This window comes from Schistosoma haematobium, chromosome ZW (genome assembly GCF_000699445.3).
Source record: "Schistosoma haematobium chromosome ZW, whole genome shotgun sequence".
NCBI lineage: Eukaryota > Metazoa > Platyhelminthes > Trematoda > Strigeidida > Schistosomatidae > Schistosoma > Schistosoma haematobium.
Window position 1 is genome coordinate 2,838,916 of NC_067195.1, and position 137,218 is coordinate 2,976,133.

A 137,218-nucleotide genomic window follows, 5' to 3' on the forward strand; every position below is an offset into this window, starting at 1 on the left:
GCAAAGCTCTATTTCCATGTGGAAAGTTGTTAATTCATCAGCTCATAGAATGTGTGGTGATTCCCGATGTTCTATTTGAAACCGTATATCCATGTGAACTGTTGAAGAACACAGATGAAATCAGTTTGAATGATGAAGCGTAATCTTTTTAAAATTGTGTAGCATTTTCGGATAATGAGTGAAAGTTGGTATTCCCATTGTTGAAGTGCAGAACATGTATTTATGAACCAACAACTCTAGCAACTAGTGAAACTGATCTAAGAAATGAATTGAAGAAGACTAGTGGAAGTGTGGTGGTCGGTATTCGATATAATCTTTAAACTTCGTATACAGCTCGTCTTGATAATCGTTCTATATAACGTTACTTACTTACTTACGTCTGTTACTCCTCGTGAAGGAGCATAGGCCGCTCACCAGCATTCTCCATCCAACCCTGTCCTGGGCAATCCTTTCTAGCTCCGTCCAGTTGTAATTCATCGTTTTCATATCTGCTTCTGTTATCCGACGCAATGTGTTCTTTGGCCTTCCTCTTTTTCGCTTCCCTTCAGGATTCCAAGTTAGGGCTTGCCTCGTGATGCAGTTTGACGATTTGCGTAATGTATGTCCTATCCATTTCCATCGTCTTTTCCTAATTTCTTCTTCAGCTGGAAGTTGGTTTGTTCTCTCCCACAGAAGGCTATTGCTGATGGTATCCGGCCAATGGATGTTGAGTATCTTGCGTAGACAGCTATTTATAAATACTTGTACTTTCTTGATTGTGGTTGTTGTAGTTCTCCAAGTTTCAGCTCCATACAGTAGAACTGCCTTGACGTTCGTATTGAAGATTCTCACTTTGATATTGGTTGAAAGTTGTTTTGAGTTCCATATGTTCTTCAATTGTAGGAATGCGACCCTTGCTTTGCCGATCCTCGCCTTTACGTCTGCATCGGATCCTCCTTGTTCATCGATGATGCTTCCCAGGTATGTGAAGGACTCTACATCTTCCAGAGTTTCGCCATCAAGTGTGATTGGATTGCTGTTCTCCACTTTGAATTTGAGGACCTTAGTTTTCCCTTTGTGTATGCTGAGGCCTACTGATGCAGAGACTGCTGCTACACTGACTGTCTTCATCTGCATCTGTTCGTGTGTACGTGATAGGAGGGCTAGGTTATCTGCGAAGTCCAAATCGTCTAATTGGTTCTGAGCTGTCCATTGTATTCCGTGTTTTCCTTCAGATGTCGAGGTCTTCATAATCCAGTCGACCACCAGAAGAAAGAGGAAGGGAGAGAGTAAACAGGCTTGTCTGACTCCGGTCCTTACTTGGAACGCATCTGTCAGCTGTCCTCCATGCACTACTTTGCACTGTAGTCCGTCGTATGAGTTCCGGATAATATTGACAATCTTCTCAGGAACTCCGTAGTGTTGAAGAAGTTTCCATAATGTCTTCCTATCTACACTGTCGAATGCCTTTTCATAATCAATGAAGTTGATGTATAGTGATGAGTTCCATTCAACTGATTGTTCGACGATGATCCGTAGTGTTGCAATTTGATCTGTGCACGACCGATCCTTACGGAATCCAGCTTGTTGATCTTGAAGTTGGGCGTCTACTGCATCCTTCATCCGGTTCAGCAACAATCTGTTGAAGACTTTCCCTGGTATTGACAGTAGTGTTATGCCTCTGTAGTTTACACATTTGCTCAGATCTCCTTTCTTTGGAATCTTGACGAGGTGTCCTTCTTTCCAGTCCATCGGCACTTGTTCCTCCTCCCAAATCTTTTTGAATAGAAGATAAAGCATGCTTGTGGTTGCTTCGATGTCTGATTTCAGTGCTTCAGCTGGTATGTTGTCAGGTCCTGCTGCTTTCCCGTTCTTGATGTCTGACGGCCATTCTAATTTCTTCCGTAGTTGGTGGATTGACATCTATAGGAAGATCTATGTGTGCTGCTTCGATGTCCGGTGGATTCATTGGAGACGGCCTATTCAGGAGTTCCTCGAAGTATTCTACCCATCTGTTACGCTGTTGTTGAATTTCGGTGATTGGCTTGCCTTCTTTGTCTTTGACCGTCCTCTCTGGTTTACTGCATTTCCCTGATAGTTTCTTCGTTGTATCGTAAAGCTGTTTCATATTTCCTTCTCTAGCAGCTTTTTCTGCCGTCGTTGCTAGTTCTTCCACGTATTTCTTCTTGTCGGCTCTAATGCTCCTCTTCACTTGTTTGTTTGCTTCTATGCATTCAGCTTGTGCTTGGACTTTCTCTGCTCGTGTTCGGCTGTTGTTTATTGCTGCCTTCTTGTTCTTCCTTTCTTTGATCTTGTCCAGTGTTTCTGTAGAGATCCATTCCTTATGATGGTATTTCTTTAGACCGAGAACCTCTTGACACGTTGAAGTTAATGCTTCCTTGATGCCTTTCCAGTTGTCCTCCATAGTAGTTTCTTCTTCTTTCAGTAGATCTTGTAAGGCTTGGAACCTGTTGTTGTGAGCTATCTTGAATTCACTGAGTTTGTCAGTATCTCGAAGGAAGGCTGTATTGAACCTTTGTATTGCTGTTTGTCCACTTGTCCAGTTCTTTTTTAGCTTCAGTTTTAAATTGGCTACAACTAGGTGGTGATCTGAAGCTACGTCAGCACCTCTCCTGGTTCTTACATCTTCCATTGTCCTTCGGAATTTTTTGTTGATGCAAATATGATCTATTTGGTTCTCTGTAGTGTGGTCCGGTTAGATCCATGTAGCCTTATGTATACGCTTGTGTGGAAATATTGTGCCTCCTATGACCAATTTGTTGAATGCACATAGATTTGCAAATCTTTCTCCATTTTTGTTTCTTTCTCCCAGTCCATGTCGTCCCATAATATCTTCATATCTAGTGTTGTCTATTCCGACTTTGGCATTTAGATCTCCCATCAGAATAGTTAGGTCCTTTCTTGGGCATTTCTCAATGATTGACTGCAGCCGCTCGTAGAACTGATCTTTAATTTCGTCGTTGCTATCATTGGTGGGTGTATAACATTGGATAATATTCATTGTGATCCCCTCCTTCTTTGTTTTGGATGATGCTTTGATGATTCTGGATCCGTGAGATTCCCATCCTACAAGTGCATTTCGTGCTACTTTGGACAGCATAAGAGCGACTCGCTGAGTGTGTGGAGCATTGTCCTCTTCGTGACCGGAGTATAGCAGCATCTCTGCCGTAGCTAGCCTTTTCTGTCCAGTTTGGGTCCAGTGGGTTTCGCTGATTCCCAGTACTGCTAAGTTGTATCTCCTCATTTCCATTGCTATTTGACTTGTCTTCCCGGTCTCCCACATTGTTCGAACGTTCCATGTACCTATAAAAAGTTTTGCTCTGGTTGTTAGAAGGGGCATCGGCCTCGTGGCTTCCGAAGGAACTCGGCTTTCACCATGAAGCGTCATAATTCTTCTAAATGAAGACCTTCTAACTCCCAGGGCAGAGTTAAAATGGTTTGGATTATTTTTTCTGGTAAGCGTTTTTTTAGCGAGTTAGTTTTCTACGGGATGGGGACGCTAACCCCATGCCCAACCCTCCTCCTTTACCCGGGCTTGGGATCGGCAGCAACCCTATAAGAGCTACAGGCGGAGTTTCTATATAACGTCCCAACGGTTTATTAATCAGAAGGCAAATACGAAATGTTGATTACGTTTATTACGAGACCACACACATATGTCCAAATGTACAGATGCGTTAAACAAGCATAGAAGAGTTGTGCCGAAAGGCAAGCAAGCGAGCGAGAGCCATAGCAAGAGCTAGACGAGAGTGTGTGAGTGAGTGAGTGTGTTTAATATGAATAACATGGACATATATATGCCATGTGAAATGGATGAGTAATCGAATCAAATAAGCATCTAGTAGTAAGACTAGCAGAGTGAATAAATGCGTAGGCCGTAAGCAATATTCAAGCATACGTATTTCATACAAGCACAAAATAATAAGGGTACAATAAGTTGTTATATTGCGAATGACTTTGTCCGCTAAATGAGTTAGCAAAAGGGCTTAACTGCGTTAGATGAGACTAAACTCATTTGCACGTGAGTCACTATAGAACCACTGAATCAAATTTGGTAAATATTTGATATTTTTGTAATCATTATACTATTTCGTTCATTTCAGAACATGACCACAGATACAACTGTAGACATCGGGGAAAGAAAATCACCTCAATACGTGTACATCATTGTACCATTAGTTATATCTTTCCTTGTTGTTTGCATTGGCTGCGGTATTTGGCTATGGTTCCACAGAAGGAGGCGAGTTTATCCATAGTCCCCACAAACAGCTTGTCAATTGTTTTCATTAAGTGCACTGTGTTATATTCATTTTGTAGTTTATGAAATACACTTTCTATTTTGTTAATCATTTCAATACATGGAAGATTGTTCCATGGAACTGCATATCACATTGATGATTGTTTACGTAATGACTGATGTCACTTTGTTGGTAGAATATAATTGTTTTGTATTTATGTCATTGTTTTCATACATTGGAAACATGGGTAATTTCACGAGATTACAACATTGCACTTGTCAATTAACACTATCGTGTATGCGTGATTATGTGACCATTGAAATCAGCCAAGAGTCCGTTGTAAATGTCCATTTTATTAGAGTCTCAATACTGAGAAATATCACTCGAAATTGACGTAATTCATTGTTTCAAACTAAACTGTCGGAATGCGGCATCAATATTTAACAAAGCACCTCAATCCTTCGTTATTTGAACTAACTTTTAGATGGTCTAGCTGATACTCAAGTATGATTGAATAAAGATGTAGAGTGAATGATGGACTAGTAACGGTTCTGACGTAGCATTGGTAATAAGATGAGAGATTTGAATGAAACACACTTAAGTGATTGCGTCAATGATTGATCATGAGATTAAACATAACTTGACTGATAATCGGTCCTATTCTCATGGATTTATGAGAAACTAGTCGACAAAAAGTCATTTGCATTAGGTGTTCGAATGTTCTCATTAGTGTTTAGGACTGAAAAGTGTTCAGTCTTTTCATGTTATATGTGAATCATGCACGAGCTTCTACGATATTGCTATAAGGTCACAAAAAATAAAAGCAGAGTTTGTTAGTGACCAGCAATGAAATCCATGACACGCGTCACTTCGTCACGTTTGAGACTCGTTAGCTAGCTGAATCTGCATCACAGAATTGATATGTCACTGCTTTGCTCATACTCGATATCGTTTATTTCAAACATCGTCGCGTCATCCTCTAAGCTACTCAGTCTGGATACCCACTGGCTCCTACAAACAACTTCAATGTAATATATATTAAGTTGAACACAGACATGATAAATATTTGTCCTGTGGCAGTCTGCATTCCCAAACGTCATTACTTCTCCGTGATGCTGAATGCTTGAAATGTGACAAAAATTGTCAGATGATGATGGCATGTTAAACTACTGTTCATTTCGTTAATGAGGATTCCAAGCCCTGTTATTAAATCTTAATGAGATTGGAGCATTTAATGATAATAATCCACATCTTATCATGATGCTTAAGGTTGTTTTTTCCACATAAAACGGCGATTATATACCTCTTTTGGTTCGTTCCGTAATTCGATTGTTGACAAACGCAGTATACAGTTCCGTTATTTTATACAAAACTTTGACTTTACAAGGTCACAGAGTGAACCTACCTTCAATAGCTTTCAAAGAAGATTCCGATGCTTTGATTGAACATTTCATGGTTGATTGCGTTAAGTGCTGTGAATGGATAAGAATTCACTCCTCAACGTTGAATTTCAATCTGTTGAAGCTAATGCACACCACAGGTGATGCTGGAGATATTTTTAGTCAAGCACATTGTTCTAGAGTGTGCAGTGAAGCTGATTTGAAGTAAGTCCTTGTTCGCATTCTTCTGAATAGACGTTTTTCAGATTTGACAACGACTATCACTCTTCGTAGTCCATTCGTAGTTCCCTTCCATTTGGTTTAAGTTGTTCTCCGGCCACATTTCATGAAGTGGCCCATAATGTAGTCAATGATCTTAAACGTGTTGAAGTTTGTCTGCATGATTTCAATCATTATGGTTTGCATAAAATATCTCACGGTCAGTGGCATACTACTCTCTTCGTAGTCTGCATGAGAAAAAATCGTCATTAAGTCAAATGAAATTTCATTTTATGTGTTTGGTATTGAATGTCTTGGATATTAAGCCGACATTAATCATTCTAGACCAGATATGAGGCGATAAGCTTCACTTACAATTTCACCATCTCTAAAAACCCCTACACAATCATATTAACCAGCAGGTGCTCTTCATTATTATTCGCTTTTTATTTCTGATTTTCTTTATCGTACAAACTCTCTACATTGATACTTGAGGTATGTAATATGGACTATCACAACAGTTTGAAATTGTCATCTGAAGCGTTGATTTCCAGTATGCTTTCCAGGATCGATAGGTTATCCACCACACCTGATGGAATCTGACTGATAAATAGTGCTGATCCTTAGAGTTTCTAGACTGTGCTCCAAGTAAGTGTTTCATATTAAAGGTTTCCGCGTCATATCTGGATCGGAGTTTAGGGATGAGCGACCAGCAACAATAATGAAAAAAAGAGGTAAACTTCATTCAGCATTCATCGGAAAACTATATTTCATTTTATCATGCTCTCGGTTTTACAAAATGTTTGCAACTATTGAGAAATGTGCATGTTCCTCTATCTCTCATTTCACTCCACTTTATATTTGTCTATATCATTGAATTTAATTGGTCATTCACTTCTTCACAATCAACATGTAGATCATCATCGTTTTGTAATCTGCATCGATGATCATTGTTTACCCGAGTTGGGTGGGAATTATGTGAACTTCTATCCTAAATCAAAGTCACACCTTCCTGTTAATTAGTATCGTGGACTACCAGTCTTTGGTGATATCTATGCATTGTGGTTGTAGTGAGTGAGAACTCAGGTGTGAATGACCAGTTTATTGTTAGTTGCAGAATCACAGAGTGTCTTCATATAATATTAAAACCACACATTCCACACTTCACTTGCATGTCTTCCGTCAGTTGACTCTTACTCACTTCATTGTTCTTTTATTCCAGATGAGTTCAACTGTGCTCAGTGTGAGGCAGTAACCTACCAAAAACAATGGTAGATGGTCGCGCAATGTCGTGAATTGGTTGAAGTTAAACGTGAACACCATTGAATGCTACTCAGTGGCAAGAGACTGAACGTTCCCGCAAGAATGAAGGTCTTAGGTTCGATTTCTGCTTTCATGATTGTCGATAGGTACTGTTATGGGGTCTTGTAATTCAACAAACAGGCTTCTGAATGATTCCGGGATTTTAATACAGTTCCAACATTTATCGGTCCATGATTTCAATCAAAAATCATTTATCCTGCAATCCATCTTGTTTCATTAACAAAGTGTCACACATTGTGTTTATCGTAATCATTTTTGTAGACTATGTGAAGAATTAAAATTTTCGTTTCATGATGATTCTGGCGGCGATATTTCAGTTTGAATTTTCATCCATACCACTGACTGTGAAATATTTTATCTATAAATACTGTGGAAATATTTCCGCAGTACGTGACTCGTGAAGTTCACATTGTGTTCACTAGAACAACTTTGTTTCGTTATTCGAAAAAGCTGTCAAGTAAAGTACATTAACAATTCGTTGATCGGTCAGTATTAAGTCAAGCACCATTGAACGCTAACATCAACCTATTCAATCCTTTTTTCAAGAAAATACTTTCACAAACACTTTTGACAATCGAACGTCTATGAATACTTATTTATAACTGTTGCATTACTAGAGGCCACAGGCGATATCCAAACTGAGAATTCAAAAGTTCTTTTATAAGTACAACGAGTTTAAGGTTGTACGGTTACTTCCCCAATTGAAGTTTGTTCAAAGCATTACAGTATTCTCAGACTGATATACTCATCTACATATATTGAGTGATATTTTAGCAGGGTTCTAACATTGGACAACATATCTCATAATGATGAAATAACCGCTTCCATAATGAGCACTCAGTTCATCATTTGTAGTGTGAAAGAACTAGTATTGTAAAGTATCACAGCTTTTATCCCTCCACCTTAAATAGACGTTTTTAAACTGATTACTTTTGCTCTGAACTCTTCTCTTTATCCAACATTGATTTCACAAGGAATAATTCGTTTACACAACATTTGTCATTGATGTTTTGAATGGACTAATACCTCCTGTAAGATCCATTTTGATGGTTGTGTGTGTGTGTGTTTGTGTGAAAATCCATCCATGTGTACATTTGTAGTTTGTTCTTATTGTTGTTCGTTTAGTTGTACATTTTGTTATTCTTTTTGATTCCATTTGAATTGGTCATATTTGTATTTTATAATAGTTTTTATTTTTCTTACGCCTTCACTAAGTTTCCATGTTTCTTGCTGAACTGCATTTATGTTGTGTTTACTTGATACTAAGTCTTGGCAGCAGCCATATTGGTTTGTTCCTACTTTTGATTATGTTGCTTGTATTGACTAGAATTTTGCATTTTTGATTGTGAATTGAAGCACACCTCCAGAATTCGAAACATTCTGTGTTATAAAGCAATCAAATAGTGTCTTTTGAACGAAACTGTGCGTGATCCAACCAGACAGGATGGAATAACATTGATTTGTTGCGATTGGTAAATTTTGCTCATTCATTATCCACTTCCTTATTTATTGTAAATAAGATTTGATTCATTGAACAATTATTGACTGAATAGCTGGGTGGTCATATTTGTTTAGGTATAATGAATTTCACAAATATCATTTTAACCAATCACATTGTTTTGCTTTCAACCGGGCAAGGGCGCGTATCTTACCCACCTAGACAGTTATTCTTCAGTCCAAACCTTAGTTTGCATCTAACACTTCCAAGAATTTGTACGTTAATTAAAATGAAGTATCTTTCAAATTACGAAAAAAAAACTTACGCACCAGAAAATTTACGAAGTTATGGAAAGTTTCTAACATCATTCAGATTTTCTCTAAATGGAGTGTTAGCGTTAATACTGGAATATATGTGAGACTATTCTTTTTCTAACAAAATTTTCATTATAACGTCATCCCGCGGGTTGCGGGATCGTGGATGCGCATTGCTGAGGAGTCCCATACTAGGATGAAACGGCCGTCCAGTGCTTCCAGGTTTTCCATGGTGATCTAGTTTCAATTGCCTCGTGATTTCAAGCTGTGGAATTTCTAAAAATCTCCACAAAACCCCTTCTGAAAATGTCTATTTGTCTTTTCCACTGATCACTTTCCCTGTCGAGAATATAATTTATAGACGGGCCAATCGGATTTCGCATAACAGGTCTTGAATTCGGGCACGAAATTCACTCATTCATTCGGTCATATAGGGCGTCTTGGCATTTTAGCTGATGTCAGTTCGTGATGAAAAACCATGATTCTAATTCCTAACTCTAACCATCAATAGTGAATCATAATCCATATTCTTCAAACTGCTTTACAACTCTGATTTAGCCCTAGTAGATAGGTAGACACTGTCAAGATCAGCTTGGTGTAGGAGTAGGTTGGAAGAAAACTAGAGGCGGCTAAACCAAAACACGGCACAAATCCATGAAGTCACTGACAACTGGACTGAGCCATGTTGGTAGATGTAGACTACCTGTTTCGGAATTCACGAGACGATAATAACCGATCGTGAGAGACCTTGAATAACATGGCTCAAAATTCGTTTGCAATAATGCAGGTGCATTCACTCTTTGTCTTCACCCATATTTCAATCTTCTGAATTCTTCCAGTTCCTTTATTTTTTCTCTTTCCGAACTTATTTCACTCGGTCATACTCCTTGAATAAAATCTTCAAAACTTAGTGTTCCCGATTACTGCTTATACTTTTACTACGTCTACCACTATGGGATTTGAATCGACAACTGCATCTCTGTGCTAATGTGGTATGGCAAATTGAACTAATGTACGTACATACGAAGTTCTACGTTGTTGCTGACTGACTGATAGCTATTCACCAGTTTAAACCTAACCTTTGCATATAAGAAACAGTTCGTTCAGTCCTTCATTCTCCCATGATCTTGACCTACCTTTCAATCTTCCATAATCGATTGTTTGCTTGTTTTTTAAGACAAAGAAAGATTATTTGTACTCCTTTCCACTATTAATTCACCATTATGACACCTTCTAATTACTTTGTTCTTGTTACCTATTAAGTGGACAATTATCTTCACCGTATCTCTTTCCACTACCCCATTGATACATAACTTCTATTCAATATCTGATTTTCATAAATCATTCTGATAAGTCTTGCAGATTGAACGCTATATTCGTTTCCTAAACTATTCTGTAACCCCCAAGCTAGAACTATACAGCGACGTGAACAACGCGATATAAGATGCAAAGTATGCTAGAAATACTTTACTCCAAAGTTCATTTCAATACAAAAAATACGGTTTTTTTCTCTTTTAAATGTCCTTGGGCTGCTAGAAGATTCTGGAATGCTACTAAACATAGTAGCAGTGTAGCAATCAGAACCTCTGCACCGGGCATTTCACTTCCTTGATATTTTTGGCTAAAACTTCAAGCGAGCACTGATTGAATGAAACGCTTCTTAGCGTTTTCTGATGCTTGTTTGCGTTTTGCAAGAAATTTCCTGGATCACTCCAACACATTCATGTCAAAGCAACACTTCAAGTTGTTGTTTTCATTATTCAACATCATTCTATATTATTATAGACTACTAGTATTAACTATACATAGGATTGTATGGAAAATTCTCTTCGCGGAATTGCTTTTGGTAAACTGCACCGTTATTAGAGAAAATTTCCTTTTCTGAATCACATAAAAATGCCAAAATAGATACCTTTCATAGTTTGAAATAAATGTATCAATCATATTCTCATATTAACTATTCTATACCAGATCCTAGTGGAGGAAGAAGCGCTGGAAATGGATAGGACACACATTGAGGAAAGCACCAAACTGTGTGACAAGGAAAGCGCTCACTTGGAATCCTCAAGGTCAAAAGAGCAGATGAAGACCAAGAAACACATTACGCCGAAAAATGGAGATAGACATGAGAAGAATGAACTACAATTGGGTAGACCTAGAAATAAAGGCCCAGGACATAATGGGTTGGAGAATGCTGGTCGGTGGTCTATGCCCCATTGGGAGTAACAGGCGTGAGTAAGTAACGCTGAGAGTCAGATGTTTTAAACTGATTCATATAACAGAACCATTGAATAAATTTTACAGTATTATTATTATTATCATTAGGCGAATCAAATAATATATATTGTATAATGAGTTGCCGGATACTTTATTGAATTAAAGATGTTACGTATTTTATTTCGTCAATATAGTTCTAAAAAGGATAATTTCATGAAAGATAATGATTTTCGGCCACGGAACAACAACTTTTATCTTAAATTGTCCAGAAAGGTTTATTCCCCCTCTATCTCGAACCCAGGACCACGAACGCATAACCAGTATCCAAAAGTGTTAATGTGTAACTTCGATCAACACATGATCATGTGCAACACTTCGTCGATTGTCTGAGATAGATACCTGTCTCTACTCGACGCACCTTCTCATTACAACCCCAGGAGTCCCATCTTGAAGCTAGTCACTGATGAGCACATGATCGTTAGTGTGGGAACGTCTGTTAACCGCGAGGTTCTGTGACAGTGTATGTCATTGAAAGGCGCACCCCAGAAGTACATAAACCTTGTAAAGGCTCTTTACTCGGACACTACTAGTGGAGTCAGAGCTTATGGCGAACTGTCATTTGATTTTGCAACATCAAGTGGTGTCTGTCAAGGCTGTCCACTTTCTCTATTTTTGTCTAACTTCATCATAGACCTACTGATGGAAATAATGTTCTCGTCGATTGAATTCTTGGGCACTGATCTCCTTCCAACAGGTCCACTAATCGACTGACAATACGCAGCTGATATAGTACTGTTTGGTGGAGACATTGATTAAGTGCAGTCTTTTGGTAGCACTGAGCAACAATGTCAGAATGTCTGAAATGAGTTCCTCCCTCTCTAAATGTAAGTCGTTGCTTCAGGACTGGCCTGCATCAACAACTGAACTAAGGATAGGGAGTGAAGTAGTCGAACTCGTTGACAACTTCACTTATCTTGGAAGTCTGATGGGTTGGTGTCTAACGAAATCTGAGCGTCACCTCTGCCGAAGGAGAAGTATCAGTCTATCAATTAAGGGACAAATATGCTGTGCAGTAGATCGTTCTGTTCTACATTACGGCTACGAAATGTGGCCATTAAGGGTAGAAGATACTCCTAAGCTACTATTATTTGATCACAGATGCCTTAGAAATACTGCTCATGCATGCTGAAATCACTAGGGTAAATAATGGCAAGGTTAGACGCAGTGTATTAGATAATGATGGTAAGTCAGTTGATGAGGTTGTAATTCTTCACCAACTGAGATGGTTGGATCACATGTTACGTATGCCTGAACACCGATTACCACGACGCGCAATGCTGACTAGTGTTGGGGATGGTTGGAAGAAAGTTTGGGGCGGCCAAACCAAAACGTGGCATCAGTGCTTTGAAGTCACTAACTTCTGGTGTGAGCCATATTCGTAGATACAGACCACTTGGACCGATGTATATATGTGCCTGGTTCTACATTGTAGCTGATTGACAACAACGAGTCAGCCATTCAATGCTTCCAGGTATTCCATAGTGGTCTAAATTAGATCGATTCATGAATTCAACTGTGAAAATTCAAATTTCACCAACATCCATATATAAATATATGCATATTATTATAATGATGATGATTATTATTATATTCAAATGATTATAACCAAAATGTTAGTAGTAGTAGTAGTACTACTACTACTTAAGTATACAGTAGTATTGATAATGTTAGTAGAAATTTTTATATAAAAAAAACCGAAAAAAAGAAGGAAAAAAAAAGCGAAATCTTCTACTCAATTGATAAATTTAAGAAAATATCAACATGATAAGTGAATGAATACATGAATGTTTACAAAGGAAAAACAAACAAACAAGTAAGTAAGTAAACAATTAAACAAACATCATCATTTTACTTGATTGGATTTAACCATATTCAAAACCAGCATTTGCATTTAATGCATATAATAAACGTTCACGTAATAGTTTCATATTACGAAAATTAGGTAATTTTAATAAATTTGTACATGTACTTGCAGTTGGTAAACGTTCAATTTCATCAGTAATTTGTATTGAAAATGGTGGTTGTAATTCACGAAAACCAAACATTGGTGGACGTGAACATGCAGTAACAAAACGTAAAAATGAACGTTTATCAGATTCAGAAAAATTATGTAATACTGACCAAAAACAATCTAATGTTTCAGTATAATTTAATGAATCTTAAAAAAAGAAAAGAAAAGAAAAAGTTATGATAAAGAAAAACAAAAAGAAGAAAAATAGTTTTATAATGATGATGAGAAATTTATTGAAGCTGCTTCTTCGATTCTTGAAGTAATAATAACATTTAAAAACAACAACAGCAGAAAAGATTTGATTTAAGAACATCTAAACGCCCTGGTAAAGCCGAGGGTGGGGAGAGTCAACTCCCCTTTTCAAAATGCTCTCAAATGACCAAGTGGTTAATACAACCACTACCAGGGACGTCCTATTCACTGACTTTCCACAGCGGAGGGGGGTGTTGTTTATGAAATTGAGAGGACGGAAACAGAATGTCTGGAGTTTTAACCGGGTTGGTGGACAGGGAGAGTTGGAAAAGCCTGATTCGAAATCAATAGCGCACATGGACTCCAGGATCCTAAGGAAACAAATGGCATATGAACCAATTGTGGGTGACCGGTTACAATGAGACTACGTCTCCTGACGTTGCTTCACCGCTTTGTGGATTAGACGTTTAGGTCAAAGGCTCGGAGTGTGGCCCCTTAAAAAACCACCTGCTTCTGTTTGGGCACCCGGGAAGTATCACAGTCCATATACAAATCAAGTGACTTATCTGGCGCATATGTATTCGGCGCCCCTTCGTATCAATATTTATGTGTTCAAATAATAATACAATAAACAAAAGGATAATTTGATCCAAGCACTGTCATTTATTTTTCACATTCTAACTTGTTTTAATTATCATCTCATTTAAGAATTGTTGTTCGTTCATGTGGTATGGGATAACAACAACGACAACTTGAATACGAGAGAAAAGGTGTGAAATGTGAGAAGAACGCTTTACCCCAAGGTTAGTTTATATACAGAAAATCGAAGGTATTTGTAACATTTCAGATGACCATGGGCATCTCGAACCCTAATAAACATAGCAGCAGGATAGATAATCATCGAGTCAGAAATATGATGTTTCTGAGGAACCTCGATTCAATGCTGATTGCATAAAAAATTTTCTCAGCGTTTTCAAAGTCAATTTGGGCTCTTTTTCGAAGAATATTCTGGGTCTTCCAAAAAATACCAAAGAGACCGTAGATGTTCTAATTTCTGTCAACACATGTGATAAACAAACGCTTCAATTTTACATTCATCTTAGCAGTATCCGCTGTCTTCATTGATTTAAATAAAAATTCTAAGTGTACATACCGATGCCTTTTGTGTATCATAAATTATAGACAGGAAATTATTTACTATCAGCTCGACTGATGATTGTCCAAACCATAGAGTGATCTGATGATACACTTATTAAAAACTCGATTAGGTGTTATAATGGTTGTGAAATCCATTCAAACATCAAATATAACACTGCTAACTATACAGAAGTACAAGTCAATAAAGCATCTTTATTGTTCAACGGTACTATGCGATTATAAATCAGCAGATAGCTGAGCACATTCGTTTGGTGGATAACAAACTCGCCTCTAATAGCGATAGATACATAGTTTAAATCTCAGTGTGAACATTAAGACTGAGATAAGGATAAATCTAGCTGAACTGAATGTCTATCCTGGAGATCCAACTGTTTAACAAAAGTCAAATCCATCAGCAATTAAAAAATCTATCAAGCAGCTGTTCGTGGTAAGGTAAACACACATAAGAGGAGATTAATCAATTACAGTCTTAATTATCAATTGCTTTCAACTATTTTCATGTCCATTTGATCAAACAAATTCCAAAATTATTAGGTTTACATATTTCTTTTATCTTAACCCTTTAATGATTCTTTTGTATCAAGGCCTACAAATTCATTTTATATTGGTTTTTTCTCATACTTCTTGACAAACAAACATTAGTGACTAGCTTCGTGAGAAAATTCTCGGAGTTCTGGTGAGAAGCCGTGACCAGTGGAGCTAATCCGTGTCGGGGAGAGATAGGTATCTACCTTAGTACAATGGAAGATGTTCGCGCAACTTCGTGGATTGGATGAGGTTAGACAATAACACCATTGGATGCCAGCCGGCTCATTGGTCCAGTAGGTCAAGCGTTCGCGCACGAGACCGAGGGCCCTGAGTTCGGGCCCCGCGAGCAGAATCGTGGATGCGCACTTCTCAGGAGCTCCACAATAGGACGAAACGGCCGTCCAGTGCTTCTAGGTTTTCAATGATGGCCTAATATCAATCGGTTCATGATCTCAATCAAAAGATTTATGAAATGTTATCAAATTATATTACTGACAAGTAACTAATCATTTTTGTTCACTTTTTTTTTATCTAATCATCTCTAGAAATCAGATCAGATGCATTGGTTTCATTTGTATTGGTTAATGCAATTAATGATGATTAACTGAATTGAATCTCATGTGTAATTTCCTACCACTGAGGAGTTTCATTGAACCATAATGAAAAAGAAGGTATTTCATTTCTGAATATTCAACTCTTCTTTTAACATTAGTGATGCAAATTATTTTCGCGTAATTTATATTATTTGTTCAATGAAATATCAAAATGAGTATCTGTATTGATGCGTTTAGTGAATGTGAATAATATCGGTTTTCATCACATCGAATGGTCAGCCTTAGTTCCTAAATTATAGTGTTTAATCTTGAATGACTATATCTGTATGGCAATGAGAATGATTAAAATTTCAATGGTTGAGATCATGAGTCCATTGACCATTGAAATTACTAATAATATACACAAAACCCTTCTGATATTAATCAACATATGCTCACTAGTAACTGGATTCAAGAGGTATAACCTGGAGTTATAGTGAGAAGCGGCGATCAATGGAGTTCAATCGGGTCTGTTGTGAGCTGGTAACTCACTGATGACAATGGTGGATGTGTGGCTCAATTGCGTGGAATGATTGAAGTTAAACATTAACACTTAGGTGCCAGTCGGCTCAGTGGTCTAGTGGTTAAGTGCTCGCGTGCGAGACTAATAGGTCCTGGGTTCGAATCTCGCGAGGCGAGGTCGTGGATGCGCATTGCTGAGCCCCACAATAGGACAAAACGGTCGACCAGTGCCTCCAGGTTTCCATGGTGGTTTAGCTTCAATTGACTCATGATCTCAACCGTTGAAATTATTATATTACCAACGAAACCCTTCTGATATAAATATTAATTTCTAAGTAACATTTCGATAGTTGCTAGCAATGGAATCCAGGATATGGGTTTTGTTCTATCTCGGACAAATCAACTGTATATATTTGTAGTCTGGTGTTGATGTTCACATTAAGACCAAGACATCAATGCCTTTCGCTTCAAACACCCGCTGTTAGCCATAATCAAAACTCCATTTAAAAATATTGATGAATTAATTGATGTGTATTAAGATAATCTGACCAGGTTTTATATATGCCAAAAGGAGACAGATCAATTGTAGTCGTCAACATCAACTACGGTACCATACCGCTTGTTATTTCGACTGTCTGGCAATACAATTTTTTGAATTTCCTCTTGCTCTCTCTTCGAAGTATTGATGTAATGTAAAAGTATAGCTTGGTGAACATTGAGTACTTCAACCAATAAGTCACTATCACCAACCATTGCTTTAATAACATTTCAATGTATATACATACATACATACACAAAAACAGATAAATTAACATATTGTGACATACTTCCAATGTAGAATGTATGCTGTTTTAAATCATTCACATCGATTACCATATCAGCTCCAGATATAAGAGTTTGTAATTCTTCTGCATCAAAAAGACGTACCCAATCAATTGGTATGACATCATTTAATCCAGCAGTAAAAGCTCGTACTTGTGGATAAATCTTAAGTTGAAAAATTATTACATGTCAATGAAATTCATGCAATAATAGTTGTAAACAAACAGAGTAGTCTCATAGATGATATATTTACAATTCAAAAAAATATATCAATGATAAATAGAAGATAAAATTATAGCTAGATACCTAAGAATTTTTAAGGTATCATAAAAATAGTATTTGGTTGTGGAGTGTTTGAATGAGATTGGTTTAGTTTATCAGTCAGTCAGTAACCAAGTAGAACTTCGTACGTACGTACATTAGCTCGAGTTCCCATACCACATTAGCACAGAGATGCAGTGGTCGACTCAAATTCCGTAGTGGTAGAGGTAGTAAGAGTATAACTAGTAATCCAAAACACTAGGGTTTGAAGATGTTATTCAAGGAGTATAATCCAGTGAAACAAATTTGGAAAGAAAAAATGGACGTGAATAGTTCAGAAGATTAGAATTTGGGACAACGCAAAGAGTGGATGCACCTGCGCACACCATCGCAAACGATTTTGAGCCATGTCATTCAGTGTCTCTAACCATCGGTTGCTATAATCTCGCGGTCCCCAACCAAGTAGTCTACACCTACCGGCATGGCTCAGTCCACTTGTCAGTGACTTCATGAACTTGTGCCATGTTTTGGTTTAGCCGCCCCTAGTTTTCTTCCAACCTACTCCTATAACCACTGAACATCACACATCGAGGCAGTCGGTGGTTGGGCATACGTAACACATGTCCCAATCATCTCAACTGATGGAGTTTCACCACTTCATCAATTGATTTGCCATCCTTAACTAGTACCCGTTTCCTAACAACTGGATTACTTACTCGGTTGTTCCAAGATATACGATCAGTGATTCGAAGACACCTATGATCGGATACTAGTAACCCACGAATATCCTCTACTCTTACTGGCCATGTTTCACTGCCATAAGGTAGGACGAGACGAACTGCTGCGCAGTAAACACGTCCTTTGGTTGATAGACGGATATCTCGCCTACGCCATAAATGACGCAAGTTGGCAAAAGCTAATCGAGCCTTCTGTATCTGTGCTGAGTTTTCGTCACACACCAGACCACAAGGGCTGATGAGACTTCCAAGATGAGTGAAGTGGTCGACAATTGACTGACCACTGAATCATGGAGCTAACGAGTACCAGGCATCACGATAAATATATTTAAATTTTTCTGTCAGATATCTTCCAACCAACTACTAACTTGATCAAAAAGTCATTGAAAGTAATAGCTAAAACTAACTTGCCAGGAGAGAGATAGATAGGTGTTGATTGAATGTTTAGAATATACATGTCTAACTAATTTCATGTTACATATAAGCTGACAACTTAATACATCTTATCCATAGGTATTAAATACGTGGTAAGTGTAAAGAAACGATAAAGAATTTGTATAATTTTCAATTGAAATGATGTTGTAGAAAGTATGGAATAAATATCCTGAAGTTATTCACTACAATACTAAGTAACATCAGCTTAAAGATAAATTTGTCTAATGGAGTTTCAGACTGTCGTGAACGAAGAATTCAGGTGGAGAAGATCAATTTATTATGTGTAAATATGAAAACCATACATTGAAATACATCATTTGTACATCTTTCATCAGTTATCTCTCTTACAAACTTCATCTTTTCTTCATTCTTATTCTCTTCAATTTGACCATTTCAATACTGACTTGTAGTTTAAATTCATTACATATTGTGATTGAGGTATCATTGAAAAACAAAACAATATTAAACAGCTAATTTGTTTTATTATAAGAATGTTTCGCAGTGTAAACCTATGACCATCGGGTTTTATTACAGATACCTAACTATTAAAAATACTTAGTGAGTGTTCAGTGATATTAGAGTTTTAACTTCGATTAATTTGTCATAATGCTCAACGAACAAAACTGTTTCAATTACAACGTTTCGGAACTGTGATAATTATTACTTCTCACTAGAGCTTCTATGATCGTTTTAAAGTTATTTATTTATTTATTTGAATACATAGATATTAGTACAAGGAGGCACCAAATACATATGCGCCAAACAAATCTCATCTGATATGTGTGAGGGCTGTGATACTACCCGGGTGCTCAGACCGAAGCAAGTGGTTTTATTAGGGGGCCACTCCCCTAGCCTTCGACCTGAAGGTTCGATCCGCAACGCAGTGGAGCATCGTAAGGAGATGCAGTCCCATGTTAGCCGGTGACCAACGATTGATTCGTACGCCATTTGTTCCCTCAGAATACTGGAGCCCATGTGCACCATGGATTTGGTTTGGGATCCGGTAAAAGCGTTGAACATTCTCTTCTCGTCCTCTCAATTTCGTAAACAACACCTCAACCACGAGACGGCAGTGAGTAGGACTTCCCTGGCAGAGACTATATAAGCGTGGCCATGTGAGAGCATTTCGAGAGGGAGAGCGGACTCTCCCCACTCTCCGCCGTACCATGGCATTTGGGCGCTCATTTTAAAGTAAGTTACTAATCAGCTGAATACTATAGTTCATTTGAAGTAATTTCATAAAAGCTAGCTTAATTCATAGGTTTCACTTATCACAGAATAACAGTAAAATAACCTGTAAATAAGACTGAATTCCATAAAATCTTTTCAGTAAAACTAGATAACTCGTATAAGTAGAGATAGATTATGGCTAGCAGTGAAATGCAGGACGCACAATTCGTCCCATTTTGCACTTGTCAGCTAGATGTACTCATATCCCAATCAATAGATAATTAATTCATATCGGAAGGGGCTTTTTGTGTATAATATAGTAACTTTAATAGTTGAAATCATGAGTTAGTTGAAGCTAGACCACCATGGAAAACCTGGAAGCACTGGACCGCCGTTTTGTTACGTTGTGGGACTCCTTAGCAATGCGTATCCACAATCCCGCCTCGCTAGATTCAAACTCAGGACATATCGCTCCCGCGCGCGAACGCTTAAATGGGCCAGCATCCCACGGTGTTAATGTTTCATTTCAACTAAACCCCTTCTGATATTAATCAATATATGCTCACTAGTGACGGTCTCTAAGACGTATTTCCTGGAGTTCTAGTGAGAAACAGTGACCAGTGGATTTCAACCATGTCTGTTATGAGATAGTAACTCACTGAAGACAATGATGGATGTGTCGCTCAATTTCATGGATAAGTTGAATTTAGACATTAACACCGTTGGATGCCGTCCAGCTCACTGGTCTGGTGGTTAAACGTTCGCGCGCGAAACTCATACGCCCTGGGTTAGAATTCAGCAAGGCGAGGTCGTGGATGTGCACTACTGAGGAGTCTCACAATAAGACGAAACGGCCATTCACTGGTTCTAGGTTTTCCATGGTGGTCTAGCTTCAAATGACTCATGAATTCAACTAGTAACATAAATAATTCTTAGTAATTTTATGTCAAAGTAACAACAACCAACAACAAAAAAACTCACCATTTTATTTAATTTATAATTCGCAATTAAATGTACATATTCAACACGATTTTCTTCAGTAACTGGTATATGTTTTCCACCTGGTTTCAATTCGATCGTTTCAGATTGACCAAAAATTGATTGAACCATAGTGAAATCTAAGGATAAATCTCGTACATCCCCTTTGTAATTTTTTAAAAATAATAATTGTCTATTGAGAAAGAAAAATATGAAAATATAAGAAATAAACAACAAACGATTGATTGAATACGATTATTATACATTCAGTCAGTCAGTAACAACGTAGAACTTCGTACGTACGTACATCAGTTCGAGTTGCCATACATTGATTTCAATTCAATCTGAATTGTTTATCATCTTAATGATGAATTATTAAGAACTGTGAAACAAATATAGAAAAAATTCTATGAAAACACTAAAATACTTATACTGTGGGGGTGGTGTTGAGTGTTGTTAGAGGTATGAGGGCGGTTATCACTTATGGATTGCGCACATTGTGGAAAGGTTCTCATAGAGGTACCTGAAAAGAAAATTGGGTCGGAGGTGACGTGACCACAGTGCCCAAGGGATAACTGCTTGAGACCGGTTACACTCGACCATTTTGTGAGTAACTTTCGTGTTGAGACCTGACCGAGGGAGACGAAAATCTGTGGGATAAGGCGATGCGTGCATTTTTAGGGCGGACATTTTCTAAATGCACCCTTCCTTGTGGGAAGGTAGCATCGCTGTTATGGGATTGTTTAAGGGAAACACCTTACTGCCGTCACAGTTCTTTACAATCAGGAGTACAACTTCGCCCTCGAACCTCGAGTTTGCTGTTTTTATTCTTACCGCTCTTCAACCGGCCTGGATGGCATGGCAGGACATTGAGGAACGATTGTTCCAGCCAGTATAGCCCAATCGGTCCATCACGATAGGCAAGTCTGGTCACCATGTCAAGGTAGCTGCGATGGTCGGGATACTATGAGAGGTCAGTTGAAGCTTGTAAAGATCACTGATAACATTGAATGACATATATAGGAATGCAGGGTTGATGGAAATTTAGATATTACAGAGCTTATCAGCTTGCTTACAGGTACAATTGAATGAGTAATGACGAAAGTTTAGTTTGTCTAGTCTTTAAGTGTTGATTAAATCCTGTCGACCAATTTGCAGAAGGAAAATAGGTTCCCTTCAAGACTAAAGAAAAACCTTGCTGACGAATGACAAATACTTCAAAACCTAAGTTCAGGATTTTGTTCTCCGATTGTTTCTAACTATTTACATAGAAGGAATTTCTAATGTACTTCTCAATAGTTGAGTAGTAGTTGCAAGTCTTAGTATAATAACCAAAACGTTTCACGTTGATATAGATTCTGAATGCTGATCATATCTGTTCTAATGACTTGCTAGGTGATTTCTAGACTCAAAAAAAAAGATTTCCACTTCAACGAAACCATGAAGGAAATATGAAACAGGCTTTATATTTAATCTTAGTGTAGTTACAAAATAAAAAGGAGATATGTGAGATTATCAGTAGCATCCTTAGCATTTAGAAACATATGGAATGGATACTAATATTAGTAGTAAATCTGCTTAAAATGAAAAATATTTCTACATTTATTGGTCAAAAAACTACTTACTTATACAATTGAGGATCAAGTGAATGTAGATAATCAAAGCCAACTCCGCCACCGCCACTTCGACTAACAATTTTCGCCAAGAAGAAATAAGCGAACTGAAGTTCGACAAGCACACCTTCGTAAATTGCCTACAATTGTATGAGTGGGTATACACAGAAAATATATTAGTAATATCTATAAAATAGAGAAAATGTAAAATCTGAGGTATAATTCACTTATTATTTACTTGGATCTTCCCCTTGATGTTTAGAACTGTAATTGGTCAGTCTCTTATTGGCATATGCGCATACTGCGAGTATTGCCTCGATATTGCCGTAATTCACAAGCACTATAATCAAAGATGGATAGTGACTGACAGCAGAATCCAGTTTGACGCGCGTTTCATTCTATTTAGGATCAGTCAGCTGGATGTACCTGCACCCAAGAGTTGATATTCACTCCAGGACTCAGTGGCAAACGATACTAGGTTCGAGTCCCGGAGTGAACATCAACTCTTGGATACAGATGCATCCAGCTGACGAGTCTCAAATAGGGTGAAACGCACGTCAAACTGGATTCCACTACTAGCCACTGATATGATGGAAAGAAAAGTCAATTTTTGATTGATTTACTGATTATAAGTTTTGTTCAAGATTACTTCCGTTTTGATTCAATGCAATGATTACTCAATGTAGTATTTGTTTTCTCTTTCCCGTATGATATTTTATTCTGTATAATATGCGATATTCTTGTATTCCATTGACATGAACTATGCTCAGTATGTGATTTTTTATAACTAAGTATTTTTCATGTATGTGGTTTCATCCTAATTATTATTCAAAATGGGTGTACAAACAATATATAAATGAGTGTATTTTCGACTAGAGTAGTCGTCGTCATAGTGTTTTGGGTTAATAAATCATCACTTATACCAGTCTTTGTCTTCATACTTTCGCATCGTGGGAATAGCAGAGGTCTCTCGTTCCGAGTATAAGTAATAAGCGTTTCCGACATAACAATCAGCGACGACCAAATACAAAAAGTAGCACTAAAAGAGCCAAGACAATAAGCATTCAAACGACAAGTTATAACAGCCACTATCCATATTTGCTTATAAGGGTACAATGTTTAATTACTTAATATAGATATAGAGGTAGGTGTTTATCATAATAGAGTACTGTAGAGAAGAGGGAAAAGGATCCATTAACCAATGGAAACCGAAAAAAAAACATTGAAATTAAGCTGAGACATTTCAAGACAATTAAAGTGTTAGAGGGGTATAGACAGGGTTAAAGTATGTTCCGGAAACGCTGATTTGTTTTTCCCTAACCAATTGGTGCTAGCGGAGACTTGAAGATTCTAGAATCTTCATATGCAAAAACTATAAATATACTAACGTATTTCTTATTGGGATTCCTAATTCCACCCAACCATCTTCATTTGTAATACAATTACCTTCCTATTCAACCATGTAATAATTTTGGGACTTGTCGAGTGAAGTAATGTTCAAGAATATTAAACAACAGAAGTAACTCAGTCGTAATAAGAGAAAACATAACAAAAGGACAACGAAAAAGATAATGAAATAACGAACAGAAAAAATAATGAATAAATGAATCATCAGAATCAATAGTGAACAAAGATATATTCCCTTATTATCGAAGGAACCTCATGTTGTCGGATGGATATCAGTAGACCTTCAGTGACAAAATTGGTTAAACACAGTATATTATATACTTCATACAACTAAATTGTAGCACAAAACTGATAGATGATACATACACAAATATAACACATCTGAAATGGATCCTATTTCACTCATAAAGTCAGCCAGTCTGTAACAATGTAGAACTTCGTACGTAAGTACATCAGTTCGAGTTCCCATACCACATTAGCACAGACACAATTGTCTATTCAAATCTCATAGTGGTAGAGGTAGTAAGAGTATAAGCAGTAATTGGAAACATTAGGGTTTGAAGATGTTATTCAAGGAGTATAATCCAGTGAAATAAATTTGAAAAGACAAAAAAATAAAGGGACATGAATAGTTCAGAAGATTACAATTTGGGAGAACACAGAGAGTGGATACAATTGCGCCATCGCAAACGATTTTCAGCCATGTCATTTAGGGTCTCTAACCATCGGTTGCTATCATCTCGCCGTCCCCAACCAGGTAGCCTACACCTACCAACATGACTCAGTCCACTTGTCAGTGACATACTCATAAAGTATATTTAATTAAAATTGTATCAAAATATTAAACAAATGAATAACCTTTGCTAAAATTCTTCCTAAGAAATAATAATGCTTTAAATAATCCAATGTAATTGCAGATGCTTGTGGATTTGGATATAAAGTTTTATCTGATGCATAAATAAAAAATCCTCTAGTTGGATCAAAACCAGCACGAATAATTTCAGTAAGAAATTCTCTTGATAAACCACCACCATCAATACCAACTTCAGCTAAACCAGTTGGATTTAAAAAGGTCACTTTTAAACGTTGACGTAAATTGGGTGCTGCAAAATAAATTTTTAAAAAAAAAAAGTTTTTGTTTTAGATTGAAGGAGTTTCAGGGGGCAGATTGGTTTAATTTTTACGTTATATTTATCATAAATTGATCTCATTTAAGAGTACTAGTAAGATCTGAGTAGTAGTCCTGAATATGATCCTTTGTGGGTTGTAGATGCATATTAGCGAAGAGCAATACACTAAGAAGAGACGGTTATCCAGTGACAAATAATTCTCAGGTGAACGCTGAAACCAATTTAAAAACAAAAGATGATGAATCGGGAATAAAAAGTTATCCGTTTTTCCGTATCCGTTTTTCAAATACAGAATTGAATGCAATGATCGTACGATGTTTTATCTAAAGATCGTACATAATCAACAGATGATTGAATAAACTAATTAGATTTAGTTTGGTTAATAAAATTTGAATCTTAAAACTGTGAAGAATGAAATAAAGAACAACATTGGAATCGTATCTAAATTGCATTCTAAAATATGCCTGAAGACTCCAGGATCAAAAACCAAGGAGTCGTAATGAAGTAATATGAGCTAGTATTACATTAGCTATTTTTTACTTTACAGTCATTTGTTAGTCAGTCCTCAAAGACGGGGAATAATACAAGATATGATAATCACAGAATTCAGTAATCGCCAAAGTTATTATTCCATAACTCCATTTAGAAATCATGATTTCACATGAACGTGATTAATCGTTGTAAACTCATCAGCTGGATATACCTGAATCTAAGTGTTGATGTTCACATTGAGCCTCGGACCTAATAATGTTGTCCTGTAAACACCAGCATCAGAACTGAGATGGATATATATATATATATATCCAGCTGACGAGTCGTAAATTAGACAAAACACGCATTCTGTGTTCCTCTGACAGTCATTATTATTCAACTTTAATTTTTTTTAAAAAACTATACAAGATAAACATTACCATTTTCTTTGGATAATTTCTCAAAACCATCTTCATATAAATGAGTTCGACGAACAACAAGAGAAACACTTGGTTGATTAGACATATTATATATTCGTCGAAATGGATTACGATTATATGTACTACCATCATTGATTAGAATTTTAAATAACTATAAAAAAAACGTAAAAGAAAAAAAACTAAGATACATTGCAACACAACATAGCGTGCACAAGACAACACTATGGAAGCGTCTTCGATACTACGGCGTGCCTCAGAAGATAGTCAATATCATACAGAGCTCATATGATGGATTAAACTGCAAAATCGTACATGGAGGACAGGTCTCAGACTCGTTTGAAGTAAAGACCGGTGTCAGGCAACGTTGATTACTCTCACCCTTTCTCTTTCTCCTGGTGATCGACTGGATCACGAAGACATCAACATCTGAATGAAAGCACGGGATACAGTGAACATTTGGGATGCAGTTGGACGATCTAGACTTCGCATATGATCTGGCCCTTCTATCCCAAACGCAACAACAAATGCAGGAGAAGACGACCAGTGTAGCAGCAGCCTCGGCAGCAGTAAGTCTCAATATTCACAAAAGGAAAAGCAAGATTCTCGAATACAATACAACACAACATGCACCCTACCAGTCACAATTGACGGAGAAGATTTGGAAGATGTAAAAACCTTTACATATTTGGGGAGCATCATTGATGAACATGGTGGATCTGATGCAGATATGAAGGTGTGGATCGGAAAAACAAGTGCAGCATATTTACAACTGAAGAACATCTGGAACTCAAAACAACTGTCAACCAACACCAAGGTCAGGATTTTTAATACAAATGTCAGAAACCTGGAGAACTACGAAAGCCATCATCCAGAAGATACAAGTGTTTATTAACAGTTTTCTACGCCAAATACTTCGGATCCGTTGAACAGACACTATTAGCAACAACCAACTGTGGGATACAGCAAACCAGATCCCAGCGGACAAAAAAGTCAGGAAGAAGCGCTGGAAGTGGATAGGATATACATTGAGGAAAGCACCCAACTGTGTCACAAGACAAGCCCTCACATAGAATCCTCAAGGTCAAAAGAAAAGAAGAAGACCAAAGAACACATTACGCCGGGAAATGAAGATAGACATGAGAAAAATGAACAAGAATTGGATGGAACTAAAAAAGAAGGCCCAAGACAGAGTGGGTTGGAGAATGCTGATCGGCGGTCTGTGCTCCATAAAGCATAACAGGCGTAAGTAAGTAAGTATTACAATAAAAACTATTGTCAAATAGAATCCATATCCTGTTTTACAAGTCAGATAGGTCGGTGGATAACAACAATATGTTAAACGTTTGAAGTGTAAGGTACTGGATTCGAGACGAGATGTGAATATCAACATTTGGATGTAGATATATTCCGAAGTCTATTTGTTTTTGTAATATTGTATTCATTGAGCTAAATGATTTATTTGTGAAGCTTTGATTTTCCATTTTAAACTATATCACCAGAAGTGTAAATATGAGAGGAAAGTGAATTATTAAATATCCCCTTTCATGAATGATATGATTCTTTTCATACACATAAATGAATGATTATACAATACATAAAAAGTTTAACTGATGTTTAGTGGCCATATATATTTGACTTGAATGAGATCGGACAAATGATCATTATTGAATGATTCCTATTGATAATATACATATCGCCAATTCTCGTATATAGTTATCGACCTAACTCGCGTTAGTGAATAAGGGAATTAAAACAGGTCAAATACGACAAAAGATTTCGAATAAGTATATTTTATACAATCATTAATCTGAACAGACAATCAGAAGGACGAAGCGAATAGAAAAGAGCGAAATGAAACGACACACAGTGGAGGAGTGTAAGCCAACTTCATTTGACGAAGCGTTAATGGATATTTATAGTTATACAAAAACAAGTTGCAGCCATGTGATGAATAGGATAAGATGTGTACACACACATACACTCATATAAAAACAGTCAATGTTGATAAGTGAATAATTAAAAAAAGATCAAGACGTAACTCAAGAAGAATGAATAAATTGGCCTGTCTACCCAGAAGCTGGAATAAGTTATATGGGTTTAACATTGCAACCGAGATTACAGAAGATTAAAGAACTTGTTTTTCAATCCATTTGGTAATAGATTTAAACCCCGTAACCATCGATTTGGGATTGAACGCACGAGTGATGGTATGAACAAGCCACACAATTGTGGAATTAAGCCAAGTAAGTATTATTATTATTATTAATGGTTTTATTCACTATTGTGCTTGGTTAATGACATCCTATACGATCTGCGATGTTCTCAGAGAGTGGAAGGTCATAATTCATAAACATTATGTTATTATTTCATTTGCTGTCGAAGTAACACATTTACCGATTCATATACTCTCAACTTGGAGCAACAATTTAACTCTAAGTATTGTTTCAAACAATACGACAACCAACTAATCCCTGAAAGTAATACATGTGAACAACTAAAAAAAAAAATCAGTAAATTTTATCGACAAAATTGAGGAAACTGATGTCAATCTTATAATCAGAGAAAACTAAACAAGCCTGATGAAGATCATTGTATCGATGTTAAGGTTGGGAACTTGAATATTAGACAAGTAGAACAATCGGTTTACACTAAATAATAATAATAATTCAAATTTATTTATTTATTATTATTTATTTTAACACATAGATATTGGTACAAGGAGGCACCAAATAAATATGCGCCACACAAATCTCATTCGATATGTATGAGGGATGTGATACTGCCCGGGTGACCAAACCGAAGCAGGTGGTTCTCTTAGGGGGCCACTCCCCTAGCCTTCGACCTGAAGGTCTGATCCACAAGGCAGTGGAGCATCGTAAGGAGATACAGTCCCAAGGACGCCGATGACCAACGATTGGTTCATACGCCATTTGTTCCCGCAGGATACTGGAGCCGATGTACACCATTGGTTTGGAATTTGGTTAAAGTGCCGGACATTCGCTTTTCGTCCTCTCAATTTCGTAAACAACACCCCTGGTGAGAGAAGGCAGTGAGCAGGACTTCCTTGTCAAAGGCTATATACGCGTGGCCATGTGAGAGCATTTCGAGAGGGAAAGCGGACTCTTCCCACTCTCGGCCGTACCAGGGCATTTTGGGGGCGAATAGCTTAAATCAATGACAACAATGTAATGAATAGGCAACCAATAATATACATAACATACACACTGTACTTACTTTAACTCGTTTTTCAAATGGTATAACAAATGGAACTTTTTTCAATAATAAGACTTGACGTATTTGACGATTGGATAAAGAAAATGATTCTAGTACCAGTGACATTTAAACGAAAAAAACAGACAAACAGATCTGTATTAGAAATTATTTTGTTATAGAAACATTTTGAGATATACACAAAGAGTACTAGAAGTGTCATTCTATTGCTGAAGGGAATTGAGAGAATGCCTTTGTTTAATATACCTGGAGTCTTATGTTAGTTGGCTCTATTCAATAAGTTGTACCTGTAAACTTAAGGAAATCGATAATCCCTGTAGGATTCATACCCGCTTTATTCAATTTGAATGTCAGAAACATCTACATACTGAGAGCTAGATAGGTCACAATTGAATCTTTTTAAGGATTGAAAGTTGTTTGTACTAAGTTGGATATGGGTGATCATTACTCAGAACAAGCCAACTAACTAATTAATCAATGAGTTCTCAAATAACTTAAGTTTGTAACAACTAATTACTGTAAAAAATCTTCTCAGATCACGCAGCGAGCGCTTAACAGGCCGACCACTGCACTGACACAAATGATTCACATTTATAATTTTAATCAGTTTAACTCTCTACATATCTAAACTCTAACAGTCACGACTTCTCACTAGAAAACTTCGAATTCAATCCTCAGTGGAATTCTGAATATGTACTGCTGAGGAATCCCATACTAGGACAAAACGGCTGTGCATTACTTACTGGTTTTCAATGATTTTTTTAACTAACTTCAGTTAATGATGCCTCTAATCAATATAATATGACAAATAAATGACACTACACCAACCTTGATTTCGATCTGGATTCAAAATACTATAATAACCAAACGGTGCACCAGCTAATGCCAATGTATTTTGATAACCTTGATTTTCAAACCATGAAGATTGTGATTCTGTAGTATTTAATAAATCAAATAAGTTATCTTTCAACCAAAATGTTTGACTAACACTTGGTGTGCCAAGTGGTAGACGTGGTGAATTGGTTACGCGTGCAATATCAGTTGATGAGGATGATGATGAAAATGTAGATGATGCATTTGTAGAAGCTGATGTCGTTGTGGATTGTGGATTTTGTAAAAGGTAGATAGGCAGACTAGTATCTTGTTGACGTCGACAACGACGATCCCAATCATAGATTTGAAATACTAACCGTTCAACTCGACGCAGTAAACTACACCAACAATATAGTAAAAGACGAAAATCCGGTATCGACTGAAAGAAAAACAATAGTTTTATACATACAGAATGAGAGAGTAATCAATTGTTAAATTCAGCTATACGCATAAATACATACACAATTCTGCATAAATCTGGAGATATGGATTAGCGGTTAGGACGTTCAACTTTCAGCTACTAAGTTGTAGGTTCAAACATACCTCACTTACTTCGGTTTAACCAGCCGCTCAGTATTAGTATCCCTCAAACTTAGAGCGTGGATCAAGACCAAGTACATGTATTTGCGCCTGGTTGAAGAGCTAATAAATAAGTATGAATATTAAGGCAAATAACACAGCAAGTGGATATAATGTACTAGTTGAAAGTAGTCGAACAGAAACACTGCTCGATGCATGGTTTCGTACTTATCAGTAGGATTTGCCTACAATATTGAGGGAAGTGGTGCTGCCTGTAGGATTCAAACTCACGTTACTCGGGTTCACAATATAAGACATTGCTACGGAGCTATCCAGTCTCTTGTTAAGCGTTTTCGCTTTACATGACTTTCATTCACATATGTCTACATGTATATACACTAACAATAAATAGACGAGCTGAAGTTATAAAACACTTAGTTTGAAAAGTATACGGTACATCAAATTTCTCAATAGTGAAAATATTCTGAATACATGTTATTAAACTCTTTCTATATTCTTTTCCATTATTTAAAACATTCTTAAACGTCCCCGGAAGACAAGTTCTTGAGTTTTCTGGTTGTTCTATGTATTAATATCTACATAACGCTTTCGTGTCACTCGTATATGACCATTTCAGCTAGGAAGACTAAAAAGAAGCAGAAAACAGATAAGTTACGTGAGTAGAAAACGTCATATACTACGATGATCAATTTACGGAGAAGAAAAGTGAGTATAATTACTGGTGAATATACAGACCCATTAACATATATTTACAAGGAAATAATAAATTTCATGAATTAGGACTAGACAAGTTCAAGGTGGTGAGGATCTAATAATAATGCGATTGGGAGTTGTAATATTTAGGTCCATAATTAACGACTTTACCAGCTAAGTTAATCCAAATCTATATTTGGTAAATGAGTTATACTTTTAAGAGTTAGGAACACTATTGCTTGACTTGTGGTATAATGCTCGTTGATAAACTCACAAGTGAACTTGTATGTGAAATGGTTTACAAAATATTTGTTAATGACAGTCCACGAAAATCTAATAGCAATGTATTATTATATTATTTAAGAAAATGTTTTACCCATTGTGTATAATTTCGCATCATTAGATCACCAATAGGTGAACTGCCAAGATCGGCTATTTCGACCCATTGTTCTATTCTACGTAATACTGCACCATAATTTCGTTGTTCCATTGATTCTACACAATGTGTATCTGTTTGTAAATTACAGCGAGTTTGTTTCGGCACTTGATCAGGATGTGACAAATCAATTAGACCGAGCATAAGATCACGAAGTCTTGCACCAACTTGTAATAATTCATCAGCACGAAAACCACAACCTCCTCGTGAAGGTTCACTATTATTATTGATTGGTTGTTGATGACGATAATCGTTGGAGTTGGTGTAGTTCGCTTCCGATAAGATGTCACAGATTTCCGAATCAGTTAAACATAATAAGCGATGATGAAGACAATCAGCAAATGTAAATATCAGTGGAAGATAACTGTTTAAATAAACAAATAAATAGGTTATTTGAAGAGATTGGTTTAACCTACAGGTGTTGTTCATGACAGATTGATAATATTTGGAATGACATAAAATATCAGTGAAACACTGAACAGCAATTTTGTCCCAATGTAGAACACCTTGAAAGTGAGTACCCGAAACCGCACTAGGGATCGAACTCAGGAACTTCGGATCTCTCAGAGACAACCGTTGAAATAATTAAATCCAATAATATCATTCCAAGTTCCATCAAGTGCGGAATAGCGCGATGACCATTCATAGTCAATAGTGACAGCTGTTCCACTACCAACATGGATGATTGTTATGCTGTTCCAAGTCTACAGACGTGAAGACAGTACTAGTGGACACCAGCAAAGTGGTTCTAGTTGTTGGATGTTCAACGCCAGATCTGAAACCCCTGAATTAGATTCCCGGTGAAGTGTGTGAACTGTTAAGGAGATACACTAAGACGTAACAGCTGTTTTGTAGCACTCCAAACTATATCAATTTTCAACGATTACTACATGGATGATTGTTATGCTGTTCCGAGTATACAGACGTGAAAACGGTAGTCTGCATCTACCAACATGGCTCATACCAGAAGTTAGTGACTTCAAGTAGTGAAGCCACGTTTTCGTTTGGCCACCCCTAACTTCCTTCCAACCATCCCAAACACTAGTCAGCATTGCACGTCGTGGTAACCGTAGTTCAGACATAAGTGACACGTGGCCCAACCATCTCAGACGATGAAGATTCATAACCCCACCAACTGATTTACCATCATCATTCCTTAATACCCTGCCCCATAACCTTACTATTACTTACCCAGTGATCTCAGCACATACGAGGTTACAACATTCTTTTCAACAATTAATGAAACTCGTTTAGTTGTAAACCATATTGACAGAAGTCTAAATGGATTAACTAACTAACCTTTGAAGTTCCACTAAATGAGTAGGTAATTCACCCGAGCATAAAATATTAAACAATGTAGACATATTGGTATTTGAATAATTTAATGTTGATTTATTTAAACATTTAGTATTTTCAATTAATTTCCATAAACAACGTAAATAGATTGTATACTGTGAATAAATTGAGTTAATGCTGAAAAGAATAAAGATAAAAGAAGAAGAAGAAGAAGAAGGAAGGTAAGAAGAAATCCAAACAAAAAAAGACAATTATTAATTAAATAAGCATTAAATATAGCATACCAATTAGTCAACAACGACAAAAAAACAAACGTAGAACCTAACATAAACATGTAGATCGGTTCAAGTTTTCCAACTAGATGAAGATAAATTACCAGGGTTGGAGAAATAGTTGTCTATTTATTTATTTATTTAAATACATGAACATTTGTACAAGGAGGCACCAAATACATATGCGCCACACAAGTCACTTGAATTGTGCGCTGGCTGTCATACTGCCCGGTTGCCCGAACTGAATCAGATGGTTTTCTTAGGGGGTCTCACACCTCGAGCCCTAGACCTAAAACTCTAATCCACAAAACAGTGGAGCAACGTCAGGAGATGCAATCCCATGGTAGTCGGTGACCAACAATAGGTTCATACACCATTTGTTCCTTCAGGATACTGGAGCCCATGTGCACCACTAGTTCGGAATCAGGATTTTCCGACTCCCATAGGTGGATCCTCCATATTCATTAACCCGGCCATGTTTGCGTGGACACACATACATAGGGAGGAGTAATCGAACAATGCAATCAAGGGTCAATGAACATGTGCCTAAATGGTTTCAAAATCAATGTGTGTCAAATGATCCAATCAATGTGAGAGTTATAAAACCAGGTTCATCGATAGTGAAATATATAATTGAAACGGGGCACAAAATTGACATTAATACAGCTTTTAGAACGTTGTATAGAAATGGTCAAGAACGAATTCTTAATTTTATTGAAGCCTTGGCTATTTGTAAATTTAAACCCCCCTTATGTGTACAAAAACAATTTGTCGTAACCTTGAATTTACCTTGGTAATCCTTAAGACATTCTATGGCCCAGGATAACGCGACAATTTCTTATTCTTTCTCACCCCTTTTGTTATTTTACTTGAACTTCTATTTAATTGACCTTTATTAATTTTCATATAAAAATGCCTTGACAAGTATATGTGTAACCAGATTGTTCGAAATGTATAGCGCAAATACATCACATTTTTCAGATAAACTCCGTCTTCTCATTGTTCTATCGAAGCCCGCTTAGTGCCGAACATTCGTTTTTCGTTCTCTCGATTTTGTTAGTAAACCCTCTGCCGTCAGAAAACAGTGAGTAGGACTTCGCTGGCAGTGATTGTATGCACATGACCATGTGAGAGCATTACGAGAGGGAGAGCTGACTCTCCCCACTCTCGGCCGTACCAGGGTATTTGAGGGCTGGAGAATTAGTGACATTATCCATTAATGGTCATAGAAACGATTAGGTAAAAATAATGTGATTGAATAAGAAAGGATAAGATAAATTTGTTCAGTGAAAATTAAAAGTATTTTGAAATAAAAAAAACATCTGTAAAATTGTGAATAATTCTGAGATATGTCACTTAACGATCATATCATGGATCCCAACTAGGTAGTTTGTACCTAACAGTACAGATTAGTTTAACAATCAAGAATTTTACGAACTGATGCTAAATTTTCATGTGCGGCTGCACGTAGCTTTCTTAAAACCTATTCCTATACGAGTGGACATTGTGTTTCGATGTAGGGTCTCAGGTACCTATATTGGGGAAAATTCAGAATCTAATCAACTGATTTGTTACTCTATATCTCGTACTCTATGTACAATCTCAACATTACTCACTTCACGGTCCTAATACACGTTTCAAAAGTGTGGATGATTAAATACTAGTAACCTGGGAATATTTAGCTGCAGAGGTCATGTGAGAAATACAGTATAGAGACAAATGACATCGAAAAATGAAAAGTTAAAACTGACATAGAATATGTAGAACACCTTTTATTGATTAAGAGTAGTTCTAATGAAAATAAATCATCGAATCTAATCAGTTCAGTAGCCTGATTACAAATTGTCAATATGATTGTGCAATCAATACGTTGTAATAATGACTCTAAGTGTACGGAATATAAATACCTGAATATATGAGTCTAAAATGAGTACAAAATATCAATCAAATGATTTTACATACCGTATTAATGATGTCCTAGACAGACCACATACTTGAGAAAGGCAATAATGTAGATATGATGAAGAACGAATTAATTCCAATTTATCTGGATTATCCAAATCACTATTGAAATTTTCCAGTGTAGACAATGAACTAGCTGCTAGCGCCGGTAAACTATGACTTAGTGACGCAGAGATTTTTGTCAGTTGAGTAGCCTAAAAACCAAAAAAACAAGGAAAGTTAATCAATGCTTAATTATAAACCTCCTTCATTCGTCTATATAATACAGTATAGATAAACTCTTGGATTCTGATTGCCTATTAGCTAATTTGACAATTATCCATTAGAATCTGAGTCAGGAACTATAACTATAAAATCTTGATCAAAGAGGATGATATATACATAAAATACCTTTTGAGTATGCAAGTGTTCAACTGGGGAATAAATATTTCAATGGGTGAGATTATGAGTCAATTGAAGCTAGACCACCATTGAAAACCTGGAAGTACTGGATGGCCGTTTCGTCCTAGTATGGGACTCCTCAGCAGTGTGCGGGATCGTGGATGCACACTGCTGAGGAGTCCCATACTAGGACGAAACGGCCATCCAGTACTTCCAGGTTTTCAATGCTGGTCTAGCTTCAACTGACTCATGATTTCAATCTGTGAAAACAAAGTAAATTCACAAATCACAGATATTCTTTGTGTATTATGTACGCAATGAGCTTCACTAAATAATGCAATGGTTAGTGATGATAACTGATTGGTTGAACTATGATAAACAAAGAGAGATTTGAAATAACAACCTGTTAGATGGGCGACTCGATGACAAGTACCCGTGAGATTTATGTGCATATCAATAAACATTGAATAGTGGTTAATAGTGAGATGAATAACATATGTTTCGTCTAATTTGGAACTTATGATATAGTTATATATCTTCATGGTATAAATCACATTCTGAATGTGAGGCCTTATGATACTACGCGGTTGACCAAACCGAAGTAAGAAGAGCAGCTTTCGAATCCAATGACTTAACGGCCAGAAGTCGAGGACCCTAACCACTAAGCCACCATCCCACATGACCTCTTATTATTAGTACTAAGGTTTCAGGTTTTCCCATCGTTAATATTTAATAATGAATTTGGTTAACCTCTTCTATATTGGTATATGGATCAAATGAATATATGCCTTGATATTTATTATATTAGCTGTGTTTATAAATTGGTAGTATTCAGAAGAGAGGTTGGACTATAGTAGGTTAAATTCAAAGTGAATTGTAAAACTTAGTATTTGGTTATTAATGAATGGAATCGCCAAACTTTGATGTTTAACAGGTAGGTAGGTGTTCTTATCCATAAATTGATTACTTTAAAGTAAAATTTTTCATTGAACTCATATAGGTTAAAATGTATTCCTCAAAAACTATAAAATAAGTTTATTTTCTAGAAATGATACAATGAATATGAGTCCTTTAATCTGTATGGTGTATTTATCATTGCCGACCAGAGTACCTAACGTGTTAGATACTATCTATTAGTGTTCTTGTGACATTTTAGGCTTCTAGATCTACTAAAACTAATGTAACAATATGGTACTACCGCTGTGATAGGTTCCAACCACGCTCCGCATAAATTGGTCTGACCATCAAAATAGTATCAATGGTTCTTACACATAAATAGCGTGACTCAAAGCCGAGAATACAAAACTAAATTTGGTAAATGTTTTTAGAAAAATTCACGAAACTCTCATAGTATTCCTAAGCAATATATGCACCACACAAGTCATTTGATTTATGTGAGAGCTGTGATACTGTCCGTGTGCCCAACCCGGTTAAAGTGCCGGACACTAGCTTTTTTTTTTCTTAATTTTGTAAAGAACAGCCCTGCCGCGAGACGGCAGTGGTCGTATGCACGTGGCCATGTAAGAGCATTTCGAGGGGGAGATTGGAAACTCACCACTCTCGGCTGTACCGGAGCATTTGAATTTACTTATATTGGTACAAGGAGGCACCAAATAGATATGAGCCACATAAATCAATCGATCTGTGTGAGGGCTGGGATACTGCCCGAGTGCCCAAACTGAAGCATTTTAATTAGTCAAAAATATAAATAACTATCCACTTTTTTCGACGCATCTTAAGCATGAACTGACTGCAGTCTCAATTAAATCATTCAACAAAATTAAAGAGAATACAACTATATAACCAAAACTTCAAAGACAAAAACACACATTTTCGACAAAAGCGAAACAAAGATAAGAAATATACCCATACTGGTTGAAACGAGACAGCCTCTGAAATAAGACTACAGTTATTAGTACTTCTAGTAAATTCAGCTGACATGTTCATTTCCTGATCATTGATTTCCACTCCCTTCATTCTATTATGATTATCATTAATCTTGTTGTCGTCATCATCACCATCGTCATCATCTGATAATTCTTCTCCTTGTCCAATTCGTAGTTGTAACGGTTTAGGATCAGTAATTGGACGAACAATAGGCAGATGAGGTTCCGTTAAACAACTCATAAGTATCCGAGCAACAAAACGTATCGTTATCGCAGCTTCTAAAGGTGAACCAGACCATGTATAATGTGTGTAAGATTCAGTAGCTAACAGAACTGGCAATGATTCGTCACCTCCTTCTTCCTCTGTCACTGCTTCTTCGTGATTATCATCGTCATCAGTATCTTGTATCATTGATGACTCGGTTGTATGGACAGTTGAACTTGATGTGGTTGTGGTTGAATCACATTTTACTAACATGCCAGGTATAGCCACAGTCACAAAAAGGTGTAATAAATCTGTTTTAACAATAAAAATCAATGGATGGATTTAAAAACAGTTTTGGGACATTTACTTTCATCAAATACTTCATTCGATCAGTAAGTCATACTCTACCTAGAGCCTGATACATCTATCAGTCGTTTCAAGTTGCCACACCCCGTTAGCACAGATGAGATATACATTCGTGCACTTGGCACTAGGTTACACTCTACGTGTGAGAGACAGAGTGATACCACTACCTGGTTGACCGGACCACAGTAAATGGAGCTATCTTAAAACCTATGATTTGGTGGCTAAAAGTCAGATACTTCACTCATTAAGCCACCCACTACTCCACAAAGCGGTATGTGAGGAGTCGAACCCGGGTAGCTCGAAAAGCAGACGATTAGTCATTTGATCGCAAACAACAGCCGACCTCTAAAAGCACAAAATTTAAGTACAAGTATTTTGTGGTTGCAAGAATTTAAGTGAGACTACTAAATATATGTGCCCTATGAGTGGGAAAAGTTATACTAATACATACAGAAAAACTTCACAACATAACCTTACTACTCACTACAAAGAATTAGATGGAAAGATTAGGAGTAGTATGTTTACATGGAAACTAAAATAATTTAGGTCAATAATATAGCATAACTGAATACGAGTAGGTGGAAAGAATGAATAAACACATTTGGTGTGAAATAGATTGGAATCAACTTTCGATTCTTCTTGATAACATTCAACAACAATCTAAGGTTACCTAGAACTGTGGTCCGCCTCATTTTTCGGCATCGTCACCGTCCACTGTCCATAATTATTGCGTAGACTGTCTCAGTATCTTTCGCTGCTAGCTATATTCGTATCACGCTGGAGTGAAACATATTTTATTTATGTGTCAGGATACATCGGAATGAAAGTTTTCTTCAAATTCCACTGAGTAAACAATTATTTCTTCTGGAAAATCACTATAGCTTTATTTGATTATATCCCTAAATTTTCCAGCGCCACTACAACGCAAAAGCACGTGCTTGATTCGAAGTACAGTTGCATTCCAAGCATATACTTTAGAATCATCAGTGACTTAACTGAGCCCTTCTACTGATAACTGATTGAAAGAAAGTCGATAAAAAAGTATCCAACGTAGAGTTCATATTGACGATTATCAGATTATTAGAAAACTCACTTGAAATCTTTACAGGAATCACTGATTGTCAGAGCGTAGTTGAACCGAACGATCACTAATATCTACTTACTAGAACTCATAAGCCGTATCTAAATGTGGTTCTGAGTAAACTAATCAGTAAAATCAGTCATCACTCTTGCCAGATATGATAAATCTGAAATGGTTGTACAGTTTTAAAGGATAATAACCATTTATTTCGATAAAGACTACAAACATTTTACGGGGCGTAACTCCAGTACCTTTCACTTCATAGACTACTATCAGCTGAGAAATAGTTGAGAAGTGCAAACCCTCCCTTTCGAACCCACAGTAATACCTTTACGTATGAGACTACAGAAGTTGCAGTCATATATTTAATTACTTGAAGTATGAATAATGTGGCTTGTAGGAACACCCAACCCATGCATTGTATAAAATGTCAGAGCTTTATCTAGTGGTACTTGTCTGGTTTTAAAGTAGGTTAACTCATTATTATTATTAATAAGCGTGACCATTTTTGCTTTCTGATTGATTTTGTTGTTCCCTTTAATTTGCTAAGTTTCCTATGTCCCAAGGATTTGTCGCCATATATACAGAACTGTTCTACTTATGTTCGGAACATTCTTAGAGGTCGATCCTCTCTATTGCTTATTAACGTCAAAGTTTTGTCATATATCAGTGGATGCATGATAGAGTTAGCATTATTTTACATTCACACTAGAAGAGATCTTAAAAAGTTTTTGATTAGAAATTACCTTAGATCCAAATGAATTAAATCCCAAATCGTAGATAATAACAACTGGGTTACAAAAATAGAAGCCCCAACATATAGTTTAGGACATAGTGTTAAGAAATCTATGAGCAAGGAACATGATAATTAATGAATTACGGAGTGATGAATTACAGAGCTATCGAAAAACGGCGAAGACTATACATCAATCTAACAGCTAGTTATGCAAACAAAGACATGTATAAAATAACATTTACAAATGATGCTAATTCTTGATAGCAAAAAAAAGTATTTACATATGAGGATTATTGTGAAAACAAAACATATAAATGTTACAACGTACTTACTGATAGAAGGAATTAATGAAATAGTCCCATTATGTGGTTGTTGTTTCTGTCGTTGTTGTTCAGTGTTTAATTGGCTATTTTCATTCTCAACCGCTGTTAAACATCCATGAATAACAATTTGATGTAGATTAGGTAGTTTGAACATTTCCATACCAACACTGAGTATAACACGTTCACCGATAATATAAGTATTGTGATCATCAATAGTTGATATGAGAATATCATTTAATGCTGTGAAAACAAGTTCACGATACAAATCGACCATTGGATTCTACATAAATAGAAGAAAAAAAGGGAAAATACAATAGGACTGTAAGATTTGTGAAGTTCACTTAGCCAACAAGTGAAAATTATATGCATAGAACAAAATTCCTTTTCTTTGTATTGAATATCACAGAATAATATTAGTGGAATCCACTTGGGAGTCATTAATCATCTGAATATATTTCATATATCTAAGCAAGTATTACTTATACTACTAGTAGTAGAGCTCTGCTTCTTTTCATTTTCATGTTACCTTGTTGAGAATGTGACATTTTCAAATATAAAGTATGAAGGAAAAAAATCAATCTTAACATTTACCAAATCTACATATAATCGAATAAATTTCAATGTGATTCGATTCTTCTAAGATCTCTATACAAACTTGTACTTTTTACTCTAGTCAACGTGTAGAAGAGAAGAGAATATAAACAATTTTGTTCATTGTAAAGAAATTAGAGTTGTAAATAACAAGCTAAGAGCATAAGCGTATCACAGTTGGCACTTACCAACACAGTGTATCTATTATCCTGAATAATTTCATGTAATTGGTTCCTTTGATAAACTTTCTGAAGTTAACAATGATATATATTTGTAAGATATTGTGAATTCGTTTAATTTTTGTGAGCTCCATATCTCTCATATACGAGTACTTGTATCTTTGCATGCTATTACGCGTATGAGGGCTGGTGTCACTTCCCGGCTGCTCAAACCGTGGAAGGGTATTTCTTGAAAAACTTGGAAAGGAAGTTGGACTAATGTTGGTCTTAACGACCTGGGAGCGTGACCGCATAGCCCAAGGGACAACTGCTTGAGGCCGGTCGCGCACGGCCTTTGTGTGGGAGGCTTTTGACATGTTAGCTCCGTTCTTCAAAGAGCCTTACCGCCGGAGAAGGAAATCCGTGAGGTAAGATGAGGTGTGACATTTTTTGGTCGACCTTTTCTAACCCCTTCCTTCCTTGTGGGAAGGCAGCATCGCTGCAGATGCGGGTTGTCCGAGGGAAACACCTTACTGTTGTCACACCCCTCTACAGTCAGCAGAACGACTTCGTCCTCAGACCTTGAGTTGCTGCTTTTGGTCTTACCGTTCTCCAATCGACCTGCTTGGCATGGTAGAACCTACAGGAACATATGTTCCAGCCAATATAGCTCGGTTGGGTCATCACGATAGGCAAGCCCGACCACCGCGTCAAGGTAGCAGCTAAGGTTGGATAATCCTTATCCAATCAGCGCTAGTCGATACTTGAAGAACACTCTAGAAACTTCTCGTGTAAAAACTATAAACATACTAACGTTTTTCTTATTGTGCTTCTTACTTCCATCTACCCTTGTTATTTGGAATATAATGTCTTTCCTGTCCAACCGTGTTCTGATTTCTGGACTTGTCAAGTGAATTGGTGTCTAAGAATACTAAGCAATAGGAATAGCTGGGTTGCAATAAGAGAGAATTATAACACCAACTATCACTAAACGTGTACTTTTTTCATTGTAAATATAAACAATCTATATATAACAAGTATAACTGTGAGATAAACAGCTAACTACACAGTCGATTACTAATAATTTATTGCCCTTCAATAATAAAACGATAATTAAGATATGATCATAAACAACATGAAGGCATCTAGGAAAACTGAGAATGTTTGGCAGCTCTCTGTCCAATTATCATTGCCTCTGAAAGTTTACTAGCATCCATTAACAACATTATATTAGTGATGTGGGAGATGTAACAAAGTGTGTTGGGTCACCGTGACGATATGTTCACAGATTTTGCTATTTGGAAAAACACTAGCTTCAGTGGTTTGCATGTGTCAAGAATGTCATCTTAATGAATTTCACATAATGCAATGATTGTCGACACTGGGACTGGGTGGAAAAAGTAGCGGAGTGATCAACTTATAATATGGTGCTGTGGCACAAAAGAAAGCTTTACAATACTGGCAACTGTCGTTCCATTACGACTACCTGGTTGAGGTCGTTTTAAATATGGCATTACTGAAGGGATTGAGGTGTCATTAAAGATGACTCAGAATATAAGCCAGTAGCTGTAATGATATGATTTACTTAAGGATTCTTCATAAAAGTGAGGGACTTCCTTAACTGAAAGAAGTCAGTCAGCTACAACGTAGCACCAGGCACATGTATACATCGGTCCAAGTTGCCATACCTCATAAGCACAACAACGAATTCATAGAAACAGTTACTTCAGTGGTAGTGATATATAAAAAGATTGTATATAAGAATATGATACAAGGAGAAAGAGTTAATTTGCAGAAAGAAATGTATAAAGTAATTTTAATCTCACAGTTTAAAGGAAGACAAAGAGTGTACACACCTACACCATTGTAATCGATTCTGAGCCATGTCACCCAGAATCTCCAACCATTGATTACGATAGTCACGCGGACCCCAATCAACTAGTCTGCATCTCCCAACATGGCTCAGACAAGAAGTTAATGACTTTATGGACAATGCTACGTTTTGGTTTTGTCGCCCCTAACTAACTGAAAGAAGTCCTTCTTGGTTGTATTCTTTTAAACTAAACTCTATCTCCCTATTGTCGTTTTTCTCACTGCACTTCCCTTTCCTGCTTTACCTTTTTTCACAATGTCTTTTCCTTTTATTTTGAGTAGTGCATACTTAGTTTTAGTATCAAATTGCATCACATTTTAAGCGTATTAAGTAAAATAGAATATTCAATCATCAATCAGTATACATATATGTCATTGAAAGAACAACAAAAGAATTATCACTTACAGAAAATGGACTATCATTATCCGATAAGTTAAAAGCACATTTCAACGGTGCAATTATTAGATTAATAAAAGAACGAGTTTTTGGTAATTTGAAAAATTCCACAGGATCAAATACTTGTGATTGGGTAGTGAAATTTCTAAGGTAACCACCAGTTGTAGTTGGTAATTGTTGATCCATAAAATAAGCCAAATGATTAAAATAATGATGTTTTGATAAATGTCGACAAATCCATTCAATACTGAAGTATAGTTGTTTTGAATATAAAGAGATTTTTGTAGATGAACAAGTTCCGATTAAAATGTTGAATAATTCCTCTAATACACGAATCGGTAATGTATAGTTTGATGATGTTGTTAATGATGGAAGTTTGGTTAAATATCTGTAGGGGAAAAAATGAAATAATAAAAGGGATTTAGTGTTTTACAGCAGCGAAAATAAATCATGTAAGCTGATTTGTATATCGCCCCCAAATGCTCTGGTACGGCCGAGAGTGAGGAGAGTCAGTTCTCTCTCCAAATGCTCTCACATGGCAACGTGCATACAACCACTGCCAGGGAAGTCCTACTCACGGCCTCGTGGCGGGGGTGTTGTTTAAGACATTGAGAGGACGAAAAGCGAACGCCCGGAGCATTAACCAGGTTGGTGGACATGCAGAGTCCACCTAGGGCAGTTGGAAAACCCTGATTTAAAACCAATGGTGCACATGGGCTCCAGTATCCTCAGGGAACAAATGGCGTATGAACCAATCGTTGATCACCGGCTTCCATGAGACTGCATCTCCTTACGATGCTCCACTGCGTTGTCGATCAGACCCTTAGGTCAAAGGCTACGGGTGCGACCCCCTAATAAAACCACCTGCTTCGGTTTGGGCACCCGAGGAGTATCACAGCCCTCACACATATCAAATGAGATTTGTGTGGCGCATATGTATTTGGTGCCTCCTTGTACCAATATCTATATGTTCAAATAAATAAATAATAAATAAATGTTTGTATATTAGAAAACTGTATAGGATGAGAAGGATTGTTTATTATGGTTTCTGAGCTGTATATGTTTAAAACAGAATATAGACTTTGAATGGTGTTTAGGAATAAAATCCTGGAGCTGAGTTTTGTCCCATTTGGGAATCGTCAGATGAATGTAACAATATCCCCGTATTTATGTTGCCACTGAGACTTGGACCCAGTACCTGTCTCTTCAAATGTTAGTGTATTTTCGACTAAACCACTGAATGCAGATAGCGTGTACCTTTCTTACATGTAAGGGTTTTTATCATCCAATTGTTGATATTAGATGGTGATTGGAGGTAGTCGACAGGAAACCCTGGACCGATAGCATTCGATCTGCATGACATTGATCGCCACCGAGTGATCAATCAATTGTGAATTGTTGATATTCGAAACTACATCTAACTAATCTCTATTAAGATACATGCATTGTGGTGCGGACAGACATAAGTAGTATGTAGCAAGAATCGGAATTGAAATGTTTACCAGCAGGAGATTGGAATTATGACAAGTGGGAAGAAAACAGAAAGCGATCGGAATAAAAACAGGATTAGAAGAATACTGGAGTATGTAAAGGACAACTCAAAGAAGATATGCAAATACTGTATTGAATGTATGATCATCATATTTTACAAAGGCACTGTTTGATTTTGTATAAAACAATAAATTGGTTTGCCGTAGCTCAGTTTTCGTTCACTACAGAATCAAACAGTGCCGAATAAACCATAAATAAAAATTGGCTAGTAGTGAAAAGTAGGCAACATGAAATTGAATTTCAAAATTTCCTCCGAGAGATCTAGACAAAAGTATGTAAAGAAACCTTGAGAAAACATCATCAAAAACCCTTTTTAACTATACGAAAGTATTCCTGAAAATCCTGGGAATTTTATTCAGTCAGTCAGTCAGCTACAACGTAGGACCAGGCACATATATGCATCGGTACAAGTTGCCATACAACATTAACACAAGATGAACACCGGATTCATAAAAGTAGTTAATTCAGAGGTGGTAATATATAAAAGAAATATTGCTTATAAGGATATAATACAGGAAGAAAGAATTAGTTGGTAGAAAGAAAGATAAGAAGTAATTTTAATCTCTTAGTTTAAGGGAAGATAGAGAGCGTATACACCGACGCCATTGTGATCGATCGATTCTGAGTCATGTCACCAAGAGTCTGCAACCATTGGTTACGATAGTCACGCGGACCCCAACCAAGTAGACTGCATCTACCAACATGGCTCAGAAAACAAGTTAGTGACTTCAAGCACTGATGCCACGTTTTGGTTTGGCCCCCCTAACTTTCTTCCAGCCATCCCGAACACCGGTTAGAATTGCACGTCGTGGTAATCGGTGTTCAGGCATACGTAACACGTGGCCCAACCATGTTAGTCGATGAAGACTCACAACCTCATAAACTGATTTACCATCATTCCCTAATACCCTGCGTCTAACCTCTCTATTACTTACCCGGTGATCCCAGCAGACGCCAGCAATATTTCTAAGGCATCTATGGTCAAATACTAGTAGCTTACGAGTGTCTTCTACCCTTAATGGCCATGTTTCGCTGCCGTAAATTAAAACAGAACGGACTGCCGCGTAGTATACTCGTCCTTTTATTGATAGACGGATATCTCACCTTTGCCATAGGTGACGTAAGTTGGCAAAAGCCAAGCGAGCTTTTATTGGAAGCACATTAAGTCTTAACTTGATGAAAGTACTTTAGGTTTGATTAAAATTTCATATTCCATGAAGATACACTAACAGAATTGATATAGAAACTCAGTTCGAGAATGTGTATTATTAATTCTCTGAACCAGAAGTAGAATGGATAAGGAAAAACAAGTTTAATTAAAATCTCTTAATATTACTAATCAATACAAGATATCTCAAATTCCACAATCAAAAGTCCTATCTAAAGATCACCAAGAAGCTTTCCAATTTTTCATGCAGAAATAGAACATTATTATCATTTCAATGGTTGAGATCATGAGTCAATTGAAGTTAGACCATTATGGGAAACCTGGAAGCACTGGACGGCCGTTTCGTCCTAGTAAAGAGTTCCTCAGTAGCGCACACCCACAATCTTGCCTCGCGAGATTCCAACACAGGACTTATCAGTGTCGCACGCGAGCACTTAACCACTAGACCACTGAGTCGGCCGGCATCCAACAGTGGTAATGTCTCACTTCAACTAATCCACGAAGTCGAGCGACACATCTATCATTGTCTTCAGTGAGCTACTATCTCACAACTGGCCCAGTTGAACTCCACTGGTCACTGTCTCTCACTATAACTCCAGGATATACATCTTGAAGCTAGTCACTAGTGAGCATATGTTGATTAGTATCAGAAGGGGTTTTCCATTGTGGTCTAGCTTTAATTGACTCATGACCTCAACTATTGGAATTACTACAATCTCCACAAGACCACTTCTGATATTATTATTCGACTGAAATATGATTATAATAAACAAAGATAAGTATGTGAGTCAAGTAAACATGAGCTTTGATGATTCGTTAAAACTCCTAATGTATTGATCGAAGAACAATAGAATTGAGGTAGCAGAGAGATGCTAACAGAGAAACAAGAAGCACTGACAAAATACGGAAGCTATTTTTCGGGGAGGTTATTTCATTTAATTCAAAGCTTGTAAAACAATGATATTTAATTTTGTCCCTAGTCTATTCTATATATCCATAAGCATTCGTTTGATTTATGATTCACTGTCATAGCCCTTTTTGTTCCAAAGCTGTTGTAATTTAAACGTATTATTTTGTACTCTATTTTCTAAGCTAATCTGCAGTATTTTCCTAATTATTGTACGTTGTGGTCGGGTTAGTCATGCATGTTTTTACACTGATCTGAAAACTGGAACCAGATTGGAATTGGAAATAAATCGTTTCGTGTTCCAGTTGACTTGTCTTCTCTCACTCGCGTGCTTATCAGCCAATCAGCTGATGGAATAGTTTCCTTCTCTCTAACCCACTTCGAACTCACGCGCACTAGCCTCAAGTTTAAGCCGGTCAGCCTATCGCGTCAGGGTCTTAATCTGGATTAGACAAGTTATCCTCAGCACAAAAATGGGTAGACAGATCGAGGACGTAACAAACGTAAAAACAAGAAAGCGTCATGGAAACTTACTTGATGTTGATTAATAACGAATTCCCTAGTGTGAAAATATGGTCAACAGAACCATTAGTTAACCAGCTGACTTGTGCATTTTTTCCATGTTTGGACAATAATAAACGACAAACAGTAAACTATGGTATCAATACAGAGAAAAAAACAAAATTATTTTATAAATGCCAGAAATATACAATTTGATCGTTGAGGTCATGAGTCAATTGAAGTTAGACCATTATGGAAAACCTGGAAGCACTGGACGGCCGTTTCGTTCTATTGTGGGATTCTTCAGTAGTGTGCATCTACAATCTCGCCTCGCGAGCGCTTAGCCATTAGACCACTGAGTCGGCCGGGATCCAACAGTGTTAATGTGTAACTTCAACTAATCCACGAAATTCAGCGACACATCCACCATTGTCTTCAATGAGTTACTATCTCATAACAGACATGGTTGAAATCCACTGGTCACTGTTTCTCACTAGAACTCCAAGAAAACACGTCTTGGAGACCGTCACTAGTGAACATATATTGATTAATATCAGAAGGGGTTTTGTGGATATTATAGTAATTTTAATAATTGAGAAGAAATATATATTTGAGAAATAAAATGTATCAATGAGAAATTAATACAGCGGTAACTCAATTGAGCACATACTATTGAAGAGCTCCAGACTAGGACGAAATAGATATCTTTCCTGTCTTCGAACCAATTGTAAATATTACAATATTTTTGTCGCATATTCATGTAATACATAAATTCAAATGTGGCAGTCTCTTGCTCTTAAACAAAAAAAGGTAGAATGAGAGTAAATTAACCACCATGGTAGTTCCCTTTGAATTTTGTCAGTAATAAACGAAGTCATAAGTCACATACATACATACGGTTAGCAGACGTAATTTTTCACTTAGAATAAATCTGAAACAGCAAAATCCATTGCTTTATGTCCACAGTTGAAAAGTAGGTGGTCAGTGGGGTTTCAGCAGGTTCCCTTGTTTCTTCCTATTTGGAACTGATAATTGTAGGAGGCATCAGTATCTACCTTGGAATGGTTTACCGAAGATTGAAGTCAATGATTCACTGGATTAAGAGGTATTCAATAAGTGAGTTTCGGTGGATTATGGTGTCGACTATGGTTAATAGTTTGATGTAGTGTTGTCAGACTATCATATCATAGTGACTCAGTCGATGTATATTGGCTGGAAAATTAGTTCCTATAGGATTTATCATGCCAGGCTAGTCGGCTGAAGAGCGGTAATGTTAAAAGTAGCAAACCTAAGAATTGAAGAAGTTATAATGCCAAATTTACTGAGGTGTGACGGTATCAGAATATTTCCATCAAACAAACAGCGATCAGTTAGTCACAACATAGAACTTTTACTCATGTACGTCGGTTCAAGTTGTCATACCCCATTATCACAGCATGTGAACCAATATTTCCTTCCAAAAAGGGATTTTATTTATTATTTATTTGAACACATAAACACTGGTACAAGAGGGCACCAAATATATATGCGCCATACAAAACAATAAGAATAGGAAGAGAAAAAAAGAAGATATGGAGCGTAAAAGAAAAAAACAATAACGATCAGATTAGTGTAAGGTAGTGTAATAATAATAATAATAATAATAATAATAATAATAATAATAATAATAATAATAATAATAATGGGGGAAACGGAAAGGTACAACCAGAAGAAATCTTTCAGTTAAGGAAGATAAAACCACTTTTTATGAAGAAAGTAAAAGAAGGTTACAGCAGGATCGCCACTGGCTTCTATTCTGAGCCATATCTGATAACGCCTCTACCACTGTGTCGCACCATCTTTCGGACCCCTCCAAAAAGGAAGGATGAACTTAAAAGATTTATACCTCGAAAATAGCATACTACACCTTGTCCCATGGCTAAACCTTTAACAAACAACTACTTGTTAAAAGGTAGTGTGTGACCGGCATCAGACGGTTGTCTCGACAGACACGCTCGAAAACCGTCAATATCATTACTAATCCAGTTTCCTTTTAGGGTTTTTCAAGAAGTATTCTTCCATAGTATGGCCAACCGAGAAGTGACGACCTTCACTACACCTCTGACAGCAATTTGGTAGATTATAGTGTTCAACGCAATTAACTTCCAACCATTATGGTTCAGGCTTCCATTTCAATGAATCTACTTGAGTTTAATGATCCAAATTAGTACTATTGGTCCTTACAGAAAAGTGTATTTCAAAGCTGAGTAACATAATTCCATACTTTATTACTTGAGTTGCATTCATGAAAAAAGGTGAATTGTAAACAGAATGAAATATAAACAGCCTTTCGGTCCATATTTGACTTTTTTTATATAAACAACAACAACAACAAAAAACATACATTCTAACTTACAAGATGTTTTTGTTCCGGACTTTTATTACGATAGCATGTATTGAAACATTGAAGTAACTTCAATAATTTATGTTCAAATTCATGCTCCACATTGAAACCAGTTTTATTTATTATATCATCTAATTGTTTAGATAATTCATTCAATAATCCAATAAAGTAACGTTTCTAGAAAATTAAAAGAATGTTCATCAGAGAGAGAGACAGAGAGAGAAAAACGGAAGAACAAGAACGATGGAACCAAGTAAATATGTTTATAATGAAGTAACACTAGTCATTAAATTGATATCTACATGTTATAACTTGTAGCTTGAGTGCCCTGTTCATGTATAACGTAATGATATCGCCAATTAGAGAACAGTAATTTATCGATTAGACCAATGACGCGTAAAACACGTACGAGCAGTCTAGAGTCCATATCGGTCCTGCTTCCAGTCTAGCCCCACCAGTTAAATCCAGAACATCAATCTCAGCCTCTGTGATATGAACCATGTATTTCAAATATACTGGGTTTATATAGAAACCATACAGACCACATCGTACCAGTAAATAGGAAACAACATTTGCAGAAGATCTATGGCAACTCGAACTGATGTATGTACGTCGGAAGTTCTACGATGTTACCGACTGACAGTATTATATATATCAACAAAATGCAAATGATTGGTAAAGTTTAGAAATCTTACCATTTTATTTCGTGCAACATAATCTCGGAGACATTTTTGAATTTTAGTAGCGGCACGTTCTTGTTTGACCATATTCTAATCAAATACACATAGAAAATGATAGAATTGTGAAATAACACACTTTATTTCATTAACAATATAATGTGTTACTTTGATGAAAAACAAACTATATCAAACAATTTTTGTAAGCAATGGTGGATAGTGGTTAGCAGTGGAATCCAGGACGTGCGTTTCGTCCTACTTGAGACTCATCAGCTGGGTGTACTTGCATCTCAGAGTTGATGTTCAATCTGGGACTCGAACCCAGTACTATTCGCTTCAAACGCCATCGCGTTATCCACTCAGCTACTGAGTCCTGATAGCCACTTGCTTGTGCAATGGGGTGAATTTAAATTCACTTGGTATTGTTTGGCTTGTATCTTCCCATTGAGGTTATAGACTGCAATTGATCGGTCTGTTATTGGCATATATGCATACTGTGCGTATGCCTCGATATTGCCTTAATTCGCAAGCTTTTTGTAAGCAATGATGGATAGTGACGATAGGACGAAACGCGCGTCCTGGATTCCACTGCTAGCCACTACAAATCTTTGCTTTTAAAAGCTTGTGATTTAATGCAATGTCGAGGCATACGCACAGTATGCACGTATGCCAATAGAAGACGGGTCAATTGCAGTCTTAAACCTCAATGGGAAGATACAAGCCAAACAATACCAAGTGAATTTATATCAAACAATATTTGTGAGAAGACAAGTTTAATGCTACTATATAGTTCTTATTTTCATCGTATTTATGTCATTCACCACAAGTATTGTTGTACTGTAGTGAACGAAAACATAAGTGAGGGGACAATCGAATGTATTTCAACACAAATTTAGTAAAACCTGAGAATCATACGCTAAAAATAATCCATTTTTGCAACATGTTAATCAATCATCTCAGGTTTCATTGTTCTTTCGTTTCCACACCAATCATTCTTTGTACTCGTTCTCTTTTCTTCGATCTTCTTAACCTTCTGCCTACAGATATTTCACTTTCCATTGACGATACATACTACTCATCAGTCGATATCAGTAGCACACACCGCAGTACTCAAAATCAATAAAGCCCCCGAATGCCCTGGTATGGCCGAGGGCGGGGTGGGTTCGCCCGCCCTCTCCAAATACTCTCACATGGCCACGCGTATACAACCTCTGCCAGGGAAGTCCTACTCACTGCCTTTTCACACCAGGGGTGTTGTTTACGAAAATGAGAGGACGAAAAGCGAATGTCCAGCGCTTTAACCGGATTCCAAACCAAACCAATGGTGCACATGGGCTCCAGAATCCTAAACGAACAAATGGTGTATGAACCAATTGTCGGTCACCGGCTACCATGGGACTGCATCTCCTCACGATGCTCCACTGCCTTGTGGGTTAGACCATTAGGTCAAAGGCTCGGGGTGTGGCCCCTAAGATAACCACCTGCTTCGGTTTGGGCACCCGGGTAGTATCGCAGCCCACACACAATTAATGAACTGAATTGTCTATGATTATGGAAACTAATTCTCTTGCCTCGACGAACATTCAAATGATTCAAATTATTATTATTGCCATTATTATTATTATTATTATTATTATTATGATTATTATTATTATTATTATTATTATTATTATTATTTACTGCGTCATTATTCACCCTCCTTTATTCCCACTCTGTTTAGACTTATTTTTTCGACTTATACAGCAGCTCGTCTATGGTGGAAATTCTACTATATCTAAACGTTCTCGAGTCACTGTTCAGTTGAAAATTGTATGTTATCACCGAATATGAGTATTGAAGCAGTTTTTCTAAAACCACGTGCACCATTCAAACTGGCTGCCTTCAACGTTCGCACATTTATGCAGGTCGGACAACAGATAGGGCTGGCTATGTCTTTAGAAAGTCTTAATATTGATGTTTGTTGTCTATTCGAGACCCGTATTCAAGACTGGTGAAGTACTACAAATTCGCTCTCCATCTGTCGCTTCGAAAACCTTGTTTCACGTGCGCTTATCCGGGGACCCTGTGGCATCTTTGTCTGGTGTTGCTGGCGTTGGTGTCGCACTAAGCGCTAGAGCTGAGGCAGCACTAATCGACTGGATCCCCATTAACAGTCGGTTATGTGCTGTTAGATTAGAAAGTTCCATCAAAGTGAGAAGAAATCGGCGTGAGAAACGATGTCTTTTCGTCATCTCCGCCTATGTCCCGACAGATTGCAGCCCGGATGCAATCAAGGATGAGTTTTACCACCAGTTATCAGTTCTTCTCCAGAAAGTGCGTTCGACAGATATTGTAATACTAGCCGGTTGTGTACAAGACTGCCGCTCCTTTTGGAGTACCTATCTGGACTCTGACCATGCCTTGGTCTGCGCCAATCTTACCTTACTTCTCAGTGGACAACGAAGTGACCGCCACCAACGGATTGATGTTAGCAAGCTGGTTGCAACTTCTGTTGCAAGTAAGTATCGAACAGAGCTAGCCTCTAGGCTAGCTACCACTCCACTGAAAAGTATAGATGAGCATTGGTTGCAATTGCATGACGCCATGAAAATGGCGAGGACAGTCAGTTGTGGGTTCGCGAAACGTCCCGCTTTTAAGCACTGGGTTTCTGCAGGTTCCTTACAACTCATTGAAGCCTGTCGGTCTACTCCGGATGACTGTGAGTTTGACCACAAACGAAGGATGTTGCGTAAGGAAATTGGGCAAAGCTTGCGTAAGAACCGAGAAACCTGGTGGTCGGCGCGTGCTAATGATTTGGAAGCAGCAGCTGCATATGGTAATTACCGGAAGCTCTTCCAACTCATCCGAGCCACTGGCAGCAAAAGTCTGGTGTGAGCGAAACAATCTGCGAGGATGATGGAATGCCAATCACTAACATCCATCGACGTCTTGGACGATGGGCAGAATTTTTCGAAGTACAGGTCAACTGACCTGCTGCTCTGGCAGCATCGGTCAGACTGTCCTGCTCTCCATGGCCGGTGACGACTGATCCACCAAATGAGGTGGAAGTCCGCAAGGAACTCCAACTCTTGAAGCGTTACAAATCACCTGGCCCAGATGACTTAACTCCGGCTCTTTTTAAACATGATGGTGACTTTCTGACTAAGGAACTGACGACGTTGTTTACAAAGGTTTGGGAACGAGAGAGTGTAACAACGTCATGGAATGAGTCGATAGTTGTCCCTATCTTTAAAAAGGGTTCACGTCGTTCCTGTAACAACTATCGGGGGATAAGTCTACTTCCGATTTCGTCCAAGCTATTGGCTTCCGTCATACTTCGTAGGTTGTTCAAAATCTATGAAAGATTGACTCGCGAGAGGCAGACTGGTTTTCGTTCTGGTCGAGGATGTATTGATCATATCTTCACCCTCCGTCAAATGTTAGAACACCGTCATACTTATCAAAGGCCAACAATCGTAGTATTTCTTGACATCAGGGCTGCCTTCGATTCGTTGGATAGGGCTGCTCTCTGGGATTGTCTATTGAAGAAGGGTGTGCCTGAGAAGTTTAATAACATTCGAAAAGCCCTATATACAAACACCTCAGGCAGAGTGAGGCAATACAACCACCTCTCTCCATTGTTCTATTCGAGCAGTGGGGTTAGACAGGGTTGCCCAATCTCACCATTCCTCTTCAACTTTCCCATCGGTGACATTCTGGAAACAGCTCTGATGGATGCAAGTAATGGCGGTGTGGATCTGTTGCCTGGAGAAAGACTTCTCGACCTTGAGTATGCCGATGATATTGTCTTACTGTGCGATAATGCCCAAGGCATGCAATCCGCACTTAATCAGTTGGCAATCAGTGTCCGTAGGTATGGTATGTGCTTTGCACCTTCGAAATGCAAAGTACTTCTACAAGACTGGCAGGATCCTAATCCTGTACTCACCCTGGATGGTGAGCAGATAGAAGTAGTCGAGAAGTTCATGTATCTGGGTAGCTGTGTTCGATCATCGCTGTCTCCGAAGGATTGCTGACATCCAGTGGCAACACCATGTCAGTAATGCAGAGGTTCTACATCGTGTGTTCGGGCACAGAGACGATAATTCAATTGGTGTCACCATCTTGAAACACCGACTTCGGTGGCTTGGGCATGTTCTACGAATGTCGTCCCAGAGAATTCCACGTCGTTCATTATTTGCCGACTCTGGGACTGGTTAGAAAAAGCGGAGAGGTGGTCAGTGTATGACATGGTGTCGTGGTATGAAAGAACGCTGCAAAGGACTGGCTTGTGTCGGTCCTTCACGACTCCCTGGTAGGGGTCCGAGAGATGGTGCTACACAGTGGCTAGAGACGTTATCAGATATGGCTCAGAATAGAAGCCAGTGGCGATCCTGCTGTAACCTTTTACTTTCATCATAAGAAGTGGTTGTATCTTCCTTAACTGAAATATATACCCTTCTGTTCCCCTACTATTGCTATTATTATTATTATTACACTACCTTACACCAATCTCTTCGTTATTGTTTTTTTAATTATTATTTCTTTTTTAGGTTCCTCACTTTTTTCCTTCTTAGATTCTCATTGTTTTGTGTGGCGCACATATATTCGGCGCACTCCTGTACCGATATATATGTGTTCAAATAAATAAATCAATAAAGTCAATAAAATTTAGGCCAAATTTAGGAGAAACGGCGGACGAAATTATTAGACATGGATTTTTTTGTTTGTATTTATTTACAGTGTCCCTGAAGCGAAATTCCGGAAAAAAAGAGTTGGGGGTTTATTCTGTTGGTGAATGAAACGACAGTTCAAATACTGACGACAACAAAAGTAATAAATAATAACTATTGAACAAGAGGTGATTAAATAACCTATTGATTAACGTTTTGAGATTCAAATCAATGAATAATTAGATTGAGCCCAATTGGAAATATCAACAGTACGATGTAGATACACCAGTTTGACGAATAGCACTATTAAAATGTAGCATGAAAGTACATTCAAATCAACAAGAAAATCATAAGTGGAGAAGATGGATACGAAAAATATACAGTATAAAGGTGTTTAATAACTAAAAACAAACATTATGAACTAGTTCTTACTACTGTAATCATTTTTGATTCATTTCAGCTAATCTCTTCAACTGGATAGTGTACAATTTTTCTGTTACATAATCCAAATCTACAATTATTAATTTCATGAAATCAATTTGTTTAAAAAACTAGATCATATCTCTAACTTTCACATATCATAAGATTTATCTGAAAGCCCTTATTCAATATTCAGTCTTTATCCATTTTTTTATTCAGAAAACAAATCAATTTTTTTAATTAAAGAAATTTCAATTCGTTCATGAACGAACTGCATCTCTGTGTTAATGTGGTATGACAACTTGAACTGATGTACGTACGTACGAAATTCCACGTTGTTACTGACTAACTAACTGACTGACTGACTGACTGACTCATGAACGAAACAATGAATAAGTATAAAACAAATCATAATGTTAATTTCATATTTTACCTTAGATATATAAATTGTATTATATAATACTTACTTCACGTGACTTTCGTTCTTCACGTGTTTTTTGAACAAGTGCATGGGTTGACAACTGTGAAAGTGTGTAAGGATGGAAAAACAATTTACCAAATAAAAAAAGACTGATTAAATATAATTGTTAGGGATTTCTAATTAAGTTTACCAAAAATAATAATAATAACTAACCTTAAAATAGGAAAATTAGAAACTATAAGTATTTTATGGTAAAACAAGAAGGATGAATTGTCCTGTCTTACTTTACGGTTAAGACATGATCAATCATAGGTTACTTGTATATGATCATAGATGCTTTCAAAGCAGTACTCATGTATACTGAGACCACTAAGTGATTAATGCTGACATTAGATGGATGGTGTCAGGTAAAGATGATAAATCAGTTGATGATATGGTGAACCTCGATCGATTGTGGTACTTGGGACATGTATTGGGTATGTTTAATCACTACCAACTTCGACTCGTAATATTTGCTGGTATAGGGGCGAGTCAAAATAAAGCTAAGGCAGCTAAACCAAAACTTGGCATCAATTCAAAGTCATCGACTATTGCATATATCTGCCAGGTTTCACGTTGCTTGTGACTGTATCAAGGAGGATGAGAGATGGAAAACAACAGATTCAACCAATTGGTTCATCGTAAGTAACGCAGAACCTAGTATAAATGTATATCGGTCCAAGTCTACACGCCAAATCAACGCAGCAATACGAAATTATCAGCTAATTATAATGTACGACAGGGCATAAATATGTAATAGTAAGGTTACGATTATTCACACCAGGATAGTGATAGGATAATAGCAAGTAACAGAAAATGGAGAATAATGTAGGATACAGTGGAAAGCTAGAAGAAATATAGAGCAAGAAAAACGATTAGCAACGAAAAATGAAATTACACTAACCTCAAGATTTAGACTCTAAGAGGAGGATACACAACACATATACCACAGTTACTGTGATGATTTTCGGGTCCCATCACATGGCTGAACGTCTCCAAATACATGTCACAATCCCATAGTTTCACACCACGGGATTACTTTAGTTAGACAACTGAAAACCAAGGAGCACTGAACATTTGTTTCGTCATAGCATGGGACACCTAATAAGTATTTATCCACGACCCTACCTGGAATCGAACGCAAGACCCTCACACCTCACGATGAGCATTCAAACTTCATACAACTTAACTGGTATCCGATGGTTCACATCCCTAAACTCATGGTGCTGCGTGACCCAAATTCTAGCCCGGAAGTCTCTGCTCAGTGACACAGACCAGTCCAATGATTAGTGCCTTCGTAAATTGACTCCAAATCTTGATTTGTCCGTTTCTAGAATCTTTACAACTTCTGAAGTAATTATCATTTGGTATCGGGATGAGCGGTGGTAGGAAAATGTGATAAACATATCTAGGATGATGAGTTGAAAGTACAATACCTCACATACTGATTTATCATATTAACTCAATATCTTCAGCCAAATATAAATGTAAATTACATGATGGTCTAATTATACGCTAGCAATTTTTTGAAGACATGCACAACCAAATACTAGGGATTTAAATATCACTTCACCTTGATGAAAATTACATATTAATCAATATAATTTAACTATTTTGTGAGAATAAATTATTCACAACGAGATAAAGTTGTAGTGTAATTCGAACGTGGGACCCAGTGGCTGAAGGTTGAATATTTCAACTATAAGTCACAGCTTCACATCACGGAGTTAAATGCTAAGTACAACAGAATGGCGAATAAAACCAACAGGTTGAGTGGAATTGAAATGACCAGTGGTTATCCAGCTGCTAGCACACTTAGTTACAGAGTCTAAAATAGATAAGGTACTTACAGTTGTTCCACTCAATCACATTCTTCAATTCGCGTGTTGCAGTAAATCAATCGAAATGATAAGGGAAATCTAGACTAGTCGAACTGTCTAATTATATACCAAGAGCTTTATATCTTAGGTCAAGGTATTTTGCGCAGTACTATTCACCATTTAACTAATAGTTTTTAATTGTCATGAGACAAAAGGTAGTAGTTGTCAATCTAATTTCTTGGTACTTGATTCGAGTAAGAAATAAAACTAACAGTCTGGTCTTAATTAACTGGCAAGTGAGTGGCCTATAAAACTCATATACTTCAATAACTTATGACATTTAATCATATTTATTGTTGTATCTAGTGTTTTGTACATAAATATGTGGTCACTAAAAATACTGCGTTAGCTAGTTATCTTGTCTTTTGATATCAATCCAATTGTGGCCTGCGTCTACAACTTCGTTTGGTGAACAATTAATCGTCAGTCATATTGTATCATCAATAAATCAACATCCTAATTATCCATCCAACAATTTAAAACCTATTCACCGAACTTAAAACCTCCCGCGCAACAGTACTCCAAAGCAATTTTAAGATGGTAGTTTTCAACTCCAGAACCGATATTTCACACATTATTTTCATTCTCTACTCCAAGTATTACTCCTATAGTTACTAGCGGTATTTCAATAGCACTATGTTCCCCATGTTTTGTTTACAAAATATGAACTAGACACATTCGTATCCTATAGATGAATTACGTTTGTTTTTTACATAATGGATACATCTTACACCGTTTGCATATAGCCAACAATGATTCTGTGAAATAAAACGAATTTATCACAACCCGCAAATGTTATGTTTGTTAAAATAAGTAAATGAGTACATGAATAAAGCATTACCTTTTGGGTATGATCAAGCACTAATGATCGCTTTGATTTGTAATTCCCTTCAAATGAGTACATTTCAACGTATATTTCCAAACTTATAATAGTATAAAACCTTTCCCATTCACAATAATCCAAAAAGAGAAAGTCATAACAGACCTCTTGTTCTCACAGTCCCCAAAACACTAAGGAATAAAAAATGTGGACAGTGCTTTATTATTACTCCGGAGTATATCTACCCTTCAAATAGTACGGAATCATCTCTCCAGGTAAAAAAAGATTAACCACGGACTAAAAAGTTGCTTTCACTTGTGAATTTGTCACTTATAGACCAGATATTGAAGAAGACTTTTCGGTATATTTATTAGTAATTTAAACACGAAAACATTGGTACAATAGGGACCAAAATATATATGCACCGCAAAAAGTAGTCATCATTCACTTGGCGTGTGAGCTGAGATGATGTCCAGGTCGCCAAACCGAAACAGGTGGTCTTCTTAAAAGCCTACTCTCCAAGCTTTTGACCTAGAGGTTTAATCCACAAGGCAGTGGAATAGCGTTAGGAGATGCAAACCCCAAATGCCATGATACAGCCGAGGGTGGGGAGAGTCAGCTCTCCCTCTCAAAATTCTCTCACATGATCACGTGCATACAACCACTGTCAGGGACTTCCTACTCACTGCCTTTCCGCGGCATTACTGTTGTTTACAAAAGTGAGGGGACAAAAAGCGAATGTCCGGTGCTTTAACTCGGTTGGTGGATCCACCTAAGGGAGTTAGAAAATCCTGATTCAAAAACAATGGTGTAAGGGACCCCAGGATTTTGAAGGAACAAAGGGTGCAAGAACCGGCCACCACATGACTGCATTTTCTAAAGCTGCTTCACATCCTTGTGGATTAAAAATCCAGGTCAGAAGCTCAAGGTGTGGCCACCTAAGAAAACTACCTGCTTCGGTTCGGGAACCGATGCAGTATTCCAGCCCTCACACAAACCGAGTGATTTATATGGCGCATATGTATTTGGTGCCTCCTTGTACCAATGTTTATTTATTTAAATAAATAAGGGGTGATCAACACTAGGTTCGTACACCATTTGTTCCCTCGGGATCCTGGAGCCCATGTGCATCATTGATTCAAAATCAAGGTTTCCCAACCGCCGTTGGAAGATCCGCCATACCCACCAACTTGCTTTAAGTGCCGAACATTCACCTTTCATCTTCTCAATTTAACAAACACCATCACCACGAGGATTTAGTAGTAAACTGAGAATTGACATACTTGTTTGTCTTGAGCTTCTCAACAGCGAATACACAAAATCTTATGGAATCAAAGCTAATAATTTCGCAGATAACTACCGATGTCCGTATTAAGCTGGTAACTTGAACCTTTTGCTTGAAAACATAGTATCAACCACCCAACAGTCTTATTTGATAGATTAAATCGACTAAAAGGAAGTCATTTATTTGACACGATAGTTCTAAACTACTACTCCTGCAGAGCGGAACCAAAACAGAAGAAACTATAATTTATAAGCAAACCGGTCGGATTAAAGATAGTATATCTTGTATTTTGATGCAGGACTTGTCCACCAATTTGGTTAAATACCATTTTTGGCATTATAGCTGATATTAGTTCGTGATGAAAACATTAAGTTCTCAACCTCACGTCCAACCGTAAATCCTAATTCTAATCCCTCATACCAATTTATAGCCCTCATTTAACTCTGGTAAGTAGGCGGACAGTTCAAGGTCAATTTATTGTTCAAAGGTCGCCCATAAATTGTCTCACCGAAAAAACTGCTAAGGAATAGGTAGAACGTTTTACTGTCAAACTCGCGCTGTAACATTTTAGGTGCACGGTTAGCTCAAAAGTCATTTTATCGGGGTGCAAAACTTTATATGAGTGTCTGAAGACTATTAGTGTTTTTGATTTGTGACATGTCTCAGATGGGATTTTAGGATATAGAACAGTCTTACTCCTTTGAAGAATTCAAATATTTTGGGTTGGACACGCTCTTATCTAACTGTTAAACACCCACTAGGGCTAAAACACTTATTGTACCATGGTCCACAAAAAGTCAACTGACCAACAGCCGCCTTCCTGATTGACCCTCATAACAGGTACATATTAACAATCTTCAAACTCAAAGACAATATAAAGCACAAGAAGCACGCAGTTTTATGTTTGGAATTTTGATTTCGGTTGTCTCATAGAGTTTGGTTATGCAAAATGGTGTAAGTAAATTTCTTGATCCTCCAATGACTAAAGGAAAAAATCACTTAGACATCAAGTTTCCTTTGAGGAATTAGCAAATTGTTTATTCCTTGTGATCTGCATCTGAGTAGTTAGAAAGTGCTCCTAATCACGTGTAAACGGTCGAACCTGCCATTTAATAAAATTATGGCAAGTCACAATCACTACTTATGGAATCAAAGGGGATTTTGTTGTTGCTTGAGAGAATTTCAAAAATAACGTATGATTAATTGGAAACCAAACAAGAATGGGGATATACTCCCGAGTTACCATATAGAGTGGTGGCTGTTTCATTTTCTACGGTGATTAGTTCCATACTACGTGGAGACTGTACTACTACTCAACAGAACTCCCAGAAGTGATCCTGAGAGCTGAATTGGTGTACAGGAAATCGTAGCACCTATTAAGAACACCCGTATATGACCCAGTCTACCGTACTGAGGGGAGCAGCTTCATTCTTGGCAATACTGCTTAGCGTGATGTTCCCACATTCGCAAAGCCGAAGCACATTACCAGAAAGTTGGAATCTAAATTACGTCACACATATTTTCTAAAGAGGTCGACGCAGCAAAACATCAGGCTACCGAACCGCAGTACTACTATTAATACCTTTGAAAATTATAGACTCCCTGATATATGACGTTTTGTGTGACTACTTAGCATCCGTAAACTTCTTTTCACCTCAACAGCACGGTTTCAGAAAAGGTCATTCTAATATAATCAAACTTCAGACCGAAGTAGACAGATGGACAATCAAGCTTGATCACACTGGGAAGGCTAGGGTTATATATTTTGACTTCTCAAAAGCTTTTCATATGGTCAATAACATATGTCTTATCAATTGGCTCACTTCATATCTAAATAGTGGACGTTTTAAGATCTGGGTTAACATAATTTTTCTCGGCCTACAGTAATAGCACCTCTACTTTTTTTCATTTTCATAAGTGGTCTTCCACAGGATTGTCGTCGGATTCATTGTTTTTCGCTGAATACGTGAAACTCTAGAGATAAGTATGCTACAAAGAGGATGGACTGGCACTTCAGGACGATGTGACTCTACTTTAAAGCTGTGCTGACAACAACGGAATCATCTATAGCACTTCAAAGTGTAAGGTTGTTCATCTGAGACATGCTGCAGGCCACAAACACAATTTAGTCTAGGTTGAAAAGGATCTAGAAGTGTTATTACACTATGATCTGAAATCCTACGCTAACTGCGGCAAGAATGCCTTCCGAGCAAGCCTTGCACTGCTGAAGTTGAAGCGCGTTCTTGGCCAGTTCAATGGTGAAAATTTCCATATAGTCCTCGACATATTTATTCGACTCCACTTAGGGTACGGAAACAGTATTTACTCCCTCACTCCAAGAGGATAAGTATACATCGGAACGTATTCAATAGCGAGCCACGAAATTAGTTTGTAGACTCAAATTCGAGTAGTGAGAAGATCGCCTCCAATCAAAAAATCCTTACTCATTTGAATACAGGCGTCTTAGAAGTGTCCTAATGACTCATAGTATCCTAAACACTTTTGGACAACCCCTTAACCACCTAATTAAGCACAGCCTCAACACAAACTTTAGGGTAGCACCCAGAAACTGTATGAACAACGCAGCAAAAAGGACTCTAGGCACACCATCTACTCCGTTAGAGTTGACAAATGTTGGAATTCACTGTCGATTGAGCTAGCCCAAGCGACTTTCCAGGAGTCCATCAAGAGGAAACTTAATATAATCTTAAGGACAGTATCTCGCCATAACATACTAATCCCTTTTTCGCTTTTATCGTTAAAAATACCTAGGTTCTTACATAGATGCTTCGGTGATATACTGTTACTAGATACGAAGGCTCATTAGGCGAAGGCTTTTTCTATTCCCTCTATAACCACGAAAGTCGATACAGACAACACTGGATATGAAGATATCATGAACACATGAACTGGCTGGGAGGAAGGAGCGAGAGTGGCTACGGATTTACCTATTTGTGTGCATTCAACAACATGGCTGTGGGTAGGACTATATTCTCCCACAAACACGAGGCTACATATGCATCACCGGACCACGCTACAGAAAACCATATCGATTATATTCGCATCGCCAAAATGTTCAGAAGGACAACGGTAGATGTTAAATCCAGGAGAGGAGCTGACATAATTTCAGACCACTACCTGATGATTGCAAAGACAACTTAAGCTAAAAAGCACTGATAAACTGAAGAAACAGCGTTCCTTCGAAATATTGGCAACTTGAGCGAATATAAATTTGCTGTCAGCCATAGGTTCCAAGCCTTACGACGTCTACTCTAAGAAGAGTAAACTACTGTGGAGAAAAAGATATAACGTGGAAACTAGAATAGAAATTGGGTAAACCAGAGCGGATAGTCAGGGATAAAGGATACAAGCTAGTCGGTGAGGCTTAGAAACGGCGTAATAGGTGAGGATAACACTTTTAAAAACTCTTCATTTGACCAACCGCACTGAGCCTGTAACAATCTAGGTCGATCGATTAGGAGTTGACCGTGAATGTGTTGGTAATGTCAAACACTTATAGTTCAACATTTATAGTTTGGCTTCGTCTGTCAATAGGATGAGAGGTACACAAAGTCAGTAAAGTGGTGAACTCGATTTGAACACAAATTTAATTTATGTTCTGCTTTTTTTCTTGTTCGTAAATGCAAACCTTCTCATTATCTTTAACAAAAATTCGTATATGTATATTTATATCTACCGTTTTTTATCGCAAAGTATTCGTGTTGTAGACATTATTTAACCCCGTTCATATTATATTAATATATTGGTTACACAGCACGTGTCAAACTCAATCCAAACTGAAAGTCTGGATAAGTGTGATTTGTCACCGGCAAAGATAGACACTGTTATAAGTACGAAAGTTAGATTCACGTGATTTGATCGCAGTGACCTCGAGTTTCGGTTTGATCAACTAGAGCATTATTTCGCGAGAAACAACATCAAATCTGTGGGAATTCGTTACGGAGATTAATGCCCTGTCCTTCTCCTTCAGTTGACAAAGAAATGCACCAACACCACAACCATACACTGTTTTAAGATGAGGGATAATTACCCGTTTAACTTTATCAAGCGACCGAAGAATTTAGAGACCTTCTTTAGGAAAAACATCAGATCACCATTACAGTTTTTACGTCACCTCTAAGTCTTAGTAGGCGTTAACACAGTGGATGGAGAAGGAATGGATGCAAACTCTCTCATGCTATATCCAATACTGTTTAGATGCTCAAAACACGGACAACTCTTTATTTAAATTAGCAGATAGAATAGCTAACAGAGGCCTCCCAACTGAATCACGCGCAAAAATCACATCTAAGACACTATACAATGATAGACCTAGTCATAGAACAACTCACTGAGAGTGTTAAAAGTCTCACAGATGGTCTAGCCAAGATGCTAATGGGTCATAGAAACAGGAGCATGTCACCACATCTAGGAAGATCCACGTCATAGAACAGGTTAAAACGTTCAGACAAACTGGTGAGTTCTGTCGGTTTCACTGGAAGTTCAGTGTCAGATCAAACAAGTGCAGCCAACCATGTGCTTGGCCTAAAAAGGCTCTCAAGAATATAGGAAATTAATAACCTGTCCCCAGGTCGCGACGACTGGTGAGGGCTGCCTCAACAGTCACTTATTTCTTATCAGAGAGGGAAGAATTCACACTTGAAGTTTTGGGTGGACGCTGGTGCTGTCTTTAGTATCATTCCTCAGAACGAAACCGAGCTGAGCCCGGAAACTTCCGCAGCTACACCTCAAGTTGCCAAAAAAACCTGAACTTGCGAAGTTTGGGCTGAAAACGTTGACACTAGGTTTGGGTTTTAGGAGGAAATTCGTCTAGGTGTTTACCGTAGCTGACTTAGATCGGGCAACCCTGGAAAGGGAATTTTTAGAGAGATATGACTTTATAGTCAACACTAAAAGACGAGCTTTAACACTGTAGACAATTTACTAATTGCCAGTCAGGATACAAAATCACACGGACAGCACGTGAGAGCAATGTTAAAACAGCTAAATGAAAATGTAATGAACTCACATCAAAATAGATGTGCATTGAGTGTTTGATCTCTAGAACTTCACGGTCACACAATATGTTCATAAGGGATTCCACCTGTTAAGGAAAAGTTGGATACAATTAGGTAATAGCCTATACCAAGTTCTACGACATAACTTAATGGTTTTCTGGGTTTGGTTAACTTTTATCGCAGATTCGTACTTGTTTGTGCCCGATTAATGAAAGCTTTGACAGATTCACTTAGAGGAAAGGCAGAAGAATTTAAGCTGACTTCCAAGACTGTCATGTAGCTAAAGGTTAAGCCATCTCATGCATCTACATCGACGTATCCGAATTCCCATTTCCGAGTTATTTTGGTGGTGAATGCTTAGGACGAAGCAGTAGACTTTATCGTGATATAAAAGCAAGAAAACACTGACTCAGTAAGTATCAATAGGCTAAAAACCGTCTTGTTTAGATAATGCACTATCATGCATATTATCAGAATGTTTACCTGACAAAACAATTAAAGAATTAGTATACATATATATAGTATATGTAGAATCCCACAAGGCGGGGTCGTGGATACACACTGCTGAGGAGTCCCACAATGGGACGAAATGGCCGTCCATTGGTTTCCAGTTTTTCCATGGTGGTCTGGCTTCATGATCTCAACTATTGAAATTATAGAATTCACAAGTAACGACGAGAATTCGCTATCGATGACCAAAACGATTTGATGGCCTAACCTGTTATACGGGGAGGGATATCCACAGTTTTGGATTAAGCCTAAAATATAACAACTTACCTAGTACAACGTTGGTCTATTAAATTTTGTGTTTTTATCCAGATGACAAAACGTACTTACCTCTTTTTAAAAAGGTATAGTGCCATAATAATAGTTCTAAGTAATGTGCTACTCGCACCTCTTCATATCTTTCTTTCGATGTACGAGCGTTATATCCACTCCTTATACTGAGTACATAAGCGTTTTACCCCTAAACAATCCATCGAGAAAATAAATCAACAACATATCAGCAGAGGTAAGTGACAAGAGAACGAAAAATACTGAACTGAGGTGAGTGGTGTGGGCAGGCTTCACCTATGTTATTATTCAGTTTTCTAGATTTTTCAGCTCGTCTCTCCATCACATTATGCATTATCCATTTTGAGCTCCATTACCGCTTGTAATATATAATATAGGGGAGTTGGCAAACTATCCTCTTTGTTTTGCTTTCACGCTTCTAATTTCAATGTCTTTCTGACCAGACGAATAGCTGAAATAAATTCAACCCACTCAATTTATATTTGGCTTTTAATGACCACTGTCGCTCGGTCTAGATTGGCCTAGTAGTTGTATATAAAGTTAAAGGGAATATTTGTATTCGAGTTGGGATTACCAATTGTAGCGTGGCGTCGAGTTGAGGTTAAGTATGAACACCGCTACCAAGAAACACGTGCCAAATAAATCAGAAGGCGTAAGAAGCTCGTTCCAAATGACTCCATAAAATCCCCGAGAAGCCAAATATCAGAAGGCAATTAATGGACCAAGTCGAGGTTTATTAGCTGGCGATCTCGTGGCATCGAAAGGATACCGAGATCGTGCCAGGATACAACCTTGGTTACAGAAGGTAACCGAATTCGCGCGAAGTTACAATCAAAGTGTAAGTAAAAGAATGGAAGCACAAAATAGCTGTCATTAGCACAGTCAAACAAAAGCACGTTAAAACAAACACTGGTACAGTTGGTTATAATAATAATCGTTTTTATTAAACCAGTCGTGTTCTCGTGATAAACGTGAGTCATTACAGATTTATGTTCACGACATATTCGTTCGTTCATTCAAATCGAAGTCAGACAACATGTCATTAGAATGCTATTTCTCAGTGGATTCAGAAAGAATGTAGTGCCAACGTATGGCGTACCAAATGTTTGTTTTCATGTTAATATGGCTCCTTTTATTTATCCAATTTGTTAGTGATTATCTGATACTACATATATAGACGACTCAAGAAACAAAACAAAACAGTTTATTCAAGTTTGAATCGCTATAATTTACACTATCACGCATTTTATTGACACATCCTATGGGCAAGTTAATTAATATACATCACCTGACCAATTTACACCAAGGTCAGAGTTTGATATTAAGGGTCAATCACTATAAAGAAGCATATTATCAAGTATTTAGTAGAGATGGGCTTCTTTCATGAGCGTTGTAATCGGAAATATTTTATTTACGACTGCAGTAAAACAACTGTGGTAGCGAAAAGATACTGTCTTCAGTGCATCATTTAAATGTCTATAGATGCAAGGTCAAGGCTGGTTCAAGCTTTTAACGATTTCGGAGGTCGTGTTTCCGGTGAACAAATCCTCAAATTCATTAAAGATGACGAACTATTAAACCGAGGTAATTCACTGCACTTCTGTGTGTACTACAATGCTGTATAACCGGATTATGGGTTGCTTTTAAATACGTATATTTTACTTGAATAATACAATGGCTCACGTACTTATTTGTATTGTCCCTACCATTTAATTTTCATTTGAGTCCTTAGAAATGTGTCTGGAAAGTACTTCGACCACAACCAGTTTGATTAGGATTACTACTGTCTCGCCATCTGCGCAATCTCCCGACTTTCAGATTACATTTTGCCCGTTTTGTGGAAATTTTCGGGAAGCTGCAATTGAAATCTTCCGGAAGACTGCGACACAAACCTTAAGTTTCCCCTGGTCAAGGCTTTTCCCCAAAAATATTAAGTTATTTAGTGAAAGTTTTGGAATTACCACAATTTTCTCAGATTTGAGGGTAAACTACAGATCTTCGTATGAATTTGGAAAAAATCTCAAAATTTCTCAGAATTTCTGCAAACCTGGCGATTGGTTAGCACTAGTAATATAGTGATGCATATTATTACTTCTATGCCTTGTATAGTCACAACCATACGTATGGTTTGCATTACTAGCCATTGTTACAGAGCAAATATACATACCTTTCTGTCGTCTTTTTCACTCTCGAAAATGGTTAGTAGGGTTTCATATTTTATTTCATATAAGTGTGTTAATAGAATTACTAGGGTTGTGGTTATGACTTCAAACTGTATTGTTTGGTAAGCAGAAATCCCAGATTGGATTTTCTTTACATTTGTCATCACCTGTCTCACTCATCCTCCTTTCCTGACAGCTTACGGGTCCACTGCCTCAATGCAAAATCCTATGTAATCATTTATAGTTAGCAGCTAGCTAATCAAAATTGAGATTTTCAATGTGCTCGTTAACATGTCTTTTGTAAAGTATTCTTAATTGAGATCTATGCAAATTATTTAGTTTTTGTCGTTCCCTGAAATTTATCTGTGACATGTAGGTTCAAAAATTCAGTCCGTTGTTATAATTGTGTGAATCTCAGATCGTGGATTTTAAAGATAAGAATGGTTCAAATAGATAATTTATATACTACTACTGTATTAAAGTTTCATCAGTTGTTTCATGTATTTGTAAATGGGTTTTATAAACAAGTATCTTGAATTTAACTCAGATTCTACAAAACAGTACACATCATTTCTTACGTTCAAGTACATATTATCTGTATCATTAAAACGTGACGATCTCATTTAGACGCTTAAATTTACATCCGTGAAGTATTATGAAACTTCACACTTCAGAGATAAATCAAACCAGTTTACACACTTTTAGTTATTAAGTAGAAGTGGGAGATCATTTCTATTTGTTTTGGAATTCAAATACATTTAGTTTCACGAAGTATCAATATTATCGTTTCACTGTTGCTGTTTGCGGAAATAATTTCTAACCACACGGTGATATCAGGTCAAGCTTTTCAATAAGTAATCACTGTATTTTCGGCTCATGGTAAGCACCTCGAGTAAATCGACATTAAAAGTTCTTCACCTGACTGTTTTAGTTTTATATATCATGACCCGTTGAAAATTTTTGTTTCAGAAACACGGTATTCTATTAAGAAACTAATTACTTCAATTGCTGTGGTTGAATATGACTCGGTAGGAAATCCATGATATCTTGCATATGCACGTTTTTTCAGGACAAAAAGAGATATTTGGTGTTGAAAGATTTAGCTCGAGATAAAGAGAATCTAGCTTGTAATGTAAGTTCACCCATTGGGTTTAATTATCTATCAGATGTGTCAATCTACTCAAACAACAACTTCACAGTCTTCAGAAAACCAAAATGTCCCCAAATCAACCGTAAGCTGATTAGTTCTTTTTAGCGACATTGATTTCAGGTTTTATCACATCAAGGAAGTCAGTCAACAAAATTGGTAAGAATATTGTGTAATTATCTATTTTAATTTTTTAAATGTACATGTAATCTTTCAAAATAGGAAATAGTTTCGATTGGACTGATTTTTAGTTGATGATATTAACTTATGGTATTGTTGTACGTTATGCATTAAAAAAAATAGTATTGTAACCACCAACTGTAAAAGGTTTTAACTGTTACCACTGCGTAAAATAGCAAAATAGATATAAGATTTTCATGTTGAATAATTTCGTTAAAAACGTCCATAAATATAGACGTTTAATTGTTTTCAAAACCTGTCCTAGTGTTTTTTTTACTTGGTTCGTTCATGTCGTTGGGAAAGCATTTAATTTCTTTTAACTAGAAACCTTTTTGTTTACAGCTAGATGGTTATAAGTTGGTTTAGTGTTTAAGACTTTACTTTCAACAATCGGGTTTCAGGTTTAGGCCCCACCCTACCCACATGGGTTTGGACAACTTTTATAGTTGAACACATGAGTTTTTACTTGATACCTGAGTTACTGGCTTCTGTTCTGAAGAGCTTTCCGCTACGTAAACCAGTAGAAAGTGATATTAGGATGTTTGAAATCACAGTGGTTCATTAAGATAATGAAAAGATTATCTCTTGTCAGAAGCTCTGTCTAGCCTCAAATTATATTCTAAACTACTGGAGATTTTTAAATGTATGCCATTTAATATTCTGTCGCCCATCATATAAGTCTAATAGTACTTTGTCGTAATATATATTATATCACTACTTTTTGAAAAATAACTTTGTATATGTGCTTTTTATATTATACTAGCCAGTGGCCCATAAGACACCTCCCTCTTCTCCTCAGTTAGTTCCTACCACCGCTATTACCACTCCTGCTACTTCTATCAATGTTGCTGCTGTTCGTCCTTCCGTCTATTCCACATTTACTAGCAACGAAACTCGTTTATGGTGGATGGCAGTTATCGATTGTCGTGTTGCAGATATGAAACGTTTGCTAGGAATAAATCCCAAATTAGCCAATTGGGCTGTGAGTTATGAATTTTTTTGTTTAAAATTTAAAGGTGAAAAAGTTTTATTTAAAAAATCACTTTGACGATATTATCAATTTAAGATTAGGTTTAGAAATAGGATAACGTGAATAGTAGTAATATAACGAGAAAGCCTTCACTTTCCTACACAACCTAAGCCAACAGACAGTAGCAAAATATATCCGTTCTCTTTGTTGAACTAAATTTAACGCTTTCGCAACCTTCTCAAACTTTTTTCGGATGGTGAACACCTGGGCAATATCTGAAAGCCAGTTGAGCTTTTCCTCAAATTAATCACTCTATGGCTATTAGAAGAGGATTTTTACCTTTACAAACTTGTGTAATCAACATTAGTTTAATTAGATGGCATTACTTGAACCGTCCAAACACCATAGCCCCTTTATACCATAAATATTAGTCTAGAGTTAATGCGTAGCGTGCATTTAGAATGTAATTGAAAGCCGGTTGAACTGTTCTTCAAAGTGTTCTGCTTATTCTTCCAACGACTTGGCTTAAAGATTAGCCACTGACCCATCTTTTTCATTGGTTGATTTCAGGCTATAATTTATTGGATAGGTCTAAATAAGAGTTTATTGTTACTTGCTACCTCAGCCTTTTCAGTTTTAACCAACTTTCTTTGGCCACAGTATTCTTTCATCAATCTATATTTAAGCCGCCCTCGTTCATCGTCCTTTTGAGATTTTGAAATGACGTAGATTTTTTTTGCTTTTACTCTTAACATTATCCGATCGACCTGTCTAGTATGACAAGAGTTAAAAAGGAAACATTTTCTATTCCAAAGTCTCTATTCTTTTTTCATAATAGCCTAAACTCAACCACCTTATCAGAGTGGCAGATATGATTACCATTCTACAATATTTAAAGTATAACTTAGTCGCAACTACCACTAATTATATTAAAATGTTGTTGAGTTATAAGTTAATAACTGAATAATTGATTTCATAGTATGATAATTCAGACCATTTATGTACTATTATGAGTGTAAGCTGTTTCATAAATGCATAATAAATTTTGCATATGGCGAAATTATGATTGATAAACGATTAATATTTAAAGGTAAGAATAGTTGATATATTTCTCCTATCGGTAACAGTTTTCATTCATATAATCTAATATCTTCAATTGTGATTAAAGAGTTTATGATTCTTTATATTGATTTCATTCAGTAACTGGTAAGTGTAAACTACCTGGTTGGGATCCGCGAGACCATAGCAACCGGTGATTAGAGATATACCACCTCTACCACTATGGGATTTGAATGGACAATTGTATCTCTGTGATAATGTGATATGGCATCTTGAACTGATGTATGTACGTACGTACGAAGTTCTACATTGTTGCTGACTGACTGACTGAGATACATAGATAATGGAAAAAGACATAAAACAACTTATAGGATATGGATAAATAAAAAAGTAATTAACTTGATGTATATGATTTTGAAAAAAAGTTCAGAAAATTGTGTTTAGAAAATCATTTAGGAACTATTTTAACTCATTGTCCCAAGAGCCTTTAATCTTACGAATTCTAAACGGCAATTTTGAAATTCGACACATGATTAACTTATATTTATCGTTAACTTTTTCTTGGAAGTCTATCATCTACTCGTTTGTATACTGTGTATCTTCTTCCAGTTTTGTTGAACTAGGCAGCATAATATGCATTAATATATGTAGTCAGCTTTATTTATTACATAGATCAATGCTTGATTATGAAAACGTTAACCTTATGTTCAGTTAAAAGTATGAAGTCATTCTTCACCTCGCAGTTGCTTATACAGTAAAAGGATACTTCTCAAAGTGCCTGAAAAGAAAACTGTGTTATGAGTAGTCTTGACGACCTAGGAGCGGACGTACGGTCCCTAAGTAAGAAATTCTAGAGGCCAGTTACCCGCAGTCCTTTTAGAGCAGTTTTAGATGAGTTAAGTTCGTAACTTTAAGACCTTACCGCTGAGGACGGAGAATCATGTGATCCACGGGTAAGGTAAGGTGTTCTGTTATCAGGATCGACCTTTAACTCCACCCATTGTCAGAAGTCAGCATCTCTCGAGATGTTGGTTGTCTGAGGGAAACACTCTACTGCTGTCATATCTCCCATACAGTCAGCTGTATGACTTCGCCGTCGGACCACAAGCTTGCTAATTTTAGTCCTACTGCTCTCCAACTGGTTTAAATGAACGAGTGTTCCGGTCAATATATACCTCGATTAGGTCATGGCCATGTTCAAGCCTGACTACCTCGTTAACGTAGCAGCTACAGTTAGGATATATCAGTGTGTTTCTAACAAGCTTTCTAATATTTACGAGAACTTTTTGTCAACCATTCAATAATGGCTATGATTAAAACTGTCTGCCTGTCTTTTGTCTTCATTCAGCTCGCTTCTATTTTATCTAATATGATAGTAGAGAATAATTGAACAAGTATACATGATACATGTCCTAGTGAACTCGTTCAATAATACTTCATAATCTCATTAATTAGTAATTCATTTTTAGCTTAAAGAACTGAGTTAAAAACTAATAATTAGATACATCTCGTTCACTGAATAAAGGTTTATCTGCTTAGCTTTGTCCTACAGTGAATTGTATAAGGAATTTCAGTGATACTACTCGATTCATCAATCCACAATAGGATTTTAACCTGTAGTTGTAAATGAACTACTTTATAGCTTACTAGGCCACAACTTTAAACTCTGTACTCATCGTTGATTTAACTCATACTGGAATATTGTCTAAAACATCATGAATGATAAAATAGGCATAAAAATGTAATAGATACAGATCCAGTTTTGTTACAAAATGAATTAAAAACGGTATTATTATTAAAATTTCCATTATTACACATACACTATATGATGATCATACAAACTTGTGATAAATGACCACCAAGTTATTTATAACAACTCTAATTATTGATCAGATAATAATAGGTGTTAGTGAATAATGTTATATGATTGGGGCCAATCGACCCAAGTTTCATGTTAGTTAATACTTTCATCTACAAATGTGCCTGAAATATTGAATGAATTATTGATCTTTTAAAGATTGGATCAACTATGAGGTCTGGATACAACATGATATTAGTTACTTACTATTCACTGACCAAACTACATGATGCTTGTGTTACTTAGATCTAACCATTGCCCGACCCAGCTGTCAATGCTAGCTAATATAGGAGAGTTCGAAGGAAGGTAAAAGCGACCAAACCAAAACGTGACATCATTTCATGGAGCCATTGCTTTTTGACATGAAGGATGTTGGTAAATGCAAATTACTTGGTAGGGGTTCAGATAACCACTACGATTAACGATAGCAAATGTAAGATAACACGAGTCAGAATCGGTTACAATGATCCAGATGCATTTAATGTTTTAATTTAGATCGTGAGTTCGAACATTCCTTCATTTTGTCTTTTCATCAATGTCAACACTGTTATTATTAGAGTAATAATCATTTTGTCGGTAACACTCAATATTTTTCAAATACTTTTCACGTTTCTTTGGTTTCCTGTAGTAATCACTATGAATACTTATAGTTTTTATGTCCCTTTTACTCTGATACCTTACGTTACCATGTGGGCCTTGCAAGATACAGATAACGTACTATAACTGTGAACCATATTATTTATAAATACACATTTTTTGTATGTATACACACACACGTGCACAACGATATGCTGTTATTTCATTCACTATATTGTAAATACTTAGTAAAAGAATATATAAGAGATTACGTCGTTATTACTCAGGGTATCTGTTGAACAGGTTAATGGCTATCTGAATTCAGAAACCCAGTGAATAGCGTATTGGCGTATTGACGGATACATCCATCTGATAAATCATACTGTTAACCATAAATGATATATTCTAAACTCATCGGATTACTTTCATCCTAGATTGAGAAGGATCAGAATTTTAGTCCATAATTTGGCGTAATCATTATGTACTATTTATTATGGATTACTTAGATTTTGATAAATATTAATTTCGTATTCTGATTTCGATATATTCTTGTGTTTTAAATTTCTCCGTTTTATGTTTTATTTTTACTGTATTGTAACAGGATCCAGTGAATGGTGTAAGTTCGTGTTTTTTTTGTTTGTATAATTTGATGATTAATTCAGTGATTGATTGTTTAATACCGAATGCAGTCTAGATTTTAAGTCATCATTGATGTATCCGAAAGTTAATTTTTTATCAATATGAACTCAGTATAACTTGATAAAGCCCCCAAATGCCCTGGTACGGCCGAGAGTGGGGAGAGTCGGCTCTCCCTCTCGAAACGCTCTCACATGGCCACGCGTATATAGCCTCTGCCAGGAAAGTCCTGCTCACTGCCTTCTCGTGGCATCACTGTTGTTTACGAAACTGAGAGAACGAAAAGCGAATGTCCGGCGCTTTAGCCGGCTTGGTGGAAACGGAGAGTCTACTTAGGGGAATTAGAAAACCTTGATCCCAAACCAATGGTGCACATAGGCTCCATTGTCCTGAAGGAACAAATGGCGTATGGACCAGTTATTGGACAGCGGCTACCATTGGACTGCATCTCCTTACAATGCTCCACTGCGTTGTGGATCAAACCTTTTGGTCGAAGGCTCCGGGTGTGGCTCCCTAAGGAAACCACCTGCTTCGGTTTAGGCACTTGAGCAGTATCACAGCTCTCACATATACCAAATGAGATTTGTGTGGCGCATGTGTATTTGGTGCCTCCTTGTACCAATATCTATGTGTTCAAATAAAGTAAATAAATAAATAAATGGTAAACCAGTTGAGGAATAGTTTGCGTGATACTCCTTATTTGGTCATCGGTAGTAATCGTCAGTACATAAGTCTAAATTAGGTTAATTTCTGGTTTGCACTGATTCATGTAATCTTAGGAAAATTGACGTCTATTTTCTCAGAGCTGATCTCTTCGGACCATTGATAAATTTCCGTAAGCTAATATACACACCTTCCTAATGTGTTTGTGCCAATTAACACAAAATCTGGATTCACTGTTTCATCTGTTGACTGGTGCCAGTTTTCAATCTACTGAACGAAAGCGGAATGGTCTAATTAATGTGTGAGTCACCACATCTTAAATATTCACCACTTCAAGTTATAGCTCTGATTGATCATCAATAAAGGAAAAATTATAATAGATTTTGCCCATAAGTGTAGTTGTTATATATATATAGGACGGATACGGCCGTCCAGTATATATATATATAGGACGGAACGGCCGTCCAGTGCTTCCAGGTTTTCCATGGTGGTCTGGCTCTAATTGACTCATGATCTCAACCATTGAAATTACTATAATATCCACAAAAACCATTCTGATATGAATCAACATATGCTCACTAGTAACTGGCTCCAAAAGGTATGTCCTGGAGTTTTAGTGAGAGACGGTGACCAGTGGAGTTCAACCAGGTTTGTTGTGAGATAGCAACTCATTGAAGACAATGGTGGATGTGTCACTCGATTTCGTGGATTAGTTGAAGCTATATATTAACACTGTTGGATGCTGGCCGACTCAGTGGTCTAGTGGTTAAGCGCTCGCGTGCAACACTGATAAGTCCTGTGTTGGAATCTCGCGAGGCGGGATTGTGGATGCGCATCGCTGTGGAGTCCCACAATAGGACGAAACGGCCGTCCAGTGCTCCCAGGTTTTCCATAATGGTCTAACTTCAATTGACTCATCATCTCAACTATTGAAATATATATGTATGTATTCCAATCAGGGTTCAACTGAAGCTTCCGAGAGTGTTTTATCAACACGATAAACTGTGTATCATATCTTGATTGTGTAATTCCCGGTTTTGTAACTAATTTTTACATACTTTCGGAAGCGTCAAATAGATCATGATCACACATACAGCCATATATATCTTTATTTTCTGTACGTAAAATAACATTGAAAATGAAGCTTATTTTCAAAAGTTCCACTTTTTGCTTTGTATTCGAAGCTCAAGTATATTAAAATTCTGTGGGGGGCGGGCGGGAGGAAATGTTAGAAATTCTGTATGAAACATTCATGTATCAGATATTAACAGAATATCTTTATTACATCTTCACGAATGATTTCAAACTGAATACAAAAGATCTCTGTAATTGTGTGTAAAACGATTGTATCAGTAGACAAACTAATTTATTACACTCTTATGATAATTGATAGTTATCATTTACAAATGGTCTATATTATTCAAGCAATAATTTTGTTATAATCTCTCTTTATTACGACCCAGATATTTCCATTGCTTAGTATTCTTGGACACCAATTCACTCGACAAGTCTCCAAACCAGAACACGGTTGGATCGAAACGAGATTACTTTCCAAATAACAAAAGTAGATAGAAGTAGGAATTACAATAAGAAAAACGTTAGTATATTTATAGTTTTCATACGAGGAGATTCTAGAGTCTTCTCCAAGTATCCACTAGCGCCGATTGGTTAGGAAGTAGCCAATCAGTGTGTCCCAACATAATCTTTCGCGGAATGTACTTTAATCCAGTTTATATTCCGCTAACAACTTTACATTTAAGTTTATGCTTACTAAGAATACTGAGCTAATTCATAATTCCAATAACCTTTTTTGAAGAGATTATTTCTAGCTAACACGAATATATGGGCTTCAGTTTGGGCGCCTGGGTAATATCCTAGCTCTTACACAAATTATTTGATCTATGTGTATATATATATATATATATATATGGTGCCTCCTTGTACCGAATATGTATAAATGTTTCTTTTGGGAGTTTCTATGTTAATAATAACGTTGTGAACAAACAATCATAAGTATCAGAAGGGGTTTTGTGGAGATTGTAGATATTTCAACAGTTGAGATCATGAGTCAATTGAAGCTAGACCACCATGGGAAACCTCGAAGCACTGGATGGCCGTTCCGTCCTATTGTGGGACTCCTTAGCAGAGCGCATCCACGCCCCTGCCCCGGGGATTCGGACTCAGGACCTATCAGTCTCGCACCAGGCGTTAACCAACTAGACCACTGAGCCGGACAAGATCCAACGGTGTTAATGTCTAACATCAATTAATCCACGAGATTGAGCGACGCATCCACCATTGTATTCAGTGAGTTACTACTTCACAACTGACCCGGTCGAACTCCACTGATCACTACTTCTTACTAGAACTCCAGGATATATCTCTTGAAGCCAGTCACTAGTGAGCATATGTTGATTAGTATCAGATGCGCACTGCTGAAGAGTCCCACAATAGGACGAAACGGCCGTCCATTGCTTCTAGGTTTTCCATGGTGGTCTAGCTTCAATTTACTCATGATCTCAACTGTTGCAACAATGATAACTTCACAATTAAGCTGTTCATATGAAAGCATGCAGCACCATCATTGGTACTTTATAGAATGAAATCATTCCTATTCATGTTTTAACTGATTAAAAAATAACTATACTATTCTGTACGTATTCATAATTTTTGTCTGTTTCTTGTATTTGTTACCCGCCTTCTCTTTGCACATACAATTCATGAAAATTGAATATGGATTATTCTAGTGGGTAAGTCTTGTTCTGTATTTTGTTTTCATTTACGAGTAAAGTAAGGTAATTTGTGAAGAGACTATAGAATGTCAAGGTAGCTCTTAAGATACAGTCAACTTTCAACCATTAAATCACAGGTCCAAATCCTTATCCATCATCCTTTGAGTTTGGGGACTCCCTGTTTGAATTTAAATACCTATCACCTAATCATACAGTAAGAAGGGTTAATAGTAAGTTATTCTAGCAACTACAAACTTTAGTCCTTCAGGTCTAAGATATTTGTATTGATTGGTTACTGAGTAGTGACCAATCTGATCATGTCTATTCCATATTCTACTGACGACATTCCGTTTATCAAGTTCCAACGTAGCCATTGGTTTATGTGACTCGACATCACAGTTTACTTTGTCAGATGGTTGAAGGAGCCTTGCTTAAGCTACATTTCGTGTTCATCATCGAGTTTTTAGAGACCAGCTGTAACTAATTACATTGACTTTGCTATTAAAAATGGCTTTCGTAACGATGTAATCAAATCATGTTGTCTGAAAAACTTATCTCCAAGGTTCCTATTATGTCGGTCAGTAAATCTAAAGTACAAAGACAACCAATTACTGACTTTGCTCAGTTATGGCGGAAGTGGAATTTCTTCCTGGATTCCTAGCATCCCTAGAAATCGACTCTTATCAATAAGTTTAATAATCAATATTTGTAACCGATCTAACTTGCTTCGACTATTACTCTACCAAGTGGTATTGATTTTCTTCAGTGAGTATATTAAACTGCAAATCATATCATATACATAAAGCTCACTAATAAAACTGTCACATATAGTTTGGTGTCAGATGAAGGGGTCCTAACCTATAAACTTAATGATTAAACATAATGATAAAACATCGTTTTATTCTACTTGGTTTCCTATTCATGTATTTTTCTTTTTTTCACTAATACATTGTAGACTGCATTACATTATGCAGCAAAATTTGGTAATATAAACTGTCTGAAATTATTGATTAATCAGTATCATGCTAATGTGAATACACGAAGTAGGGTAAGTTAGAATGTGAAAAAAGAAGAATTATTATACATACTATTATATCCTAAATGTTCATTTTTTGGTTGTTGTTGCTGTAATTGATCATGTTGTATGGTACAATGATATTCACCTTTGATTGAAATCATTAATTGTCATTTTGAGTTGTATGATTAATTGTACGCTGTTATAAATTTAACCTGTTTACACTTCCCATTCAATCGGGTCATTAGATTACAGTCATCTAATGGTGTGTTCGCTTTATTCTTCATCTAATCAATGACCTCTTCAGCCAATAATACAAATGACCATGATAACAACCGGAACTATTCTTTATACCTGTTAGTTCTATTATTATTATTTATTATTTATTTATTTTAACACATAGATATTGGTACAAGGAGGCACCAAATACGTATGCGTCACACAAATCTCATTCGATATGTGTGAGGGCTGTGATACTCCCCGGGTGCCCAGACCGAAGCAGGTAGTTTTATTAGGGAGCCACACCCGGAGCATTCGACCTGAAGGTCTAATCCACAACGCAGTGGAGCATCGTAAGGAGATGCGGTCTCATGGAAGCCGGTGACCAACGATTGGTTCATACACCATTTGTTCGTTTAGGATACTGAAGCCCATGTGCACCATTGGTTTGGTTTGGAATCCGGTTAAAGCGCCGGATATTCGCTTTTCGTCCTCTCATTTTCGTAAACAACACCCCTCCACGAGAATGGAGTGAGTAGGACTTCCTAGCAGAGGCTGTATACGCGTGGCCGTGTGAGAATATTTCGAGAGGACGGGCGATCCCACCCCACTCTCGGCCATACCAGGGCATTTGGGGGCAGATATTCAAACAGGCTACCAATAATAATAATAATACGCGACTATTATCTGATGTTATCACAGTAACTCCATAGATGATTATGCCTAACTCCTTTGGATATAAAATAAACCTCTCAAAAATCATATACGTATACTTACATATATAGTAGTAATGTAATATAATTTCTTAGCCTCAATATCTGATATGATTACCGTTAAAAAAAATAGAACTTTAATTAATGTATTTTCATTGATTCAATTCATTATGACTCTATTTAAAATTACCAGGGATACAATCTAACGTAGTTCATTATAATTTTGTATTATGCTTTAATTAAGGTGAATGTGTGTATCGATCTTATCTTTTATGGAAACCATTTGAGTAATATACATATCTAATTAAAAAAGCGTTGTACTTTTTAACATTAATAAGTAGATCATTGTAACTCTATGATGAAGGTTAATCACTCTAAACTGATTAAAGTTATGTGTAATTATTATGTAATGAGTTTATTCTGTTTACTCTTCAACTCATAAACAATCTTTAATGGTTTATAGAATTATATTAAAACAAGGATTGTTTATTATTGAATACAGTGGTTTTGAGTGTTGTTAGAGGTGTGAGGGCAGTTCTCATTTTCCGGTTGCTCACACTATAGAACGGTTCTTCTGAAGGTACCTGAAAAGGAAATTGGATTAGAGGTGGTCTTAGTGACCTGAGAGCGTGATCTCAGTGACCAAGGTACAACTGGTTGAGGTCTGTCACACACGACCTTTTTGTGAGTAATTTTTGTGTTAGCTCCATACTTGTTGATACCTTACCGCTGCAGACGGATATCCGTGGGATAAGGTGAGGTGTGGGTTTTTAAGGTGGACTTATTCTAACCTTACTCCTCGTTGTTTGGAAGGCATTATCGCTGTTATGGTGGTTGTCTGAAGGAAACACCTTACTGCTGTCACATCTCTGTACAGTCAGAAATACGACTTCGCCCTCAGACCTTAGGTTTGCTGCTTTTAGTCTTACCGCTCTTCAACCGACCTGTTTGACATGGTAGGACCTTGAGGAACAGTTGTTGCAGCCAGTATAGCTCGATCGGTTCATCACGATAGGAAAGTCCGACCACCACGTCAAGGTATCAACAGTGGTCGGGTATGGGGAGGACGTTGTAACTGACCGATTGACTGACTGATTTGTAATGTTACAATAAATTTGACCGAACTCATGCTTATGATTATGGTAAAACATCAAGTAATTGGACAAATTGTCTTGATATTTAGTAAAATACTATATTGGTAAGGATGGCAAATTGAATGACGAAGTAATGAAACTTTATCATTTGAGATAACTGGGACATGTGTTACGTATGCTCAACCACCGACTGCCTCGACTTGTGATGTTTTGTGGTGTAGGAGTAGGTTGGAAGAAAGCTAGGGGTGGCCAGACCAAAACATGACAGAAATCAATGAAGTCACTGACAAGTGGACTGAGCAGTGTTGGTAGGTGTTGACTACCTGGTTGGGATCCGCGAGACCATGGCAACCGATGGTTAGAGGCTTTGAATGACATGACTCAAAATCATTTGCAATAGTGCAGGTTCATCCACTCTTTGTGTTCTCCCAAATTCTAATTTTCTGAATTCTTCATTTCTCTTCTTTTCTCTTCCCAAATTTATTTCACTGGATTCTACTCCTTGAATAACACTTGCTACAAAATTAGCAGAAACTAGGGATCACTAGACATTTTTAGTTATTTATTTTTTGAATTTGGGATTTTTTTAGTTGTCCTTATTCATAATTTAGCTCGAGATGAAACTAATAGTAGAGGTGTGTATATTCATGACATTGTCGTTAATTTCTTCACACTTAGATAGCCTATATGTTTTTACTGTATAGAACCAAACTAACGATAGACAATTTCACATAATTTTGTATCATTTTGTACTCTGCGTACTCAATGCATTTTTTTCCCAATCTAATCTAACTCTAACTACTTGGTCATGATTATTAGTAAGGTTAGGTACTCCACAGCTAGTTGAACATATGAAATACATTGACTTTGACTCTCCTGATATATACTCACTGCCTTCTCGTGGAGGGGGTGTTGTTTACGAAATTGAGAGGACGAAAAGCAAATATCCGGCGCTTTAACTGGATTCCAAACCAAACCAGTGGTGCACATGGGCTCCAGTATCCTAAACGAACAAATGGTGTATGAACCAATCGTTGGTCACCGGCTTCCATGGGACCGCATCTCCTTACGATGCTCCACTGTGTTGTGGATCAGACCTTCAGGTCGAATGCTCCGGGTGTGGCCCCCTAAGAAAACTACCTGCTTCGGTCTGGGCCCCCGGGGAGTATCACAGCCCTCACATATATCGAATGAGATTTGTGTGACGCATACGTATTTGGTGCCTCCTTGTACCAATATCTATGTGTTAAAATAAATAGATATATTGATGAAGCTGAACAATCTGTATACAGCAGAGTATACTAAAAATAAAACTGAGGTTCACATATAAAATCGAATAGCTCAAAGTGTATCTCGAAATGATGAATAAAGTTAACCTCGTCAATTTTTTTTTGTTTTTTTTGGTGACATCCATTTTAACCAACCATACTTTTTTTTATTTGTTTATATATTCAAATCCTTTTCCATCTGAACGCTTTCTTGTACATGAAACAAAATACTCACTTTATGTCTAAATTGTATCGTTTTTTTCATTCTGTTTTGTTGTTATGTCATTTATGTATGATACAATCTTTACTTGTTTATATAGATTATGTATATTTATTCATTGAAATTCTGATACACCGTTTTTCTCCACTCTCATTCTCTCTCTCTCTCACCCCCTTACCCTTTCATTTCTATGGTGGTTAGTTACATTTCTGTGTTGATATTTCAACGAATTACACTTTTAAATGCTTCGTTTCATCTGTTTGTCCATTTATGTGTGTATTTGTGTGTGTGTGTGTATTTGTGATATTTACATGAACATGTTTGCATATTCATTTATAAAGACTACTTTTAATTATGTAAATAGTGTGCATTATTTTAATGAAATTTATGATATAACTTATTTGTTTATGCATAGTTATTTATCTTAGTTTCTCTAAATAATTTGACTTTATTCATGTAAGCCGGTAAACACTTATGTTTGTACCTTTAGTGTTGTGTGTGTATGCATAATTGAGAATAGGAGAGAGAGAGAGAGTGACTACTCAGGTCCTTGTATATATACAATCATGAACTATAATTGATTATATTCACAATGTTTTTTCTCTCTATCGATATTGTACAAATTGACTTGTAGAGCTGCGATTCAGTAGTAACTTGTAATTATCTAAATTTGTAGCACATTTCATCGATTATTGTTTACTGTAATTTTTCTACAAATGCCCTGGTATGGCCGAGAGTGCGGAGAGTCCAGTTTCCCTCTCGAAATGCTCTCAATTGGCCACGTGCATACAACAAATGTCACTGCCTTCTTGCGGCATTACTGTTGTTTACAAAATTGAGAGGACGTAAAGCGAATGCCCGGCGCTTTATCCGGGTTGATGGATATGGAGGATCGATCTATGGGAGTCGGAAAATCCTGATTCCAAACCAGTGGTGCACATGGCCTTCAGTATCCTGAAGGAACAAATGGTATATGAACTTGTTGTTAGTCACCGGCTACTATGAGACTGTATCTCCTTACGTTGTTCTACTGCGTTGTGGATTAGACTCTTAGGTGAAAGGCTTGGGGTATGGTCACCTAATAAAACCACCTGCTTCGATTTTGGTATCCGGACAGTATGACAGTCCACACAGAAATCAAGGGACTTGTGCGGCGCATATGTATTCGGTGCCGCTTTGTACAAATATTTATGTGTTTAAATAAATAAATGTGTAGTTTTTCTACAACCGTTTTTTAATATAATCGTATATTAAGAGTTTTGTCTAGATAATTTGTCATTGAATATCCAAGAAATAAATAACCACAACGTTAATGATAATCAAAGTGATACAATGATTCATTTATATTGATTATTTGAATCTTCCCGTTGATATTTAGGACTGCAAATAATCTCTGTTTTTGTCACATATGCATCTTGTATGGTTTACCTTGATGTTGCTATTAAGTCACATGCATTATAAATGGAAATAGATGGTGGTTAGAAGTGAATAAAGCGATAGCATTTAAAGTGAACGATACTGGGTTCAAATTCCGAAGTGAACATCAAATCTAGGATGGACGTACATTCAGTTGATGCGTTCTAAGTGAAATGAAACAGGCATTATGGATTCCATTGCTAGCTACAATCCAACTGATTCTCTTTCTTTTTTTACATTAAATATGAGCACAATATTTATTTCAATATTTAAATAATCAAAAGGGGTTTTTGTGGACATTATAGTAATTTCAATAGTTGAGATCATGAGTCAGTTATTTAATAGTAATTTTAATGATTGAATTCATGAGTCAGTTGAAGCTATACCACCATGAGAAACCTGAAAGCACTGGACGACCGTTTCGTCTTAGTATATAACCCCTCAGCAGTGAGCATCCACGATCCCGCACCCCGTGAGATTCGAACTCAGAACCTATCGATCTCGCGCGAATACTTAACCACTAGACCACTGAGCCAGCCGTCATCCAACGGTGTTAATGTCCAACTTCAACCAATCGACGAAATTGCACCACTATCCACCATTGTCTTCAGTGAGTTACTATCTCACAACGAGCCTAGTTGAACTCCACTGATCACTGCTTCTCACTAAAACTCCAGGATATACCTTTTGAAGCCAGTCACTAGTGAGTATAGGTCCTGGGTTCGAATCTCACTAAGCGGGATCGTGGATATGCTCTGCTGAGGAGTCCTATAACATGACAAAACGGCTGTCCAGTACTTTCAGGCTTTCCATGGTGACCTAGCTTTAATTGACTCATAATCTCAACTATTGAAACCTAAATAATCATTAATATATAGGCAGCTAGAGGTTAAAATGTTTGCACGTATTACACGTATTTCATTCTTGTTAATACCATAGTTTTGATCAAATAAAAAAAGTAAAAAAAAACTAGGTCAAATGAAATCGGGCATCGACACAATCAATTTTATTGTTATCACAGTTTATTATAATAATATAACGCATTTGTCATTTGAATTCGTTCCTAATCAAGTAGGTCAGTGTTAGTAATTATCCTGGATGGAAGTGTTTTAATGAAATATATATATATATATATATATATATATATATATATATATATATATATATATATATATACGTAATGAGAACACAAAAACGTGACAACGTAGTTTCATCTTGTTCTTTTACATTCCTGATTAAGTTAAAGTAGGTATACGCATATAAACAATTTCATTCTGTTTAGTTCAGTTGTTTGAGATGGTGGAGCTCAGGTCAGTCAGCTACAACATAGGATCAGGCACATGTATGCACCGGTCCAAGTTGCCATACCACATTAACACAACAAGATGAACATCGGATTCATAAAAGTAGTTAATGCAGAGGTGGTAATATATAAAAGAAAGATTTTATGTAAAGATATAATACAGGGAGAAAGAATTAGTTCGTAGAAAGAAAGATATGAAGTGATTTTAATCTCTTAGTTTAAGGGAAGAAAGAGTGTGTATACACCGACGCCATTGTGATCGATTCTGAGCCATATCACCAAAAGTCTCCAACCATTGGTTACGATAGTCACGCGGACCCCAACGAAGTAGTCTGCATCTCCCAACATGGCTCAGACTAGATGGAGTTTTGTTCTCTGAGCTGGATGGCTTGGTCTTAGAGTTTTCATCGTTCTTCTCAGTAGTCTAATAGTTAAGCACTTGCGCGCGAGTCTGATAGGTCCTGGGTTCGAATCTCGCGGGGGCGGGGTCGTAGATGCGCACTGCCGAGGCGTTTCATACTAAGACGAAACGGCCGTCCAGTGCTTTAAGTTGTTTGAGAACATTTTTTTTCGTTTAAAACTTTCGTTGTTTTTCTAACTCATTGAATTGTTATCATTTGTCTTTTGATTCACGTTTATGTCTCTTCAGTATTGAGTTTGATTTTTTTTCTTTCCTCAATTATCTTATATGATCCTCTACTTATTGCTAGTCTATGATGGGAACTATATATTGTTTTGTCAGATTTATGAACGAACCTATAGTGTCAGTTGACATGTTAAACTCATATATCTTATTCTAGCTTTCGGTCAGGCTAATCTATTCATTCTACTAGAGTCACATTTTGACGTTGTTAATTATTCGCTTATCAATCTTGACTGTTTCTATATGTGCGCGTAGGTATGTGTACACTTCTTATCCTATTCATCACATATGTGTAACTTATTTGTTTGTGACTATAAACATTAAGTTTAGAGACCGTTGCAGAATATTGAGTAACTCTTGGTTAAATGGGAGTTGGCTTACCCGCCATCTCCACTGTGCGTCGTTTTGATTCGTTCTATTCCATTCACTTCATATACAAAATTTTATGCATTACAAAGTCCATTCTCGTTATTTGACTTATATAATTCCGTTATTGACTATTGCGATTTAAGTCGATGATTATAAACGAGGATAGGCGACATATGTATATTTCAATAACAATCAATCACCAGCATTCTCCGTCCAACCCTGTCCTGGACAATCCTTTCCAGCTCCTTCCAGTTGTAATTCATCCCTTTCATATCTTTCTATTTCCCGACCTAATGTGTTCTTTTGGCCTTCCTCTTTTCCGCTTCCCTTCAGGATTCAAAGTTAGGGCTTGCCTCGTGATGCAGTTTGATGACTTGCGTAATGTATGTCTCATCCATTTCCATCGTCTTTTCCTGATTTCCTATTCAGCTGGAAGTTGGTTTGTTTTCTTCCACAGAAGTCTGTTGCTGATGGTATCTGGTCAATGGATGTTGAGTATAATGCGTAGACAAGTATTTTTAAATAATTGTACCTTCTTAATGGCGGTTGTTGTAGTTCTCGAAGTTTGAGCTCCGTACAATCGAACTGCCTTGACGTTCGTATTGAAGTCAGACCTTGGGCCACTAAAAATCTATTAGACTTAACATGGTAGGTTTAGGATTTCGACGTGGAATTTATTCACTCATTTGATTAAATACAGTTTTGGGATTATGGTTGATATCAGTTTGTGATAAAAATTTTAAATCTAAATCCTAAACTAATTTGTAACCCTTATTTAAGTCTAGTAAGTAGGCGGGCATTCCAAAGTTATTTTACCGTTACTCAAAGATTGTCTATAAATTGTAATCTTATTGATTTATTTGTTGCTGTTCAAGGCTTCGACCTTAATTCACATTTTACATGGATTAATCTATGCATTTTCATGAAGTTTCTCAACATCTTACTAAAGTGATAGAATTCAACTTAGTTTTCCATATTAACTTCAATATCTTGGACCACAATGTAGTAATGTATCATTCTACAATTTCATAAGTTAAAACAATGGGGTGTTGAAAAAATTTTGTACAAAAATCAATATGTTTGTGCAGTTCACATTACCTATTTGCTTACGCCTGTTGCTCCGGGAAAGAGTATAATTCGCCGACTAGCATTCTCCAATCCACTCTGTCCTGGGCATTCCTTGCTAGTTCGGTCCAACTTTTATTCATTTTTCTCATATCTGTTTCCATTTCTTGACGTAATATGTTCTTTGGTCTTCCTCTTTTCCTTTGACCTTGAGGATTCCATATGAGGGCTTGCCTTGTGATGCAGTTGGGTGCTTTCCTAAATGTGTATTCTATCCACTTCCAGTGCTTCTTCTTGATTTCTTCCTCCACTGTGGTCTGAATTGTTCCCTCCCACAGTAGGTTATCGCTGATAGTGTCTGGCCAACCGATCCGAATTATGCTGTGTAGACAACTATTAATAAACACTTGTGTCTTCTGAATGATGGCTTTCGTAGTTCTTCAGGTTTCCGCCCCATACATTAGAACTGTCTTGACATTTGTATTGAAAATTCTGACCTTGGTGTTGGTTGATAGACAGTTGTTTTGAGTTCCAGATTTTCTTCAGTTGTAAATATACTGCTCTTACTTAACCGATCCGCGCCTTCACATCTTGCATCAGATCGACCGTGTTCATCAATGATGCCGCCCAGATATATGAAGGTCTTTATATCTTCCAAATCTTATCCGTCAAGTGTGATTTGATTGTTGCATGTGGTGTTGTGTTGTGTCGGAGAATCTTGCTTTTCCCTTTGTGTATGTTAAGACCAAAGTTCACATTGAACTTCCTGAATTGATTCTTCACTATAGTTTGGTTATCTCATGTATACAGTAACTGTGCATGAATATTATCATTTAAAAAAAAAATCTGGTTTGATTCCAATATACTGTGTCATTAAGTGATCTATGGAAATATTTGTGTAGTTCTACTCTTAACATTAATTTTGAAAAGTTTCCCATATAATTTTATATCTAAGGCTTTATTATGACCTCTTCTATCTCACATTTTTATAAAAATATGTAATATACATTTAACTGTTATATTACATCTGTCTGTAGATAATAGAAATCTATATTTATTATTTTATGAACAGAAGATATGTTTTATATATCCCATATTTATTGTTAGTTGTTATAAAGTCGATTCGTAAACTGTTCAATGGATATGATGTATGAAATAAATTCATATCTCGAAGTGTACATATTTAACATTTGTTATTTGTTAAAAATTGAAATGTATGAACGTTTATAAGCAAAGATGGAGAGTGCTTAGCAGTGGAATCTAGTTTGACGCATATTTCGTCCTATTTTGGACTCGTCAGCTGATGACTGTACCTGCATCTTCGAGTTATTGTTCCCTCTGGCGCTCTAACTCAGTACCGTTCGCTTCAAATGCTATCGGGTTACACACTTAGCTATTGAGTACTAATTCCACCGGATTCCTCTGCTAGCCATTATCCATCTTTGCTTATAATGCTTGTGAATTAAGGTAATATCGAGGCAATACGCATAGTATGCATATATGCCAATAAGAGACTGATCATTTTCAGTCCTAATCATCAATGGAAAAATTCAAGTAAACAATATCAAGTGGATTTGTATAAGCGTTTGTTGAAATTTAGAGAAACTGTCAGTGCTTTACATATGATGTGTGTTGGAATTTCAAGAAAATCACGAAGAAAACTATTTTCAAATGTACAATTTCTCAATTAGGCAAAACAGATGTCTTCAATGTAAAAAAAAGATAACAGTTACACCAGAACATTATTACACCAAGTGAAAAAGTGTGAAAGTTTTGCAAGAGCTTTACCTAACTAACGAATAATATCTTCAAATGATTAAAATCTTATTATGTTATTACATAGTAGGGTAAAAAATATCACGAATCCAACAAATAAAGCGTGTGTATATCACTACGCTGACTTGGAATTTGTGTCTTCTGTATGTAACTACTTATAATTTAATTTAGTAGTATATTTTATATTGAAGCATTTAATTCGAACCTCAATATACATTGTGGATTAAATCCGAATTTTGTCATTCGTTATTATGTATATTATTTCAACATATCATTGAGATTATATGCTTTTCATTTTAAAATGTCTTTTCATCTCTTTTTTTCTCTATCTCTCTTAACATATCAATATCTCAATGAAAAATCATCAATTTCATTTTGGCTATTATTATGTGTTTATGATAGAATGTGAGTTGATATTTGTGTTCTATTTCTTTTCCCTCGATTATTTATCAAATTTTTAGTGAATATTTCTTTATATTGTACGTTAAAGTGAGGTATATAATAATCTGGTTAGTAAATTAACTTTGGTGTTTTTGATGGAGTTTTGTGCTCTGAGCTGGATGGTTACAATTGGCTGCACTGTCCATATTAATTCATGCGAATGGTTCACGTATTCTTACACATTCATGCATAACTTTTCATTCGTGATCACTGTTTGAAGATAAAATTCATCACGGATTATCATCGATTGTGGAAGGAACCATAGAGCTGTAAGACATGGCCTTTAATAGTATAGGAAATTCATGGATCATTAGGATTTGATTATTGTTATCTTTGCAGCATTGCTCACATATGTTAGCACCATCTAATGATCAATGCTGAGAGTGTGGATGCATGGTACTATGCAAAAATGGTAATTAGGTTGGTGAGTTAGTGGATTTTCATCAACTGAGGCGTGTCAGACATGCATTACGTATCCCTAACAACCGCCTACCTTAACCCAAAACTTTCTGTAACTTAGGAGTAGATGAAAAGAATGCCAATTTGAAACAAACAAAAATATGGCATCAATCCCTGAAGTCATCGACTATTGGATTGAAAAGTTTTAGTAGATTATCGTAGCTAATTGTTATAGATGTTAAGTAGTAGTACTTGTAATCGCTCATAAGTACATAGATCCATACAACCTTTCTGTACTACTAGGTCTTAGGCTTTAAAGTTGTTTCTATAAAACGCTACAATAGGCAGTAGGTAGGTATTTTTATTTCGAGTTTCCAAAGTATTTATAGAAATACATAAACATAGCCTTCGATCAATGTGTTCTGCAATCTGAACTGTTTTCTCTACAAGCCTCCAAGTGTTCAATCAACGCCATCCTTTTGATGTTCTGAAACTTTTCCCTTTGTCCGACAATTGTTGCGACTTTCACGCCACTTTCCGGCTCACATTACTTGCAAATATCCTTGTGAGTAGCATCCATTACATTTTTGCTACTTCTACATCCAGGCTTCATCAGTAGTTAATTGATGATGCAGATCAGTTCAAAAGCGAAATTTTTCATTTTGTGTTGAGAAAACACATCTCAAACATGCTTACATTGTAGTTCAAGACTGTATTTTTTTCGAATTCAACCAGTAAGATTATTGAAAAAAAGAGTCCATTTAAAAATACCAAAACATTTGCGTCTCAACCTATATTACAGTGCAGAAACTTTGATCATTCACAAGTCAAAACCTGATTTGTTAATACAGAAACAACTTTTTTTTAGATCACTGTGTTTACCATGATCTTAGTAGTTTTCTTTTGCTTATTTAATTGTTCGCTTTCTTTTTCATTATCATTTCAATGTTTATAAAACCGTTTTAATTTTATTATCAGACTAGGGTTGTGGAGATTATTATGTTATTGATTGAGATCATGAACCGGTTGATGTTAGACCATCATTGAAACCCTGGAAGCACTGGACGACCGTTTCGTCTTCTTGTTGGACTGCTCAACACTGTGCATCCACGAACCCGCTCGCGGGGTTCGAACCAGTGGAGCTAATCCATATCAGGTAGAAATAAGTATCTACCCTAGACAATCGAAGATGGTCGCGTAATTTCGTAGATTGATTGAGATTAGACATTAACACCATTGGATGTCGGTTCAGTAGTTTAAAGGTTAAGCATTCGCGCGCAAATCCGAAGGCCCTGGGTTCGAATCCTGTGAGTGGGATCATGGATGCGCATTGTTGAGGAATCCTACAGTAGGACGAAACGGCCGTCCAGTGCTTCCAGGTTGTCAATGTTGGCCGAACATCAAGCGGTTCATGATTTCAATCTAGTTTATTCTTGTTGCTATTTACTCAAATTTCTTGATTACCATTCATCTCAACCTTCATTTCCAGTTGATGATACACATTGTTTCATTGATCTCCTTTTATACTTATTTTTTTATTTATTTAAAATGATTTGTAGCTTAAGTGGATGATTTAGGTGAGCTTTTATTCTCTAAGCTGGATGGTTTAAAGGTAGACAATGATAGATTAAATCTTACCAACAACTAATCCTCATCGAAGTCTACAGGAAGAAAAAACTGTGAGTGTTAGTTATATGTGAAGAAATTCAAACATTTCACTTCTATCTTAAATTTATATTGATGTTGTTGTTCAGAAGAATAATGAAAGATTCATGACTATAAATCATTCAGTTCAGAGAACAGAACTTCATCTATCCAATTATTTTTACTATACGGATATATGGAGATTGTTAAGATTCCAAATAGTTTAGATTACAAATTCTACTTAACCTTATCATTAGTAAAAATTTCCCAACTCTATGACCTTCTTTCTTATATTTTATTTATCTAGAACTCTGTTGGGATTTGTCATTCCCACTTAGTGATACGTATATATATCACTTTCATTCAACTTCATTTGTATAAGTCTATTTAACTTCTAAGTTGCGAGTTGTAGCTGTCGTCAATGTCATGAAATGCAATGTATTATCATGTTACTCTTCTCAAATTTTTTCTTCCTCTCTATTTCTCTCTCTCTTGAAGAATAATGTCATTTTTAATACATAATCATGCAATTGATAAGTTCATTTGTACTATGCAATAATATAAATAACTGCTCATTTTCTCTCCCTAATAATAATCATAATCGGAAACGGGGTTTTGTGGAGATTTTAGCGATTCAGTAGTTTAATTCATGAGTCAATTAAAACTAGACTACCTTGGAAAACGTGGAAGCACTGGATGGTCGTTTCGTTCTATTGTTGGACTCCTCAGCAGTGCGCATCCATGATCCCGCCTCACGAGATTCGAACCCAGGATATATCAGTCTCGCGCGTGACCGCTTAACCTCTAGATGGCTGAGCCGACCGGTATCTAACGGTGTTCATGTCTAACTTCAACCAATCGACGAAATTGCGCCACCATCCACCATTGTCTTTAGTGAGTTACTATTTCAAAACAGACCTGGTTGAACTCCAGTGGTCACTGTTTTCCACAAGAACTTCAGGAAATACATCTTGGAGACCCTCACCAATGAGTCCGCTCAGTGGTTAATCGCTCACTCGCGATACTGATAGGTCCTGTGTTCGAATCTTCGTGAGGCGTTATCGTGGATGTGCGCTACTGAGAAGTCTTATGCTACGACGAAACGGCCATCTAGTGATTTCAGGTTTTCCATAATGGTTAGAAACTCATTACGGATATTTTAATCACGTTCCTATAGATACTACTATTGATGATGTAGGTGGAATGAGATTTAAATATGTGAATGATATTCAAAGATTTTTATTATCATCCTAATTATTTAGTCACATTTAATAATCCTGTCATTTTTCATGCTAAATTTTCACTTCTAAAATGTTGTTGGGGAATATTTTTTAATACTGAATTCATTGTATTCTCGTACATGTTTTTAATGGGTGATGTTACACATGAATTTTATTACTATTTATCGATTTGCCTGTATTTCTTTTTTTTCAATAGGGACGTACACCCTTACATATTGCTGTTGTTCATTCACAACATGTTGTTATTCGTGCATTAGTTGATGATTTCAGTAAGTAGAATTTTTCGTTTCTTTCTCAAATTCAACAAGGCATGTAAATTAATATTTACGGAAATACTTACAGAATGCATGTGATTTTATTACCTACTTACTTATGCCTGTTACCCCTAGTGGAGAATAACCTTCCAACTAGAAATCTCTAAACTCCTCTGTCCTAGGCTCTCCTGATCTGATCTTTATCGTCTTCATTGCCATCATTAGTGGATGACATTCATTGTGATCCTCTTCTTCTTTGTTCTGAAGGATACTTTGATAATTGTGGATCTATGATATTTCCATTATATAGGTGCTTTACGTGCTTCTTTGGACAGCATCAGAGCAAATTCCTGTTTGTATGAAGCATTTCTTTCTTCATGATCAGAGTACGACACCATTTTTTCTGAATCTAACCGTTTCTGTCCAGCTTTGGTCTAATGAGTTTCACTATTTCGTGCACTGACTAATTGTATCTCCTCATTTTCGTAGCTATTTGACTGGTCCCTCCAGTCTCACACATTTTACGGAAATTCCGCTTACGTATTTTAATTATTACTCTGGTTGTTAGAAGGAGGGCTGGTCTCTTGATCTTCGGAAAATGTCGACTTTTAGCTTGAGGATTCATAACTCTTCTAAATGAATACCTTTCAACTCCGACGAGAGAGTTTAAATGGTTTAAATGATTTTGTCTGGTTAGCGTTTCTTTTCGTCATAGTTCTTTTCTATGGCATGTGTATTATGACTCCGCGCCCAACTCTCCTTCCTTATCCGTGCTTAGGAAGGGCATTAACACGAGAAGGGCTCTAGGTGGAGTTATATGCCATTCACAGACGTGATTAAGCTGACATAAGAAAGAATGATAAGTTTAAGGGAAAAACATGATGATATTATTTGAGAATGTACAAGTCATTATTCGTTTCCATAGGACATTTACCATAAAGGTTTTTATGGTATAAAACAACATTTGGAAACCAGTATTTTCTTTGTAGTAGTAGGAGAAGGAGGAGGAGGAGAGCTAGGTCTTTATTTATGATGGTGAATTTTTATAACAAAGGCCAGTTTTAGTGCCGTCAGTAAAACACATCTACAATCTGGGAGAAGAAAAAACGGAAACACGAAACAATAAAAATGGTTGTGATGATAGGCCTGTTGTCTTCAATGTATTCGGTGGTTTTATAACTTATTGATTTAGACAGATTTTTCTTAAACTAATCAACTATTCGATATACGTCTTCACGATAACATGGTAAATGCTACAATTCGTATCAAATTTAAGATTATCCATGTGCATACGACCACTGCCAGGGAAGTCCTACTCACTGCCTTCTCGTGGCAATACTGTTGTTTACGGAATTGAGAGAACGAAAAGCGAATGTCCGGCGCTTTAACCGGGTCGGTGGACATGGAGAGTCCACCTAGGGGAGTTGGAAAACCCTGCACATGGGCTCCATTATCCTGAAGGAACAAATGGCGTATGAACTAATCGTTGGTCACTGGCTAACATGGAACTGCATCTCCTTACGTTGCTCCACTGTTTTGTGGATTAGACCTTCAGGTCGAATGCTCCGGGTGTGGTCCCCTAAGAAAACCACCTGCTTCAGTTTTGACACCCGGACAGTATCACAGCCCTCACACATATCGAATGAAATTTGTATGACGCATACGTATTTGGTGCCTCCTTGTACCAATATCTATGTGTTAAAATAAATAATAAATAAATTTCAGATAAACTAACAGATTTATTGAGTAGTACCGAACTACTGTTAAGTGTTAATAACTCTTCATTAATAGTTTCAAGCCTATACGTTTTGTTTTTTTTCAACTTGATTAACAAAAGAATTGTGCAATTTCAGTGAAATCCTTTGATGTTTCTTCAAACATCCTAATTTGTCGCAATATTTAACTTATCTAAATAGTTCATTATTAGGATCAATATTCAATAGAATCTTATTTATTTATTTATTTATTTATTTATTTGAACACATAAATATTGGTACAATGGAGCACCGAATACACAAGTCATTTGATTTGTGTGTGTGCGGGCTGTGATACTGCCCGGGTGCCTAGATCGTAGCAGTTAGTTTTCTTTAGGGGCCACACTCGGCTCCTTCGACCTAAAGATCTAATCCACAAGGCAGTGGAACAACGTAAGAAGATGCAGTCCCATGGTAGTCGATGACAAACAATCGGTTCATACACCATTTGTTCCTTCAGGATCGTGGAATCCATGTTCACCATTGGTTTGAAATCAAGATTTTCCGATTCCTCTAGGTGGATCCTCCATATTCACTAATGGAATCAGATATGTTTAATAAATTTATGAGACTATTGCTTGCAAAGAAGTAGTTACTTGAATCTGAACAGGTAGTCCTCAATCTACATGTTTGTATTCCCCCTATATTGGCTAACTTTTAACAAGAGAAGTTTGTTAGAAGAGTTAATATTAATTGGAAAACTACATGTAATTGTAATCCGTTGTTATCAATTAATGACAGATTTGAAATATTGTACTGTGTAAATGTATGCAATCGTTCTTTTCTTTTAGAAGCTGATCCAACTTTGATGGATTTCTCTGGTTACTTTCCATATATGCTACTTGAAAATAATTTAAAAACTGAATATGAACGTATGTCTATTTGTTACTTATGCGTAAATTTTAAGTATTAATACTAATTAAAATAATAGTTATTATTATTATTACTTTGAATTACTTATTTACATAAGTCTGTTACCCTTCGTGGAGGAGCATAGGCCAATCACCAGCATTTTTCATTCAACTCTGTCCTGGGCAATCCTTTCGAATTTCTATTCATCGTTTTCATGTTTGCTTCCGATTCCCGATGAAGTGTGTTCTTCGGCCTTCGTCTTTTCCCTTTCCTTTCAGAATTCCAAGTTAGTGCTTGCCTCATGATGCAGTGTGGTGATTTCCGTATTGTATGTCCTATACATTTTCATAGTCTTTTTGCTAACTTCCTCCTTAGCTGGATGTTGGTTTGTGTTCCCTTCTACAGTAAGCTGTTGCTGATGGTATCCGCTCAACGGACATAAAACATTTTATATAGACATTTGTTTTTAAATAATTGTACCTTTTTGATGATGGTTATAATAGTTCTTGAAGTTTCAGCTCCGTACAGTAAAACTGTTTCGATGTTCTTATAGGGAATTCTGATGTTGGTTGACAGTTGTTTTGGGTTGCATATGTTCTTCAACTGTAGGAATACTGTCCTTACTTTGCCAATCTTTGCCTTCACGTCTATTACAAACCTATTTATCTAGTACAAAGTACTGTAATGTTGACAGTTAGTGAATAAGTAAATCAATTTGATTTCTTAAACCATTGTGAATTTTTAGAAGAATACAAACTGATAACTTTCTAATTGAATGTTGATTGTTTCAAACATTTAACATTACACATTTAAAATATTCTCTCAATCAGTCTAGATAAAAAAATTTAGATACTAGTTAAATACTGACATTCTATACAATCTGGGGTGCGTACGTCTTGAGGGCGGTTCTCACTTTCCGGTTGCCCGCACCATAGAAGGGTTTTTCTGGAGGTACCCAATAAGGATATTGGATTAGAGGTGGTCTTAGTGACTTGAGAGCGTGACCTCAGTGACCAAGGTACAACTGGTTGAGGTCGGTCACACACGAGATTTTTGTGAGCAATTTTTGTGTTAGCTCTGTACTTGTTGAGACCTTACCGCCGGAGACGGATATCCGTGGGATAAGCCGGCGAGATGTGCATCCTCAGGGTCGACCTTTTCTAACCCACCCACCCCTCCCTGTGAGAAGGCAGCATCGCTGTCATACTGGTTGTCTGAAGGAAACAGCTTACTGCTGTCACACCTCTGTACAGTTAGCAGTACGACTTCGCCTTCGGACCTTGAGTTTGTTGCTTTTAGTCTTACCGCTCTTCAACCGACCTGTCTGACATAATAGGACGTTGAGGAACGGTTGTTACAGCCAGTATAGCTCGATCGGTTCATCATCATAGGCAAGGCCAACCACCACATCAAGGTATCAACAACGGTCGGGTCTAAACAATCTACTTGATTATACAATCTGATTTTTCTATTTGATCGGTAAAATTTCAAACGCTAAATTTTCATCATAATTAATTACATTAATCGTGAACATTAGTGGTGATGATGTTTATTGTGTACATTTAGTAGGCTAGTTATTTAACATCTGATTTAATTATTAAGGTGAAACAAATCAGATCATAGCATGATATCGCTCCTTGTATTTCTTCATTTAATGGTCTTAGCACTTGTAATTACCATCGTTGTTGAATAGTTTAATTGATTTGGCTTGCAATTAATCGTATTTCTAAACATACAATGTTGTCATTGTTACAATGGATCGACTATTGAAGAAGTTAGAAGTTTTGGAACTATTTTTCAAGTCATTATTTGTTTGTAAATATATGGTTGTGGAGATTGTTGAGTTTCATTGAAATCACAAACTGATCAATGTTGAACCATCAATGGGAACCTGGAATCACTGGTGGGCCACTTCGTCCCAGTACGGGACTCTCCAGAAGTGAATAAATTGGTCTGTTGATGGGGCTAGAATAACCTATGCGGACTTTACATAGTACCAGTCCCTATAACACAAATAAATATATCAACATAGGTAGTAGATTAACACTTGTGAAAATAAGATAAAAAATCGTCGAACATTATGTAATAAGAAGTGAATGATTAATACGTTGAAATATGTAAGTTATAAGGAAGAGATAAGAAATAAATGAAAATAAGTCGAAATACGTGAAGAATAAATTATTTAGTCTGTTAAGTCGTATCAGATTAAGGCAAAGACATAGGTGTTGCTAAGTGCTTTCGAATGCTGTTAAAAAAGTGAACATGATAAGGTTGGTCACTCGAATCAGTTAAGCAAGGGTGACTAAATATGAGTTATCTTGACTCGTTCCAGATCACACAGAAAGGTGCCCACTCACTCATTTAACCGATTAAAATTGGGCATTTGTCGGCACTAATGCTTCTATCAATGGTATGCATGTTCCTATTCACTAATCATAGAAACATTTTGATATCTGTTAAAGAATTTCCCAACTCATATTATGTAGTAATTTTTAGGTAAATTTGCTATGAGGCTTGTAGTGAAGTTTAGGATACGCGTTTCATCCTATTTAGGACTCGTTAGTCTGTGATGTACTAACATTCTAGTCTCTTGGACTTGAACCCAGTACCTACCTTTAGCTTCAAATATCCCAAGATTTTATTCACTGAGCTAATCAATCTAGTTAGCTTATTATAACCAGTCAAGTAGATATGCATGTAAACATTGATAAATTACATAATTACACTAATAATTCATTGCCGATTTCTTTTCTGGGTTAAACATTTCATCACAAAAATAAGTGACATTTATTCTGTCACTTAATCAAATTCAATAAAGATATGTTGGTCCTTTATTAATTAACTTTATTATTATTATTACTATTATTATTATTATTATCAGTAGTAGTAGTATCAGTAGTATCAATAATATTAGTAGTGTTCTTAATTTTAATTAAATTATTATTTACCCCCACCCCACATTCATTTCTATCTAATTCATTCATTCATTTCTAATTATCTCTTGTTCAAGTGAGTTCTTCCATCAGCTCATTCATGACACACGCACACACACACACATGCACATGCACATTCATACTGATACATGTCAATATCTGTGTTAACACAAATAATTAAAATGGGATAATTTTCATTTAATTAATTCTCCGTTAGATACCTTTTCTCCTAAAATATCTGTGAAGTATTGAGTTGGAAGAAACCAGGTTATGTGAATTACTGTTATGTAGACTCAGAGCTGATGGCTTTATATGCATAGGTAGGTATATATACGTATGTATATACATATCCTGGTCGTGTCAATCTGTGTATCTAAGGATAGATTGTCGATATGATTATTCGATTCCATATAGTCAATCATTCTGAATTTCGTTGATACTGTTGTTGTTGTCGTCATCGTCATTTTATTGACGTGATTTTTAATTTATCTACTTATGTTCATTAGATAACGTGTTGGTGTGTGTGTGTATGTGTGTGTGTGTGTGCACGTAATTCGTTGTTCCACTGAAATTTGTTTACATTTTGTTTAACTAAAAAATTTAATGGGAAATTTTGTTTGTTTCTTTATACTCAGCAACGTGTATATTCAATGATTCCATTTACTTGAATCTATGATTATTTCTCTGAAAAAAGCAGATCAATACTACTTACTTATTAATCTAGTAATCTGTATCTATAACAACATTGCTCAAATCAATAATTAATAACTTAATAGACTGATGTTATATTTTTTGATTTGTTCCTCTTTAGTTTTCTTTCAATCTATTCCTACATCAGAGAATATTGCCTGTCGACTAAGATATTGTGTTATGTATAGGTAGGTAGAAAAAACTATCCCAACGACATCATTCAGGTGAAAATCCCAAAAAGGCAACAGTCGATTTGTTCATTTACCCAGTATTCTCCGTCTAACCTCAATAACTAAATAGACTGATATTATATTATGGTTTGTTTTGGTGAAGATTCCAAAAACGCATCGGTCGATTTGTTATTATTTTACCCATTAATTTCCCTCTAACCTCAGTACTACTTACTCATTCGTTCGAACATATATGAACAGAACTATCAATGCAACTATGATCGAATAACAATCACCTACATATATTCTCTGTTTACTAAAAGCCTCGTTTCACAACCATTAACGGAAGAAGAGTTATGAATTACTGTGTATCATACTTATTCTTTGGTCGGCTTACGAACGTCATCGACATTTTCCAGAGTTATATTTCTACTCTCCAAAGATCACTGATTATTCCACATTTTGTTCAATATAATCAATACAAGTAGCATAGATCAGTGGTGACATCTCAAACCTTGATTACAATCTTGTCAATTAAACCAAAATCGACAGTTACTTATTGTTCATAAGCTAAGCTCAATACTGCACCCCAAATACGATCGATCATATTAGAGTTAAATATGCACATAAATACTATCAGGGTTAAGTGAGTAGAACATTGGAATTCCAACTAATTGTTCTCAATTTCGAGGCCAATCACACCTACTTCAATTAGAATAATCGATCGGTATCATTAACCGAATGCCAAGTACACGAATATGTATAATCATCATCATGCGTCGTTTCCAAGCAATCGGCTTTAAATTGTTTCGTTATAATGTTAAGACCCTCATCTTTATATGGCCTTTATCACTGTTTCCTTGTTGATTATGGGAATTTAATTCATTGGGAAGTGAACAGAGCTCGCAATCGTGCACTCATACGCAGACATGGTGAATATGCACACAGCATTACTGATACAATTTCTCGAGTAGAATAACAAATCGTCTTCTGTTTGAAGTTTGTTTTGACTGATTAGATAAACGGATGTGTATGGATGTGTGTGTACGTGTGTTGTGATGATTGCATCAATGCTCAAACACAATGTAATGAATGGAAACTTTTGTTATATAGGTAGATTGACATGCATTGTACACACGACAGTTGTGATATTATTTTGTTGTATCTACCCTACTTACTTGTTCTGCCATTTTTATCACTTCCTCTATTCGTGCTGTATCGATCATTTCGAGTAAATGTTCTCTAGTTATTTTTACACTCCATTACATGCTTTCAAATGTTTTCCAAAGACGAAATAATGTATTGAGAGATGATGAGTGGAAACATGAGGAAACGAACACTCCTTTCTTCTCTTCTGTCACATTTATTATTAATAATTACCCCACTCCTCACTGTTCTGCAATCGATTTGCATCATTGTTTATCCTTACTAACTTTGTTAAAGCTGATTGTTGCTAGGTAGACTTTTTGAATAATTGATGAGTATAGTGAATGTTAACATTCAATGTAACAATGTTAATTTTCACCTAAGTAATCAACAAATTCCTACTCATCTGGTTATTTCTTTTTAAAGTACTCTTGAATTTCAAAGCTTCTGGTAACCAAACAATTACGCAAGTTAGAATAATGGAACAGAAATTTTTTTGTTCTGTTTGAAGATTCGTTGACTGGATTCGTCGCTTATCTTAACGGTTCTACATCACAGTTCTGTTTTGTTGCTGTAATCTTCTTTTAGTTGTACTGATTATGTAAGATTTTAGTGATTCTATGCAACTATGCCAATCTAAGTAGTTGAGGAAACTGTTCGAAATTGATAATTTGGCAATTGGAACGTTTAGTACTCTAACTAATACGTCATATTCCCCAGTATATTTGTTTCTACAGGTTAATCGATACTCATATTTTTATAGTTGGAGTACAGTTATCGTATCGCATACTAAAGTCACCAATCAGAATTTTGATTATTATTTTCTGTATTCTGTAACCTAATATCCTAGACCTGACGAATTATAAGTCTGTTTTTCCCAGTTAGCCTGAAACTAATATAACCTAAGCTTCTATTGGTCTACTATCCTCGTGTTTCCCTCTTTCCTGTACTTCAATTCCAATGAAAAGTAATTAGCCCATCTCTTTTAATCTGAATTCAATCATAACTCAAAGCTAATACAATGATATAGCGTAAAATCTTGACCATACATCAACATAATCCTGAAATTACAGTAATAACATAACCACATCACATGTAGAGAAGAACAACATTTGAGCGACACTAAACTGACATTGAGAATGTTCACCTGATAACTAGGACCAAATGAAGGTTATAAACAAGTGTGAGGAATTGGAATTATAATTTACAGTTGATGGTTAAGGTTAAGAATTAGATTTAGGATTTTCATCACGGATTGACATCAACTATGATGTCGAAATAATATGTAGCCAATTAGATGAATGAATTTCATGCCAAAATCCAAATCCTATTATCTTATACCTGATTGATTTCGTCCATAAATTATACACCTCGTCAACTGCGTAATAGGTTCCTATTATGTTAACAGTAACTTCAAAAAATATAGACGAAACAACAAAAAAATTTATTCATTAACAAAAAGCTTACACATAGGAGAATACAATAATATCACTATTTAGCAATCAAAGAATAAGATTGTGAATACTAAACTTCAGGTGGGATAGTTCCAAAAGTTCAACTTCAACAATACTCATCCTTGTATAATACATCATGATTTCTTTTCTTAATGTTTCTTTTTCTAGCTTTTTTAACACATGGTCGACTTCAACGAATTCGAACTGCATGTGAGTTTTTTAAAAATCAATTTTCTTTTGTTAAATATATTTCTCTTGTCCTTGTATTAATAGTTTTATGATGATTGATTTGTGTTACCTGTTCAGTCAGTCAGTCAGTAACAACGTAGAATTTCATACGTACGTACATCAGTTCGAGTTGCCACACAACAGCACAGAGATGGAGTTGTCGATTCAAATCTCGTAGTGATAGAGGCGGTAAGAGTATAAGCAGTAATCGGAAAGATTAGGGTTTGAAGATGTTATTTAAGGAGTATAGTACAGTGAAATAAATCCGGGAAGAGAAAAAAGAGACAAGGAGGAGTAAGGAGATCAAAATTTGGGAGAACACAAAGAGTGTATGCACCTGCGCCATTGCAAACTATTTTGAGCCATGTCATTCAAGGTCTTTAACCATCGGTTGCTATAATCTCGCGGTCCCCAACCAAGTAGTCTACACCTACCGACATGGCTCAGTCAACTTGTCAGTGACTTCATGGATTTGTGCGATGTTTTGTTCTGGCCACCTCTAGCTTTCTTTCAATCTACTCCTATACGATTGAGCATCGCGCGCCGAGGCAGTTGGTAGTTGGGCATATGTAACACCTGTCCCAGTCATCTCAACTGATAAAGTTTCACCACTTCATCAATTGATTTGCCATCCTTACTTAGCATCTGTATCCTAACAACTGTGTTACTTACTCGATGGTCTCAGGATATACGAGTAATGTTTCGAAGACACCTACGATTGAATACTAGTAACCTACGAATATCCTCTACTCTTACCGGCCATGTTTCACTGCCATAAATTAGGACCGAGCGAACTGCTGCTCAGTAAACACGTCCTTTGGTTGATAGATGGATATCACGCCTACGCCATAAGTGACTCACATTGGTAAGAGCTAATCGAGCCTTCTGTATCTGTGCTGAGATTTCGTCACACACCAAACCACAAGTGTTACCTATTCACTATCTATATAATGTCAAAATATTACTAGCGGGTAGAATATTTCGAGTAGTATGTATGAATTATTAGTCTTGATCATACATTGTTGTTTTATTTAGTTTAGTTATGAGTAGTTCATGGTTCGATCTTAACCAACGGTGGTCTAACATCAATTAATTCATGATCTCAACCAAAAACTTAACAATCTCCACAACCCCCCATACTGATGATTAGAATTGACTGGAAACTCGTTTCTTCACAAATTGGTTTCATTTTGTTATGGATTCAACTTCTTTATGTCTGTACTAATTAGTATTTGTCTATACAGTCTGCTTATTACTTATTCGCTATATGGGTGATCAGATCAATGATCTCTTCTATAACGTTTAACACAAGTTATCGTAAACATTTGCCGGAAACTATAGCTCCTATCGGTTAATACAGCTCTTCCTATAACCAATAGTCGATCAGAACACGAAAAGAAACAGACAGATTTACTTTCTGTTATTGTATTGTCATTCTGACTTAAAAACTCAAAGATTTATATACATTAATTGCAAAACTAGCATGGAACATAAATAGGAAGTCACAATTTGTATGTAACTAGGTCATATGTGATATTTACACAAATAATCGACGGGTCAATCTAAGTAGAAAAACCCACTGAAGACTTGGAAGCATGTGACGGCCGTTTCGCCCTAGTTTGCGGCTTCTAAGTGGTGCTCACCCTTGACCCCACACACGGAAATCGGACCTATGGCCTTCGGTTTCATTTACAAGCACCACAACTGAGCTGAGATGCACTGGCGTACACGTTTAATCTCAATCACTCCTTCTTGCATTGTCGTGGACGTGAAATGCTAAGGTGCCCAACATTAGGACGAAATGGCCGCCTGGTGCTTCCAGGTTGTCAGTAATTGTCGAACTTGGATCGATTCGTGATTTTCATTAAAAACATATATCAACATTTAATCAGTGAAATGTAGGCTTACAACATAAAAATGCACTAAACCAAATATGTAACTATTAGACAATTGAAATATATACAATAATCTAAAAGTTGTATCTCTCAGTTATTCACTTCGATAGAACACGTTTTAGTTAATAATTGTCAATAAGCCGTATATAAAATCTTGAATGGACTGATGGTCTCCCTAATCCATGTGAACTCACATCACACAATGTCACTCTGTCATAGTTATTACCATTGAGAAGTATGTATTCCAGGTGCAACGGATCTTCTGCGAAACTAAGATTTGCACACTGAATGATTGTGGATTATTAATTATTGTGGTCTCACTTTCTTCATTTTCTCTTCTTACTCAACCTTTCCCTCTCTATGCCTCATTTTTTGTGTCCCATTAAACTGACTTTCATTCGATGAACGTATAATGAATATGCTATGAACATAAATCTTGTATCTAATTCCGTATACTACATAGGCTAATCCCGTTTATGTGATGGCGGTAATAAGAAGCCAAATATAGGTTGTACTGGATGGATTTGTTCCAAGCCCTTGTTCATCCAAACAGACATTAAGGACGAAAAATCTGGAAAACCAAACAAAGCAGTGAAAGCAAACAAACCAACTCGTTTTGATAAAACGTAACTCAATATTTATAGTCAGACCAAAGTAATATAAAGACACATGATGAATTACTTACGTCTATTACTCCCAATGGAACATAGGCCGCCGACCATCATTTTCCAATCCACTCTGTCCTGGGCATTCCTTACCAGTTCTGTCCAACTTTTATTCATTTTTCTCATGTCTGTCTCCATTTCTCGGTGTAATGCGTTGTTTGGTCTTCCTCTTTTCCTTTGACCTTGAGGATTCTATATAAGGTCTTGCATTGTGATACAGTTGGGTGTTTTCCTCAATGTGTATCCTATCCACTTCGAGCACTTCTTCCTCCACTGTGATCTGATTTGTTCTCTCCCACAATAGGTTGTTTCTGATAGTATCTAGCCAACGGATCTGAAGTATTTTACGTAGACAGTTGTTAATTAACACTTGTGTCTTCTGTATGATGTCTTTCATAGTTCTCCAGGTTTCCGCCCCATACAGTAGAACTTTTTTGACACAAGTACTATATAAGCTATATATGTATATATACTCACACTCAAACAAAAACAATCAGGCTTAATAAAATGAATAATTGACAGTGTTAAAAAGGTACTCAATATGTTTAAATAAATTGATCTGTCCGGAATCTGGAATAACCCATTTAGATTTGATATAATACTACTGTGGTGTGAGCTACTTATATTCATATAAGTAGTATATAACGTGCGTTAAAAGAACGTAATGTCCGGCAGCAGAAGATGGCGAAGATCAAGAAAGGAAGAGCAAGAGCACAATGGAATTGTAAGAAAACGCATGTACAATGGAATGGGAGACAATGGATTAGTGTTTGCAACGGGAACAGTACAGTTTGATATGATGGAATGATATTTTGCAAATTGACGATTGACTTTATGGTATTCACATTTATTGAGATAGTCTGTAATTTTTGTGCTAAATACAATCGATTGTCCCCACCCGTGTTCTTGTTCACTACACTACTACTAGACATTACATTTACATAAAAACACATTTTGTACTAATCTTCATTATTCATCTTATGATTTATGAATAATAATTGTAATATTACAAAACTATGAAACAAAAATGCAGTTGTGAAAGTACTACAATCTCTAATGAAGGTTTTGTTACTTCAACTTCCTTGTGTTTCTTTTACATTTATCAGTGTGTTTTTCTCTCTCTCTTTTTCATTGTTTTAATGCATTGTGTGTGTGTGCATGTATGTATCCATGTATCTCGCCCCCCTCTCCACTTTTTTTTTTACTAAACGTCTTATCTCTTGTATTAGAGTCAAATCGAAAGGAAGTGATTTCAATGTTACGTTTCTTTTTTTTTTCGTATAAAGAAGCGACAACATGATGTGTGTGTGTGTGTGTTTGTTTCTAAGAGTGAAATCGAAGGTGTTGTTTAAAAACAAAACAAAAAAATAGAAGTTGAAGGGTTTTTAAGAGGAACAGTAATGACAAACATAACTCATAATGAGTACCGAAGGAATAAGTGAAAGGGAACAAACAGGATATGGTTGTATTTTTATTATTATTTTGTAAAGGAAAAATTATTCTATTATTGTCCCACTTGTCTGACTGTAAACCTGTCATCTACTCAATTTATTACACTTAACATATCTCATATATAATTTTCCCAAATATCAGAGTATAGGCAGTTTGAAGTAAATCGATAAGAAATGCTTGACTTGCCTTTCGTGCTAGTTGATATATATATATTTTTAAAAAGACATACTTATGATCATAACGAAATTGATGCTTCCTTTTTCGGTTCGAACACACATCATCCAACTTCATAGATCAATAAGTTACTCATGAATTAATCAATTCTCCATTGATCTACTGTAGAATTTAGATATTTATATTGATCGATCACTAAATGATTAACAATATTGTGTTTGAGATGGTGGAGAAGATTTGTTGCTCAGGTGGATGATTTTAAAATTCGAACACTTCATTTCTACTTGAAGTTTGTGATGATGATTATGTCGTTCAGAAGAATAATGAAAGCTCCATAACCAAATCATCCAGCTCAGAGAACAAAACTCCAAAATCTTGTGTTTGTTTTGGTCTTTAGTGTTATATGACCACTAATGTAAAGTATAGGAGTAGGTTGAAAGAAAGCTATGGATATCAGTTCATGAATTGATAAGCTATTTGTTTGACCTATTTAGAGAGATCCAAACTACCTGGTTGGAGTTCATGAGGGTATCGTGACCAATGGTTGAAAGATTTTGCTTGATATGGCTCTTAAGTACATAAGTATCTCCAACTATCACCTTAAATCTCAACACAGATGCATACGATGTCGAATCACCTAGATTAGTAGCTACATTGCAACTTGATCGATAGAATTCGAATTGCACTAAGAAGGACCTGGCTTACATAACATTGGTCACTAGCCAGTGAACATCAACTTTGGGGTATAATGGCATCCAAATAACAAGTCACAAAATAAAGCGAAACATATATCCTGGATTTCACTCCTACCCACCATCCATCTCTGCTTAAAAATTATACGTATTTTCAGATGAATAATGAATGACACTCGTCAACAAGGTGTATGTGTAATCTTGAGCGAACTGGTGCTCTCTGACAGAATCGATACCGTGTCAGAGATGTCACCCCCGAGCAGTCGGGACTGCAATCGACTTCCTGTGGGATAGAGATTTATTTTTATAATTTTATCTGCTTGTTATCAGAAGGGGTTTTGTGGAAATTTTTTAGAAATTTCAATAGTTGAAACCATGAGTCAATTAAAGCTAGACCACTATGGATTGTGTTTATGTAGTGGGGAAACCAGAATCAATACACATTTGTGCTAGATTCAATGTTGCTTATAACTGACTGATTGATGATAACAATAGATTACGATTAAAAACAACTGAAATTAATTTCAATCAATATTTTGTGCAAACTAACTGCAACTACGCTTACTTACGCCTGTTACTCCTCGTGAAGGAGCATAGGCCGCTCACTGGCATTCTCCATCCAACTCTGTCCTGGGCAATTCTTTCCAGTTGTTATTCATCCTTTTCATGTCTGATTCTATTATCCGACGTAATGTATTCTTTGGCTTTCCTCTTTTTCAATTCTCTCCAGGATTCCACGTTAGGGCTTGCCTCGTGATGTAGTTTGATGATTTTCGTAATGTGTGTCTTATCCATTTCCATCGTCTTTTCCTAATTTCCTCGTCATCTAGAAGTTGGTTTGTTCTCCCCCACACAAGGCTGTTACTGATGGTATCCGGCCTATGGATGTTGATTATCTTGCATAGACAACTATTTATGAATACTTGTACCTTCTTGATGATGGTTGTAGTAGTTCTCGAAGTTTGAGCTCCGTACAGTAGAAATGTCTCGATATTCTTATTGAAGATTGTGACTTTGGTATTTGTTGACAGTTGTTTTGAGAAATATACCGAAACCAACCTACGGGTTAAATGTGATACAATGGATAAGAAAACCTGCTTCTTATATTTATGCTTCAAATGAGATGGAAATACTGGAATAATTAACAACAAGATAAATGCAAGACTGACTACGTTATGTGAAACGAAGCGCTCACTCAAACAAACAAAAATTGACAGGTCATCTTTTCTTAGTACCTCCAACTGCATTATCTAATTTACATGTGTGTGCCAAAGCACATAATTTGAAAAAAAGAGAACAGTATATGTTCGCATTTCTGAACACGTTTCAAAGGACTTGAGACTGAGAGACGCAACTGTTCTAAACAGTGCAATAGCTTGCCATTTACTTGATATCGGGGATATTATTGATATTCCACAAGCCTTCAAAATTACTTACAGACAAAGAAAAACGTAATGTCTCTTCGGTTCGTTGAATCAATAGCGATAACAGAACACTAACCTGATTTATCACGATCGACTGATCACTGGGTAGTGATCACTGTCATGCGTGTCAAGTCCTTATTTAGTGCAGATCGAATGCTATCGACCATGTTGCAATGTGGCCACCAGTCTAGATGACTCGACACTGACCTAATTTATGTATCCAGAAAGAAACAATGATAAAGTTATAAACACCTTGGTATATTGTTTTTGTCATTATCATTATTTTATTAGTTTTTGTTTTTTTATCCAGTCTGCCCTTAACTATTTCTTATTTTATGTACACCAAAACCCTCTCTTGACTTATACACTTTCATCCATTTAATTTACTTAACTTATGGAACCTCTCCAAATGCGGTTAACTTATTGCGTAATCTATCTTATCCATCTTCGGACCGTATGTAATTCATGCATCACCCGCCGATCTATAAATTCTATCACTAAATGACCTTTAATCTATCTTGGCATATATATATATATATATATATATATATTCACTTGGTATTGTTTGGCTTGTATCTTCCCATTGAGGTTTAAGACTTCAATTGATCAGTCTGTTATTGGCATATGTGCATACTGTGCGTATGCCTCGATATTGCCTTAATTCACAAATATTCTGAGCAAAGCTGAATGGATTGTGGCTAGCAGTGGAATCCAGTTTGACGCGTGTTTCGTCCTATTTGGGACTCGTCAGCTGAATGTACCTGCATTTCAAAGTTAATGTTCACTCTGGGACTCGACCCCAGTACCACCCCATTGCACAAGCAAGTGGCTATCAGGACTCAGTAGCTGAGTGGATAACGCAATGGCACTTGAAGCAAATGGTACTGAGTTCGAGTCCCAGAGTGAACATCACCTCTGAGATGCAGGTACGTCCAGCTGACGAGTTCCGAATAGGACGAAACGTGAGTTCTAGATTTCACTGTTAGCCACTATCCATCATTGTTTGTATATCGTAGTCATTGATAAACTTTATCATTCTAATTCTTTTCGTTCATCTATGTCAATTCTTTTACATTATATCATACCACAATGTTAACTCTCAATACATATATGGTTGTAATCAGCTTAAAAGAAACAACGAACTATAATGAATCCATATAGAATATTCAAAAACAAAGAATATCTAAGCAGAAAATTGTTTTTAATAACTTTGTCATCAGGCTCTACAGTTATAAGACCATCATTATGTAATAAGATAACTATTATCAAGGTAATTACGATAAGAAAGAATTCATGTGGATTAAGAAAGATGAATGTAAAGATTAGAGAAGATATAAACAACAACAATAACAAAAAAGAATTGGTAGGTGGATAATAGGTTTCTAATAATCAGTTTATGTATCTAGTGATCAAGTCATGAACCAAGGTCGTATTCATATTATTCTGTATCAATGTTTGTTCTAGTTTTATCGTCAGAGAAGGGGTTTTGTGGAGATTTTTGTAAATTTTAATAGTTGAATTCATGAGTCAGTTGAATCTAGACCACAATGAAGACCTGGAATCTCTGGATGGCGGTTTCGTCGTATTGTGGGACTCCTCAGCACTGCACATCCACAATCCCTCCTCTTGAGATTCGAACTCAGGGTTTATTGGTCTCGCGCAGGAGTGCTCAACCATTGAGCCGGTGGGAATCCAACTGTGTTAATGTCTAACTTTATATGCTCACTAGCGAAGGTCTTCGAGAGGTATTTCCTAGAGTTCTAGTGAGAAACCGTGGCCAGTAGAGTTCAACCGGGGCTCTTGTGAGATAGCAACTCACTGATGACAATGGTGGACTGTGGCGCAACTTCGTGGATTAGTTGAAGTTAGACTTAAATCCTTTTTTAAATAATTTGATTAATGAATTCGTCGTAGGGAATTTTGATGAGCTCTAATACAGTGTTTATTTAAAAGCCCAGTATGTGAACATTTATTTATCATTACCAGATTTGACTATTGAAAATGGATGCTTTTCAATAGTACGTTTTAGTTGTAATAGTTTGGCGATTCTATATTGCTACTAATGATCGGATCGAGTAATGGTTGATGAAACTATGTATGATATTCTGAAGTAGATAGATAACCTAGACATTATTTCAATTTGTCAACTTTTTTTCCAGTATTGTGCATTTATAATGTTGTGTTTTTTTTTCAGTAAAAGTTTTTAGAACATCAAATGTTTCCCATGATTCTTCTAATATCACTAAAGATAATTCCAGTAAGAAATGTGTTGTGCATACTGATCATTCAATGGTTGACTTCAAACGACCTGTTATGCTTCCAGTTGTGTCTAGACGATTAGAGAATTTCAAACGACCGACAACAATACTACAACAAAATCATTTAAATCGAACATCTACTTTGAAGCCGATTAATCAAAATGCTGAGTATAGTTTACGACGTCCATCTGTGTTTGAAGGTATTTTAAAATCGGCTGCTGAAGCTGCTCAACACTGGAATCATCATAATAATAATTGTAATAATGATCATACATCAAGTGTTAAATTGTCATCAGAATCTAATGAAGAACAAGTTAATAATGATAATACTAACGTCAGTAAACCTCTTAATACTTGTTCTTCTTCTACGACAACGACAGAATCAACAACAACAATAACTGATCCCCATAAACGCTTAGTACAACGTTTAGATTCGATGATTTCATTAAGACGTGAACAGAATGCATTATCCAATCTTTCAAATAGTAATCATTCTAATGAAATAGGATCATCATTTGATTTGTCTACTTCATTAGATAATAATGATTATTTTTCCACTATTAATTATCGGAAAGCAAATACATTGGATCGTCGATTTCCTCCTTCTATGGGGAGTCATGTAAGTGTCTTATTTTTTTCCTATCGTTTCATATAGTTATAAATCCCTTTTTTAGAGAAAAAAAGTGTCATCTATATTGATTGACTTATAGGTAAAATGCAGTCTTCTGGTAGCACTGAGCAACAATGCCAGAATGATTAGAATGCTCTTCTCTCCCTCTAAGTGCAAGTTGTTGCTTCAGGACTGGTCTGCGTCAACACCTGAACTAAGGATAGGGAGTGAAGTATTCGAACTCGTTGACAACTTCACTTATCTTGGAAGTCTGATCAGCCCTAATGGGTTGGTTTCTGACGAAATCTCAGCACGGATTCGAAAAGCTCGTTTGGCTTTTGCCAACTTACGTCACATATGGCGAAGGCGAAATATCCGTCTATCAATAAAAGGACGAGTATATTGCACGGCAGTCCGTTCTGTTTTAATTTACGGCATCAGTCCACAAAGTCACTGACTTCTAGTCTTAACAATGTTGGTAGATGCAGACTACTTGGTTGGGGTCCGCGTGACTATCGTAACCAATGGTTGGAGACTCTTGGTGACATGGCTCAGAATCGATCGATCACAATGGAGTCGGTGTATACACTCTCTGTCTTCCCTTAAACTAAGAGGTTAAAATCACTTCATATCTTTCTTTCTAAGAACTAATTCTTTCTCCGTATATTATATCCTTATATACAATCTTTCTTTTATATATTACCACCTCTGAATTAACTACTTTTATGAATCCGGTGTTCATCTTGTTGTGTTAATGAGGTATGGCAACTTAGACCGATGCATATATATGCCTGGTCCTATGTTGTAGCTGACTGGCTGACCGAGGTATCGAAAGAAAACATTGTATATGCCTATACTTCAATGCTTAAATTCTCAGATGTAAATCTATCATTGATAGTAGTCGGTGGGTACCTGGTTCGCTGTTTAGACTTTAAATCTTAATGAATAAACAATCCAACTATCTGAGTAGATAGAACTGAAGAAATAATAAGGCGCAATAATCATATGGCAACACTATTTTTAACAATAAAACTAAGCAGTACATTTTGTAGTTATAATTAACTGTAATTTATGAACGGTAGAAGATTTCAACTAGAGTTAATGAGTTGAAAGAAAGAGAGCTAACAGTTATTATTATATAAACTGTTTTTTTAATGAATAAAGCGTCTGTTAGTTAGTGTTAGGCAACGTACAATTTTGTTCATATTTGTATCAGTTCAAGTTCCGACACCACATCAACTAAGCGAGATAAAATTACCAGGACAGATATCAAAGTACTAGCGGTAGTAGTAAACAGTATCAGTGGTAATAAAGAACAATAGGCATAAACAATTTTTTTGTTTTCAAGAAGAAATGAATTTCAAAAATCGATATCTAAGGTAAGACAGAGCAAATGCATCTATCCGATGTTGATCGATTCCAAGCCGTATCAATCAATGTCTTTAACCATTGGTTAAAGTAATTGTTCGGTTCGTAATCAACTAGTTGGGATCTATCATCTTCACGAGTCAGAGCAATAGTTTATGTCTTCGTGGATGTCACGTTTTTGATTTGGCTGTTCCTGCCTACTCCTTCACTGTGAAAATACACAAATGGATTCAACGTAAAATAGTTTTCTAGATTTCATATTTGTCTTTTCATCTTTTGTTCTTTAACAGTCACCAGTTGGTTCTAATACAATTGAATGTTAGACAGTGAAAATCTTATGAGATTAAATCATCTTTCTTGAAAATGATATTTCATTGTACACTACAAATTATAATAGTCAGTGACACTTGGTTTATGCATATGTCTCAAAGTAACATATTCTCGTTTAGTTAGTATAGTGAATGGAAATAAGCATCTTATCCCACTTCTGCTGATTTTATTTATTTGAACACATAAATCAGTTAGTCAGCTACAACGTAGGACCAGACACATAAATATTGCTACAAAGAAGCTTACTTACTTACGCCTGTTACTCCTCGTGAAGGAGCATAGGCCGCTCACCGGCATTCTCCATCCAACCCTATCCTGGGCAATCCTTTCCAGTTGTTATTCATCTTTTTCATATCTGCTTCTATTATCCGACGTAATGTGTTCTTTGGTCTTCCTCTTTTCCGCTTCCCTTCAGGATTCCAAGTTAGGGCCTACCTCGTGATGCAGTTTGACGATTTGCGTAATGTATGTCTCATCCATTTCCATCGTCTTTTCCTAATTTCCTATTCAGCTGGAAGTTGGTTTGTTTTCTTCCACAGAAGGCTGTTGCTGATGGTATCCGGCCAATGGATGTTGAGTATCTTGCGTAGACAGTTATTTATAAATACTTGTACTTTCTTGATTGTGGTTGTTGTAGTTCTCCAAGTTTCAGCTCCATACAGTAGAACTGCCTTGACGTTCGTATTGAAGATTGTGATTTTGATATTGGTTGACAGTTGTTATAAGTTCCATATGTTCTTCAGTTGTAGGAATGCTGTCGTTGCTTTGCCAATCCTCGCCTTTACGTCTGCATCTGAACCTCCTTGTTCATCGATGATGCTTCCCAGGTATGTGAAGTACTCTACATCTTCCAGAATTTCGCCATCAAGAGTGATTGGATTGCTGTTCTCCGCTTTGAATTTGAGGACCTTGGTTTTCCCTTTGTGTATACTGAGGCCTACTGATGCAGAGACTGCTGCTACACTGTCTGTCTTCATCTGCGTCTGTTCGTGTGTACGCGATAGGGGGGCTATGTCATCTGCGAAGTCCAAGTCGTTTAATCGATTCTGAGCTGTCCATTGTATTCCATGTTTTCCTTCAGATGTCGAGGTCTTCATAATCCAGTCGACCACCAGAAGAAAGAGGAAGGGGGAGAGTAAACAGCCTTGTCTGACTCTGGTCCTTACTTGGAATGCATCTGTCAGCTGTCCTCCATGCACTACTTTGCACTGTAGTCCGTCGTATGAGTTCCGGATTATATTGACAATCTTCTCAGGAATTCCGTAGTGTCGAAGAAGTTTCCATAATGTCCTCCTATCTACACTGTCGAATGCCTTTTCATAATCAATGAAGTTGATGTATAGTGATGAGTTCCACTCAACTGACTGTTCGACGATGATCCTTAGTGTTGCAATTTGGTCTGTGCACGACCGATCCTTACGGAATCCAGCTTGTTGATCTCGAAGTTGGTCGTCTACTGCATCTTTCATTTGATTCAGAAAAACTCTGTTGAAGACTTTCCCTGGTATTGACAATAGTGTAATGCCTCTGTATTTTCTACATTTGCTCAGATCTCCTTCCTTTTGAATCTTGACGAGGTGTCCTTCTTTCCAGTCCATCGGCACTTGTTCCTCCTCCCAAATCTTTTTGAATAGAAGATAAAGCATGCTTGTGGTTACTTTGATGTCTGACTTCACTGCTTCAGCTGGTATTTTGTCGGGTCCTGCTGCTTTCCCATTCTTGATTTGTCTGACGGCCATTCTGATTTCTTCCGTCGTTGGTGGGTTGACATCTATAGGAGGATCTGTGCGTGCCGCTTCGATGTCCGGTGGATTCATTGGAGTCGGCTTATTCAGGAGTTCCTCGAAGTATTCTACCCATCTGTTACGCTGTTGTTGAATTTCAGTGATTGGCTTGCCTTCTTTGTCTTTGACCGGTCTCTCTGGTTTACTGTATATCCCTGCTAGTTTCTTCGTTGTATCGTAAAGCTGTTTCATATTTCCTTCTCTAGCAGCTTTTTCTGCCATCGTTGCTAATTCTTCCACGTATTTCTTCCTGTCGGCTCTAATGCTCCTCTTCACTTGTTTGTTTGCTTCTATGTACTCAGCTTGTGCTTGAACTTTCTCTGCTTGTGGTCGGCTGTTGTTAATTGCTGCCTTCCTGTTCTTCCTTTCTTTGATCTTGTCCAGTGTTTCTGTAGAGATCCATTCCTTATGATGGTGTTTTTTAGGCCCAGAACCTCTTGACACGTTGAAGTTAATGCTTGCTTGATGTCTTTCCAGTTGTCCTCCATAGTAGTTTCTTCTTCTTTCAGTAGATCTTCTAAGGCTTGGAACCTGTTGCTGAGAGCTATCTTGAATTCACTGAGTTTGTCAGCATCTCGAAGGAAGACTGTATTGAACCTTTGTAGTGCTGTTTGTCCACTTGCCCAGTTCTTTTTTAGCTTCAGTTTTAAATTGGCTACAACTAGGTGGTGATCTGAAGCTACGTCAGCACCTCTCTTGGTTCTCACATCTTCCATTGTCCTTCGGAATTTTTGTTGATGCAAATACGATCTATCTGGTTTTCTGAAGTGTGGTCCGATGAGATCCATGTAGCCTTGTGTATACGCTTGTGTGGAAATATTGTGCCTCCTATGACCAATTTGTTGAATGCACACAAATTTGCAAATCCTTCTCCATTTTCGTTTCTTTCTCCCAGTCCATGTCGTCCCATAATATCTTCATATCTAGTGTTGTCTATTCCAACTTTGGCATTTAGATCTCCCATCAGAATGGTGAATTCCTTTCTTGGGCATTTCTCTATGATCGACTGCAGCCGCTCGTAGAACTGATCTTTAATGTCGTCGTTGTTATCATTGGTGGGTGCATAACATTTGATAATATTCATTAAGATCCCCTCCTTCTTTGTTTTGAATGATGCTTTGTTGATTCTGGATCCGTGAGATTCCCATCCTACAAGTGCATTTCGTGCTACTTTGGACAGCATCAGAGCGACTCCCTGAGTGTGTGGAGCATTGTCCTCTTCGTGACCGGAGTATAGCAGCATCTCTCCCGTAGTTAGCCTCGTCTGTCCAGCTTGGGTTCAGTGGGTTTCGCTGATTCCCAGTACTGCCAAGTTGTATCTCCTCATTTCCGTTGTTATTTGACTGGTCTTCCCGGTTTCCCACATTGTTCGAACGTTCCATGTACCTATAAAAATTGTTGCTCTGGTTGTTTGAAGGGGCATCGGCCTCGTGGCTACCGAAGGGACTCGGCTTTCACCATGAAGCGTCATAATTCTTCTAAATGAAGACCTAACTCCCAGGGCAGATTTAAAATGGCTTGGATTATTTTTTCTGGTAAGCGTTTTTTCAGCGAGTTAGTTTTCTACGGGATGGGGTCGCTAACCCCACGCCCAACCCGCCTCCTTTACCCGGGCTTGGGACCGCCAGTAACTCTAGAAGAGCTACAGGCGGAGTTACAAAGAAGCACCGAATACATATACGCCACACAAGTCAGTTGATTTCTGTGTGGGCTGTCATACTGTCCGGGTGCCCAAACCGAAGCAGGTAATCTTCTTAAGGAGCCACACACCAAGCCTTCAACCTAAAGGTCTGATCCGCAAGACAATGGAGCAACGTAAAGAGATACAGTCTCATGGTATCCGATGACAAACGATAGGTTCATACGCCATTTGTTTCCCCAGGATCCTGGAGTCCATGTGTACCATTGGATCGGAATGAGGGTTTTCCAACTCGCCGACGTGGATCCTCCATATACAACAACCCACTTAAATCACCGGGCATTCGCTTTTCGTCCTGTTAAATCTTGTAACCAGAACCGCCGCCCCGAGAAGGCGATGAGTAGAACTTCCCTGAAAGTGGCTTTATACGCGTTGATGTGTCAGAGCATTTCAAGAGAAGGAGTGAACTCTCCCTCCATCCACGTCAAGATAAAATTGTTAGAGCATATCCCAGAGTACTCAAGACAATTGTATTGTCAGTAGAAATAGAAAAGATTAGGAGTCGAATATATGATTTAAGAAAATATAAATTACTCTAATAAAAAATTATAAGAAATTCGAAATCTTCGAATTCCAGGTACGACAAAAATCAATCCACCTGTATCATTGCAAACGATCTTGAACCGTGTCATTCAAAGTCCCTACCCACTGGTTAGTCTATAATCACTCAGACTCCAACCTGGTGGTTTATACTTGATAACAAGTTTAATTGGTAATGACTTTATGGATGTATGCCATATTTTGGTTTGGTCACCGTTAGCTTTCTTCCAACCTACCTCTACATCGGAAGAGATCGCTCGTCGATGTAGACAGTGGTTATTGATGTGTAACAAATGTTTCAACCATCTCAATTGGTGGAGATTTACCACCTCATCAATTGATTTGCCATTTTTTCTACCTATTACCTTATTCCGAACAGAGGTATGACTTCGTGGCCCCAAAATACACAAACAATGCTTTGTAGACACCTATGATCTAATACTAATAGCCTAATGAATATCCTTTATTCTTAACGGTAATATTTCAGTTGGATTAATTATTCATTGGTGACTAAATATCGTGTTTGTTTAATGTCTTTTAACGATTGACCGAATTCTATTGATCAAATTACTTAATTACTTGCTTACTTACTTACTTACGCCTGTTACTCCTAATGGAGCATAGGCCGCCGACCAACCATCTCCAATCTCCTCTATCCTGGGTCTTCCTTTCTAGTTCTATCCAATTGTTGTTCATTCTTCTCATATCTGTCTCCATTTCTCGGTGTATTGTGTTCTTTGGTCTTTCTCTCCTCCTTCAGCCTTGAGGATTTCATGTGAGGGCTTGCATTGTGACGCAGTTGGGTGTTTTCCTCAATGTGTATCCTATCCACTTTCAGCACTTCTTCCTGATTTCTTCCTCTACTGTGATCTGATTTGTTCTCTCCCACAGTAGGTTGTTTCTGATAGTATCTGGCCAACAGATCCGAAGTATTTTACGTAGACAGTTGTTAATAAACACTTATATCTTCTGAATGATGGCTTTCGTAGTTCCGGAAATTTCCGCCCCATACAGTAGAACTGTCTCGACATTTGTACTGAGAATTCTGACCTTGGCGTTGGTTGACAGACAGTTGTTTTGAGTTCCAGATGTTTTTCAGTTGTAAATATGCTGCTCTTACTTAGCCAATTCGCACCTTCACGTCTTGCATCAGATCCACCATGTTTATAAATGATGCTGCTCAGATATGTAAAGGTTTTTATATCTTCCAAATCTTATCCCTCAAGTGTGATTCGATTGTTGTATTGTATCAGAGAACCTTGCTTTTCCCTTTGTGTATATTGTGACCTACTGCTGCTATTGATCAATTTATAATGTGTCTATTAGTAGGGTAAATGACACGACATCCCTTGAATCATATTGAGATGTTAATTAGTTGCATATATTTAGCACGACCTTAGGAACATATCATTTGTTCTAGTTATCATGCTTCAGTAATTAGCATGAAAATGTAATCAACAGGGATTTCGATTTATTGGTTTCCAATTTATACATACCCATATATATATATATATATGCCTCGGTTTGATTTGATATGAACAAGTGAATTAGTGAGAAGATAGAATAGAGGCATAAAAATTCAATCATAAGATGGTGGTTGGAGATAGTCAATAGGAAACCCTGGACCTGGGTTTCGTGCTACTCGGCACTCGTCATCAAGGTTTACCTGTAATCTTGAGGGAACTTATACCCCCTGACAGATTCAATCCCGTGTCTCCCAGTTTCACAATCAGAGGCGTTACCACTGGGATATCCGTTCCGCAACTGACGTCCTGTAGGAATGAGATGTATTCACAATTGATTGATCACTGAGTGGTGATCAATGTAGTGTGTGTCAAGTCCTTCTTAGTGCAGATCAAATGCTATCGACCAAGTTGCAATATAGCCACTAGTCTAAATGACTCGACATTGCACTAAGAAGGACTTGACACGCTTGACATTGATCACCACTTAGTGATCAATCAATTGTGAAAAGTCAGTTATGCTAAGATTTTAAGCAATAATAATAATACTAATAATCAAAACTAGTTTGAAGCTTCAACAATTTCTGGTTGAAGTAAAGAGTACATCAGAAGTTTTCAGTTGACGAAGTATGTTTTTTGTTGTTGTTACTTTAATCAGTAGTTGAAACGTTCTTCTGTAAAACTCAAGTGTACACACAACTGTTTATGATGTTTTATAAAGAGAGAGAGAGAGAGAGAGGAGAAATAGGAATAGACATTTACAATTTTGTAGATTATGTAGCCAGAGGTAATAGTAGTTGATTGTGTGTAATAAATGGGAGGGGGGGTAGGTAGGTAGATGAGGGGGGAATGGAAATGAAGATCTATTATTATTATTATTATTATTATTGAATGTATAAATTAAAGTTATATATGGTGAAGTTAATAGTAGCTAACTTGAATTGTCATTTGTTCAATAAAAATATGCAAAGTAATTTTACTAATGCTGTTGGTAATATACAACATGTCAAACTATAAAAATATTGAATATTGAAAGCTGTTTATTGAATTGACAGATTGAAACAAAATCTTTTTTATTCACTGATTACTGTGGTTAATACTGAAATGATTTTCAACCTTTCGTTTTGATGAAAGTTTATTTGCAGTATAGGAGTTGTGGAGATTATTAAGTCTTTGATTGAGATCATCAACTGATTGATGATGTTAGACCACCGTTGAAAACCCGGATGCACTGGACGGCCGTTTCGTCCCGTTGTGGGACTCCTCAGCAGTGCGTATCCACGATCCCACTCGCGGGATTTAAATGTAGGGCCTTTAGTCTCGCGCTCGAACAATGTTGGATGGTTGCGCAATTTCAGGGGTTGGTTGAAGTTAGATAATAACATCATTGGATGCCGAACCAGCGGTCTAGAGGTTAATCGTTCGCGTGCTAGACTGCAGGCCCTGGTTCGAATCTCGCGAGTGGGGCCGTGGATGAGCACTTCTGAGGAGTTCAACAATAGGACGTAACGGCCATCCATGGCTTCAAGTTTTTCAATAATAGTCTAACATCAATTAGTCCAAGATCTCAATCAAAAAAAATTATTTATTCATGTTAACACATAAACATTGGTACAAGAGTGCACCAAATACATATTCGCTAAGCCAATAAAAATGGAAATGTGAAGAGATGAAGAATGTAAAGTGTGTATAAGAAAATCAGTGTATAAGAGTGAAGTAATAATAATGGGAGAAACAGTTCAGTTTGCAAAAATATAACCAGAAAGAATTCTTTCAGTTAAAAAAATGTTACATTCACTTTTATGAAAAAAGCTACAGCAGGATCACTACTGGCTTCTATTCTGATTCATCTCTGATAACGTCTCATGCCACTGTGTTGCACCGTCTCTAAGATCCTAACCAGAGAATTATGAAGGATCAACAGAAGCCAGTCATGTACAGCTTTCTTTCATACCACGGTACCATATCACACACTGACCACCTCTCCACTTTTTCCAACCAGTCCCAATGTCGGCAGTATTCGAATAGGAGTCTAACCCATGACCTTCAGTCTCGCGCTCGAACGCTTAACCTACTGGACCACTGAGCCAGCCGGCATCCAGTGGTGTTAATGTCTAACCTCAACCAATCCACGAAAATGCGCGACCATCTTCCATTGTCCTGAAGTAGATATCTGTCTCTACTTGACATGGATTAGCTCTACTGGTCACGGCTTCTCACTAGAACCTCCGAGAATTCCCTCACAAAGCTAGTCACTGATGAGCCCATGATAATTACCCGTTCTAAATGTTCAATTTGTTCTTAATATCATTGATACTACACTATTTGAATCTCATTGTGACAATGTCATATATATACGGACGGAGTTACATTTGTCTCATACTCTCTCTATCGATAATAATCAATTGTTTACTTTCATATCTTTAAATCAAATTATTTCTACTATTCTCTGTTTAGAATTTGAAACATTCATCTCAATCTACAGATCCATATACTTTGAAATTATTATTATCATTATTACCTTCAATACCACCATCTACATCATCTGTATCCTCATCATCATTATCATCATTAGGTTTAAAAAATATAAATGGTATAGATGATAATAAATTAAAAAAACTTACATCATTATCATCATTTCATAAACATTTAAACAAAAAATTACATCGTTCTTTATCGAGTTCTTCAACGGTTACATCATTCAAGACAACAACAACAACAACAATCCATAGTAAACATCATTCATATCATAATACTAATAATAATAATAATGATACATTGCATGAATTTCATTCATTACCTCATCGACATCATTCATCTAATATGGAAACTGATAAACAAATCATAAATGATTATCATCATAAATCGATTTCAACTACTGCTTTATTAGCTGAAACTGATGTATGTCAATTAATCACTTCAAAAGTTAATCATATAATTAAACGTAAAGCTTCTAGTGTTAGTCAACATTGAAATATATCATACAAGTAAAATAATCTCCATGGTGATGATGATGATGATGATGAACATCATTATCACCATGGGGATTATTGATTTTCCTTTTTTTTTAATAGAAAATATACAGATCATATTGTCGTACATAATTATTTCATTTGGTTTTATAGTTAATCGTTTTTTTTTAATTATTTGATCATAGTAATACTATGAATTGAATATGTTTCATTCCGTACCCTTCCCCTCCCCTACCCCCCTCTCTCCCTCCCTCCCTGCTTCCTACCTTCCGTCTCTCTTTCTCTATCTTTTCATTCTATCTATGTTCGAGGAATTGTCTACACTTAAACTCTTGTCATGATTTAATCTTATCCGGATCCTTTTATTTATTTATTTTCCTCTTTGAATTTTTCTCTCTCTCTCTCTCTCTTGATGTTGATTCCATTATTGTGCCAATAATTCATTGTATGAAAATAGAGATCTATTTCCTGTAACAGTTACTGTTATTATTATTATTATTATTATTATTATTATTATTATTATTATTAATGTTACTAATAAAAGTGATAAAACGAATTGCAATAAGGTGAATAAATACGTTTTTTTTTCTCTATTGAGCGATTCTTTTCGTTGCTACCATAAATTGTAGGTATAAGTATGTAGCGGTGGAAATATAGTAGAGCAAAATGAAAATCTTATGATTATGTCTCTGTTTACTTATTGGCTTTTGTCAACTTACGTCAACAACTATGGTGAAGGTGAGATATTTGTCTTTTAATTAAGGAACGAGTATACTGTGCAACAGATCGTTCTATTCTACTTTACGACGACGAAATGTGGCCAACAAGTGTAGGAGATACTCGTAAGTCACTAGTATTTGAACACAGATGTCTTAGAAATATTGCTCGGATCTGCTGGGGTCATCGGGTGAGTAATAGGCATAGGGTATTAGGGAATGATGGTAAATCAGTTGATGAGGCTATGAATCTTCATTGACTGAGATGATTGGGGTACGTGTTACGTATGCCTGAACATCGATTATCACGACGCACAAAGCTGACTAGTGTTGGGGATGGTTGGAAGAAAATTAGTGGCGGTCAGTGCTTGAAGTCACTAACTTCTGGTGTGAGCCATGTTGGTAGATGCAGACCACTTGGTTGGGGTCCACGCGACCAATGGTTTGGTAACATGGTTAAGAATCGATCACGATACCCTCTTTGTCTTCCCTTAAACATTGGGACTAAAATTACCTTATACCTTTCATTGTACCAACTAATTCTTTCTTCCTGTATCATATCCTTAAATGGAATGTTTTTTTTTATTGCCATTAAATTAACTGCCTCTATGAATTTGGTGTTCATATTGCTGTGCTAATGACGTGTGGCAATTTGGACTGATGCATAGATGTGCCTTGTCCTACGTTGTAGACAACTGACTATCATCGGTGCTATTTTATGATTAAAAGATATTGTTCACACATATTCACTTAGTTGATGAGAATGCCATTCTACTCCAGTAATCTTATTCCGAGTAGTTTTGTGATATAGGATAATCTTCACTATTAGTGTAGTGTATGCTACTTATATCGACAGACATTAGTAGCATGTAACATCATCTTAAAGTGGAATACCTGGTAGCAGAAGGTTGAGCAGATCGAATCAAAGAGAGGAATTGTAATAGAAATCAAGGAACGATAATCTTTGATGCAATTGGGGAATTTGCAAATGAAGTATTTAATAAGCAAAGATGGATAGTGGCTAGCAGTGGAATCGAAGACGCGCGTTTTCGTCCTATTTGAGACTGGTCAGCTGGATGTACCTGCATCCCAGAGTTGATGTTTACTTCGAGACTCGAACCTAGTACTGTCCGCTTCAAACATTATCACGTTATCCATTCAGTTACTGAGTCGTGATAGCCATCTGCTTGTGCAATCGGGTGAAGTTTAAATTCACTTGGTGTTGTTTTACTTGTATCTTCCCATTGTTATTTAGGACTGTAAATGATCAATCTCATGTTGGCATATGTGCATCCTGTGAGGATTGCCTCGAAATAACCTTAAGTCACAAGCATTTTAAGGAAAGATGAATAGTGGATAGAAGTGGAATCCAAGAAGCGCGTACTGGGTTCGAGTCCCATGGTGAACATCAACTCTGAGATGCAGGTACATATCGTTGACGAGTCCTAAATAGGATGAAACGCGCGTCAAACTGGATTCCACCTGCTAACCACTATCGATCTTTGCTTATAATACTTGTAAATTAAGACAGTATCGAGGTAATCTGCACAAGATGCATATATGCTAACATGAGACTGATCAATTACAGTCCTAAATAACAACTGGAAGATACAACTAAAACAACATCAAGTAAATCCGAAGTATTTAGTGTCTAGTTTTCACATTTTGACCAAAGAGCTATGTAATCAGCTTTGTTTATTGACCAATATTTTCTGTCTTTCATACAGATACATAGCATTAAATGATTTAGATGATTAAAAATAAATATATGGAACTATCATTTCTATCTGTTTCATTTAGTTTTGAATTTGTAATCAATTGGGAAACAAAAAAAATGGAGCCGATAGAGTTACCATGGTGACTAGAATAATCAATAAATCATACCATCGCTAATGTGGATTACTTTTTTTTTTCAAAGAAAGGCGTTAGTACAATGAGAAATATACATAATTTTTGGTAAAAGAATCCTGATTCCCAATAATTCTATATACATTTTCATCATTATGATATTTGAGGCAGACGAATATATATATATGTACTGATCTTATAGTTACCAAGTCAACAATATTCGATTTTTTATTTATTTTAACACATAGATATTGGTACAAGGAGGCACCAAATATATATGAGCCACACAAATCTCATCTGATATGTGTGAGGGCTGTGATACTGCTCGGGTGTCCAAACTGAAGCAGGTGGTTTTCTTAGGAGGCCACTTCCCGAGCCTTCGACCTAAAGGTCTGATCCACAAGGAAGTGGAGCATCGTATGGAGATGCAGTCCCATGGAAGCCGGTGACCAACGATTGGTTCATACGCCATTTGTTCACTTAGGATACTAGAGCCTATATGCACCATTGGTTTAGAATCCGGTTAAAGCGCCGGATATTCGCTTTTCGTCCTCTCAATTTCGTGAACAACACCCCCTCCACGAGAAGGCAGTGAGTAGGACTTCCCTGTCAGACGCTATATACGCGTGGCTATGTGAGAGCATTTCGAGAGGGAGAGCGGACTCTCCCGATTCTCGACGATACCAGGGCATTTGGGGGGGCAATATTCGATTTAATTCTCATGGTATACTAAATGATGTTTTATTCAAGCTCATAATCATACACTAGTTAATTACTGAGTAACAAATAATGTCGGATTCGTACAATCATTTAATATTGATTAGATTCTATCGTTGAAATTCAAATGTAGCATTCATCTGAAGTGCATCAACATCTAATAGACTATGTTTTCATTTTAGATGACCAAGGATAATCGCGAGGAATAATCAAACCTAGTTTTTTGTGGTTGTTAGCACCGTTTTGTAATGCGAAGTTGTAATCTTATGTCTCGACATGTTGAGTCACCTAGACTAGTGGCCACATTGCAACTTGGTCGATAAGATTCGATTTACACTAATAAGGACCTGATATAAATGACATTGATCATCATCCAGTGATCAATCAATTGTTAATACATCTCAGTCGTACAGGAGGTAGTTCTCGGACTGGCAAGCTCAGTGGTAATATCTCTGATTGTGAAGCTGGATGGCACGAAATCGAATCCGTCAGGGAGTATCAGTTCCCTCAAGATTACAGGTACACTTTACTGACACGTAGCATGGAACCTTGGCCCAAGGTTTCCTGTTGATTACCTCTAACCACCAGCAGCAACAGCCTTCTCTGGGAGAGAACAAACCAACTTCCAGCTGAAGAGGAAATTAGGAAAAGACGATGGGAATGGATAGGACATACATTACGCAAATCATCAAACTGCATCACGAGGTAGGCCCTAACTTGGAATCCTGAAGGGAAGCGGAAAAGAGGAAGGCCAAAGAATACATTACGTCTGATAATAGAATCAGATATGAAAAGGATGAATTACAACTGGAAAGAGCTGGAAAGGAATGCCCAGGACAGGGTTGGATGGAGAATGCTCGTGAGCGGCCTATGCTCCTTCACGAGGAGTAACAGGCGTAAGTAAGTACCATCTTATAAAATAAACTATCTAGATTTCTCTTGTCAAGAAAGAAAACACAAACAGTTTGCAAAAATAAATCATTTACAAAGTAAATTCTTCTTTTTCTTCAGAATGTTTCATAATTGACAATTATTCATTCGTCGATAATCTAATTATATTATTTCTATGTATTCGAATAGTGTAGACCAGTATAGACGGTTTGTTGTCATGGCATAAAGAATTTATGATAATACATCTTTGGGAGGGGGTGGGAATAATTGATAAGTTAATTATACATAATTATAACAATGATAATGATTAATTATTTGTTTTTCTTTAGGAGAATATAAAAGTGTTTGAATTTCTTTTCTACTAATTAATTAATTAATTCTATTTATTTGAACATATGGATATTGGAACAAAGAGGCCCCGAATATATATACGTCACACAAGTCACTTAAATTGTCGGTGCCCAAACCGTAGCAGGGGGTTTTGTTAGGGGGTCACATACGGAGATTTTGATCTATAGGTCTGATCTACAAGAGAGTGAAGCAATATCAGGAGATGTAGTATCCTAGTGGACGATGACTAAGAATTGCCTCATACACCATTTGTTCTTTCAGGAATCAGGGTTTTTCAACTTTCCTAAGTGGACTCTCTATGTCCACCAACCCGGTTGAAGTGCTGAACATTCACTTATCATCCTCTCAATTTCATAAATAACAGTGATGTCGCGAGAAGGTAGTGAGTAGGACTTCCCTGACAGTGACTGTATACGCGTGGCCATGTGATAACATTTTGAGAAGGAGTATAGGCCGCTCACCAGCACTCTCCATCCAACCCTGTCCTGGGCATTCCTTTCCAGCTCTTCCCAGTCGTCATTCACCCTTTTCATATCTGTTTCTATTTCCTGACGTAATGTGTTCTTTGGCCTTCCTGTTTTCCACTTCCCTTCAGGATTCCAAGTTAGAGCTACCTTCGTGATTCAGTTTGATGACTTCCATAATGTGTGTTCTATCCATTTCCATCGTCTTTTCCCAATTTCCTTTTCACCTGGAAGCTGTTTTGATCTCTTCCATAGTAAGCTGTCCCTGATGGTATCCGCTCAACGGACATTGAGTATCTTACATAGACAATTGTTTATAACACAATTATATGAACGAAGAATATTCTTTTCACTAATTTCTCATATACTTGTGTTTTAATATAATGGGAATTTTTTAGAGATTAAAATTGTTTAGAAATACTTGTACCGTCTTGATGATGGTTGTAGTAGTTTACAATTGATTAATCACTGAATGGTGGTCAGTGTCATGTGTATCAAGTCTTTTTAATACAGATCAAATGCTATCGACCAAGTTGCAATATAGCAACTAGTCTTGATGACTGCACATTACGTTTACTATGTTGAAACAAGATGGTGCTTGGAGGTAATCAACAAGAAACCCTGGACCGAGGTTTCGTGCTATTTGGCACTCGTTAGAAAGGTTTAATAATTTTCGAAGGTTCAGCTCCATACAGTAGAACTATCTTGACGTTTATACTGAAGATTCTAACTTTTGATGTTGGTTGACAGTTGTTTTGAGTTGCATATTTTCTTTAACTGTAGGAATACTGTCCTTGCTATGAAAATCATCACTTTTATATTTTCATCAGATCCTCCTTGTTCATTGATGTTGCTCCCCAGATACATGAAACTTTTCACTTCCACAGTTTCTCCATCAAATGTAATTGGATTGGTGCTAACTAGATTAAACAAGTGAACTATACTACAAATGATAAATTACATAAATAGTTTAGAGTATTATCATAACATCAGTATATTCGTTGTCGTACAAGTGGATTACTAAAACTGGAACACATTGGTTAAATATTGAATTCATTCATACATAGTTCTCTTCAAATATCCATATAATATTAATGGAGACTCTGTGTGACATAGCTCAGAATCGATCACAATGGCGTAGATGTATACACTCTTTGTCTTCCCTGACTGTTTGACTGACTGGATGATCTTCAAATATAAATAATGACATGAAATATATTAAATGAAATAAGAGTTTTACTATACAAGATTATTTCATCAAGTATATTGAGTTATTACTTTGTGTTATAACTTGTCAGTTGAATGCTACTTGTTATATCTAGTCATCGCTGATTGTTGTACCGGAACGCTTATCACTTATGAAGTAGTAACTCACTGATGACAATGGTGGATGTGTCGCTCAATTCCTTGGATCAGTTGAAGTTAGACATTAACACTCTTCGATGCCAGCTAGCTCAGTGGTCTAGTGGTTAAGTGCTCGCGCGCGATACCATCAAGTCCTGGGTTCAAATTTTGCAGGAAGCGAGTTCGTGGATGCGCACTGCTTAGGAGTCCCACAATAAGACGATACGGCCGTCCAGTGCTTCCAAGTTTTCCATGGTGGTCTAGCTTCAATTGACTCATGATCTCGACTGTTTAAATTATCACTTATACTCGAAACTAGGGACCTCTGCAATTCCCACGACGAGAAAGTAAGAACACAAAGATTAGTTAAAGCGATGATTTATTAACCCCAAAAACAAGACAATGATGACGACGACGACGACTCTAGTCGAAAATACACTCATCTATATATTGATTCGTACACCCATTTTTGGTTAATAATTAAGATGAAATCACATCTATAAAAAAATACTTAGAGTTATAAAAAATCCCATACTGAGCATAGTTCATGTCACTTTCATGGAATCATTCAACAAAATATGATAGATACAATTTTTTTTTTCTAGTTTTAAAATAAATCAAATATCACTAAGGAATCCTACAATAAGAAGAAACGGCCATCCAGTACTTTCAGGTTTTCTATGGTAGTCTACCTTTAATTGACTTATGATTTCAATCATTAAAAACAACAACGACAAAAATAGTAACGACGATAGCAACAATGACAAAAACAGCAACAACGACGATAGCAACAATGAAAAAAAACAGCAACAACGACAATAGCAACAGGTGGTTAGTTACATAATTAACATAAATTTCTATCAAAATCAAAATAACAACATTGATGATTGAACAGAATTAAACATCAGGATTGTTTTTAAATTGATTATATTCTTTAATGAAATCAATAATTAATTAGAATAGATTTCATTATAAATGTCCAATAATTCATTCAATGAAAAAAACCCAGCTTGTTTCAATGAATGAATGAATGATAATGTATTAGTTTAGGAAAAATGAAATAAAGATATATCCATTTGATATTGTTTGCCTATAGGAACTAGTAGCTAGGTGAACAACGTGATGATGTTTGAATTGAACGGTACTAGGTTGAAGTATTGGAGTGAATATTATTTCTGAAATGGAGATATATTCCATTGATGAGAACCCGAATAGGATGAAATGCACGTCTTAGATTCTACTACTAGTTACTATGTATCTTTGCTTGTAATACTTGTAATATTGAGGTAATTCGTATAGGATGCACTTATACCAATAAGTGACTAACTAATTACAGTTCTAAATAACAATGGGAAGATACAAGCAAACAATACCTATATGAATTAAACTTTACCTTATTGTACAAGCAAGTGGCTAACAGGACTCAGTAAGTGAGTGGATAATGCGATAGTGTTTGAAGCGGACAGTACTGGATTCGAGTCCCTGAGTGGACATCGACTCTGGGATGCAGGTATATTCAGATGATGAGAACTAAAATAGGACGAAACGTACGTCTTGGATTCTTCTACTAGCCACCATCCCATCTTTGCATATTATTGTTATTATTTTACTACAGAATGAAAAACATTGTATCCAACCTTAAATCAATTGAATAGAATATGTTCAGAATATATTGAAGGTACTTGAAGGAATCAAATATCTTCTTGATGAATGTATTTGATTGTCTTTGTGTATTATATTATTATTATATTATTATATTCTTTCAGATTGATAGTTTCATTGTGAAACTTCCATTATTTTTTCTAAATCACATCATTAGCTGGACAGATTCTATACGCCTGTTATCTGTCGTGGAGTACAGGCTACCGACTAGGATTCAGTAACCGACTCTGTCCTGTGCTCTACTTTCTGGTCGTTGCTACATATTATTCATTGTTTTGATGTCTGCTTCTAATTCTCAGTTCAATGTTTTCTTTGATCTGCTACTTTTCTTTTTGCTCTGAAGTTTTCAAGTTAATGTTTGTCTCGTAATGCACTTTGATGATTTTTTAAAAGTGTGACCAATCCATCTATAGCGTCTTTTCTTAGTTTCATTGTAAGCTGGAAGTTGGTTTATTCTCTGCCATAGTAAATTGTTGCTGATGTTATCCGGCCAACGGATATTGAGTATCTTGCATAGACAGTCGTTTATGAATACCTGTACTGGTTTGATAATGGTTATATTAGTTCTGGAAGTTTCAACGCCGTACACTAGAACTGCTCTGACGTTTGTACTGAAAATCCTGACTTTGATGTTGGCTAACAATTGTTTTGAGTTCCGTCTGTGATGATGAAGAAGATTTGTTATACATCAGAAAACCCTTGAAATGCCCAGGTATGATCGAGGGTGAGGAGAGTCAGCTCTCCCTCTCCAAATACTGTCACATGAACATGTGCATACAACCACTGTCAGGGAAATCCTACTCAATGTCTTCTCGTGGCAGGGTTGTCTTTTACGAACCTAAGAGGACGAAAGGCGAATATCCGGTGCTTTAACCAGGTTGGTGGACACAGAGGGTCCAACTAGGTGAGTTGGGAAACCCTGATTCCAAACCAATGGTACACATGGACTTCACGACCCTTGAGGAACAAATGGCGTATGAACCTATTGTTTGTCATTGGATACCATGGGACTACATCTCCTTATGTTGCTCCACTGCCTTGTGGATTGGACCTTTAGGTCAGAGGCTCGAGTTGTGACCCTCTAAGAAAACCACTTGCTTCAGTCTGGGCACCCGAGCAGTATCACAGCACACACACAATTCAAGTGACTTGTTTGGCGTATATGCATTCGGTGCTCCTTTGCACCAATACATATTTGTTCAAATAAATATACATCAGAAATATTCAATTTGTTGACTAATTGGGAATGTTTCATGCTAAATAAACAGTTCTCTCCAATCTAATCAACAATGTGCACATAACATGATCACACATAAAATCATTCACTATAAAGATCATAGTTTCAAATTCAGAAAACCACTCATGATTAGTTTTATTGGGATGGCTAACTTTGTATGTATCTATCTAACTGACTATTTTACTAACTAACTAAGCTAAGCTAACCTAAGCCTAACCAAGCTAACTAACCAACTAACTAACTAAGCTAAGCTAACCTAAGCCTAACCAAGCTAACTAACCAACTAACTAACTAAGCTAAGCTTAACCAAGCTAACTAGCTAGCTAACCAACTAACTAACTAAGCTAAGCTAAGCTAAGCTTAACCAAGCTAACTAACCAACTAACTAACTAAGCTAAGCTTAACCAAGCTAACTAGCTAGCTAACCAACTAACTAACTAAGCTAACCTAAGCTTAACCAAGCTAACTAACTAACCAACTTACTAACTAAGCTAACCTAAGCTTAACCAAGCTAACTAAATAACTAATCAACAAAAATCACTTCTATATATTTTACGCATGAATGAAACCATTGAATAATTAAAGTGAATCGATAATTAATGAATATGAATTCCTTCAACTTATCAACTCAAGTGTGAATGTAGGTAACAATGCGAAGTTTAGACTTGATAGTCTCGAATGAATTAATCATTGGATAGAAAGATGAAAATGAATCTATATTTTTTTATATAACCTCAATGAGTAGAGAAATTGTATGTTTGATTTTTTATAGCTTACTTACTCCTGTTACTCTCAACAGAAACCGTCAACCAACATTCTATGATCCACTCTGTCCTAGGCCTTCCCTTCTAGTTCTATCCAGTTGTTTTTCATTCTTCTCATGTCTGTTTCCATTTCTCAGTGTAATGTGTTCTTTGATTTTCCGCTTTTCTAAAGAACATTCGCTATACTCATCATTTATTCAAAAGTTTTCCAAACATCTTTCAGCTTTAGCCAAGTTATGTCCCCTTTATTCTTTCTCCAAATTTATTCCACTGGATTATACTACTTGAACAACATCTTCAAACCCTAATCTTTACGATTACTGCTTATACTTTTACTACCTCGACAACTATGGGATTTGAATCGACAATTGTATCTCTGTGGTAATGTGATATGACATCTTGAACTTATATACGTACGTACGTACGTACAAAGTCCTACATTGTTAACTAACTAACTGCCTGACAAGTGCCATAATTTGAATCACATTGGACAGAAACTACATGAGTGATTTCGAATGAACAATCAATCAATGGAAAACTAAATGTTGTATGTTTAAAGCAACACAATAAAACCTCTATAAATTGATACTAACCGATTAAAGAACAATGAGGAGTGAATGTGATGTAGAAGAGAAAAGGAGTGTCCGTTTCCTCATGTTTCCACTCATCATCTGTCAATACACTATTTCGTCTTTGGAAAATATTTGTAAGCATGTGATGGAGTGTAAAAATAATCAGAGAACATTTACTCAAAACGATCGATACAGCACGAACAGAGGAAGTGATAAGAAAGGCAGAACAAGTAAGTAGGGTAGATACAACAAAACAATATCACAACTGTCGTGTGTACAACGCATGTCAATCTACCTATAAAACAAAAGTTTCCATTTATTACATTGTGTTTGAGCATTGATGCAATCATCACAACACACGTACACACACATCCATACATATCCGTTTATCAACTCAGTCAAAACAAACTTCAAACAGAAGACGATTTGTTATTCTACTCGAGAAATTGTAACAGTAATGCTGTGTGCATATGCGGCATATCTGCGTATGACTGCACGATTGCAAGCTCTGTTCACTTCCCAACAAATTGCATTCTCATAATCAATAAAGAAATAGTGATAAAGGCCATATAAAGATGAGGGTCTTAACATTATAACGAAACAATTTAAAGCCGATTGCTTGGAAACGACGCATGATGATGATTATACATATTCGTGTACTTGGCATTCGGTTAATGATACCGATCGATTATTCTAATTGAAGTAGGTGTGATTGGCCTCGAAATTGAGAACAATTAGTTGGAATTCCAATGTTCTACTCACTAAACCCTGATAGTATTTATGTGCATATTTAACTCTGATATGATCGATCGTATTTGTGGTGCAGTATTGAGCTTAGCTTATGAACAATAAGTAACTGTCAATTTTTGTTTAATTGACAAGATTGTAATCAAGGTTTGAGATGTCACCACTGATCTATGCTACTTGTATTGATTATATTGAACAAAATGTGGAATAATCAGTGATCTTTGGAGAGTAGAAAGATAACTCTGGAAAATGTCGATGACGTTCGTAAGCCGACCAAAGAATAAGTATGATACACAGTAATTCATAACTCTTCTTCCGTTAATGGTTGTGAAACGAGGCTTTTAGTAAACAGAGAATATATGTAGGTGATTGTTATTCGATCATGGTTGCATTGATAGTTCTGTTCATATATGTTAGAACGAATGAGTAAGTAGTACTGAGGTTAGAGGGAGATTAATGAGTAAAATAATAACAAATCAACCGATGCGTTTTTGGAATCTTCACCAAAACAAACCATAATATAATATCAGTCTATTTAGTTATTGAGGTTAGACGGAGAATACTGGGTAAATGAACAAATCGACTGTTGCCTTTTTGGGATCTTCACCTGAATGATGTCGTTGGGATAGTTTTTTCTACCTACCCATACATAACACAATATCTTAGTCGACATACAATATTCTCTGATGTAGGAATAGATTGAAAGAAAACTAAAGAGGAACAAACTAAAATATAACATCAGTCTATTTAGTTATTGATTATTGATTTGAGCAATGTTGTTATAGATACAGATTACTAGATTAATAAGTAAGTAGTATTGATCTGCTTTTTTCAGAGAAATAATCATAGATTCAAGTAAATGGAATCATTGAATATACACGTTGCTGAGTATAAAGAAACAAACAAAATTTCTCATCAAATTTTCTAGTTAAACAAAATGTAAACAAATTTCAGTGGAACAACAAATTACATGCACACACACACGTACACACACACCACAACGTTATCTGATGAATATAAGTGGATAAGTTAAAAATCACGTCAATAAAATGACGATGACGACAACAACGACAACAACAACAGTATCAACGACATTCAGAATGATTGACTATATGGGATGGAAAAATCATATCGACAATCTATCCATAGATACACAGATTGACACGACCAGGGTATGTATATACATACGTATATATACCTACCTATGCATATAAAGCCATCAACTCTGAGTCTACATAACACTAATTCACATAACCTGGTTTCAATAATAATAATAATGTTTCTTCCAACTCAATAATTCACAGATATTTTAAGAGAAAACGTATCGAACGGAGAATTAATTAAAAGAAAATTATCCCATTTTAATTATTTGTGTTAACACAGATACTGACATGTATCAGTATGAATATGCATGTGCATGTGTGTGTGCGCGTGTGTGTCATGAATGAGCTGATGGAAGAACTCAGTTGAACAATAGATAATTGGAAATGAATGAATGAATTAGATAGAAATGAATGTGGGGGGGGGGTAAATAATAATTTAATTAAAATTAAGAATACTACTAATATGATTGATACTACTGATACTACTACTATTGATAATAATAATAATAATAAAGTTAATTAATAAAGGACCAACATATCTTTATTGAATTTGATTAAGTGACAGGATGAATGTCACTTATTGTTGTGATGAAATGTATAACCCAGAAAAGAAATCGACAATGAATTATTAGTGTAATTATGTAATTTATCAATGTTTACATGCATATCTACTTGACTGGTTATAATAAGCTAACTAGATTGATTAGCTCAGTGAATAAAAGGTACTGGGTTCAAGTCCAAGAGAGTAGAATGTTAGTACATCACAGACGAACGAGTCCTAAATAGGATGAAACGCGTATCCTAAACTTCACTACAAGCCTCATAGCAAATTTACCTAAAAATTACTACATAATATGAGTTGGGAAATTCTTTAACAGATATCAAAATGTTTCTATGATTAGTGAATAGGAACATATATGCCATTGATAGAAGCATCAGAGCCGACAAATGCCTAGTTTTAATCGGTTAAATGAATGTGTGGGCACCTTTCTATGTGATCTGGAACGAGTCAAGATAACTCATATTTAGTCACCCTTGCTTAACTGATTCGAGTGACCAACCTTTTAATGTTCACTTTTTTAACAGTATTCGAAAATAGTTAGCAACACCTATGTCTTTGCCTTCATCCGATAAGACTTAACAGACTAACTAATCGATTGTTCACATCTTTTGTCATGTTTTTCATTTATTTCTTATCCCTTCCTTATAACTTACATTATTATTATTATTATTATTATTATTATTATTATTATTATTATTAGTAGTAGTAGTAGTAGTAGTAGTAGTAGTAGTAGTAGTAGTAGTAGTAGTAGTAGTAGTATTAATGGCTTTATTCTGTATTATATTTTGGTACAATATAGAATTCTCAGCACAGGGTATTTCAACAAGTTACTTATGCAAAAAAAGAGTAACAAATACAAAAAAAGGTTTGAAAAAATAACCCGAAAAACTGTACAACTTTTAAAATTGGAGACATGGTTAACAATGTAGGTAATTGACTAGGTTAACTCTAACATCCCGTTCGTCACAGAGTATATTTACTAGGTAAGGTATTATAGAACTTTTATACTTTTCCTTGCGTGCATGGATTTTAATGTAATTACGTCTCGTTCTACCAGAAGAAGATATACAAGGAGAAAGATCAAAGTGGAGGGGATGGTTACTATCTGATAAAATAACACCTGCCAGGAATTTGCATGAGTTTCAATGTCTATCCACAACCACATTAATTATTACCTCGAAGGATTCACCACACATCTTGCTAACTGCCTTCAGCACTCTCCGCAATACAGCAAACTCTTTTCTCAGAAGCTTGGGAAAGAATAATGGAGAACAGTAAAGAATAATAGGTAATATGCAAGAATTGACAAATTGTAAGAGTAAATGACGAGTAATCCCAAGAGCATGCAATTTCTTTATGTAGTAAGTAACACGGAAAACTTTCTTCGATAACAGTAACAGACCAAGAGAGATCAAAGGAAAAGGTAACACTAAGATAATTGACCTTCGACACTGTGTTTATCTAAGAGTCTCCAATGATACAAGCATTATGGGATCTCAAAAAGGTGTTTATATTCCGTTCATGTCTCATGCTAAAGTTAACAGCTTGATATTTAGACGGATTAAATATGAGACCATTAACCACAGACCAACAATCAACACGAGGCAAAAACTCATTCATTTCTATGGGATGTAAAGAGAAAAAGATAGGCATACATACAGTGAGATCATTCGCACATTTCAAAAAAGTGTTTTCTGTGGAAGATGGCAGATCATGCAGAAAAAAGAAGAAAGAACAGCTCCTTGTGGTACACCTTCATGAGACAGCAGAGACTCTGAACACTTTCCTCCAAACACAGTGTACTGTTCCCTTCCAAAGAGGTAGGAACATAGCCAGCTGGTTATCCAGCTGTCAGTGTTGACTCTGATTAACTTGTTAAGCAGAAGTATAGTCCAGAAAAGTGCATCAAACATATTTCTTACCCTTTTCCAAGTTGAACACTATCTTGTGATGCAAAACAGTAACGGCATCTAAGGCGCTTTTCTTGCATCTGTAAACAAACTGAAACGGATCAATGTGCTCTTTTATCGCATGAATATTTCCACTTTTTCTACAGTTCACTGAATCGCCTATTTTTCTTTCTCTAATCAATTAATTTTCATTTGATACCTGAAAAACGAAAAAATTATCAGTACATGGGTTGTCGAAATTATTAAGTTTTTGATTGAGATAATGAAGTGATTGATGTTAGACCACCGTTTAAAATCCGTAAGCACTGGACGGCCGTCTCGTCCTATTGTGGGACTCCTCAGCAGTGCGCACCTATGATCCCACTCGCAGGATTAATCGGTTTATGATCTAAATCAAAAACATAATAATCTCCACAACCCCTGTACTGATGATTCACATGTGATCACTAGTGACTAGCTTCGATAGAAAATTCTCGAACTTCTAGTGAGAACTCGCGACCAGCGGAGCTAATCCGTATCGGGCAGAGACAGGTATCTACCTCAGTACAATGGAAGATGATCTAGCAATTTCGTGGATTGATTGATGTTAGACACTAACACAATTAGATATCAGATCAGTGGTCCAGTAGGTTAAGTGTTCATGTGCGAGACTGAAGGCCATAGATTCAAATCGTGGTTGCTCACTGCTGAGGAGTTCCACAATAGGACGAGACGGCCGTCCAGTGCTTACGGATTTTAAACGGTGGTCTAACATCAATCGGTTCATGATCTTTTGGGGACGTTAGATCCCCAGAACTCATTTGGGAAAGGACCTAATTTTGTAATTTTATTTAGAAAATTCGAACGTCTTTGTTTTCACGCCAAAGGCGCTCTTTTATCTTCATGTCGTATTTCTTATTGGGAAATATCTTAAATACTATTGGTCCGTTGCGTCTTTTAGTATGCTATTTGGTAACTGTCCCCAAGGACGGTTTTGTACTGTATATATATATATATATATATATATATATATATATATATATATACGTTTTGAATTGTGTTTGTTGTTATCGCTCGTTTCTGGCTGTTGTGTAGAATATACTTTCCCCATTCTAAGCTTGGACTTCTTCCTCTAGTTGGCGGAGCTGGGATGACGGATCAATAGCTAACTTACTGGTCTTTGATCATCGAATCTTGTTTCTTGTTTGTAGATTAAGTGAACTCGTAATCATTTCAACCCTAGCATGATCTCAATCAAAAAGAAAATTATTCGAAAAAATAATTAAAAAAATTTTTTTCTTTATTTTAAAAAAAAAATTGAGT

The 137,218-nt window shown here is 36.6% G+C and overlaps 3 protein-coding genes across 3 annotated transcripts; 2 read left to right on the plus strand and 1 right to left on the minus strand.

Moving 5' to 3' along the window:
- Nucleotides 1-12,766: 12,766 nt before the first annotated feature.
- UBE3C (Ubiquitin-protein ligase E3C) lies at nt 12,767-60,428 on the minus strand. The gene is made up of 20 exons (XM_051210181.1): nt 60,381-60,428; nt 58,336-58,505; nt 55,622-55,675; nt 50,101-50,175; nt 49,418-49,582; nt 47,056-47,174; nt 42,905-43,283; nt 39,887-40,157; nt 37,153-37,682; nt 34,900-35,093; nt 32,669-32,842; nt 31,310-31,733; nt 29,656-30,079; nt 28,831-28,919; nt 25,597-25,747; nt 24,414-24,658; nt 22,161-22,288; nt 20,539-20,728; nt 16,960-17,119; nt 12,767-13,346 (listed from the first exon to the last, which is right to left on the minus strand). Exons 2-20 carry the CDS (start codon nt 58,396-58,398, stop codon nt 13,051-13,053), a joined length of 4,131 nt encoding a protein of 1,376 aa, XP_051070148.1. The 5' UTR covers nt 58,399-58,505; nt 60,381-60,428; the 3' UTR covers nt 12,767-13,050.
- Nucleotides 60,429-66,866: 6,438 nt separating this feature from the next.
- On the plus strand, nt 66,867-70,208 carry MS3_00002585 (uncharacterized protein). Its single transcript, XM_051210182.1, has 6 exons — nt 66,867-66,996; nt 68,544-68,602; nt 68,644-68,706; nt 68,741-68,806; nt 68,845-68,880; nt 69,665-70,208. Exons 1-6 carry the CDS (start codon nt 66,885-66,887, stop codon nt 69,947-69,949), a joined length of 621 nt encoding a protein of 206 aa, XP_051070149.1. The 5' UTR covers nt 66,867-66,884; the 3' UTR covers nt 69,950-70,208.
- Nucleotides 70,209-88,812: 18,604 nt separating this feature from the next.
- On the plus strand, nt 88,813-121,611 carry WRKY1 (transcription factor). Its single transcript, XM_051210183.1, has 6 exons — nt 88,813-88,901; nt 92,418-92,490; nt 95,021-95,101; nt 101,643-101,684; nt 110,199-110,881; nt 120,514-121,611. The coding sequence occupies exons 3-6, from the start codon at nt 95,038-95,040 to the stop codon at nt 121,027-121,029; spliced, it is 1,305 nt and encodes a 434-aa protein (XP_051070150.1). The 5' UTR covers nt 88,813-88,901; nt 92,418-92,490; nt 95,021-95,037; the 3' UTR covers nt 121,030-121,611.
- The last annotated feature ends 15,607 nt before the right edge of the window (nt 121,612-137,218 follow it).

Coding starts and splice junctions, on each gene's coding strand:
- UBE3C (XM_051210181.1), bottom strand. CDS start 58,398: ATGTACTCATTTGAAGGGAATTACAAATCAAAGCGATCATTAGTGCTT. Junction 31,734..32,668: donor CATTTAGTGGAACTTCAAAG/GTTAGTTAGTTA, acceptor TTATTTAAACAG/TTATCTTCCACTGATATTTA. Junction 25,748..28,830: donor CATTTGAAAAACGAGTTAAA/GTAAGTACAGTG, acceptor TTTTTTTTATAG/TTATTTAAAATTCTAATCAA.
- MS3_00002585 (XM_051210182.1), top strand. CDS start 66,885: ATGTCTATAGATGCAAGGTCAAGGCTGGTTCAAGCTTTTAACGATTTC. Junction 66,997..68,543: donor TGACGAACTATTAAACCGAG/GTAATTCACTGC, acceptor TTTTTGTTTCAG/AAACACGGTATTCTATTAAG. Junction 68,807..68,844: donor AAAATGTCCCCAAATCAACC/GTAAGCTGATTA, acceptor CATTGATTTCAG/GTTTTATCACATCAAGGAAG.
- WRKY1 (XM_051210183.1), top strand. CDS start 95,038: ATGGATTTCTCTGGTTACTTTCCATATATGCTACTTGAAAATAATTTA. Junction 101,685..110,198: donor TCAACGAATTCGAACTGCAT/GTGAGTTTTTTA, acceptor TTTTTTTTTCAG/TAAAAGTTTTTAGAACATCA. Junction 110,882..120,513: donor CTCCTTCTATGGGGAGTCAT/GTAAGTGTCTTA, acceptor TTCTCTGTTTAG/AATTTGAAACATTCATCTCA.